We start from the raw sequence: 121,896 nt of genomic DNA, 5'->3' as shown, positions 1-121,896 counted from the left end.
GGTCCTCGGTGCACACCTTCACGACCCACTATGTGGTCAACCAGCAGGCCAGAGAGGACGTGGCAGTTGGCAGAGCTGTCCTTTGAGCAGTTGTTCCGTAACTCCTACCCTCCTCCAGAGGAAAGCTTGTAATTCAATTGCTTGTGGAATGGATGTGAACAAGCAATTGAAGAAAAAATGGTTACTTACTTTCTCATAATGGTTGTTCTTTGAGATGTGTTGTTCATGTCCCTTCCACCACCCACCCTCCTACCCCTCTGTCGGAGTCGCCGGCAAGAAGGAACTGGAGTGAGTCGGGCCAGCAGGGGTATAATTGCACGGCACAGTGGTGCCACTCGGGGGGCCCCGGAAAAAGTTTCCGACACTTGTGAACGCAGTGCGCACACACCTAATGTGGAATGGATGTGAACAACACATCTTGAAGAACAACAGTTACAAGAAAGTAAGTAACCGTTTTTTATTTACTCCTTATTTACTTTGATGTACTTAGATAAAGCACCTGTGAAAATAAGATGATACAGTATAAGTTAATGGCGCTGTAAATAACTATACAACCAACATATACACCATGATTTATTTGACAAAATGTGCTAGACTCAACCCTTCTGCAGGGAAGATTTGTAGCTGTGTATTTTATCCATCCAAATGATAGCATGCCAAGCACGATACCATTACTGTATGAATGGTATAAAAGAAATGAAAACCTATTATGATAACTGGATTCTGAGTCACTTACATATACCACAGCCCTAGATCTGTACCATCCTGTAACCGGGCAAGAACCCACCGGCGGTGCTGCCTGTTGGTTGTCCTTGGGAATTAGCGTTCCAGCCTCCAGAGCGCCCTTTTCAGGCTGGTATCTCACCTTGCTGCTGGCTCCCGTGTCCCTCCCAGGACCCCGGTACCTCTTTCACTGGGTGTTGCCTCCTGGCTGTACCCCACAGTTTTGGATCTCCCCCCTCCAAGGGGAACCCCTCATCCACTATCCCTACCTTGCCTCAGTCATAGGCTTCTGCCAGTCACCAGCTAGTCCCCGCCCTGGGCAGACTGCAGTATGAGCCACTCATCACAGGCAAGGTTGGGTTTGGACCTGCTGCATCTGTCTAACCTTGGGCTGTCCCCTGCAACCCCAGTAACTGTTGGGCCTAATGCTAGGCCGCAGCCTGGGGCTTTCCTGCCTGGAGTGCCCCAGCTCCTCAGCCCTTCCCCAGCCCTGCTCCAGTCTAAGTACTCTGCTTAGATCCCTGCAGCCAGGTCCGTCCCTCTGAGAAGCTAGAGAGAGTCTCCTGGGCCTCTGGCTCACAGCCTTTACAGAGCCAGCTGGGCCCTGATTGGGGTGTAGCCCCCCCAGCTGAGGCTGCTTCCCCAATGAGCCCTGCTGCCTTTCTTCTCTCAGGGCTGTTTTAACCCCTCTGGGCTCGAGCTGGTGTCCACCCCGCTACCCATCCATTTTTGTTTCCTCATTTATTCTGAATTGTCACAGTCTCTTCCTGAAGAAGAGCTCTGTGTAAGCTTGAAAGCTTGTCTCTCTCAAAAACAGAAACTGGCCCAATAAAAGATATTACCACACCCACTTTGTCTCTCTAATATCCTGGGACCGACATGGCTACACCAACAATGTATACAACAGATTCTTCTCCCTATGCTGCCACCACCAAGCGTGTTAAACAAAGAACAGGGAAAGAGCCCACTTGGAGACATCTTTCCCCAAAAATATCCCCCCAAGCACTACACCAAAGGTCCATCCAGGCCAGTATCCTGTCTACCGACAGTGGCCAATGCCAGGTGCCCCAGAGGGAATGAACAGAACAGGTAATCGTCAAATGAGCCATACCCTGTCACCCATTCCCAGCTTCTGGCAAACAGAGGCTAGGGACACCATCCCTGCCCATCCTAGCTAAAAGCCATTGATGGACCTATCTTCCATGAACTTATATAGTTCCTTTTTGAACCCTGTTATAATCTTGGCTTTCACTACATCCTCTGGCAAAGAGTTCCACAGGTTGATTGTGTGTTGTGTGAAGAAATACTTTTTTGTTCGTTTTAAACCTGCTGCCTTTTAATTTCATTTGGTAACCCTTAGTTCTTGTGTTATGAGAAGGAGTAAATAACACTTATTTATTTACTTTCCTTATTTACTTTGATGGACTTGGATGAAGCACCTGTGAAAATAAGATGATATGGTATAAGTGAATGGAGCTGTAAATAACTATACAACTAACATATACATCATGATTTATTTGACAAAATGTGCTAGAGTCAACCCTTCTACAGGGAAGATTTGTAGCTGTGTTTTATCCATCCAAATAATAGCATCCAAGCATGATGCCATGAGTGTATGAATGGTATAAAAGAAAATAAAAACCTATTATCATAATTGGATTCTGAGTCACTTACATATACCACAGCCCTAGATTTGTACCCTCCATTTTTGTTTCTTCATTTATTCTGAACTGTCAGTCTCTACCTGAAGAAGAGCTCTGTGTAAGCTTGAAAGCTTGTCTCTCTCACAAACAGAAACTGATCCAATAAAATATATTACCACACCCACTTTCACTTTCTAATATCCTGGGAGTGACATGGCAACACCAACAATGCGTACAACAGATTCTTCCAGGCAGTTCTTTTCCCTGTGCAAAATCAAGAAGTTCTTTCTCAAATGTTTACTCAATCTTTCTTCAGATAAAATCCCATTGGCTGTAATAAGAGTTTTGTTGAGTAGGGACTGAGTAAAAACTTATCAAGGACTTCAGAATTTGGCTTTGATAATTACAAACAAATGACAGCTATTTAAAACAGGAAGAGGTGTAAGTGGATTTGGATCCCAGCAATGGTGTTATAAATTAATTCTCTGATAATGTGACTACAGATGTCTTGGAAAACATGGAGTTAATCCAAAGATCTGGATCTGCACATAAAGAGAACCTTTAGTATGTGGATCATGTCCTGTCTTGTGTGGAGGAAATTCAGTCACCTCCATGACAGTCTCTTGCCAACTGGTGGATAGCCTTGTATCATGCGGAGATCCCACACAACATGTGGGTTCTGGGGGCTGGAAACCCTGCCTACCAGGTGAAAGCTCTATCTCCTGCTCCAGTGGAACAATTTGGGTAAACTGCGGCTGTAACCTGGAAGAGTTCTTCTCTCCTTCCACCTCTTTGAATTAGTGTCCACGTGCACCTTCTAATATTATACATTTTAAACTTTTTTTAAAGTGAGACACTGTGACTACCCACATATAGAAAATGGAGCATTAACTGACTATTATGAACATTACAAAGAACGAGCCTTTCCAGCACAGTTGGGCGTGTCAATTTACTACAGATGTCTTGATGGTTACGTATCTGAAAGAGAGGAGAGGTGGCCTCTGATCAGATGTACTAAAGCGGGCTGGTCTCCTGCGCCAAAATGCCTTAGTAAGTAAACATATGTTTGTATTTTCTTAAAAATTCTATTGTACTATAACTAATAATTATATCCAGCAATGGACAGAACCAGGACTGCGAGGGAGGGTGGGTGTTACTGCAATGCTGCTCCATTGTGGCCCCTTGACTCCCCCAGCAAAGACTGTCACCCAAGGACATGAGTGTCTCTTTAAAAGATTCAAAAGCATTAGAAGGAGCCAGTACTTGGAACAGGCCTTCAATAAACCAGTTGTAGGATTTGCAGAGGGGTTGTTTGTATTTTGTTCTTTTTTTCCCTCCTTTTTTGCTTTCTCCTTATTGCTGATCCCTCAACCAGCATTTCTGTTTCTCTTACAAGGGAATAGGGTAGGAATTGGTATCCCTCTGAGAGCGAGAGTGTTTGCGGAAGGTACTGGGATCTTGTGGATTTAGAAAGGGTGAGCAAAGATCAATAATAACCTGTGTGGAGAGAGACCTATGAGGAGGGGTAGGTTGTGTTGTGAAATTTTCTTCACGAGGAAGGGCTTAGTTGGTTCTTTTGTCTTTGGGATATTCAGTTGTAAGAAAACTGCCTGTAAGAGTGACAGAACTATAGGGATTCTTTTCTCTTTTGTGCCATTGCCCCTGTGTGCACATGCGTATATGCACACTTCTCATGCTGTATGGGAATATATTGTTTCTTAGAAGACTTTTGAAGCTTGCCCTGGAGATTACTTTTTAGGCTGCATATGTTATCCCTTTTTCAGGGCTGCTCTTTGGGTGCAAAGAGGGTGGAGTGCCACTGCCAGATGCTCTGAATATGGAGGCCTACAGCTAGTGATCCTGACACATGCTAAGTCTGCTTTGCAACCCTCTAGCCATATAAAGCAGATTTAAAGCTAACTAGCCAGCTGAAGACTCCTCTATATCATTCCACTTTGCAGTCTCAGGCCATCCATCAAATAACTTAATCTAATAACTGTCTATACAACCTTCCCTCTTATTTGTACAAAGACTAGCCAAATTCTGGTCATTTTCAAAATCATACAAAACTACAAATGAAAGAAACTTTAACAAGTCAGTTGTGACAATGGGATGTAGGCTCTTGTGAAAATTGTATGGTACATCAATATCATACAAATAATAATCTGTATACCCCTAACTAGGCAAATATTAGTTATATAGCTTGTGTATAAACATAGCCTAATTCTCAGTCTTACATAAGGTCATAAAATTATGTTCTTCAAATAAAACCATCAACCATTACTATCATAATGAACAATTGTGTGTAGTACTTCATATACACACACAAAAATTCTACAGAAATCATTTTTACTTTTCCTGGAAATTAATAATAATAACAATAATGATGTTTGGTTGTATTCCAGTAGTGAGCTGAGGCATAACCAAGATTGGATCCCCATCACTTTGTACCGACACAATAAGAAACAGTCCCTCCCTCAAACAGCTTGCAATCTAAATAAACAAAACAGGAAAAAGGTGGAAGAGAAAGACACAGAAAGGTGTTATGACTTGCCAACATTCACACAAGTTAGTGTCAGAGCCAGGAATAAAACCCAACTCTCCTATTGGCCAGATTAATAAGTGGAGGCCCCCTTTTCATGAACACACTATTAATAAAAGCAAAAAAAGTACCCTGCTTTTGATAACCAACAAATCATGTATATTACTGAATAATCATGAAAAGAAAATCAAAGACAATGAACAGAATAAACTACCTGGATAAACATAAAAATATGGAAAATTAAGAGTCAAATGAAATGCTGTGTATTTAGACAGTCATCTTGCAAATTTTAAGTGCTGCAAATTCAGTTATTGCATCTTGAAATGACAGTGTTTGAAATAAATCTCATTCAATTGACATAGTAGCCAGAGCATTAAACTTCTGTTTCTGCCATAGTTGACTGAAGACAACATTTTTAAAGGCAAGCTTAGATAATGATCACTCTGCTTCACAGCTGAAAATAGGTATAGTCAAATACAGTCTCAATGCAATGTAAATATTCATGAAAACATTGCTCAGATATTTGTCATTTGGTGAAAAGCTCAGGTTCTAGATCATTCAGGTAAGCACTGAGAAATGTGTGAGTGCATGTTTTCATCTCCCCTGTAGTTCGCGTCACTTTATTTGATCAAGAAATGTAAGCAAACCAAACCTTGTGGATAATTAGTATACCATTAACTTCTTCTTTTTAGTTCTGAACGTAGCTTATGGAGGATAACACAAAAGCAGTCAACCTTGAATTTCCCTTTCCCTCAAAGCAGTGTCACTTCTGCCATCAGGAAATTTTTGCTTTAGAGTATGTTTGTGTACTTTGTGGTTGGACTTATCAGCATAACCTCCTAATTGTTTTGCTTGCTCCTCAAAATCATCAAAGTGAGACTTGTAAGCTTGTGACAAATGTTTGCAAAGAAAGTCAGAAAATTGACAGGAACAAGAAGATTCAGACCTGGCTTTTGAAGGTGTACACTAGTTTTGTCAAACCTTTCTTGTATAACATTCCATAAAATACTAATAAAAGCAGTCTCCATGCTGCACGCTTTCTTGTACAATTGTGCTCTCCTCTGAGTTTCACCATTTTCCTCAGCATTGTCCATCATTTCTTTCAAACAACTTTGAATGCCTTCATATTTCACTACAATTGTTTTACAGCATGACAGGACCATCTCATACCTGAGAGGGTTTTTAGGACAAGGGGAGAGGTCTTTGTTTCCTTTTGATAAGATTGTTTCATAGAAGCTTCCATCGCCTGGACAATGACACAAAAAAGATACTTTCTGAACAAAACTGAAATGTTTATGGCTTCCATGCAACAATCAATACTGCAAGTTCCAGCTAAGTTCAGAGAAAAACTGTGCATGGCACGTACACAGCTAGTGGGTTTACTCTTTTTTGATATAAGCTTGAAAATCTTCATACTTTTCAGACATGTTACTTGTGTTATTGTATGACTGATCTCTGGAGTTTTCAATAGCATTGTCATTTGCATCCAATAAACTGTTCATGATCTCAAAGAGCAACTTGCCCATCTGGCTTTCAGTTGGTATAAACCCAATTAAATCCTCTCTTATGGCGCCACGTAAGTAGTAGCATAAAATGACAGAGAACTGATTTTCATGGGCAATATCAGGAGTTGAATCTACTATCAAAGAGTAGTATTTTGCCTGTTTGACTTCAGTTACAATGAATTCCAAAACCTCATGTCCCAATAGCTCAATGAACTCATCACAGTTTGTTTTCAACAAGTAGGATGGGTGACCTTTCTCTTTGTTTCCACAGTGTTTAAATATACTGTCTTACAAACTGGTCAAATTTGATGATGGCTTCAAGAATATCTAGATAATTTCCATTCTGAGGAAAGCCAATAACTTCCTCCGTTCCTCTAACTGCTAAACCATGTTCAGCAAGAAGCTTAATAACTGTCATGATATGCCTTAAAATGTCTTCCCAGTAAGCAGTTTGTGTTAGACGCAGCTGTACCCTCTCCCTGTCAATGTGATTCTTGCCTTGTGAACATGCTAGCCATGCAGCTATGGCGTCGCAATGTTCCACACTGTTTTCATGAGAGCAAGTCTTCTCCTCTGCTTTTTTCAGTTGGAAAAGCCTGGGGTTATGAAGGTGCTAAGATTATTAGGAAATGAAGAGTTTTCACATAAAACAGAATACTGCTTCTGTGGATTTAGAATGCTTCAACCAATGCCTCTGATGATGCTCTCCATTTGGTAGTTTTCATTTAAAAAGAAGAGGTGAAAGATACCATTTCTGACATTTGTATTGACGCTCAGAAACTATAACTTTGTCATTCCGATTCTGAAAATAGAACAGTCCTTTCTCAATACATGTAGTACAAAACTCTTCCATTATCAAATTTAGCCAGATTTTGTTCAACGCTACCAGCAACATCATCCTCTTTATCACTACTATTCATTCTACCTTCTGTATGGACAGGTGTTAGAAAAAGGTGGGTCATCTCTTTCATCATTAGTTTTATCCTTGATTTCAGGAATGCTTGCCTTTTCTTCTGAAGTCTCCTGAGGGAACAAGTTCATACTCATATCTTTGCTTTGATTATCATTTTCTAAGAGAGATGATCCACCATCATGGGAGATAATTCTGAAGCAGTACTAACAGAAAATAGTTAGCAAGTTTGGGTAACTTGCTTACAATATTCTCTTTCTAACTTAGCTTTCCTTTTTGCTGCTCTGCTTTGAAATGGTCAACTGGACATCTTGTTTATGCAAGGTTAAAACAATACTGCAGTTCTGTCATTAGCACCCAGCAATGGCAATGAACACAGCTAATTCGCACCCTCATTACCAACAATTCAAAGTCTAAAAACATTAATTAAACTTTAACTGTGAAAGCTTAAGAAATTGGGACAAAATCAATAGCAGCAGGGTGCATAAATTAGTTTTTTTTGTTCTTTTCTTTTTAGTATTAGCACAAGTATGATCAAAATCTCCCTTTTATAATGTATATTTCAAGGATCAGCAGCCCCCCAGGAAAGCAGAGGCTTGGGCTGCATCCCCCTTACTCCTCACTCTCCAGTCCAGCCTCTGTGCCCTAATTACTAGGCCAGGATTTATCAACCAGAGGGTCATGACCACTCCCCACCCCCACCCCCAGAAGGGTTGGGAAAGGTCATTAGGGACATTTTGAAGTGTTTAATATGCTATTACAATCTGAAACAAAAGAAATCTTGTTCCCCAACTCCGGGCACACCCTTACTCTACCAGGTCAAATATTCTCAATCAACCTTTTGAAACACACACAGATGATGTATATAGTCTGGGTAGCTGGAGACTGGTTCTGATGGGAGGGGTAACTAATTGGGGTAATGAGAGGTTGGGGAGCAGAGCTGGAGAGGCAGAGAATCCTAAGAGTCCACAAAGTCTTTGAGAAAGCCTGGGCATTAGCTAGATTAGTGCACAAAGCCAGATTCTTTCTATTTTAAGTGGAAAATGTTGAATGCCAGTTGAAGAAAACTAATCTATGAGTCTTATCCATCTATTATGCATAATTTTTCATGGAGCACCTGTGAATGTCCTATTGTCTGACCAGCTGTTTTCATGTCCCCTCAAAAGGTACGTCTACACAGTCCCTGGCAGAGAATCTCCAAGTTTGTAGCAAGAGATTTGGGCTTGCAGAGGTTGCACTGCCACAGTAAAGATACCTGTATAGAGATTACAGCTGAGTCTGGAGCTTGGGCTCTGAAGCCCAGGGTCGTCTGGTTGGTGTGAACACAATCAATGACATATTAGTATGAAAACTGAAATTCTAACAAGTAGGCATGAGGATGTATAAATATCTGCCTATGTATGAATTTTTCAGTTTGTAGCTTGTTTTATTTTCAAGTTAGAAGTGGCAGGAATATTGTGAAGGGGTTTTGTGTGTTTTTGATCTGATTTAATTTATTTATATATTTATTTATTTTTACTTTTAACAAAGGGCTCACTTTTTAGATCTAGGTGTTTGAAAATGTTTATCCCACTCTTGGAGAGTGGGAAGAGGACAGAGAACCCACCTTATATTAGTTATAAAATTTCTCCTTGAAAAAGCTACTTCCCATGAAAAGTAAAAAGAGGAGTGGGTCCAAACAATGCTTGAAATGGAAATATTTTCATCACAACCTTGAGTGTGGAGTTGTGAATAAAATAGTGCTGTGAATGTGCATAGGACTTCCACAAAGCACAAAAAAGAACAGTTACTTTTTCCAAACACCTTGCAGTTGAATTCAGACCAACATATTACACAGGGTGACAATTCTAGTACAAGGTCAAAAGACAGAGACTCTTATGGCAAATTATTTTTAATGAGGGATCTGAAGCAGAAGGACAGTTGGTAAACACAGTGGGAGGCTTTCCGAGTATAGGCAGTGTCCTGACAGAAAATGCAAAGTTACAAGTACTCCACAAGTTCAATCACACTGGAATTGCCAGTCACACTTTCCTGGCATTCATAGCTCATGGAAGTGGGTGGAAAAAAGTTAAAAAAATATTCAGGGAATCAGAATTTTGATACCGAACCTTGTTCTTTGCTCCTAGGCTGTCAGAGGCTTAGTGAGCTGTGAAGGCAGCATCTTTAGCCCTTGGCAGGAGGGAGCAACTTGCTCTGTAGCAAAACTTCTGGCTTAATCTGAGTTAGTGGTAATGGGATCCACAGTAATTTACCATGAGGCCTTAAGGCCTTCAGGGAAAATCCTGCCTCCACTGAGATCAATGACAAAACTGCCATTGAGTTCACCAGGTTCAGAGTTTGATCCTTAGGTGATAACTAATGAGTGGGAAATGGTAGATCTCCCAGAGAGCTCAGATGAAAGGTAAAAATGCCACTGGCCAAGAGCACCATGTTATGCTGCTAGATAATATTGGGAAGGGAAGAAAAAAAAATCAGGTCTCATAATGTGGCAGGAATAAGAGCCAGGGTTGCCCTCCAGGATTGCCATGGAGTCTATAGGTATTAAAGATTAATTTTTAATTGAAGAGTATGTCATCTGATGAAACCTCCAGGAATACGACCAACCAAAATTGGCAACCCTAACAAGAGCCCAAACCTGTCTGAATAATACATTTCAATCTGCTGCATGAAACAAACATGAATTTAGTTTGGAGGGCTTAACACAGTTACCTTTACACTTCATCACGGTAGTCCAGTGACTGAGCATGGGGAGAAGGAAAGTAAGAGAGACTTCCTTTGGCTGTTGTCCCTCTCCTGTCACCTTGTTTATCTTGGGCTGATTATATGATTTCCATTACAATGGCATGATTTAAACAATCCCATTACACTTGACTTTGGTTTTTATTTTGTATTAATGGAACTTTTCAGCTAGGGCCTGAGCCTGAACACAAACTGAATCAACAGCAATGCTCTCTATTTCCCTACATGTTGGTGTTTCAGTACCTGTATCATTTGGATTCTGTAAAGATGCTTTTTGTTTTAATAACCAGATTCAATGAACATCATAGTGATACCTGTCAATAAAATACCTTGAGGGAATAATATGATTGATCATGTCCTCTGCTGTAAATGAATGTGTGCAGACGCCACTACTTAAACATATTGGGCAAGATTTTTTGGCTGGTGTAAATCAGTGTAGTTCCAATGAGGTTGATGGAGCTTGCTGTTTTGCACCAATTGAGAATCTGGCCCATGTGACCTGATTCTTCACTGCCTTGCATCTTGTGTAATTGTTTACAGCTGTGCACAGTTGATATCATAAGGTTCAGGCCAGTGGAAAAAAATCAAGCTCTTTGATTCACGTTTGAAAATAAAGGTCTTTTCAGTATAAAGTACTACAGTACTATGCAGCAAGAAGGTCTTATTTGAAAGATTTTTTTTTTCAAATAAATAGCTAGTTTTGAAAAGGGTAATTTGTTTTGTTTTGGTTTTTCTTTGTTAAATGTCTGATTTCCATTTGCTAACTGAACTTAATTTTTTTTTTCTTTAGAAAAGTGTTCTCCTGGTCATTTGGAAAATGGTAAATTTATATTTAACTATTGGACCACCTACAAAGAACGTGATGAAATTTCATATATGTGTTTTCCCGAAAATCTGCAGGCCAAAGTTACATGCACAAAGAATGGCTGGTCACCTACTCCAAGATGTACCTCCTAACAGTAAGCAACAGTCATGTTCTATTGAGCAGCTGGTTAAAAAACTTGTAGACATATTACTAGAATCATCTGCCTGAAATAAATACAAAGATATCAATCCTAGCAGGTGACTTGTCACAACAATGCACATTTCTGACCTGAGTAACTGTGCAATTGTATTCCAAATTTGTCACCCAGCCCCTGCTGGCTGTTCATCACCCCTGCTTGTACGTAGGGTGACCAGGTGTGGGGCTTTTTGACCAGAACATCTGGTCGAAAAGGGATTCTGGCAGCTTGGCTATTGACTATCCAGTTGTCCAGTCTGGACAGTTGTCCTGACTATCCAGTTGTCCAGTCTGGCAGCTTGGCTATTGACTGTCCAGTTGACGGCACCGTGTAGCGGGGCTGGCAGATTCCCTGCTAGCCTCAGCGCTGCTCCTGGGAAGCAGACGATATGTCCCCCCTCAGGCTCCTATGCATAGGGGCAGCCAGGGGGCTCTGCACACTGCCCCTGCCCCAAGCGCTGCCTCTGCAGCTCCCATTGGCCGGGAACTCCCTATGCCCAAATAAATTTGTTCATCTCTAAGGTGCCACAAGGACTTCTCGTTGTTTTTACTGATACAGACTAATATGGCTACCACTCTGAAACCTTCTGATCCATGGGAGTCAGTTTGCTTGTCACCTCATTTATCTGCCTTGTTGGTCCAGAGTGGGAGTGTTGCAGCTGGCCTTCTCAGTCTGCCCAGATACTTTGTAGCTGCTGCCCGAAGAAAGATTTAGGCCATGTCTATACTTACAAGCTGACAGCGGCACAGTTGTACCAATACAGCTGTGCCGGTGTCAGAGGGCTCGTGTAGCCTTGTTATGCCGATGCAAGAGAGCTCTCCTGTTGACATAATCAAACCAGCGCAGTGAGATCTCTTGTTGACATCACGCTGTGCATGAATGCGCTTATGATGACAAAAGTTCTGTTGGTCGAGGAGTATTTTTTCCACACCCCTGAGCAACAAAATCTTAGCAACATAACTACTAGTGTAGCCACGTCCTTAGACTGCATGTCATCTCTCAGTCCTTTCTGGTAAACCTCCCACTGTTGCTTCAACATCTTTTGCAAAGTCTCCAGCTCCTGTTTTAATTCCTTTTGGCCATCTTTGACTTTGTGCTTTTTAGCCTAAGCCTTTCACCAATATTCAGGGTCTTCCACCTTTTTTTATGTTGGAAGGAAAAAAATTGGTGTTGTGTCAAGTAGTTCCAACCATTCAGAGAAATAGGACTTTGTGTCCATTCTTTGTAAATAAAAAAGGCTGTATCATGGATCAGACAACAGGAAGCAGTTTCCTTGCTCATAATTCCAAGCCTACCTTTATATTCACCCATCTGACCAAAAAGATCTTTTCTGTCAGGGCCATGCTACCAGTACTTCTATTGCTGTCTCTCCATAGCTTTCTGGCACACTCACACATGCACACGTGCGCGCAAACTCCCTTTCTCCATCCCTCATTTAATCCCCAGCCCTCCTATTGTCAATCCCTAGAGAAACCACTCAACCAGAATTGCTCTAGCCCTTTCTCAGGCCTTGCATATGGTCTAGTCCATGGGCAGTGGTTTCCATTGTGCCAACTATCACTAGACAAAGGGGCATGTAACTGTTCCCTCATTTCACCTGAATGAAAGATGAGTTTCATGCCCATCAGTTTCACTGAGGTCTGTGACTGCCCATAGATCAGACCTGCTTACTGCAACCTACTGTATCTCCAGTACAACAATACTATTGATGGAAAAAAATCTATTGTCTTACATTGTTCTAGTTCTCCTGTCTTCTGATAAAGAAGAATCATAATTGCTGATCTTCTTCCCATATTAGGATAACTATATCATTGTGGCAATTCCCACATCACCTTTTGTAAACTGGTGTGAGAAATGACACCACCTTTATAGCATTATGGGAACAGAAGCAAATAATTCCTGCATATGTATGAAGAAGGCTGGCTGGAAGCAGCTGATAAGAAGCAGTGGAACGAAACAGGTTCAAGATCCCTGTTCCAAAAATTCCATCACTTTCAAATGCTAATAACTACACCATGGATACTGATAAAATACAGTAATATGTAGTAAATCAATGTATGGTTTTCTGTGCTACTTTTAAGTTCCACTTTAAAATAAGTCATAGTTTTTAATATGAAAAGTTGTTGAACCACTGCTGTTCAGGGGTAACTGCAACAACATTTGATGGAATTTGTTCCCATTTCCTTTCCAAAAAAGATTAAAGCCATCCAGTATGAGTTTTATGCCATTCTGTTGAAATCGATAGTCTGTTCCTGTGCAATCCGTAGGGGATTTGTACGTAATATTTGTTTAAAAAAAATTGACATCTACTAAACTGATTTTCTGCTGTTTGTTCTCTCTGACAGATACTTCAGGATGAATAAAATGAAGCACCAAGCAGATAATTTTTACTCAGATCCGAGGCTCAAAATCCTTTGACCGGTTATTTGTAATGTTCACACATTATGTCCTTTGTCAGTATTTTACCTTAAATTGATTACATGTATCAGTTCAGTCCCTTTTTTTATCGTTGGTCACAATGGTTTAAAATATACACTCATAAAATAATAACAGATGTGAAAATAAGTTCAAACTCAGATCAAACTACAGCTTTTTATGCTATTTGGAAAAGGAAACTTGAGGGAAATTGTACACATCTGCACATCCTGAATTACACACTTCCTGCTTGCTGAAACAGAAAGCAGTGGTGTTTCCCTCTGGCCCAGATCAGGAACTCCAGGAAGTCTTGTTAGAAACCTTAATCTTGAGAGATTTTTAGCCCAATCACCACACCAGAAAGTTTGGGATACGCATGGAGGCTTTTTTGAATTCTGCCCATTGGTATTCGCTGTTGGTGATCATTTTTCCAAACGTTTTAGTCCATGCAACCAAAAAATGATCCTGTCATCTAGCACAGTTGTACAGAAAACATTGACTTCTCTGGTTAAAGTTTAAACTCATAGTGTCTTAATTATTTTTCCTTTATAAAACTAAAGATTTGTATGTTTCATTTACCACTCTTAAAAAGTCTGTTTTGTTTGTACTTTTTTGGGTTTTTTTTATTAACACCATAATCTGAAGTAAAGAGGGAAGGAATCTTAGGATTTGTAGAAAAATGGAGACAAAGATGAAAGCCTGCAGCTAATTTAAATAGCAACATGATACATGCATTTGGCAGTGTGTGAATAAATTGTTTGTTGCTATTTTCCACTGTATGCAATAAACTGGAAATTAGACTAGTGCTATGACAGAGATGAATCATTATCAGAATCCACACAGACAAATAAATGAAGGTAAAGTGAATATTGAGGGGATGCTATATGTAGGGAATGGATCAAGTTCTGGACCTGTGGCGTACACAAATAAGCACACGTACACTATAAAAGCTGAAAAAAAACCTGGTCATGTATTTTCCCCAAAATTATGTGAATGTTGAAGTTTTTCACATTATTGCAAGACTGCCTGTAGCACTTACGTTACTGATTCTCCTAGTGGAATCCACAGTCCAAATTTAGTCACCCAGGCTCCCTATTCAATGCACGGGGAGAGTCAGTCACCCTAGGGTACCTCTATGTTTGAGCTTGGAGGTGGGATTCCCCACTTCTATAGACATACCTGCCCTGCACAGGCACCGGCACCAGCTCGGCCTAGCTTCCGTGCGTACAACCCCACCAGACTCTCCGCTACCTACCTGGGGGGGCGAGCCCAAGCTATTGCCGGTGCTGCAGCACCACCGGCTACCTTTAGGTGCTAGGTTGGACTGAGTTAGGGTGGGTACATACATAGGAGCTGGGCGCCACACCTCAAATGTAGATGTATCTTTAGACTGGGATTCACAAAAGCCAGGAGGTTGAGCAAGAGGGCACCTAAGCTAGACAGTAGGGAATGCCAAGGACAAGGCTGTGGCCTAAGCCTTAACCCTCAGTGGCAGTTGAGAGCACTTTTCTCCCCTCAGGATACACAGTTGTGAACGCTTTCCTGGAGTTAAGCACCTAAGTCAGGTCAGCTCTTTCTCATAAAATACACACCACTAGGTGGTGGTGCCATTGTACCCTACGGTGTGTGTGCATACACACGCGCACACACAGGTAGAGACCTAAGTCCAAAGCTTGGTGTGGAGCAGGGACTTGAAGTCAGGTCATGCAGGTGATTCACTAACTACTAGGCAATCGGTTATTCTGGTATATGTCTTTCTCAAGTCTCCAATTGTAGCTGTTCCACTTTGTCTGCCTAACTAACTAAAAAATTCATTAGAACAGGGACTTCAGCTTGGGACTCCCACATCTGAGAGAGTCTCAGAAACCTGGGTTACTGGGCAACAAAACGGCAGATGGAACTGAATATTGATAAATGCAAAGTAATGCACATTGGAAAACATAATCCCACCTACACATAAAATGATGGGGTCTAAATTAGCTGTTACCACTCAAGAAAGATCTTGGAGTCATTGTGGATAGTTCTCAACATCCACTCAATGTGCAGCGGCAGTCAATAAAGCTAATGGAGTGTGGGGAATCATAAGAAAAGGGATAGATAAGACAGAAAATACCATATTGCCTCTATTTAAATCTATGGTACACCGACATCTTGATGCAGATCTGGTCACCCCATCTAAAAATATATATATATTGGAATTGGAAAAGGTACAGAAAGGGGTAACAAAAATGATTCAGGATATGGAACAGCTTCCATATGAGGAGAGATTTGTAAAACCAGGACTTTTCAGCTTGGAAAAGAAACAACTAAGGGGGGGATATGATTGAGATCTACACAATAATGACTGGTGTGGAGTATTCTTTATTCCTCCTCATAACACAAGAACTAGGGGTCACCAAATGAAATTAATAGGAAGCAGGTTTAGAACAAACAAGAAAAAAAGGAAGTATTTCTTCATACAACACACACACAGACCCACACGGGGTCAACCTGTGGAACTGTTTGCCAGAGGATGTTGTAAAGACTAAGATTATAACAGGGTTCAAAAAGGAACTTGATAAATTCATGGAGGATAAGGCCACCAATTGCTATTAGCCAGGATGGGCACAGATGCAAAACCATGCTCTGAGGTGTGCCTAGCCTCTCTTTGCCAGAAGCTGGGAACAGGCTGCAAGGGATGGGTTACTAGATGATTACCTGTTCTGTTCATTCCCTCTGAAGAACCTGGTATTGGCCACTGTTGGAAGACCGGATACTGGACTAGATGGACCCTTGGTCTGGATCTCTGCAAGATGAGGTGCGTGAGGAAATATCTTTTATTAGACCAAGTTCTATTGGAGGGGGAGAGAGAGAGGGAAGTTTTTGAGCCACAATGAGCTCTTCCTCAGTTCTGGGGAAGGTACTCAGTGTCACAGCTAAATACAAGGTTGAACAGATTCTGGTCCTGTCAGTGACAGGCATACTGGCTTCAGTTTGGCATTGTCTATTCCCTGACAATAGTGTCAGATATCATTAAGCAGTGGAATTGCTTTGAGAAGAGCTTCAAGCAGGCAGGTGGAAAATGGTGTGACACTGAGTTCAATGACAGTCTGCAATATAAGACCTATACAAGATTCTCCTGGAAGGAATCAACCAGTTAGGGATCATGCAAAATACACTGTGCAAAGCAGGGAAAGGGAAAGCATAAGGGGAAGATTAGTTATCAAATAAACAATAATGAAGTCAAGAAGCTGCTAACAACTTTGCATACATTTGGTGAGCTTTCCCTGTCTCTGAAGTACAGATATGAATGTATTGGTCAGTCCCGTCAGGGCATGTGCACAGTCATTACACTGTCCATGACCCTCTGGTGGCAGGACACATGAATGGCTATAAACAGGTACACAGAAGTTTTTGCATTAATTGTCCTTAACAAAACAGAAAGATAAATCTCCATAAAACGTGAGCGCCCCTCTTTCTCTCTCTCTCACACACACACACCCACCCCCTCTGTAGTAGGGAGGTTGCCCATGCCCTGGACAATTTGAAAAATGGGTGCCCCAGGCCTGGCAGGAGCCACAGGGTGGAAGCTCTGAGCTCCAGCAGAAGCTGGCGGGGCGGCAGAAGCCCTGAGGCTGGGTGCCCTGGCGCCCAGCAGGAGTTATCAGGGACAGCAGCCCAGAGCCCGGCTGCCCCAAGCCCCAGCTGGAGCCAGGGGGGGTGGTGGTGGGGGCCAGCAATCCTGAGCCCGGGCAGGAGCTGCAGGGACTGGAGCTACGAGAGATGGCAGCCCCCAGCCCAGGTCCCTGAGCCCAGGCAGGAGTTCCAGGGGGTGCCTGTGGAGGTGGGTCTGATCTCTCCCCTTAACAGCCATGCAGGGGAAGGAGAAGTCCTGTCCCTCCCCAGCCCGGCTGATTTCAGGAGATCATGTTTCATGGGGCAGGGCATATTGTTTGGACTACACTAGTCTTTCTGGTTCCCTTTTGTATTTTTTCCTATCAGCATTTGTTATCTTGGTCAGGGGTTCTCAACCAGGAGTCTGGGTCCCCCTGCGGGGGGGCGGTGCTGCAAGCACATTTCAGGGGGTCCTTCAAGCAGGGCTAGTGTTAGACTTGCTGGAGTCTGGGGCACAAAGCCAAAGACCCACTGCATGGAGCTGAAGCCTGGGGCCCTGAGCCCTGTCATCCAGGGTTGAAACCACAGCCTGAGCAGCTTAGCTTCATGAGGGGCCCTGTGGCATGGGGCCCCAGGCAATTGCCCTGCTTGCTCCCCACCAATGCCAGCTCTGGCTTTTGTATGCAGAAAACCAGTAGTTTTGGCACAGCTGGGTGTGACGGTTAGACCCCCCTTTTGGGGTACCACCTGATATATTTGGGTCCCACTGAGCCCACCCGTTCCACCGACCTGGGCTTCCTAACGCTGTCCTTGCTGTTCCAGGCCCTCAAGCCTTCTCTAGCACACACAAGTGTGGCCACACCCAACTGCAGACACAGCCTGAAATCAGCTCTGTGAGGGCGGATTCAGCTCAGGGATCTACCCAGCACTCACGTGCAAACCTCCTTTGTGGTGTAAGCCCAAAATAATATTGTCTTGCGCTGTATAGAGATATCTGTACAGCACACACTCATAAAAATCACACCCCACACCCCCTGCTCAACACACAGCTTTTTGCCCCTCCCTCATGAATTGCACAAACTGGGTTTTGAAATAAACAAAAAAGAAGTTTATTTACTAAAAAGGTAAATTTAAAGTGATTATAAGGGATAGCAAACAGATCAAAGCAGATTACTGAGCAAATAAAACAAAACACGCAGACTAGGCTTGATAACATAAAAGAAATTGGCTACAAAAATTAATTTCTCACCCTAAATGTTGTTTTATGCAGGCTGCAGAGTTTCTTGAAGGTAAACTGCACCGCTTGCAGCTCAAATCTCCAGGTATACCCGTCATAGGCTGACCTTTCTCAGCCTGGATCCCCATTCTTCTCCCCAGATCAGTCTTAAGTGTTTCCAGCAGTCATCCTGGGCAGGGATTCAGTAAAGAACCAGTGACCTTGATTAACTCACTCACCAGCCTTAAATAGAATTTACATATAGCGGGAATCTTTTGTTTCCCAGTCTGACTCCTCCATCCCCTCTTAATGGAAAAACACTGAAAGCCCAAGATGGAAGTCTAGTATCAGGTGACACGACCACCTGACCCTGTAGTGTCCAAGCAGCAACTCAGGAAGCTTCTCAGGAAGGTGGGAGATTAGTATCTTCAAAGTCTTATTGTTCTTCCTAATGGCCCATTCAGGCTGATTGCCTAGTGTCTGATGGGCATTTCCCAGGTGCAAACAATTTTGCAATTGATACAGAGTTTATATTCCTAATTTCAGATACAGCAATGATACATGCATACAAATAGGATAGTCATATTTGGTTAAATCAGAACCTTTCCAAGGATATCTCACAAGACCCATCTTGCATCAAATACAACTTAGTTATGCCATATTCATGTCATAAGTATATGTCTATGAAGACCACGGGGTGTAGCATCAGAGTGGGCCATGGAGTTTTTATAGCCTATTGGAGTGGGCCTCAGAATGAAAAAGGTTGAGAACCCCTGATCTAGGTTATTGTGACATTTTATGATTTTTTTTACTTGCTTTTTATAGTTAATTTGTTAGCTCAATTAGCACAAGAGGCCCTATCTAGTTGCAGGCATCAGCCATCTGGGATGCTCACAAGCACAGCAATTAGGAAGCAGAATGTGTCCCATTCTCTCTCTGGGACGTTAAGCAGGGTTTTTGAATTAGAACAGATTAGAACTCGAAGTTGTAGCTGAGCCTTTGAGTGATGGACAACCTTGCACCCAAACTGCTTCTATGGCCTCTCCTAGGAGTGAGGTCAATAGTGCAGTGTGGAGCAGTCACTCCCCAGACTAGGGAAAGCCCTATCTCCACAAGGTCTGATTGATCAGGGGAGGAGCCAACCCAGATCATCAGCTGGATAGAGGACGGGAAAGAAATCCTACAGCTGACTTCCTGCTGCTGATTTTCCTGTCACTGGAAGAGGGGAATGTCACTGCAAGTCCTGAACTCTAGCCAAGCAGAGAAAGAGGGAAGACCAGTCTTGAAGCTCTATTTTCCAGCAAGTCCCTTCATCAGGAAAGCCTCAGTGCTTTCTCTGGTACTGTCCATCTTACGTGGGTCCAGGTCCTGCAGTTCATCTTCTCCACTCAGTATCATGCCACCTTGGCATTCCAGTGCTGACTCTTCTTCAGACTAGAAGTGAGATCCTACATATTGAGATCTCCTTACAGGAGATCTGAAGCATCTCAGGATTCCTTATTGTGCAAGTTAACGTGCTGGCACCAGGACTCTTACATGAGCAGATCTCGACATAGCTTCCTTTGGAGTTGGGCCATGGTACTACATCCAGTACAGCGGTGGACTTTCTTAAATCTAGGAAGTGTTTCTCCAGGCTCCATGTGATATTCACATAGTCAGCACTCTGCTAGGTCTCTATCAGGGTGCCATTCTCTAGCTGGCACTGTTCTGTGTACCAGAACCATTACACAGCAGCTGAAAGAATTTCTCTCTCCAGTTTCTGGTCCTCCAGCTATGGATGCTCAGCAGACAGTGGAGCAGATGGAATATTTAATGCTTTCACTCAACACTTCATTATTGCCAGATGAGGCTGCTGTTTCAGGATTATCTTCCCCTGTTCTAGACGATTACAAAAAGTATGAGGAATTTATGAAAAGGGTAATTACCTCTGGGAATACAAACTGAGTTGGTCCAGGATAATCCACACCAACTGGTGGCTATTTTGCCTTTTTCAGGACCTGAGTGAGCACTCAGGAAGTAAATGCTACTTTTACTTAGTGAGGATGTGTTTTGCAGTTCCTTATTCTTCACTCCCTGGAATCTCTGGACCTATTGAGGCTAATTATTTTCTAATGTGTGGTGTTCCTCCAGCATGACAAATAAGGCAACCGAGCAATTAATTGCTGCTCTCTACCCTGATCTATTAAATAATTGTTTTCTGAGAACTAAAATAATGAAGCCCTGCTAAAAAAAATACAAGGTAATTCATTTCAAAGGTGTCAGTTGCACAATGCACACTTTTGATAGTTTTTTTCTCTGTATTTACCAAATACAGTAACTCCTTGCTTAATGTTGTAGTTATGTTCCTGAAAAATGCGACTTTAAGCGAAACGATGTTAAACGAATCCAATTTCCCCATAAGAATTAATGTAAATGGGGGGGTGGGTTGAGTTACTCACACTCTACAAGGCAGCATGAATGAAGGGAGGGGAGACAGCATGGCAGACAGAGACAGAGACATACACCCTGTGTGTGAGAGAGAGATTGCCCACTCTAAGTACACTGCCTTTTTAAGTAGATCAGCAAGTTGATACAGCAGCTGGTCCCAGGAAGCTCCCTCAGTCCTGAGCCCTGTCGTGTCACCTCCCCTGCCATGGAGATGGGGTAAGTGGGGTGCAGGAGCAGAGGGGAAGGGGACACCCTGACATTAGCCCCCCGTCTTCCCCCTCCTGTACAGCAAGCAGGAGGCTCCGGGGAGCAGCTCCAAGGCAGAGGGCAGGAGCCGCACATGGCAATGGGGGGAGGGACAGCTGAACTGCAGGCAGGTGATAGCCTGCTGGGCGGCTGCCGCACAGGGAACTTAGAGGAGCGGCGAGCTGATATGGAGGCTGCCAGTCCACCCTGGTTCCAATCCCCCACCAGATCGCTCCAACAGGCTGCTCTTCCTGCAAGCAGTGAACAAAGCAGGCGGCTGCCAAACAACGTTATAAGGGAGCATTGTGCACCTTTAAATGAACATGTTCTCTAATTGATCAGCAACGTAACAACAAAACAACGTTAACTGGGATGACTTTAGGTGAGGAGTTACTGTACTTAAAAAGGCAGTGTACTTAGAGTGGGGTCAGCCTACTTAAAGGGGCAATCTCTCTCTCTCACACAGGGTGTCTGTCTCTGTCTGTTATGCTGTTTCCCCTTCCTCCATTCGTGCTGCCTTGTAGAGTGTGAGGAACCTAACCCCACACTATGTACATTACTTCTTATGGGGAAATTGGATTCACTTAACATTGTTTCACTTAAAGTCGCTGTCAAGGTTCCCTCCCCACTCTGAACTCGAGGGTACAGATGTGGGGACCCACATGAAAGACCCCAAGCATATTTCTACCAGCTTAGGTTAAAAACTTCCCCAAGGCACAAATCCTTCCTTGTCTTTGGTTGGGTACTTCTGCCACCACCAAGTGAATTAGACAAAGATTCAGGAAAAGGACCACTTGGAGTTCCTGTTCCCTAAAATATCCCTCCAAGCCCCTTCACTCCCTCTCCTGGGGAGGCTTGAGAATAATAAACCAACCAAATAGGTAAACCGGATTCTTAAAAAACCAGAACATTATTATAAAGGAAAAAAAAAGTAAAAGAAGCACCTCTGTAAAATCAGGATGGAAGGTAAATTCACAGGGTAATCAGATTCAAAACAGAGGATTCCCTCGAGGCAAAACTTTAAAGTTACCAAAAATAAAAAAAAAAAAAGAAGAACAGGGATAAACCTCCCTCTTAGCACAGGGAAAATTCACAAGCTAAAAACAAAAGGTAAGGTAACGCGCCTTGCATTATTTACTTACTCTTTTTGCAATATTGAGACTCATGTTAAGATGATTTTAGGAGAAGGAGTTTTCTGACCTGATGCTTCTCTGCTTCCCCCAGAGAACTCACAAACAAAGAGCACAAACAAAGCCTCCCCCCCTTCCCAGATTTGAAAGTATCTTCTTTCCCCATTAGTCCTTTTGGTCAGGTGCCAACCAGGTTATTTGAGCTTCTTAACCCCTTCCAGGTAAGGAGGAATTCTAGGCTACCCTTAGCTGTATGTTTATGACAGTCGCATTTTTCAGGAACATAACTACAATGTTAAGCAAGGAGTTACTGTATTAGATACAACACAATGAGGGGGGATGACAAACAGCAGGGACGGACTGGGTGAGGAAGGGTGAATATCACAGCAATATGATCGCACAGTTGCTCACGTCAGAAATGTACATTGCCATGACGAGTCACCTGCTAGAATTGGTATTTTGGTGTTTATCTTAGGCAGACCAAGATAGTAACATGTCTCGAGTTTTTAAGCAGCAACACAATAGAACATAAATGCTGCTTACTGTTATGGATGTATCTTGGAGAAGGCGACCAGTCATTCTTTGTGCATATAACTTTGGTGTGCAGATTTTCAGGACTATATTCATGAGTGCACACACATGAAATGTCCTCACCTTCTTGGTAGGTTTTCCCGTAGTTACATATAAATTTACCATCTTCCAAATGACTGACAGAACACTTTCCTAAAGGCAAAAAGGTTAAGTGCATCTAGCAACTGGGCATTTTTTTCATTAAAGTATCCTCTCACTGCTCTTGAAGCAATTCCATTCCCAACTCATCAGCTGCTACCCAAGGGTGAAAACCTGACCCCACAGAAGTCAATAGGAGTTTTGCCATTGACTTCCATGGCACCAGGGTTTCATTCCAAGCCCCTAAGGCTTCATGCTAAATCATTATTCACCCACTTATCACTGACTCAGAGTCTGAAGATTTGCTACAGAGAAACACAAGTTTCTCCCTTCTGCCAAGATCCTAACCAAGAGCTAAGCATGCTGACTCCACAGCCCACCATGCCCCTTAGAGCCTGGGAGCAAAGAACGAGGCTCAAGACCAAAATTCTAACCCCCTGAATATTTTTTTAACCCTTTCTCACCCACCTGCTTGAGTCATGAGTGCCCGGAAGGTGTGATTGGCAATTATATTGTGATTGAAGTGTGAGCTTCTTGTGGCTTTGCGCCTCCTATCAATATACTCCCTACAGTGGGAAAGCCGCCCACTCTGTTTAAAAGGATCCTCTACTTCAGACCTCCTCTTTAGAATTCACCTCTTCCACTGTTACTTTCTACATCATTTTAGCGACCAATGTCTCTGAGCCTACTGTCCTGGTACCAGAAGTGCTATCCTCTGCATTGTGATGGTCTGAATTTGACTGTAAGCTCGTTGGAGAAGGGACCTTGTCCTTGTTTGAGCTCTGTAAAGTACTGTGCATACTTATGACACTGTTTCATTCAGACAGAATTCAATTATAAGTATTGTTTTGACCCACTCCTCTCTTCTAAGTTTTCACGGGCAGTAGTTATTCCTGACAGCAACTTTGTAATTAATCGAAGGGGGATTTTCAGGTAGTTTTTCAAATGTAGAATAAAAACTTTTCAAGCATCCAGGCCTCAGAAAAAGAGTCTTTTTCTAAAAGCAAAAGTAAGAAAAGCCACATGATATTTCTGCCATTTCTAGCTGTAAGACAGAATCGTTCAGGTGTCACAGTCCAGAACACTAAGCACACTACATGCACCTAATTGACTGTACACAAGAGATCAAATAAAACTGAAAAACTGAATTATCAAAATACAGTGCAGATTTACCACAGATACATGAAGGCAAGTCCATGTGCCCATTAACACACTTCCTGACTGAAGGGGTTGTGAGGGTATATCCTTCACTGCACATAAATTCCAGTGTGTGGTCACTCTGAATCAGCTGTGCATGTCTTCGGCCACTGGACAGAAGCAGATTTTTGGTCTCCAGTTGCTGTTTTGTGAGGCTACACGGTGCTAAAGAAAAACCAGAAAAAATGAAAATGATAGAGCCTGATTTTTCAGTGTCCTTCATCTTGCGCAGCCATTTACCTGCTCTGCAGTGAGTCACTGCAAAACATGCCCATTCTGCTTTGTACTCTCTCTCTCTGCAGGGTAGAAAGTGTTTTGTAAGATGCAAGAGAGTGGAGTATCAGACCCATTATCTTCATCAAGATATAGATTAAAAGTATTTCTCACTACAACTATAAAATTGACATTGCTGACAAGGAAAATAAAAGAGGTATTTCTAAATGTTAAAATACATGTGTGTATATATATACACACACACATATAATAAGACAGAATGTGATACCTGCCCCTTACATTAGAGATAATCACTCATGAGGCATCACCCTCTAGAGGCATCACTTAAATGATGGTATACTGTATTTTCCACAGGGCTCTTGCCTCGTTCCGGGTGAATTCATTGCTGTTCAGAGGGCCAGAACAAGGTAAGGCATAAATGGTGCATAGACCTTGTGTTGCTTCTCTGTGCCTGGATGAATTTCTGCTTCAGTGAGCAGATTAGATGGTAAATGAGAAGTTTTTTTACTGCATGAGTCGGGGTGCGCAAGACCACTGCAGAATGTGTAGTGAATGAAACAGAGCTCACATTGAACACTGTGAGCAAAAATTAGTATTAAACAACTGCCTCATTCATTGTTCAGCTTTCACTCTGAATGAGGCCGGGTTGCTCTAGAAAAAATACAGTATGATTATGCATTAAAGGCCAGTCATAATGTATAAACACAGGGGGCAAAGTTAAGGTTATACAGGCAGCCTTAATTTTGGGATTTCTTAACTTTTGGGATGCTTCACATAGTAGTCCTAACAGTCTTTTAGCTTAGTTTTGTTGTGTATATATAGAAAATATATAGTAGTTTTGATGACCATGTGCTAAACTGCAGAGCCATGTGATAAGTGTCTGCTTTGGACAGCATCAACTGCCATTTGCCCACTTACCCATCTCCCTGGGACTGCTTCTAACAGCTGAAAACACTGTGCAGCTTCACATTTAGTGGCACTTTTTTGGGATGGGCTGCGTAGTGCCTTCCTCCTGCCTTTAGCATTTGTGAGTAATGAGGCCAATAAGGCAATGGGCTGCACATAGAAAGATGAGGATGAAAAGAAATATTGAATAGTCATCTCATTCAGTGAGCACTGGCCAGTCTGTGCACTGAATGAGGCGGGGGTCCTGTGGGAAAAATAGTGTGTGATCATGCTATTAAAGATTTTAATGTAATGCATGTACGTATTTTGAATGCTTCACTTTGCAATCGTAATAATCTTTTAACATCGATTTTGATGGTGTTTTGTATGTAATACAAATATGTATAATCGAGAGTGTGAAAGAGAAAGGTAGGTACGAAATACGAGATATACAACTAAATATATTACATATAAAAATTAGTGTCTGAATTAAGTGAATAAAACCAGAGAAATTCAGAGCCCCGTCCTCAGCTGGTGTAAACTGACATAGCCCCTGATTGTGTTCAGGTGAAGTAACACTAATCTACATGAGCTGAGGATAAGGCCCTTAGTATTTTGGTCATTGTGCCTAGCTCAGCCACATGAGGTTTCTACAAGTGTTTTCCCTAACCTTGGACAAGGAGCCATTTTCCACATGCTGTACCAAAGCCAAAAAATTACATCATAACCATTTTTTCATAAGATTATTATAATTGTTATTTTTTCCCTTTAGAAACCGGACAAAACTCTAGCCGTCCACCTACTATTGAGAATGGAGACACAACTACATTCTTGGAAAAAGGATACACATCTGGCTCCTTTGTAGAATTCAAATGCCAAAAATTTTATGCAATGGAAGGACAGAACAGATCTTTTTGTGACAATGGGAATTGGACAAAAGCACCACTCTGTTTAGGTAAAGAAGATACTGCTTTCTTAGGCTTTGAGGTTTATTTAGAGATTCACTGAACAAAACTCATCACCTCTGTAAACACATTACTTTAATGTGCTTATCTGGGGATGTGGGGGGTTACCAAGACAACTGCTTCTTTTTCTTGTTTTAGAGCCATGTGTTATTTCAGTGGAAGAAATGGAAATCCGGATGGTAGAGTTGAATAGGACAGCAAATGAGAACAATGGGTGTACCTAAAATGTAATGATTTTCTTGAGCTTCGCTGCAAACCAGGATATGCACTTGCAACTAATTTATCTCAATCTTATGGTGCAGTACCATGGAAATGCAATTGTCTATCCAGAATGCAAGGGTAAGTAGAGACGGGCTCTAGTGGGTATCTCAAATATCCTGCTTTCAGTAGAGGGCACTCTGCAATGATAGGAATAAGTGAACGTGAAAGAGCTGCTTCTTTGCTCTGATCACTACAATGCAGATGTTAAAGCCTTCTAGATGGCAGCTCGGTTAAGCTGATTACATTTCAGGGGCTAATAGACACTGTGAGGCAGATTTGCCCTACCCTACTCTGACCCCTGAGTTAATTTAACAACCAAGTGGCATTTATTTGTCACACAACAATTTAAAAAATGTGAATGAGTTACTGTCTGTAACTAGGCGTATCTGAGGCTACTTCAGATGTTACTGAATCCATTCACAGAATATTTAAGGGCAATACTCAGAAGTGTTCTCAGAAACAGAGGTAAGAGCTGCTCAGGCCTTTCTTGACAGCACAACTTGGGTCTATAATGGGAAAACGGAATTTCTGCCTGGAGCTTGGTTTGTTGCTATGGGGTATGAAAGTGCTGGGAGAACTAGAGATGGTATAATCACCTGCTGGGTATAACAATTTGTAACTACAGAATACCACAACGTCCTTCTAATTTCTATGGTACCAGCCCTGATGCAGCAAATCTGCCAGAGCTGGATGAAAAATGGAGAAGTAATTTTGTGAAAAGTGTTGACATCTGATGGTTTTACCATTTTGCAGGGTTTGAAATAGAGCAATTTTTCATTTTGTTCACAAAGTATATACATTTAATTTCAAAATTTTGAATGTTTTCCTTTCCTATCCACCCTCCCAATTTTTTTTTTTTGGCATCTTACTGCAAATAGTATATGAATTGTGTCTGCGATTTCCTATCTCGTTTTCCTTTTTCCACTCTGTAAATTTTGAAAACTTCTCCAACTTTGGAATAGTTACAGAGTAGAAAAGCCAAAGATGGAAAAAAGAAAAAGTGGTGGTAAAAGACTTTGACACCATTCATTCTATTGTATTTACTAATAAAAAGAAGAAAACGGGAGTAGAAAAAACATGATTTTAAATATCCAATTTTTATGAAAAACTGGAAAAATTCCAAACAAAAATTTCAAACCAAGCTACCCAAACTTTTCTGTGAAAGTATTTGGTTTAGAAAAAGACCCATTTCTCTTTTAAAAGCAACAGCTTTGACTGAAAATTTTTGACCAGCTTTGGCATGCGTATTGCTCAATTAAAAATCAGTTCATCCACATTCTATTTGGCAACTTCTTAAACAGCATTACAGTAAAAGTGGGGGAGCACAGTAGGTTCCCTCCTATGCAATTTCCATATGTTTTATTCAGAGATAAATCACAATAATTGCTGATGGATTGTACAGCTTACTGGCCTATTTTCATTTGTAAAATGTGTCTGTTTCATTCTTGTTAGAAATTGTATGTGATCCTCCAGGAGTGGATAATGGTAGATTCAGACCTCAAAGGAACATTATAGGGATGGTGATGTCATTATAATTACGTGTAATCATGGATTTCATATTCATAATGGACAAAATACAGCTGAATGCACAAAGAATAGCTGGTTGCCTCCTTCAAGGTGTAGCAGTAAATTGCATTTGTGTCTTGTCTTGCTTAACAAATGTCAAAACCCAACTCGGTATACTAAACATATCAGATTGAAAATGTACTTGCTAACCTTGTATTCTTCTTTGAGTAGGGTCCCTGGGGGTGCTCCACTGTAGGTGTGCCTGCATCCCTGCACTGCCGATTGGAGATCTTCGGTACCAGTGTCCATTAGGCCCACACATGCGCTGTCTCTCCTCGCGCCCTGCCATGTGATATGTTTGGTTCATTCGCTGAGTGCTAGGTAATAAAATGAGAGGACTCTATTCTTACTGAAAATAACCTAGCTCTTTAGTAAAGCCACTTTTTACAGAGTTGCTCCAGCTGCCACATAACAATGCAAGTCATCTACACACAAAGGCTAAGTGCCTGGAGCCCTTCTTCGAACTCTTCTCTTCTGCAGCCCATGACCATCCTTCTGGGTTCCATGCAGGTTGCTACATTAACTTTTTCTCTATTTGTAAAGCTGGTAAGTTTTGATTTGTAGAATCCCCATGTGAGGGAGAGAAATATGACCTGGATCATCACACTGTTATTTCTATTATTAGATTAAATTGTACACTTAGCGCTAACTTATTACTTTCTCTTATACTCTTTATCTGACAATTACTCAAGATTAATGAAAATAAGAAGCCTCAAACAGATATTTTTAACCAGCACCTCAGGATCATTGAAGCCATTAACCAGTTATTTGTAATATTTACACATTATCTCCTATTATTTGTCATCATTTGTGCTTGGATTCATCTTTGTCAGTTCACATGCTTGTTTATGTCTTTGATCAAAATATACATTCCTATAACAAATTTGAAGCAACATAGGATGGGCAAATAGGTTTTGTAACTCTAAGGAAGGACCTAAATCTTCACCCAAAACTCAAACCAAACCAGTGCCTCTTCTTAACTTTAAAATGAAATCATGTGCCTCTGCACTCTCTAATTTTCTCTCTTGGCTGGCAAAAACAGCAACATTTCCCACCTGGTCGAAACTAAGAATCATTTGAAATCTTGATCTTGTGACATTTGCAAACCAGAAAGTTTAGTTCAGGAAAATATTTGGTGTTTTAGCTGGGTCCTCCATCACTGTTGACGGCTGGCTGCTGTGGAAAGAAAATGTTTTGTTTTTTTTAAGAGCTGTAACTACAGACTAGACAGTCATTTAACAGAATTGAAAAGAAAACATTGTTCTATGTGTTAAACACATAAATAAATAAACTGAAAAGAAATTTTAAAATATTATGAAAGGACTACACAAAAATGAGCTGAAATCTGCAGAGAATTTCTGCAGTTGTGAACTGTATGTGGTTTGTGACTAAATTCTCAATTCTTTGCTCCTCTTTTGAAAGTCAATTAGAAATTAAATCAGTGCTGTCACTGAGGTGAATTTCCTAGCCACCAGATGGGAATAGAAAATAAGTGAGCACTTGTCAAGGTTCCTCCCCCACTCTGAACTCTAGGGTACAGATGTGGGGACCTGCATGAAAAACCTCCTAAGCTTATCTTTACCAGCTTAGGTCAAAACTTCCCCAAGGTACAAAATATTCCACCCGTTGTCCTTGGATTGGCCGCTACCACCACCAAACTAATACTGGTTACTGGGGAAGAGCTGTTTGGACGCGTCTTTCCCCCCAAAATACTTCCCAAAACCTTGCACCCCACTTCCTGGACAAGGCTTGGTAAAAAGCCTCACCAATTTGCCTAGATGACTACAGACCCAGACCCTTGGATCTTAAGAACAATCCTCCCAACACTTGCACCCCCCCTTTCCTGGGAAATGTTGGATAAAAAGCCTCACCAATTTGCATAGGTGACCACAGACCCAAACCCTTGGATCTGAGAACAATGAAAAAGCATTCAGTTTTCTTACAAGAAGACTTTTAATAAAAATAGAAGTAAATAGAAATAAAGAAATCCCCCCTGTAAAATCAGGATGGTAGATACCTTACAGGGTAATTAGATTCAAAACATAGAGAACCCCTCTAGGCAAAACCTTAAGTTACAAAAAAGATACACAGACAGAAATAGTTATTCTATTCAGCACAATTCTTTTCTCAGCCATTTAAAGAAATCATAATCTAACACGTACCTAGCTAGATTACTTACTAAAAGTTCTAAGACTCCATTCCTGGTCTATCCCCGGCAGAAACCAGTATAAGACAGACACACAGACCCTTTGTTTCTCTCCCTCTTCGCAGCTTTTGAAAGTATCTTGTCTCCTCATTGGTCATTTTGGTCAGGTGCCAGCGAGGTTACCTTTAGCTTCTTAACCCTTTACAGGTGAGAGGAGCTTTCCCCTGGCCAGGAGGGATTTCAAAGGGGTTTACCCTTCCCTTTATATTTATGACAGCACTGATGGGATTCTTTGGCCAGAGTGCAGGAATATTGTGGGTCTGTCCCAAATAGGCCACAGAATAGGGACACATGCATACTGCAAAAGCGGAATAGATATATGCTTTATTCCAGTCATTAGACATCCCATATACAGCTACTTCTGCCCACACCCTTTCTCACAGAGTATTTCTCCTGCCAGGATTCACCTGTCCACCTTGCTGCAGCTGCTGTCATCCTTCCACTCTCAGTGCATACATACAAATTAGTTCTCTAGGGGAACCATCACAGTACTTCTGCATTTCCTAAATCATGTGCAATGGAAATTTCACCCTTACTATTGCATTCATTTAATTTTTGCACCTATTTGTATTGTTTTCTGTTCATTCTATAAAATAAATATGTATTTTGGGGGTTGAACCAATATGTTTAGACTCGTTGTATTACCCAATAAGTCTCCAAATAAATAGTCATTGAGATGTTTTGCTGAAGAACAGAGTTACCAGGCCAGGCCCTGCCAGACATTGTGCAGAGGTGTCCATCGGAAACACTGCGGACAACAGTAACATTTGTAGGTGGTAGTTGGTTGGCCATATCCTGACTCCACTCAAAACACCAGGATAAGTTACTCCATGATAACAAAGTTTCTTTCCTTAGCCTTTGGCATACAAGGGGGATTCTTCCAAAACATGATTTACCACATTCAGTGCTGCTTCATGCCAGAATTCAAAGTGTCTGTTTGGCCAATGACCTTCTGATCAGTGTTTGATAAACACTCGCACTTGCACAATACCAGCCTCCACTGGTGAAATGCTTCAGAAATGAAGTGAAATGCCGTGTTCGTCTGTATTCGCAAAAAGAAAAGGAGTACTTGTGGCACCTTAGAGACTAACCAATTTATTTGAGCATAAGCTTTCATGAGCTACAGCTCACTTCATCGGATGCATACTGTGGAAACTGCAGAAGACATTATACACACAGAGACCATGGTGTGTCTCAGGAATTGGCTTCCTTAGAGTTTTTTTACCTCCATTTATTTGTCTGATGGTTAACTCAAGGGATTTAATGCGAATGTAAAGGGTAATCTGGGCAGTTCCCAAATGTTTGTGGTTAACCAGAAGGATCAGCCTAGGGCAAACCATGTTAGTATTCTGGGACAAATGTTTGAGGAGAGTCCAAAGTAGCCTTTACAAAATGTTAACTAGCTTGAATTAATTGGTACTCGATTAATTTGAGGTAAAAACTCTAGTGTAGATATCCCCTCATAGGATAGACATGGTTAGACATGGTTCTGTCTCCTGCATCTGCCAGCCTGGCTGCACCCTTATCCTGCTACCTTTGATCAGGGGAAAGAGGGCTATAGAAATACATCCAGGATATCGTGCCACCTTCAGAGAGAGAGGGTCCCAGCAACTTGTTAATCTAAAATTGATGTGTGTGTAAGAGAAGGGGTTGGTCATACAGTAAGAGAGACAGAAACTGTACTCTGGGGTCAGGAGATCCTGGGGAATTTCATAAAGGAGAAGGGAGGGTGTTCCAGACATTCAGGGTAACTATCAAAAAACGTAAGAACTTAAGAATGACCATACTGGGTCAGAACAAAGGCCCATCTAGCCCAGTATCCTGTCTTCTGACAGTGGCCAATGCTAGGTGCCTAAGAGGGAATGAACAGAACAGGTAACCATCAAGTTCCGACCATCTGCTGATTTTGGCTGTTTAGTAAAACAGAACATTTGCGGCTTTCTGAACATTGTTCATAGGGCAGCGCCTACCTAAGCTTAAAGCAGAGTTTTGGTTTATAGACAATATTTTAAAAGTTCTGTAAAATCGTAGGGCAGGGAGTTTGCCTTGAAAATTGCTGTGATATTTCAAGTGTAGGACTAGAGCAAGTGGTGCAAATTTGGGGTAATTTCATAAAAGGATTTCCAAGACTCCCAGAAGAATACTCTATTTTCTAAAATAATAGGTGCTTATAATGCTTCTGTGTGCACTGGTTCAAAACAAATGGTGGAGGGGAGCCACACAGAACTCATATTCCTGAACTCTCACTGCACTCAGCTTATATTCTGCACTTGGCTTTGAAAATGCATAAATAAAAATATTAGCTTTTTAGTTCAGTTCTGTGGAGTAAGTGGTTTCTTGTCTGACAGTACAAAACTCAGGCTCAGACTGGTAGATTGACGTCTTTTTGCCAGAGAGCATATGACTGGGCAAGTCCTGAGTGAATGCCCTCCCCCAAAAATCCCCTTGTAGCCTTGTGGAAGAGGCATTGGTCTGGTTAGCCAATGTGTTTGTCTCCTCTTGTACTACATCATGTTCATGATGCTGTGTGCTTCACCACTCTTCTTTTTTCTTTGCAGGTAAGTGGGAATTTGAACAAGGTCAAATTTGGTGGAAGTGGGATGAGATCCAAGGTTTCTAAAATTGAAGACCCAATTCTTTCACTGAGTCTCATTGGTTTTTTGTTTGAAGTGCATGTGCCAGATGAAATAGTCTGACATGATAGAATCAGTTCATGAAGAACTGATTTGTTTGGTTCACTGGCGGTTCCAAAATTCTGGAATAAAGAAAGAAAAATGTTCAAGTCAAAGTGAATCTAAAAATTTTGAAAAACTTTGTCAAATCAGAAAAGTTGAAAAAGCTGTAATTTCAAATAAAATGTTCAGTTTGGAACAACTTCAGCAACTAAAGTCTTTCAATTGGACACATTTTTTTGAAATACATGTGCCAAATGAAATAGTCAGACATGATGGGATATCAATTTAATGGTCTTCCATCGTGTATGGTGTGTTTCTTCTTTCTGAAGAAAGAAAAAAGGTGGTTTCTAAAAACTGATGAAAACCCCCATTCATTTGTCCAAATAGGAATTTCTGAAGATTCCAAAAAATGCTTCTTGTGCACGTGGTTCTCAAACTTCGCGTAGCTAGGAACCCCTCTTTAAACATATGAATAAATCCTGAACTCCCTTTCCAGCATTTCAAAACTATAGGCCCCTTCAGATCCACAGAAACTCTACATGAACTCTTAGGTTAGCAGAATGTAGTATGAAAATTTGTGTTGAACAATTAATAGAAAGCAGAAAAAAAAAAAGAATGTAGTAATAGAGATGAAAACCAACCTGGGGAATGCACAGTGAAAGTTTCTGCAGACCAAAAATGTAGCTTAAGCAACCTCAATTTATCTGATATTTACACATGAGGAATTTGTTTGAACTCCCAGTGGTAGAAGTCTTAGTACTTTGTACAAGTATATCCCAGATCACGCTGTGTGGGGAGAAATGTCATGTAATGAAAGAGGATATTGAAAAAAAACCCCTTGAACTGTATTCCCGGTGGAGTTTACATATGTTATCTCTAGTACCTTGATGTTGAAAGAGAGGTGATAGTCAGAACTACAGGGAGGGGTTAGAAAGCAAGATCAATCTTTAAAAGCAGTTGCTGAGGCCAGAATCCAGAGAGGAGCAGAACTCAACGTCAGCCATTACAAGTGCTGGGTCTACTTGGTCAACCACCAGAATGACTTTGCTGAGTTGTTTCATCATTCAGCTTCTCTGGGCTTTCTGCGCTCAGGGCCAAGGTAAGATGCAAAATGAATCTAACTATTCAACAACACTTTAGCTTAACTCTTCCCTGGTGTGGGGTGATATTAAATATGCTCAATACTGTACATAGTCAAGTGCTGTTACAGCAAACTGTCATTTATACAACTTCACATTATTTGATAGCGTTGACATCCCCAGCCCCACTTTGCAAAGGTGAAACAGTTGAATATACAGTAAACAGGACAAAGTCATTAACAAGAGAGTGAATGAAAATCTTTGAAGGAGGACGGTAAGATATTCACTCTCATTTTTACGAAGTTCTGGAGACTATCCATGTACATAATCTACTGCCTGATACAGCAGGGCTGAGTGCATTTCCCAAAATACTGCAGAGTTCAAAGTGCAGACACAGGTGAGCAGTCCCAGTATTTCTATAAGTAGCACTCCTGTAATCAAGACAGCAGGTGAAATTCACTCATGTACTCAGATGTCTCTTATTTATGCCACACTACATGAATTGTAATTGTAGTCATTGTATTCTGGTTTGTTTAGCAATTGTTCTGAATTGTTGCCAGGGTCACTGTTATATGGATTGAAGAAAATGCTCTGGCATGTGGGCCTGATTTATAGGTACCATGGGGATAGGTGCTTTTCATATACTTATTGATCATAGAATCATAGAATATCAGAGTTGGAAGGGACCTCAGGAGGTCATCTAGTCCAACCCCCTGCTCAAAGCAGGACCAATCCCCAATTAAATCATCCCAGCCAGGGCTTTGTCAAGCCTGACCTTAAAAACTTCTAAGGAAGGAGATTCCACCACCTCCCTAGGTAACGCATGCCAGTGTTTCACCACCCTCCTAGTGAAAAAGTTTTTCCTAATATCCAACCTAAACCTCCCACACTGCAACTTGAGACCATTACTCCTTGTCCTGTCATCTTCTACCACTGAGAACAGTCTAGAACCATCCTCTTTGGAACCACCTCTCAGGTAGTTGAAAGCAGCTATCAAATCCCCCCTCATTCTTCTCTTCTGCAGACTAAACAATCCCAGTTCCCCCAGCCTCTCCTCATAAGTCAATGGGCCCTATAGAATGAGTGGGTGCTTTAATTTCTGACACCAGACCTGACTTGTCCATTACCATGATGTCATACAGCAAAATATGTCTTGGAGGGATGACTTTCCAGGAGACTCGGGGGTTCCTGAGTATTGAAGGGCTATTTGAATGTGGTGCAGAGAAAGGAGGGTCTATTTGAAACCTAAGTATTAAAATCTAGTGGCTCTGAGAATGAATCAGGGTTGTGTAGTGAAGAAGTCTTGTTTGTAGGACCCCTGTCTCATCTGAGCACTAAGGATTATGTTCTGCATTTCTCACCTCAGGGTTAATCCTGCCAAGGCCACCCATAATTTATGCAGCCAATCTAATTAGGGCAAGGAGTAGAGCTTCCACCTGGAATGAGCGGTTGGGGGGGTTCTTCCCCCAGAAGCCACATATTGTGGAGGGGTTCTTCTGATCATGAACACAAAGCCATTAGTAGATCAGGATCCACCTACATTGGAAATCACATCTCCATTTATGATGTGCCAAGACTTGCACTTCTTTGGGACAATGCCAATCACCAAGCCTAGGAGAAAGTGTGTGTGTGTGTGTGTGTGAGCCAGATATAAGGTATTTTTGGTGAAGGAGATCCAGCTCCAGCTATAGGATGAACTTCCATGTGACATAACAAAAATTATGTCTGTCCAGTTTTAGGTCTCACTGCAAGACTTGCCTTTTTGAAAAAGCTTTCCCACCCTAATCAGAATGATACTTATAACAGTAACTACCTGCTCCCCACACAATAAAATAAAATAAAATTAGCCTAAGCAGATCCTCCCAGCAGCAGACACAGGAGAAGAGCTACAGACTTCATTAAGTGCTCAGGGATCTCACGTTCACAGTTTGATGCAGAAAGTGCTCGTATACTGCAATGTTGAGAGGTCATAAAAAAGATGGATCTAAAGAATCTTAACTGAAGGGGATTTATAGCCTAAAGTCCTGTTTGCATTTCAACTTGTTTGTCTATTTCTGTATAGAAATTACATATGATCCCCCATTAGTGACTAATGGAACCTTCCAGCCCCAAAAGAGAGTGTTCAGAGAAGAGGATGTAATCAGAGTAGATTGTAATCGTAGATTTCACTTTGAAACGGACAACATGGAAAAGACAGCAGAATGTACAAAGAATGGCTGGTTACTATTCCAAGATGTATCTGTAAGTTTTTAAACATATTAAAACAGCTATCAAAATCCCGATGATTATATAATGTGTATCATTGACAGTGTAAAAATATTTAAATTAAAATAAGCTACAGGCCTCACTTCTGCAGTAAACAGAAATGAAAGATTCATACTTGCAGGACTTTTCCCTTTTGCAAAGGTTACTTTGAATGTCTTGGAAAACGTCCCTGTGAAAAGAACATGGTGTGCTATCAGATAGTTGTAAATAACTGTGCAATGAACATATACACTATGACTGACTTGGCAAATGTGTTAGGATTAACCCTACTAGAGGGAAGATTTGTACCTCTGCATTTTACCTGTCAAAATGGTAGCATACCAGGCACAATACCAGTACAGTATGAATGGTAAGAAACCCTATGGGACATATTTGGACGCTGAGTCACTCATATACACCACAGCCCTAGTTTTGTGCCCTCAGATTTGGTACCTTCATTTATTCTGAACTGTTACAGTTTTTTTCCAGGTGGTTCTTCCTGTGCTAAATCACAAAGTTTTTTCTCAAATGTTTATCTAATCTTTCCTCAGATAAAATCTCTGTGGCTGCAATGAGAGTTTTGTTGAGTAGGGACTAAGTAAAAATTGAGGAATTTGGCCCTTGATATTTAACAATAAATGAAAGCTGTCTAAAACAGGAGGAGGTGTAAGAAATTTTGAAGCCCAACAGTGTCATTATAAATTAACCCTCTGATAATGAGACTACAGATTTTGTGGTAAACACTGAGTTTGTTCTGTGTGGCGGGAAATCACTCACCTCCAAGGTACCGTCTTGCCCACTTGTGGATGGTCGTGTACCATGAGGAGATCCCTCACAATATGTGTGTTCTGGGGGCAGGATCCCCTGTTCACCAGGTGAAAGCGGTAACGCATGCACCAATTGAACAATCTGAGTGAATTGTGAGTGGAATCTTGCGGAGCTCTCCCCTCATCCCACCTCTTCCAATTAGTTTCCACAGAACAGGGTAATCCTTCCTGGAGTCTTTGAATAACAAGCTGTTATGCAGTAATTTCTAAAGCTGTCTCATGCTGCTTGGTAGGCAAAGCTTATGGAGGTGAGAAGTAAAATAATCCAGATCATCAGATTGTATATGTCCTGAACTCATGACTCCAGTTAATGTAACATTCAAATAGCAAAGTACTAAAACTGAGGAGAGAACTGATGAGTGAATAAAACAAGTTAATTTTTCTTTCATGTACTCTGTAATATATATATGTTCAAAACTTTCTTTTAAAGTGAAACTCTGTGACTACCCACATTTAGAAAATGGCAGATTAACTGGCTATTACAAAAACCACAGCAAAAAAGACTTTCCAGTACGTTTAGGGGTGACAATTTTCTACAGATGTCTTGATGGTTATGTATCTAAGAGTGAGAGCACCTCGAATCTAATCAGATGTACTGCAGATGGCTGGGACCTAATGCCAAAATGTCTTAGTAAGTAAATGTAAATTTGATTTTTTCTTAAAAATACTATTGTAGCATGAAACACTAATAAATCTGTAGAGTATCATCAGCATTTGAAGGAACCAGGATGGGAGGAGTGGAGAGACTGTATAACAATGCTTTTGTAGTCTGGCTCTTACATCTCCCAGTCAAGACTCGTAATCCAGGGACATGAAAAAATCTTTAGTAGGACTTCCCCCTTGTTAGTCATGGCATACCAACAGAGAAGTTAGATAAACACACAAAATATCCTTTTGGGAAAGTTGCATAATAACATGACTTTATTTCTTAGCGTCCAAAATTTTAAGACACAAAACCAAAAACACAGAGAGAAAGCAGGCTGGTCCACAAGGCAGGGAGGCACAATTCACCCCATTTTACTGCAAGCTGCCTCTTTACACCCTAACTGCTACTAGATCCAGATTGCATGCTTCCCTACGGAGCCCTCCAGCCTGCAAGCAGGTTCAGGAAAACACTGATCAACATGGATCCACATGGATCTTACTGTCATAGTTTTATGCTGAAGGTGCTTGTATACTTTAACATACTTATATACTTTAATACAGTTTTCAGAACAGCACACTCCTCCGCTGTGAATTCCTCAATTAAAACAAACACAGTAAAAAATTTCATAAATGTAACCATGTGGGAAGTCTGTGATTTCACTGAGGCCGGTGGTAACTGCCAGGAAGAGTGAGTGACACCTGACCTTTGTCCTGTTCCTTATGGATCATGCTCAGCAAGAGCGTGCTCATTCCCCTTCTCTTTCAGCCATTACCTTCTAGCAGCACCATTTCCTCTGGCCAACAAAATGTACAACCTTCTTTACTAACTTGAGAGGCCACATCCTATAACCATGCTGAGCTTGTATCTAGTAACAGTCGATCAGTGTGCCTCTTCATTGTCTCCTCTTTTACCTCTACCAAACATGTCAGTGGTCCCAATATCTGCTTTACCACACCTTTTTCCCACTTCATTCGTCTCCTGTGATTTTCTACCAACACTGCCTGTCCTATGCAGACAAACCTGGCAGGTTTACATTGTGGGTTTTTGACTGTTTGCTGTATTTCATCGAGTATTCTCAGTAAGTCTGGTCAAAGTAAATCAAATGTAGTACCTAACTAAAGTCTTAAAAAACTCAGCTGACAGACTGAGCTAGACCTATATGAGAACATGAAATTTGCAATGCACTATGTCCCCCATTATTTTGGTCTAATGCTTGTTTCAATATCTGCACAAAACACTCAGCCAATCCATTTGATGCTGGGTGATAGGTAGCCAACCAAATATGCTTCCACACATTTTTCCATAGAAATGTGTGAAAATCCTCAGAAATAAATTATGGACCATTATCTGAAAAGAGCTCTGTAGGTAACCTGTAGATGGCAAACAGAAGAGATTGTTGTCATGTACACCAACTCTGGCCACCGAGAATAAGCAACAACCACAACTAAATAAATTTGCTTATTTTTCTGCAAAGTCAATGTGCAGCCATTGACAGGCTTCATAGCCCCCTTTCATGGGTGACATAGTATCGTTTCTGATATGTTTCAGTGGCTGTTGCAGGAGTCATGCTGGCTACTTTCCATTTCTATATCTTGAACTAAAGCCAGCCACCTAAAATAACTTCTGTCCACTCCTTTCATTTTTACTACTTTTTGGTGCTGCTCATGTAATTCCACTGGCATCTTTTGCTGTTCACATTTTGCTATTACTACTCATAACCCCCATAGAAAACAACCATTCTCCATGGATAACTCCAGTTTCCTGAAATAGTAAGGGCTAATTTGCTCTTTGGTTATGAGGTGTGGCCATCCCAGCCGTGCATCGCCTTTGAACCCAGTAGTTTTACCAGTGGCTTATAATTAGTGATGAGGGCAGCGATTAGATCACTTAGCTGGGATGTGGGAGAATGGCAAAGCAGGGACTTGACCTTGGTCTCTCACTTACTATGTAAGTGCCCTACCACTTGGCTCTTCTGGGATGAGCATCTCTCTCTCTCTCATATTTTTTATGAAAATTTTCAAAAGGTCTCAGGTTTTGTCTTAATGTGAAATAGGAAAATGGTTCGCTGTCCAGATCTATTCCTCAGCATATTCTGGGAACTGGTATGTGTTGGGAACACACTTAGTACCTGGAAAATTGGCTCTGGGCTGGAAAGTAATTCAGAGGTTGGGCGCAGACCAGGGTAGTCTGAGAGACCTAAAAGCACCACAGCTGTTCCATAAAGTCTTTAGCCAATATCTAAGATTTCCCAGGCTTGTGCACAAAGCTTTTTACAAAGCCAGATCCACTCTAAGTGGAAAACTTTGCGTTCCAGTTGGAGAAATCTGTTACCTAAACCCAAGTTTTCTCCATCTGCTATGAATATTTTTTTTCCATGGAGCATGTATAAATGTCTGACTGTCTGTCCAGCCCTGCTCCCTGGCCCCTCATAGAGTCTCCAGCCCTGTTTTCCCCACTACTCATCACAGACAATTCTAACTAATTTCAAAATTGAAATTCTGATCACTTATAGTAGGCGAGGGGAATGTACACTAATTGGCCCTGTATGGGTTTTGAAAGTACAGATTATTCTATTTTTATGTTAGAAGTGGCAGAAATATCATGAGATTTTACTCCTCCAGCCCCCAATGTGTAAAGTGCTCATTTTTGAAGTCTTGATGTTTGAAAACTTTTATTCTACCCTTTGAAAAACTAAAGGAAAATCTCCATTAGATTAGTTATAAAATTGCGGATAGGAATAGCTACTTCCCATGAAAAGTTAGAAGAGAGAAGTGGGGGTCACCACAACCTGGTGCAGTGTTGTTAATTAAATAGAGCTGTGGGCATGTATGGATCTTCACAAAGCACAAACAAGGACAAGATCCATTCCCCAAAGAGTTTACAGTCAAATTCAGGTCAACATAATGCACAGCATAGCTGTTCCAGTACAAGATCAGTAGGTTTAGAGACATTGGTGGTCAGAATGACATAGGATGTGACAGTGAAAGAGGTGAATTTTAATGAGGGATCTGAAGCATAGAATACCTGGTGCACAGAATGGTAGGCTTGACAGAAAGTGGAAAGCCAAAGGATCTCATTCCCCCCCACCCCAGTTTAAATACTTGCTGTCCAACTACTAACCATACTAAACCTTTTTCCTTTAGAAAAGTGTTCTCCCATTTGGTTGTCAAATGGTAGATTCCTAATTCTATGGCAGAAATACTACAAAGAAGGTGATGAAATTTCGTGTGTGTGTGATCATGAATATGTCCCCGAAAATCAGCAAGCAAAAGTTACATGCACAAAGAATAACCGGATGCACAAAGAATAACACTCCAAGATGTATCTTGAACAGTAAGCAGCATTTTTGTTCTTTCAGGCTCCTGGCTAAAATACTTCAGAAACATGATCATGTTCTGCTTAAGAGAAATACAAAAATAGTGTAGTGGTTAGTATAGATAGAACTCCCACCTATAGGTGGTGCTGTATCTTTATTTTAGTGCAAAGTTGTTGCTTTTTTGTTTTTGTCTCTAATATGTTGTTATGTCTGATCAGGGCATTAGTAAGGAGTTTTAGCTCTGCCTGTTTGTGCTGGAGTTACTACTTGCATTGTCCCAATAAATTCTTTGATTTCTATAAGCTAGTGTTATATTACCAATTCTAGCAGATGACTTATCATGAGAATGTTTATTCTTGACCTGAGTAACTGTAAGATCATGTTGTTGTGACCCTCAGCCTTCCTCATCCAGACCCTCTCTGCTGTTTGTCACGCCCCTCCCCTTGTTGTGTCATGTCTAATATTTCGATTGTAAATTTCCTGGGACAGGTACCAAGTATTTCTTTGTCTTCTGTGAACAGCCAAATATATTTGTGGGCGTAATACAAATTATTATTAATATCAATGCTCTTCCTGCAACCCATATTTATTACTCCTTATCCCCACCCCAGAGCCTCTCCTGATTCTTCTTATCTCCATCCTTACAGGTTGGCTCTGCTCATCAATGCTCTTCACCCCACTGCATTTCAGTCATTCTATTTGCTTCTCCTTCTCCAGGTTGACTGGGCACCATCACTGGGGGGAATGAGCGTGCAGGAGAGACAATTTCAGTGGTCTCAGTTTTGATGTCCAGAACCATTATGGCCCCTAGAAGCTAGGAAAAACAATAGCAGTGAAGTCCTGCTCAGACCCTGCAACCCTAGAAAATGCTCATTGTGGACAGGATCTTCAAAGAATTTAGCTCTCAAACTGTAACAGATCAGGGCCTTTGAAATTTCAGAGATTTACGTAAACTTATAACTTGCCAAATTTTAGTGAATATTCTGGACAAGAAGTAAAAGATACATTCTTGATACCAGGTGGACATTCCAGTCAAGTTTCAAGTCTTTTCCCCAAAGCATCCAATTGCCTTAGTTTCTTAACAAAACAGCCGTAAGATTACTTTAACATTAGCAAAACATTTTTTTTCCTCATCTCATTCTTATAAATGGCTGAACCATGTTAGCAGATATTTTCAAAAACAATTCATACCAGCATAGAAAATTTTATCTGCAACAATTAATGTTTGACAAAGTCGTAAGCACCTGAAAACAGGGTCTTATAATGGAGTGTGTCCAGCAACCTTAATAACAGGCAACGTTACCTGAGCCAAATTATGGCATTTAGTGACTAGCCTGTGTTGGGGATGATGTGGAGGAAAACTGGCCCAGGGAGGTATTGTACTGTAGGAAGCCCAATCCCTCCCCCAGCCCCCTATCAGTCAGGTGGAGTGTGTGTGTGTATAGGATCCTGGAGGTGGAGGCCAAAACCAAACTAACAAAAATGTGTGTCCCCTTTAAAAAAACAACCCTCCAAACTGACCCCTTCTGGCAGAATTCCTAGTGCTTCCTTATTGTTCTAGGAGGCAGGCTGGCTTATTCTCCCTTTCCCTTAGGTGTCAGCTTGGGGAGGAACCGCTTAACCCATTCTTACGGCCCTTGAGATCTCTGAGCCTTGAGTCAGAGCAACAAAACTTATAGTCAGATATGCAAAGTCTCTAGGACCCTAGTCAGGCTAGTGACCTAAAGACTAATAGGCCTGCAATCTGTAGCAGCCCATGTTTACACCCAGGTTGTCTTGGTTGTAAGCACCAGACTGTCCCGTAAAGGGGTAGTACACCCCATCACATATCTCCCCGCTCTGACTAGATCCATTGGTGCACTCAATAATTGTGCATACATCTTCCTCAGTCATTGAACAGAAATCAGTGTTATAATGTTCCTTTCCTGGACAGTGTTCTACTGTTCAGAACTGACATGGGCATTTCATCATATGGAGCTAGTGCAGAGCTATAGGATCAGTGATCAAGATAAACAGCGTATCAAACAGGTAGTGTACTAGCACCCTCATGGCCCAGTGGATGGGCAAGAATCTTTCTGAGGGCAGAGTACCACATCTCTTTGTCTAGGGACTTCCTATTCATGTGAGGGAACTGGGATTGTTTAGTCTGCAGAAGAGAAGAGTGAGGGGGGATTTGATAGCAACCTTCAACTACCTGGAAGGGGGTTCCAAAGAGGATGGAGCTAGGCTATTCTCAGTGGTGGCAGGTGACGGAACAAGGAGTAATGGTCTCCAATTGCAGTGGGGGAGGGCTAGGTTGGATATTAGGAAAAAACTATTTCACTAGGAGGGTAGCGAAGCACTGGAATGGGTTACTTAGGGGGGAGATGGTGGAATCTCCATCCTTAGAGGTTTTTAAGGCCTGGCTTGACCATGGCCTGGCTGGGATCATTTAGTTGGGGATCGGTCCTGCTTTGAGCAGGGGATTGGACTAGATGACCTCCTGAGGTCTCTTCCAACCCTAATCTTCTATGATTCTATGATTCTATGTAGACGATGGTGTATTAGTGACCTTGGAACAGTTGGGAAAGGACCACACCCAGTGCTCACTTTGAGGCATTGGTCTGTAAAATAAACTCCCGTGTGAAGTCGGGGCTGTGCAGAAAGCATTTACTGCAGAGAATTCTCTTCATCTCCTGAGACACCTGGTCTCACTGAGGTGACTCCAATCTGTCTTGAGGCTCACTTTTCAATAAGGTCTATGAGAAGTGCTGCCAGTGAGGCAAAAATTAGCACAAACTGTCCATAATATCAGACTGGGCCCAGGAAGGACATACCTGTTTTTTGATGCTTGGAACAGGTATGTGGGCCGATAAACATGGCCATATTGCATCAAACTAATGGTCCATCTATCCCCATATCCTGTCTTCTGTCAGTGGACAGTGCCAGATGGTTCAAAGGGAATGAACAGAACAGGGCAATTACCAAATGATCCATCTCCTGTTGTCCTGTGCCAGCTTCTGGCAGTCAGAGGTGTAGGGATAACCAGAGCATGGGGTAACTTGAACTAGGGATGCTGAGGTTGCAGCAGCACCCCCTGTCTTTAAGTGGTTTCCATCATGCACAGGGTTTACAGTTTTGTTCAATGGCTTTTGGCACCCAACTATAAAAATTGTTCCAACCCCAATGGGGTTGCATCCCTGACCATCTTGGGTAATAGCCATTGATGGACCTACCCTCTAATTCTCTTATAAACCCTGTTTTACTTTCACAATAACCTCCAGCAACGAGTTCCGTGGGTTGACTGTGCATTGTGTGAAGAAGTACTTCCTTATGTTTATTTTAAGCTTACTGCCTATTAATGTAATTGGGTGACCCCTGGTTTTTGTGTTAGGGAAGGGGTAAATAAAACTTACCTATTCACTTTCTCTACCCCATTTGTGATTTTATAGGCCTCTATTATATTCCCCCCTCAGTCATTCTTTTCCAAGATGAACAGTCCCAGTCTTTTTAATCTTTCCTCATGTGGAAGCTGTTCCATATCCCTAATCATTTTTGTTGCCCTTCTCTGTACCTTTTCCAATTCTAATATATGGAGATGGGGCAACCAGAACTGCATGCAGTATTCAAGATGTGGGGGTATCATGAGTTTATATAGTGGCATTATGATATTTTCTATTTTATTATCTATCCCTTTCCTAGTGGTTCCAATAATTCAGTTAGCTTTTTTGACTGCCACTGCACACTGAGCAGATGTTTTCAGAGAACTATCTATGGTGACTCCAAGACCTCTTTCTTGAGTAGTAACAGCTAATTTAGAACCCATCATTTTCTATGAATAGTTGGGATTATGTTTTCCAATGTGCTTTACTATGCACTTCTCAACTTTGAATTTCATCTGTCATTTTGTTGCTCAGTCACCCAGTTTTGTGAGGTCCCTTTGTAACTCTTTGCTGCCAGCTTTGGACTTAACTACCTTAAGTCATTTAGTATCGTCTACAAACTTTGCCACCTCACTGTTTACCCCATTTTCCAGATCATTTATGAATAGGTTGAACAGCACATGTCCTTGAGAGACCCTGCTTTTTTCCTCTTTATATAGTGAAATCTGACTATTTATTCCTACCCTTTATTTCCTATGTTTTAACCAGTTACTGATCCAGGAAAGGACCTTTCCTTTTATCCCATGACTGTTTACTTTGCTTGAGAGCCTTTGGTGTGGGACCTTGTCAAAAGGCTTTCTGAGAGTCCAAGTACACTATATTCACTGAATCACCCTGTCCACATGCTTGTTGATACCCTCAAAGAAATCTAATACATTGGTAAGGAATGATTTCCCTTTACAAAATCTGTGTTCAGTCTTCCCCTACATATGTTTATCTATGTGTCTGACAATTCAGTTCTTGACTATGGTTTCAACCAATTTGTCTGGTCCAGAAGTTAGGCTTACCAGCCTGTAATTAACAGGATTCACTCTAGAGCCTTTAAAAAAAACAACAGTGTTTCATTAGCTATCTTCCAGTCATCTGGTACAGAGGCTGATTTAAGTGATAGGTTACATACCACAGTTAGTAGTTCGGCAATGTAATATTCCTTAATTTATGCTCCTTTCTATTTTCCTCAATAGGATTTGACTTTCAGTTTTAAAGTATAACTTTTTGCCTCCAGTTGCCTCTTTTACTCTGTTTAGCCTTGGTGACACTTTTTTTTATCTTCTTACTGCTTTTTTTTTTAAATTTGGGTGTATACCTTTAGTATGAGCCTTTATTATGGTGTTTTAAAGGAGTTTCCATGTGGTTTGCAGGCTTTTCACTCTTTTCACTGTTACTTTTAATTTCTGCCTAACTAACTTCCTCATTTTTATGTAGTTCCCCTTTTTGAAGTTAAATGCTAGTATGGTGGGTGTCTTTGGTATTTCCCCCCCCCCTACAAGAATGTTAAATTTAATTACAGGTTTCAGAGTAACAGCCGTGTTAGTCTGTATTCGCAAAAAGAAAAGGAGTACTTGTGGCACCTTAGAGACTAACCAATTTATTTGAGCATAAGCTTTCGTGAGCTACAGCTCACTTCATCGGATGCATACTGTAGAAACTGCAGAAGACATTATATACACACAGAGACCATGAAACAATACCTCCTCCCACCCCACTCTCCTGTTGGTAATAGCTTATCTAAAGTGATCACTCTCCTTACAATGTGTATGATAATCAAGTTGGGCCATTTCCAGCACAAATCAAGGTTTTCTCACCCCCCCACCCCCATACACACACAAACTCACTCTCCCGCTGGTAATAGCTCATCCAAACTGACCACTCTCCTTACAATGCTGGAAATGGCCCACCTTGATTATCATACACATTGTAAGGAGACTGGTCAGTTTGGATGAGCTATTACCAGCAGGAGAGTGAGTTTGTGTGTGTGGGAGGGGGGTGAGAAAGCCTGGATTTGTGCTGGAAATGGCCCACCTTGATTATCATGCACATTGTAGGGAGAGTGGTCACTTTGGATGAGCTATTACCAGCAGGAGAGTGAGTTTGTGTGTGTGTGTTTTTGGGGGGGGGGGGCGGGGTGAGAAAACCTGGATTTGTGCTGGAAATGGCCCACCTTGGTTTTCATACACATTGTAAGGAGAGTGGTCACTTTGGATGGGCTATTACCAGCAGGAGAGTGGGGTGGGAGGAGGTATTGTTTCATGGTCTCTGTGTGTATATAATGTTTTCTGCAGTTTCCACAATATGCATCCGATGAAGTGAGCTGTAGCTCATGAAAGCTTATGCTCAAATAAATTGGTTAGTCTCTAAGGTGCCACAAGTACTCCTTTTCTTTTTGCAAATTTAATTACATTATTGTCGCTATTACCGAGTGCTTAGCTAAATTCACCTCTTGGACCAGATCCTGTGCCCCACCAAGGACTCAGCCAAGAATTGCCTCTCCCCTTGTGGGTTCGAAGGAGCCTTCATTAATGGTATCCACTTTATCAACAAGCTGTCCTATTTAATCTTTTGCCTTCCCATTTTGCAGTTTCTTGGGTTCACCATCAGACTGGCATCTCACAGTAACTGTAGGACTATGGCCAAGTCCCAGAGATGGGTGGACCAGTCCTAACTGTAGATTATGACATTGTGTAAATATGGTGCCACATGGCAATGGTGAAGGCATAACCCCTGCTGCATACCAAATGGCTAGTGTCTGGCAGTCAGGACAGGAGGCAGATATTTGCTACCTATTTGTACAGTCTGGCCAAGAAACAAATCAACACCCCTGGACAGTTGGTCCTCGTGTTAGACCACCTCAGTGTCAAAGATGTTACTCAGCACACTGTAATCTAGAGTGGAAGATTGTTCTGCTGGGCCCCTCTCCTGGTCATAAAGGGGTTTGTGTTGTTAGGAGGTCCTCTAACAACTCTCTAAGGTCTGCCCCCATGGTTACCTTCAGGTTCTGTGGAGTCACTTCTGGGACAGACCCAGACTTGCCAAACCTTTCCAGCCCTCCACCATTGGTTCCGTGGCTTTCAGGTCTTCTAAGGAATTTCAAAGGTCTGACTGGGCAACAGGGCTAGATCCCAGGTATTTATTTAAAAAAAAAATGTTTGGTTTTTAAAAACTGCCTCGTGAAACTTATCTTCTGTCCCAGTGATTGCTCCCTCTTTTTTACTTCTCTGAGAAAATGAGACCTCTTCTAGCGCTCTGCCCTGCAGGCCCCATGAAGACCATAGGCACAGCTTTTTTGTATCTGAGCACATTGTTAAACTGGCTTTATTGTGAGCGGGTTTCACTCACTTTCAATTTGTGTGACTATTTTTTCAGAAATGCCATGCAGAGATGCACCTGATGTCCCCCATGCTCAGGCTGAAGGTAGCATAAAGACTAATTATGAACCTGGTGAAACAGTGCGCTATCAGTGCCACCCAGGTTTTATTGCTGTTGGATCACAGGAGGTAACATGTAAAAGAGGGCAGTGGACCCACCTACCTGAATGCCAAGGTACAGTGTGTAGTTTGATTTAATTGTCAGGAACCTATTATAATATTATAGGCACTCAGATACCCAGGGGATGATGATGATTATTTATTTGAATTAGTATAGTTCCTAGGATCCTTAGCCATAGACTAGGGCCCCATTGATTTAGATTCTGTGCAGACGCAGAACAAAAAGACAGTCCCTATACCAATGTGCTTACAATCTAAGTATAAGACAAGAGTCAACAGATGGTTACAGAGTGTATTGGGAGTACAAGGAGACAAGAAGACACTATTGGCTAGCATGACAGACAGTGGTATCAGCACACCAATGGCCTACGTTGTCAATTTTTTTTGTAGGCATCATGGAAAAGGAGAATTTAAAGGTGGGATCTGAAGGAGGATAATTAGGTTACTTTGTGAATGTTTATGGGGAGAGTCTCCCATATGTGAGGGACAGCATGGGAAAAAGCATAAAGATGCTAGTTTGAAAATGGAACACGTGGGCAGTGGAAGCTGGCATCATGGGCCGATTGGAGAGGAGCATTGAGAGTTTGATAGTGAATGACAGATGGTGGGATATTTGATGCAATAGCGAAGCGGGGAGCCAGTGGAGGGATTAAAAGAGGTGGGTGACATGTTCAAAGGGATGGGATCGGAAAATGATCTTTGCAGCAGAATTCTGAATGGATATGACCAGATCAAGAGTGCATTTGTCAAGACCAGAGAGAAGGTTATTTCAGTTATCGAGCTGAGTCAGAGATACAGCTGGAGTAGATCGATACTTTAAGGAGACTGCAGCAGCCAGTTCAAAAATGGAGCTTGAGAGCAGTATATTATGGGATGGAACAAGGGAAATTATAGAAATTTGGGGATCAAGTACCCACGATTTCCTGAGAAGTCTATAGGTATCCCTAAATATACAGTGATTGCTACACAATACACAGGGACAATTCCCCACAAGGTGCACCTGAAGGCAGTGCAGAATACACTGGGATTGGCTACCCACAGTAACCCATGCCTTTTGTTGCATCAGATAGATATATTGATAGACTCGATAAATACTTTAGGATACTTGACTGTTTTGTCCTCTGCTCCTGCAGAGGCAACAGAGGGAGCAGAAAGTTAACACCAAACTCTGTTCCATGGCTGTGCTTCATTCACTGGCAAGGCTGATACACAAATGCTGATAACTTCAGATATGGAAGGAGCTGCGAGAGGATTTGTTGTTTGTCAAATGGAAAAGGACAGAATAGGAAAGCAAATTGTTTTTTCTCCCAGCTGCTAAAAAGAGAACTTAAATGCATTTTTAAAACTATCAAAAAGTTCTGCAGGTTGTTTTAACATATTTCAATTTACTTATTTGTCACAATATAGAGTCCAGTGCTGCAGCCTGTGACTTTTTTTTTTGCCTGAATAAGGAATACAGAATAAATGCTCTCATCTCACATTTACAGATTTGTTTCATTACCTTTGTTATGAGAGTGCCTGGAGTTTTCTTTTATGGGCCATAAAGTATAAGATACTCCACAAAAGTGTTTCACATTGATAAATCTCCCCTTTCAGGTGCAACATGCGGAGATCAACCTGCAGTTGCCAATGCTGAGATCATAGACCAAAGATACAGAAGATATTGGCCTGCTGAAAGAGTTCAGTATCAGTGTCATGAAGGTTTTGAAAGTCATGGACCAAATGATGTCACCTGTATAAACAGGGAATGGTCACAACCTCCAACTTGCGAAGGTAGAGGTTTGAATTTTTATTAAAACAATTCATGCCAGATTGTACCTGCCCAGTATGTGGGTGTCAAGTAAGGCAAGGAGGTTGCAGAATCCCTTCTGAAACATCCCTGGCAAGCAGAGTCTGAATGAATGTCGCTACTACCCTCCTTGGTTGCAGCTCATTTTCCCCAGTCCACGGCTTGTCAGCTCTATGGCCTATTGTGTAGAAGGATGGAGCAGTGGCCCTGCCGCCCTACCCCTTTTAGAACCATGTACCACTAGTAGAGAGAAAGCAGGCCTTACATGCATCTGAGCATAGGGATTGAAATTCTCTCTGGCCACTACGTAAGCTATTCAAAAGTCAGGGAAGGGTCCTGTCATAAATATAAAGGGAAGGGTAAGCCCCTTTAAAATCCCTCCTGGCCAGAGGAAAAATCCTCTCACCTGTAAAGGGTTAAGAAGCTAAAGGTAACCTCGCTGGCACCTGACCAAAATGACCAATGAGGAGACAAGATACTTTCAAAAGCTGGGAGGAGGGAGAGAGAAACAAAGGGTCTGTGTCTGTCTATATGCTGCTTCTGCTGGGGATAGACCTGGAATGGAGTCTTAGAACTTTAGTAAGTAATCTAGCTAGGTATGTGTTAGATTATGATTTCTTTAAATGGCTGAGAAAAGAACTGTGCTGAATAGAATGACTATTCCTGTCTGTGTGTCTTTTTTGTAACTTAAGGTTTTGCCAAGAGGGATTCTCTATGTTTTGAATCTAATTACCCTGTAAGGTATCTACCATCCTGATTTTACAGAGGGGATTTCTTTACTTCTATTAAAAGTCTTCTTGTAAGAAAACTGAATGCTTTTTCATTGTTCTCAGATCCAAGGGTTTGGGTCTGTGGTCACCTATGCAAATTGGTGAGGATTTTTACCAAACCTTTCCCAGGAAGTGGGGTGCAAGGGTTGGGAGGATTTTGGGAGGAAAGACGTGTCCAAACTACGTTTCCCAGTAAACCCAGTTAGGGTTTGGTGGTGGCAGTGGAGATCCAGGGACAAAGGATAAAATTAATTTGTACCTTGGGGAAGTTTTAACCTAAGCTGGTAAAAGTAAGCTTAGGAGGTTTTCATGCAGTTCCCCACATCTGTACCCTAGAGTTCAGAGTGGGGGAGGAAGCTTGACAGGTCCTTGCACCCTTGCCACAAGTGAGCACCTGTATTAGGGCCAAGCAGGATCTGGCCATTAGAATGGGTACAACATTCAGTACTTCACCAGTTCAATGGACAGTTCAAAGAGAGGGGTCATGCAGCCCTGCCCTTAACATGCTTATTATTAATTTTGCCATCTTTGGGTAAAATCACAGTGTCTCCTTCACTCCTCTCATAGTCCATATGGACATCTGTAGGTGACAGAGTCTGCAACTAGTGTCTCCTTTAAAACAGGAAAGGAAAAAACTTTAAAAAAATGAAGTGTAGGAAAAGTTAAATTTGAAATGAATAAAATCAAGGTGATGCAAATATTTTCAGCCAAACAAGCTGACTTTAAGATTTTTCCATTTGGAGAAGTTAGGAAAAAGACTTATATGCTGTTTCTTATGTTTTCAGCCCCTCAATAATTCAAAAGAATTCAGAAGTCTGTCTTGTTCATCTTTTTTGAAGGATGTGGAGGGAAGTTCTGGTGTCCCTTGAAATCCCAACCCATTCCTGTCAGCAATATTCTCTTTGATATTCTCTTTGTGACTAGGGCTGCAGCTGATTCAAGTGCGGATAAAACTGATCATTGATAAAAATGTTAAATAGCATAAGCCCAAGGACCGATCCCTACAGGATCCTAGTAGAGACACACTTGCTTGATGATGATTCCCGTTACAGTTTTAGTTTGAGAGCTATCAGTTAGCCAGTTTTTAATCAATTTAATATATGACATGTTAATTTTGTATTGTTCTAGTTTTTTAATCAAATTGTCATGGAGTACCAAGTCAAATGTTTTACAGAAGTCTAAGTCTGTTACATCACTACTTAACAAAACTTGTAATTGCATCAAAGATATATCAGTTTCGTTTGACAGGATCTATTGTCTATAGACCGAGGGTATTTCAGATTAATTATATTAATCTCTGAAGTTAAAAAGGTTTTTCAATTGGTTTTCTACAATTAAAAAGGTTCTGATAAACTAAACACAATAAAGTATATACCTTGCCTGGAGGATCTGAACAGAAATGATACACAGCTAATGAAATGTCATTAAAGATTTGGTTAAACTGAAGTATTTCTTGGAAATGTCAGTGCCTGTAAATGTGCCCATGTATCTTTTCAGATATGACGTGGACCTCCATCTGCAGTTACTAATGGTCAGATTCTAGAGTATGGAAACCAAAGGTATTTGCCTGGTGAGAGAGTGCGCTATCAATGTCAACAAGGGCTGAGCCTCATTGGGTCACAGACAGTGACATGTCAGAAGCAAAAATGGTCAGAACCACCAGAATGCAGAGGTATTTTATTTTATTATTTATACATATCCTAAAAATGAAGATACTGTTGGAATCAAAAGCTGCATTCATACTAAGAAGCTTGTACTTCTCTCTGTATCTTTCTCCTTATATTACAGAGATTGGGAACCTTTGGCACGCAGCCTGCCAGGGTAAGCCCCCTGGCGGGCTTGGCCGGTTTGTTTACCTGCTGCGTCTGCAGGGTCGGCTGATCGCAGCTCCCACTGGCTGCGGTTCTGTGCTCCAGGCGAATGGGGGCTGCAGGAAGCAGCACGGGCTGAGGAATGTGCTGGGCGCCGCTTCCCACAGCCCCCATTGGCCTGGAATGGCGAACCGAGGCCATTGGGAGCTGCAATTGGCTGAACCTGCGGATGCGGCAAGTAAACAAACTGGCCCGGCCCACCGGGGGCTTACTCTGGCAGGCCGTGTGCCAAAGGTTACCGATCCCTGTTATATTATGTGACTTGCAAAACATGCACCATAAAAAGAAATATATTCTTCATCATGCTAAGGGCCACAGATCCATTATGATGGTTACTTCATTCTGCTTGCTGGAGTTTTTCCCCTCAGTACTGCTTCCTCTTCTGAAGAGCTGCAGTGACAGGTCCGTACAGTCTTCTGAGGGAAAGCGAGGCCAAAAAAGCCAAAGGCCAAAAGGAAGTTCTGTGTCTCCTGCTTCATCCCACCCCACTTTTTGAGTAGCTCATTGGGAAGCTCTGTGTTCTCGATGAACAGAATGGAGTTTCCATCTCACAGCCCAGTCTGGGTTGGGGTCAGCTTGAAGTATGTCCAGGCACGAAAGATAGAAGGCAGGCAAGGAAAATGCAGTTCTGATTCCAACATGCAGGAAGCATTTCAGCAGCCCAGGTGTAATCACCTCTGTTCCCTCCAGCAGATGGAGAAAGGGGCAGGTGGAATTTGAAAAGCCAGCTCCAGTGGCAAGTAGTTCCCACTTCCATGCCCCCATCTTCAAAATAGCAACACCAGAAAGACAGGTTTCAGAGTAACAGCCGTGTTAGTCTGTATTCGCAAAAAGAAAAGGAGTCCTTGTGGCACCTTAGAGACTAACCAATTTATTTGAGCATGAGCTTTCGTGTGAGCTGTAGCTCACGAAAGCTCATGCTCAAATAAATTGGTTAGTCTCTAAGGTGCCACAAGGACTCCTTTTCTTTTTACCAGAAAGACAGTGCAGCAGACTGAAGATTGCAATGGCTCCACCTCATATAGGATCACGGAAAGGCAGCATTAGACACAACATGCACAGTGCCACCACCATGTAGCTGGTTAAGGGGCATTTTTGCCCAGACCCCATCCCACTCCTGCCACTTGTCAAGGGTCTCCTAGAGGTCTCCCACAATATTTCAGGCTCAAGCCTTCAGAGGAAATGCAGACCCAGGTAAACCCCATGTGTCAGAAAGGGGTAGAGCATGGAGACCTCCCATCTTGGGCAAGTCAGTCCTAAGGATCAGGCTTCTGGAGAGTTCATTTTTGAGCCCAAACCATTCCTTGAGAGAGCCATAGGCAAGCCCCAGAGTGGGACGTGAGTCATTAAGCCAAATCTCTTTGTGGGGAGGGAAAACCCTACTTATTCAAAATATTTTTTGAACAATCCCTGAGCCCAATTTCTTGCCTCCCTCTGAAACAGGAGCATAGACCTGTCCCAGGGACTCTTCTCAATTGATGGGTCTAAGTTTAATAAAATAGTCACAAGTGCTCTCTTTCTATAATATAATCTTTTCATCCTTCCCAAAACTGGGAAAGAACATGCCCAAAAAATAAAAAAGAATTCAGGTTTCACACTTGGTTTTCCCCATACACAATCTTCCTAGGTTCAGTCTCAGCACATGAAGTTTAATGGTTTCAGCATCCAGATTCAGAATACCTGCAGCTTTCAGCCTTTAAATTAACAGCATAACAATTGCAGTATACTGCCCTCAGCTTCCCTGTCTGATTATCCTGGCATTAGTTCTTAACTAGTTCCAGTTTACAGGCCTCAGCCCCACCAGCACACACAAGGCTCCCACTCTTCTGGAATCATCCACACCTTACAAACTGAAGAAACCTGTTTTTATTTGGCCCTTCCTCTGTCCTCATTGACCCAGACTCTGTTTCCTCACCTAGTGTTTCAAATCAAATCTGGGGAATTAGTTCTTGCTTTTCCTGGCTAACTGTTGTCATGACAACCCCAACTAATTTCCCAATGTCAGCGCTTGCTAAACCTCTGGGACTCATTTAATTCCCAACAAAAATGAAATAGGAAGTAGAACAACAAAATTTTGCAGCATATACAGACATAAAGCAGAGGGGTACAAATACCAAAATCGAATATGATCTCTCATACTCCATCTCCATTTGTATCTCATTCACTCACTCATGCCACTTGCAACAAAAGAGTTTTATCAACAATAGAAATTTCTTAAAGGGAAAACACCTCCTCAATGTATATCGCACCACAAAGTCCCAGACCACTCTGTCACAGGGCCAAATGCCTAAGACCAAAGGGTGAAAAGGGGGTGTCAAGAAATCTTCCTTTCCAGGGAAGGAAGGCCTGATGTCTGAATCTGTGTCAGAGGATTACAAACAAGTGCATGAGGGATATATAGCTATAGTTTATCTGAGGCAACCTTGGACCTTCTGAGGAACTTTTATAGCATTCCAACTGAAAGAATCTAGCCTTTGTTTATTTTTAACAAACATTCCCATTTTACCATATCACAGATAATTCCCCCCTTTTGCACAGGGATGTCAGCTTTTTCAACTCCATTTGGTCTCAAAAGTCTTCCAAAGGTCCAATAATATTAATAATGGTTTTAAGGAAGAAGAAAACATACTCCTATCTCTTTCTGGACAATTCTACTGGTCAGGGCTTTGTACAGACTGTGAGACCAAGAGACTTATTTAGGGGGAGCTCATCAAGCTTCTAGGTTGACTGGCCAATATCCACCCTATGCCTTCAAAGTTTCTGAACCCATGTTGCTTACTGAAAGAAATGTGACTGTATTGATTTTATAAATGTTACTAAAACTATTAAACAAATTAAAATAAAACCAAGAAAACATATCACCAAAGCTAAGTTGCTATTTCATTAAACTAAACTAAAAGTAAAGTGTTACAACAATCTAATAAAAATAAAATTAATGAAAGTTCAAGAAATCAACAAATTAGTCTCAATATTGGATTGAAATTAAATAATCAAATTAGTCAAATCATCAAATTAATGCAAAAAAAATTTCACATAAATTCTAAGAAGGAGTCTGAGGAGATGGCTGTCCATTTCATTGTAAATCCCAAGTAAGGAATTTTACCAAAGTCAATTAAATATATAACTTTGCACTGGTTAAATAGATAATAATTTGGTTTCAGTATTAAGATAATGTCTGAATCGCAATCCCAGAGCCAAATACAAAGCTTCTTCCATCTAGTATAGTGGTTAATACTTTCCTCTCACATCGACAGAGATATTATAATTCAGACTTTAACGGAACACTCTTGATAAGGAGAAGTTTGACAACTATCAGAAGTTACCAGACAAGTTATCATAAATGACAATATCAAATCTCTCAGGACTTTTAAACATAGAATGCAGAACCCACTCTCTAATAAATAAGTTCTATGAGACATTATTTGGGCTGTGTTAACATAGGGAAATTTTCTTCTGGTGGTTTCCCCATGAAGACTTTATGGGTAGTGTTCTACATAAGCATGCTTACAACCACAATTCCACACCCTAAAATTAAATAATATTAAACAGCTGGGATGTCTCGCAAGGGAGCTCAGCCTTACACTTGATTCTTATTGTTTGTGAAAGTTGCTTACTCAACCTTGATGTACCTCCCCCCTCATAGTGAGAGGCCTACCTTGGAGCCATGCAACTTGATGCAATCAGCTTTGAATTAGGTCATCTTTAGTGAGTATCAACTTGGAAAAGCCCCCCTTAAATTAGCAATTTTAAAAATATTTGGTGTTTTCCATAACACAGAGATTGATGTCTGTGGCCCACCCCAAAAATATAAAAAATCCAGATACATGAGACCGCTTTTGAGGAAGCTGGCATGGTTTTATCTGGGCGAAAATTCTTAAGATGATATTATGTCATCATTTTATGGAAATTTCAACATAAAAATACTATAAACATAGCTAATTGAGAGAGAACCCTAGCAATGGCCAGTTACTCAGCATTCTTCCATCAGAAAAATTTAAAATAAGTTCAAACTTCTTATCAGCCCAAGTAGCTGGGGAGCCAGGTAGCCCGCCCACCCAACTAGAGCCTCTGGGAAACCCAAAAGCTGTACATTCCATTGCTTTGTTTAGAAACAAAAAATCAGAAAAATAAGTGATATGGTTCCTCTTCCATTAGCTATAAAGTTATCGTACTCTTAGAGTAAATGTTAACATCCTCTGCTCATTAAAATTATTATTTTTAATAATGTGGCAATAATGTGAGTGTGCTTATGGTGTTGCCATTTACCTTTTATTTGCAGGAAAATACTATGAAAATGTAATTTGAAGCTGGAGGTGGTAATGCAGTTAAAGAAGTAGAATATATTCTATAATCTCTCTGGTTTCAGAGCGGTAGCCATGATATCTGTATCAGCAAAGACAACAAGAAGTCCTTGTGGCACCTTAGAGACTAACACGTTTATTTGGGTATAAGCTTTTGTGGGCTAAAACCCACTTCATGCCCATGAAAGCTTACGCCCAAATAAATGTGTTTGTCTCTAAAGTGCCACAAGGACTCCTCGTTATAATCTCTCTCTGGCAGAAGCAATGTAGTCTTGAAAAAGAGTAAGACCTTCTTCTTCAGCTGCCACCAGTATCATTACGATTGGAATGGTTTATTTTTAATAGCAGTTTATTGGTTTATATACATTAAAGTCAAAATCATACTATAAATGTAAACCATTTTAAGTAATTATGACTTTTATAAAAAATAAATGAAAAGTTAAATTGATGAAATATGAACAAAATGTAAAAGGTCTTTTAAAAGTCTAAGTTAACTTCTAAATTCAGGAAAAAAATACAGTTTCTTTAAACATTGCCCCACCATTTAAAGTGCTATAGACTGCATTTGATTTTAGGAAACCATAGCTATTTGGGCAGCTATTTAGGAAACCTGCTTATTTGGGCAGGAAAATTCATAGAGTCCAAGGTCAGAAGGATACGATTTGATAATCTAGTGTGACGTATAACACAGGCCATAGACCTTCCCCAAAATAGTAGTATTAGGGACCCATTGTGCTAGGCACTGTAGCCATATCCATAAAGAGACCACCCCTGCCTCAAAGAGCTTATGAATCTTCCTTTACTAATAACTAGAGTAGACAGAAACATTTCCAACTAATTTTTTTCAGCAGAAAGATCTTTTCTCTCAACACACACATTTTCCACAAATATAATATTTTAATTTTCCAGTTCTTTTGACAATAAAATAAAACCAGGGTATTTCTGTTAATATTTTTTTTTGGGGGGGAGGGGGACAGGGGGAAACAATCATATATTGCAGTCCCTGCTCTCAGTACAGAGCCTGTTGCCCTTTAGTTCCTTCTGGAAAGAGAACAGAAAGGGGAGGGGCCTTGGCTCACACTGGCTAGAGGATCTGGCCAGCCACAAAAGGGAGAACACTCCCCTTGTATTGCCAACCCAAGCATTCAGTAATTATGAATAAGGCCTGCTAAACTCATCAGATGCACTAAACAATGATAAAATATTTAAAAATAATAAATCTGGGGTCTGTTTGTCTTCTGTTTTTTTTTAACCCTCTGGGCCAAGTTTTCAAGTGCTCCTCCACATCCATGAGGTTTATCATCTTTTTATTTTTTTAATGACAGCTGAAATTCTCACATAATAACAGGTTTCAGAGTAACAGCCGTGTTAGTCTGTATTCGCAAAAAGAAAAGGAGTACTTGTGGCACCTTAGAGACTAACCAATTTATTTGAGCATGAGCTTTCGTGAGCTACAGCTCACTTCATCAGATGCATACCGTGGAAACTGCAGCAGACTTTATATATGATGTCAAGAATTATAACATTCATAAACCAGTCGGAGAACACTTCAATCTCTCTGGTCACGCAATCACAGACATGAAGGTCGCTATCTTAAAACAAAAAAACTTCAAATCCAGACTCCAGCGAGAAACTGCTGAATTGGAATTCATTTGCAAATTGGATACTATTAATTTAGGCTTAAATAGAGACTGGGAGTGGCTAAGTCATTATGCAAGGTAGCCTATTTCCTCTTGTTTTTTCCTCCCCCCCCCCCAGATGTTCTGGTTTAACTTGGGTTTAAACTTGGAGAGTGGTCAGTTTGGATGAGCTATTACCAGCAGGAGAGTGAGTTTGTGTGTGTATGGGGGTGGGTTTTTGGAGGGGGGTGAGGGAGTGAGAGAACCTGGATTTGTGCAGGAAATGGCCTAACTTCATTATCATGCACATTGTGTAAAGAGTTGTCACTTTGGATGGGCTATCACCAGCAGGAGAGTGAATTTGTGTGGGGGGGTGGAGGGTGAGAAAACCTGGATTTGTGCTGGAAATGGCCTAACCTGAAGATTACTTTAGATAAGCTATTACCAGCAGGACAGTGGGGTGGGAGGAGGTATTGTTTCATATTCTCTGTGTATATATAAAGTCTGCTGCAGTTTCCACGGTATGCATCTGATGAAGTGAGCTGTAGCTCACGAAAGCTCATGCTCAAATAAATTGGTTAGTCTCTAAGGTGCCACAAGTACTCCTTTTCTTTTCACATAATAACATAACTCCAGGAGTTGGAATTAAAAAAAAAAAAACAGCACATGAAATACCATGTAACTCATCATAAAATCCTGAGAGTTGGCAACACCGCCCCCTCTTTCCTTAGGGGTGGTGCAGCATGCACAGACCCCCTGTGCATCATTGAGCTCAGGAGGTGTTCCCTCCCTATGGCACAGTGGCTTCCAGAATTCTCCTTAGGGTGGAAAGGCTACACATGGCTCCAAACGTGGGCCAGTGCCTTCAAGCATGGGGCCAGTTCCTCAGCTGTGCCGAGTAGAAGGTAAGCACAGCTGAGGATGAGTGGGGGAAAAGTGGCTTTGAGCCTGGTTCTGAGGCCAATGATGGTTGAAAAACCATAAGAGACAACTCCTCAGCTCAGAACTGGCTAGGGGTACATGCTGCAGGTCATCTCTGCCCCAACAGAATCCCTCCAGACACTGCCTTTTTCAGCTGATGACTTCCCCATGCAGAAACAATCCCTTGCAGCCCCTTTAGCCACTCTGGGCTATTTTACTAATCAAATCATTATCGTTTGATATTTATTGAGAGTAACTATCAAATGATGAGTGGTGCTTCTCTTTCCTATATTTGTATAATCCATTATTAATCTGTTGGGCCCAAGGCCTTTTCCAGAGAGCGAAGCATTAACTCCATTCATGATTACATCACTTCTTATTAATACCATTGGTTTTTCTCCTTGGCATCTTTCCTTTTCTTATTTTCCTCCTCTTTTTCTCTTTTGTTTAATTTCTTTGTTGAACTCTCATTGCTCATTTTCTTATCTAGTCAGTATTTCTTCCTTATTTCATTTTGTGTTTTATGTTACACTTTTTAACCCGTTTTCTCCATTTCTCTCCTTAACTTGAATCCTCTTACCTAGTTTTTACCCTCCATCTCTCATCTCTCTTAATTCTCTTTCCTCCTCCTCCTCTCAATACTTAGTCACCACAGGAAGAGTATCTAATGCTCTAATGTACTCAACCACTGTCTGAAATACCTCAGTGGTTAACATGTTCATGGAGAAATGAGGCTCTGCCCAGGCCAGTGACTACTTGAGTGACAAGAAGTGGGAACACTAGCACAAATAAGAAGCCTCAGCACAAGATGAATTGTGTCAAAGCCTCCTTCACTTTGTGCGTCAAATATTAAGTTGGAATGGTGTGATTAGTATGGTGGAAATAACTGGCAAGCCAAAGGATTTCGAAACAGGATACATTCCCTGCTTCAAAGTCCACCCAGAACCAATTCATGAAGAGCTAGAGCATCTTGTTACCCTAGTTTGCCATCAGTTTCATACAGTACTGCTGCAACTTGAATGTCCGTATGACTTTTAATATTTTGGTTTCTGTTCCAGTATCAGGATAGATGTTTTTCACTTTTTCCTTTGATTTTTCCTGGTCTCCAAATTAGAGTGAATTGATAGTGCTGTACTGTCATATTACAGGATTTACAGTAACTAAATGCTGCCCAGTAGTTTTATTTTCTATTTCTATACTTCATTTCAGAGGCTGGTGGAAAGTGTGGGCCTCCACCAAGAATTGACAATGGAGACATTGTTTCATTCCCATTAAAACAATATGTACTAAATTCAACAGTGGAATATAAATGCAAAAGTTTGCATATATTGAAGGGACCTCAAAGTGTTAGATGTGACTCTGGACAATGGACAGACCCACCGGTTTGCTTAGGTATGTACAAAAATCAATTATATGAAAAAGGACAGTAGTGAGTTATGAAGCTGTGTTATTTTTTAAGATGAACAACGCTGCCTGCTTACACACAATACACATAGCCAGAGTATGAGACTAGAAGCAGAGGTGAAACCCATGGAGATGGAGGTGGAAAATAACCAGAAAGGATTCTGAGTGCCAATAAGTACATGCCCCATAAAGCAGTGAATGGGAAAACCTGCCAGTGATTGTCTTCTTTACACACAGAGAATATGGAATTTGTTGCCTCCTTTCCTGGAGTCCCTTAGAATTCAGTTAGTTAATAATTAGGGATGATAGAATGTGGAAAGGAGGAAAGAGGAAAAATTTAGTAGACTCTGTATTTGGGCTCTGGTAATTGTTGGCAACACAGAACTCAGGCTAACACTAGTACCTATCTACATATCAGAGCCATTCCTGTTTCTGTCTCTAAAGTCTGGGGCTTTTGTTACATTTCATTACACAAGAGTCGTCTTCATCAGCATCTTTACATTCTTATGAGAAAAGGTTCAAATGAGGGTGGGGTAGGAGCGATTCCATATTTCCACGATTGTGCATAGCTTCTTGTGTAATGCTCTGTCCATGTGATGAGAATGTTGCTTCTGTTTCTGCTCCTGATGCTCACTGCAGAATTCTAGCCCTGAAGTTCTGGGTCTTATTTATGTAAAGATTTCACAACAGTGAAATGGGACAGATTCTGGGCCCTGCTAGGGTCACTGTGAAATATTGGAAAAGCAAAAATATTATAATTTATTTATTATCATTTATTACAATTTATTATTTACTATTTGTTTGTATTACCGGAGCAGAGTATTTTAAGGGGCAGCTGAGGATTCTCTCAGCTTGAGGAGACTCCTGGGATGGCACAAAGCTGGAACCATCTGGGGTGAGGAGGGGTTATGTCAGAGGCCAAAGGGGGCAGGACCAGATTGAGGTGCACTGAACAAATTTCTGGCTAGCAGAACAGTCCCTAGGAGACCATTCTAGCTTTTGTCAGTTGGGGTAGTCCTGTGGCTGCTCTAAATTCTGCTGAGATATGGGGTGAGGATCAGTCCCCAGCTGTCTCCAGGATCAGGGGAGGCATAAAAGTGGCTTTTAGACAATCTTTGCCACCTCCACAGATGGTGCTGAGCATGAGCATTGATGACTGAGCCTAATGTATTTGTATGATGCTTGTGTGAGTGATGTGACTCCCCCTTTTAGGGCTGGTCAAAAATTTTCCATCTAAACATTTTTTGACTGAAAATTGGGTTTTTGACTGATTTTTTTTCACAAAAATTTCTTCTTTCTGTGTAAAGTTTTTATTTTTTGCTGTTGTTGAAAAAATAAATACTTGAAAATGAAAGTTTTCAGTTTCTGACCAAAAATTTGTATTTGCATATGCTGTGGTGGTTCTTCATGGTACTTGTAGTTCCAATGCTTCAACTGTGGCATCCTCCCCTGTAGGCTGGGCTCCCCAGCTGAAATACATCTCCCATGATGCACTATGGCCAGGGATTTCCATGATGCACCACTTATCCTCACCCAGTGGGGGAGACCATGGCATATCAAGGGAAATGCAGTCCAACCAGGGAGCCTGAGGAGAATGGGATCATGAGACGGATGAACTATAACTCCCATAAGGCACTAAGGTGGCATTTCCAACAATTTTTTTCAATTATTATTTTGCTGAAAAGTTAGAAATTCTGCAGAAGAAAACCTCATTTTCTGACTAGCTCTACTCTCTATGCATCATGTAGCAGATAATAATAATTAATTAAGAATAATGTTCCTCTTCCTAAGGCTAAAAGCCTGGCATTCATTATTATCTGGCTACCTGAATATAGCCTGTGGCTTTCATCCAGCCATTCTGCTTCATCCTTCTGGTCCTCAGGAGCTGTTTGCGCTCCACAAAAGCTCCTGCTCTTTTCCAAAGTGTGCCTCCACTCATGGAGAAAAGATGCCCAGCTGTGGCAGTTACTCTCACTGGTACCACCCGCTGGCCAACTTCAGCAGCAGAGACCTTACCACCTGCAGCTTTTATGGCTGTTCCTACTCCTGTGTCTGTGGCACCCCATAGCACTATCACTGGCTCTGCTTGCCCTGTCCTGCCTTGCTTACTGATGGTACAAAGGGCTGGCCCTCGCAGCTGGAGGGACTGCAGCATCCATCCTCTTGGCCCACTGTACTACAATCTCCTCATCAAGGCTGCTCATGATGTTGATCGCACCAGTTTATTTATCTTTTAAATCCTTTGTTCACTTTCCCCCTCACCGGGACGCCTGTGTAACCCCAGTAGTGGCATGCACGTGTGACTTCACCCCACATTCTAGTGAGCCAATGGTTGCTCCAGTGTTCCTTGTAAATGAGTAAGAATTGGTGTGGACATGGTCACATTACAAATGAATTAGAAGTCAAGAGAATATCTGTGGATATTTATTTACTCTCACTATTTTCCTAGCTCTAATTGGGAAGAAATTTTCCCCATAGACATTTGATTGCATAATTCTCCATCAGGAGATGAATTGGGACTATGACTGTACAGTTTATGAAATCTGGTTGATATTGTGTCATTGTATTATGGAAAACTGCCAATTTGTATATGGAGCCACCATTGCTGACAGGTCCTGTAGCAGGTACACACCAGAGAGAGACAATGAGAAATATTTACAGTTAATGACACAAAGGTTATGCTGAAAAGCAGCTGCATCCTGAAGGGAGAAAGAAAGGTCGGAGCAGTCGAGGGTGACAGAAAAGACAAAACAAAGGAAGCCGGGAGGATTTAAATAGCCAACCAAACAGGAACAGAGAAGGCCAGACAGGAAGAAGAATGGGGCAGGAGAGAACAAGGTCACGCAAGCTGGGTAAGGAACTCCATGAGGGACAGAGACCAGCCAGCATGTGACAGGCTAAATGAGGCAGGGAACTGCCTACTTTCCTGGACCCAAAAGGTTCCTCAAGGACACACAAGAGCAGGGTGAACTAGTGTAGGACATTGCAGTCTCAGAGCTTTATTATTTTGTGTGGTCTATACTTTCCGGCATTTTATATTAAGTAAAAGAGCAAATGTGTTACATGCTGTGCAAAGTGTGTGTGTGTGAACTTCTTCCTAACTGTTGTGTGCCCCTGGGAGTCTTAAACTGTAAACCAGGAGCTTCACACCTTTTGGGTGGAGTTCTGGGATAGGGTGGGTTTAGGTGCAAGGAACTCTGAAGAGTCATCTTTCCATCCAAGCGCTAGGCAATTGGACAGCGGTCTGAGCCCTGGACATGAAAGGTCTGAGCCCTGAGAGTGTGCCTAGGGACCTTAAAATTGTGGCAATGGCTGGACTTAGCAAGTGTCCACAAGGGGGCATTTGCTAGGATCTATGACAGAAGGGAAGAAGGTCTACACTCTTTACTGGAAAAAGAAAAGGAGTACTTGTGGCACCTTAGTTGCATCCGATGAAGTGAGCTGTAGCTCACGAAAGCTTATGCTCAGATAAATTGGTTAGTCTCTAAGGTGCCACAAGTACTCCTTTTCTTTTTGCGAATACAGACTAACACGGCTGCTACTCTGAAACCACTCTTTATTGGAATCTTGGATACTTAAAACATATTTTTGGATTAAAGTGTCCTCTAATGACATTAAGAGATTTTCCTTGGCACCCAACCCTGTGCCAAGAATTATTCACATGAGAGTCTTCCTGCTCATGCTTCATGGCACTTTGACTCAAGCCCTAAGAGCATTTGTTTGTAAAGCTTGTACGTAACAGGCAAGACTACAGAGAATTCTACAATAAGGAAATTAACAGTTTGTGGTAGATGATACTACAGCTGGTTGAACATCAGAATGTCCCTTCTGTGGGACATTCTAGAATTTTGATTTTAAAAAAAATCACTCTGTTTCAGAACAAAAAGTGAAAATTTCCCACGGAAAGGACGTTCCAAAAAATTCAGTTGACAAATAATTGAAGCATTTATTTTGAGAATTTCAAAATGAAATTCCATGGCAGAGAGCCCAAGTCTGAGGTTCCTGGTTCAGCCATGTCTCTTAGGGCTTCTGGATGCCCTGCCACAGAGCTGCCACTGAGCTAGTTCAGTCACTGAGAAAACCTGGGACTTCCTGCCATGGAGCCAGGAGTCTGGAAGCTCTCAGAGCTACTATTAGCTTCAAATATATATCTTTACAAGTAACTGTTTTACTTTCCATTTTTTTCTAGCTGATTGGTTCCTTCGGATGAATGAAAATAAGCATCTAACAGTATCTTTAACCAGCATCTTACGTTCAATATCCATTAACCAGTTATTTGTAATATTCACAGATTGTTTCCTGGTTGTTGTTTTTTTTGGCATATTTGCATGGATTACAATTTACATGTATGGGTTACACACATTTATTTATGTCTTTGATCAAAGGTACATTTCTACAACTAATTTCAAGTAAAGCAGGATGGGAAACTGGGTTTGGATAAAATCAGATCTGAGCCAAATCTTCACCCCAAACTCAAACCAAAGCCAAACCTTTTTTTGATGCTTAAAACGTAATCACATATGCTTCTGCACTTCCTATTTTTGCTAATATGCTGATAGAAGTGGTATTTCCCACCTGGCCAAAAGGAGGATGTATGGGAAATCTCACTAGCAACCTTGATCTTATACCAGAATGTTGGTTTTGTTCAGGAAAACATTCAGACCTTTTTACTTTTGGGGGGAAAAACTGACTTTTGGGAAAAGAAAATAATTTAGTAGATGCAACCACAATCTATTTAACAGAATTATATAGAAATGATTGTTCCTTTTGGTTAAAGATTAAACATGCATAATCTTAATTTTCTTTTTTAAAATGAAAACAGTGTACAAAACATTTAGCAATTAAGATAACCTGAACATTCCTGTCTTGTATATTTTGTGGCTTATTAACAGTCCCATCCTGAAATAAACTGATTGGAAACTTTAGGGTATGATGAAAAATGCAAAGAAAGATGAACCAAGGTCTGCAGAAAACTTGAGCAGTAGTGAGCTACGTGTGTTTCGCAGTATGTGAACAAACTATTTCTACCTTCCTCTGTAAGCAGTGAATTGGAAAGTTGACCAGTCCTATGACTGATTGATTTGCCAGAACCAGCTGGGAATAAGAAACAAATCCAAAACTAGTGTGCATTGATGGGATGCTCTGTCCCCAGTAAATTGGTCAAATTCTGGAACTTAACCAAATAGCCCCAAAAGCAGGCAGAGTGGAAAGGTGGTCCAGTGGTTAGAGCACTAGCCTGGGACTCCAGAGACTTAGTCTCTGAGGGTATGTCTACACTACGAAATTAGGTCGAATTTATAGAAGTCGTTTTTTTAGAAATCGGTTTTATATATTCGAGTGTGTGTGTCCCCACAGAAAATGCTCTAAGTGCATTAAAAGAAAAGGAGTACTTGTGGCACATTAGAGACGAACACATTTATTTGAGCATAAGCTTTCATGAGCTACAGCTCACTTCATCGGATGCATACTGTGGAAAGTCCAAATAAATATTAAATAATAAAGTCCAAATAAATATTATGCTCAAATAAATTGGTTAGTCGCTAAGGTGCCACAAGTACTCCTTTTCTTTTTGTGAATACAGACTAACACGGCTGTTATTCCGTAAGTGCATTAACTCGGCGGAGTGCTTCCACAGTACCGAGGCTAGAGTCGACTTCTGGAGCGTTGCACTGTGGGTAGCTATCCCACAGTTCCTGCAGTCTCCTCTGCCCATTGGAATTCTGGGTTGAGATCCCAATGCCTGATGGGGCTAAAACATTGTCATGGGTAGTTTTGGGTACATATCGTCAGGCCCCCGTTCCCTCCCTCCCTCCGTGAAAGCAAGGGCAGACAATCGTTTCGCGCCTTTTTTCCTGAGTTACCTGTGCAGACGCCATACAACGGCAAGCATGGAGCCCGCTCAGCTAACCGTCACCATATGTCTCCTGGGTACTGGCAGACGTGGTACTACATTGCTACACAGCAGCAGCAACCCATTGCCTTGTGGAAGCAGACGGCACAGTAGGACTGGTAGCCGTCATCATCATGTCCGAGGTGCTCCTGGTCGCCTGTGTGAGGTCGATCAGGAGCGCCTGGGCAGACATGGGCGCAGGGACTAAATTTGGAGTGACTTGATCAGGTCATTCTCTTTAATCCTGCAGTCAGTCCTATTGAACCATCTTATGGTGAGCAGGCAGGCGATACGGATTGCTAGCAGTCCTATTGCATCATCTTCTGCCGAGCAGGCAAGAGATGAGGATGGCTAGCAGTCCTATTGTACCATCTTCTGCCGAGCAGCCATGAGATGTGGATGGCATGCAGTCCTTCTGCAACGTCTGCTGCCAGCCAAAGATGTAAAAGATAGATGGAGTGTATCAAAACAAGAAATAGACCAGATTTGTTTTGTACTCATTTGCAAACCGCCCCCTCCTCCCCCTCTCTAGGGGACTCATTCCTCTAGGTCACACTGCAGTCACTCACAGAGAAGGTGCAGCGAGGTAAATCTAGCCATGTATCAATCAGAGGCCAGACTAACCTCCTTGTTCCAATAAGAACAATAACTTAGGTGCACCATTTCTTATTGGAACCCTCCTTGAAGTCCTGCCTGAAATACTCCTTGATGTAAAGCCACCCCCCTTGTTGATTTTAACTCCCTGTAAGCCAACTCTGTAAGCCATGTCGTCAGTCGCCCCTCCCTGCGTCAGAGCAACGGCAAACAATTGTGCATCTGAGTTGAGAGTGCTGTCCAGAGCACTCACAATAGAGCACTCTGGGATAGCTCCCGGAGGCCAATACCGTCGAATTGTGTCCACAGTACCCCAAATTCAACCCGGCAAGGCCGATTTAAGCGCTAATCCACTTGTCAGGGGTGGAGTAAGGAAATCGATTTTAAGAGCCCTTTAAGTCGAAATAAAGGGCTTCATCGTGTGGACAGGTGCAGGTTTACATCGATTTAACACTGCTAAATTTGACCTAAAGTCCTAGTGTAGACCAGGGCTGAGTGCCTTAGCACCCCATTTGTAAATAGGGAATAATATATTCTCTACCTCCCAGAGTATGTCTACACTTCAAGCTCGGGGTATGATTCTCAGCTCGAGGGGATATACTTGTGCTAGCTATCATCGAGCTTCCGTACTAAAAACAGATAGTCGTCACGGCAGCTTGAGCAGTGGAAAGGGCTAGCTACCTTGGGTATGTGCCTGTCAGAGACACTAGGGACATACGTGGGACGGCTAGCCTGTCCCTCCACTCACACTGCTGTGGCCACCCTCTATTTTTAGCATACTATCTCAATCAAAGATAATGCAGGTACGTCCCCTTAAGCTACAAATCACACCCCTAGCATTAAAGACTGTGAGGCTTTCAGATACTAAGTTATATGGCTCCCTTTCCAAGCTTAGGTAGATATACATTTTGGGCCAGTCTATGATATGTTCTTCAGTCTGAGTAGTACCTTATGCTGTGAGCAGTCTGGGACAGGTCCCTGGGGTGCAACCTGGAGTGTGGGACCGCTGAGCTCGTCCAAGCCCACCAACCTCGATTGGCCCTCACACTGTGATGCTGATATCAAGTTACCAACCTCTGGCAGGTACTGCACTTACACAGGGGAACTCGTCACATAGTCCCTTTGAAATAAATATTATGACCTGTATATTTGTGTCAAAAACTCCTATTGACTTCAAGGGCTTTCGATCAGGGCCAGAGAGACAGTTATTAGCGCAAATTCTGGCAGGCCCTGTAGAGAGCTGCCAGAAGAACAGCAGTCAGCAATGAGATCACACTTCCAGGCTGTCACTGTTCCAATTTCTAATGACATCAATGGGTCTACTTGCAAGGTAAAGTCCTACTCAGCATGCATGGGGGTATCTCAATCTGGCCCTAAGGAAGTCCATTAAATGTACTTTGTTATTCTGGCTACCACTGGAACCAGGTACAGCTGCCCCCTCCAATAGATTATTCCTTCTGGTTAACTACTGCCAGGGCACTAATACTCTGTGGTGGGGTGAATGCCTCTCCTGAATGACTCCAGTGAAGTGACTTATCCTTAGCTTTGAGTGGAGCTAGCATGGAGACAGCCTACGTCAACTCCATAACTCATTGTTGATGGCTATTTTCTGTCAGACACCTCTGTCCTGTGCCTCTGAGAATTTGTCCCAATAACTGTCTCACGGGGCCTGATCAAAAGCCCTTTGAAGTCAGTGAGAGTTTTCCTCACAAATATGTATGTGCTTTCAATGGTCTTTGGATGAGGCTTCCTGTGTGACTAGCTGGGTGGAGAACTTCAATTATGGGAAAATGTCTAACTACTGTGATATGCCCCTCCCCAAATTTGTATGTATTGAAATGAATGAATATAAATATATAAATAGATGCACAAAATGAATGTAATGCAAGATTAAGGGTGAGATTTTAATCACACAAGACTCAGGAAATGTAGAGTTAATGGCAGGGTTCTCCTGATTCTTAACTGCTCTTTTCCACAACTGCATTCAGAGGGCAAGATTGGCAGTGGCAGCAGTAACAGAAGGGTCAGCTCCTTCTCACTGGACTGCCAGATTCTCTAAATACTACTCTGGGGTGGAAATGGATTCTTTTAGAGATGGTTTTGACCCACAGTATGTTTGTCTGATCCCAAGTGTCACAGGGTAGATTGGGCCCCATTAGGAGAGAACTGATCCAGCCCACCTGTCCGCAGTGCTTAATCTGTAATGAAAGAGGTGTCAGGGTTCAAGCAATTTCTTTACATTCATAACTGATGCAGCAAGCCCAGAGGTGCCATGGCTATGAACTGCCAAGCCTGGAGGTGCTGAGGCTCATCCCTGGCAAGCCCTGGCACAAATTAAGCACTGCCCATGCCTCACTAACAGCTTCTTGATGGGGCCTGATGGAGGGCAACTGGACTCTACACAGAGCCAGAGGGGAAGAGGAAACTGGGAGAGGAAGATCTGGCAGAGTGAACTTGGAGACAGTTAGTAGGCTACTGAATGCTGCAAAGAGCAGAATCCTCTGAAGGAGAGCCTGCAGCTTCAGGGACTGTGGTGCGGTGTCCACCCCACACGGAAGTGGAAGGGGTTAATGGAGGCCAGATGGACCAATTAACCTAATATATGGAATGTGGACAGGAGAGAGCTCGAATTAGAGGAACAGGCTCAGCTGTGCCAGAACAGATGCTGCCTGCCCAAACCAGGTAGCTGGCTGCAGATAGGGGGTTCCTGTGGCAAACTCAGAGACTGGGGGAAGCCAGATAGGTAGGAAATAGCTCAGAGCAACAGCAGCTAGGGGTAGGACTGCAAGAGTAGGGACTGTGGCTGCTTAGTAAAAGGTCCCTAGGCTGGAACCTGGTGTAAAGGGTGGGCCTGGGTTCTGCTACCTGCCACTGGGAAGTAGAAGGGCATGAGAGCTGCCAGACAGAGCACAGTGATTTCCCTGGAAGAGGAGGACTTTAGTTACCTGGCTGGCGGGCCAAGCCATGTATCAGAGGCGACAGATCCGGGTGTGATTGGGGCAGCCAAGTGAGAGAAGCTGTAGACAAGAGGCAGAGCGATGGCGTGCAAACTGTGGTGCGGGTGTTGGCCTCGAACTAATCCCCAGAGTGACCAGTAGGAGGCACTAGCCCAGCGGTGAGTGAATCACTCTATGACAGTGAATCATAATATCATGTGAGTGAATCATATTATAACATCTATTAACCCTGCACCCGTCCGCACAACGAAGCCATTTTTTTCGACATAAAGGGCTCTTAAAATCAATTTCTGTACTCCTCCCTAACGAGGGGATTAGCGCTGAAATCGACATCACCATTTCGAATTAGGGTTAGCGTGGACGCAATTTGATGGTATTGGCCTCCAGGAGCTATTCCACAGTGCACCATTGTGACCGCTCTGGCCAGCACTCTGAACTCAGATGCACTGGCCAGGTGTAAAGGAAAAGCCCCGGGAACTTTTGAATCTCATTTCCTGTTTGGCCAGGCGAGCTCATCAGCACAGGTAACCATGCAGTCTCAGAATTGAAAAAGAGCTCCAGCATGGACCGAATGGGAGGTACTGGATCTGATTGCTGTATGGGGAGACGAATCCGTGCTATCAGAACTACGTTCCAAAAGACAAAATGCCAAAACATTTCAAAAAATCTCCGATCCCATAGGGACAGAGGCTACAGCAGGGATGCAACACAGTGCAGCGTGAAACTTAAGGAGCTCAGACAAGCGTATCAGAAAACCAAAGAATCAAACGGACGCTCTGGGACAGAGCCCCAGACATGCCGCTTCTACGTTGAGCTGCATGCAATTCTAGTGGGGGCCACCACCACTACCCCACCCCTGTCCGTGTACTCCGATGATGGAGTACTCTCCGCCATGCCTGAGGATTTTGTGGATGGGGAAGATGAGCTTGAGGAGAGCACACAGCACACCGTTCTCCCCGACAGCCAGGATCTTTTTATCACCGTGACTGAAATACCCTCCCAACACAACCAAGCCAGAGAAGGGACCTCTGGTGAGTGCACATGTGTAAATATAATACATGTTTTAAAAGCAAGTGTTTTTTAATTAATTTGCCCTGAGGACTTGGGATGCCTTCGTGGCCAGTACAACTACTGGAAAAGTTGGTTAACATGTCTGGGGATGGAGTGGAAATCCTCCAGGGACATCTCCATGAAGCTCTCCTGAAGGTACTCTAAAGCCTTTGCAGAAGGTTTCTGGGGAGAGCAGCCTTATTCCGTCCTCTATGGTAGGACACTTTGCCACGCCATGCTAGTAGCAAGTAATCTGGTATGATTGCATGACAAAGCCTGGCAGCGTATGGTCCCGGTGTTTGCTGGCATTCAAGCAACATCCGTTCTTTATCTCTCTGTGTTATTCGTAGGAGAGTGATATCGTTCATGGTAACCTGGTTGAAATACGGGGATTTAATTAAGGGGACATTCAGAGATGGTCGTTCCTCCTGGGCTGTTTGCCTGTGGCTGAAAAGAAATCCTCCCCACAGCTAGGCAAGGGGTAGGGGGCGGAGGGCGCAGTGGCACCGAGCTGTTCACATTTGACGATCAGGGATCTTCCCTGATACCAGCCACGTGGTGGGAGGAGGGGTAAAGCGATCATCCCAGAGAATTGGAGTGGGGGGGTTAGTTTGGTTTCTGCTGCTGCACATTAACATGAAAACTGCAGCACTAAATGATCAACTCAATGGGCTTTGCTTGGTATGGGAAAGGAGGGCGCTGCTGTTATGAAGGTTGCAGAAGCCAAAAGACTATGGCTTACCATGGCCGCCACAAGCCGAATTCTGTTGCCCGGCACTGAGTGTGTGATCTCTAACACCAAAGCCGCAGGCACTCAATATAAGATGCAAAATGTGACCTTGTACCGAAATCACATGTGCTATGTAATGTGAATAGTGTTGTTCACTGTGAAAGAGTACAGCCATTGCTCTGTAAAATGTATCTTTTAAAATACTTCACTCCCTTTTTTTCCTCCCACAGCTGAAAATGTTTCAAGCCTCCCTCCTCCGTCCCAAAGGCTATCTCAGATAAAACGGCGAAAAAAATGCATGTGCCATGAAATGTGCTCTGAGCTCATGCAGTCGTCCGACACTGACAGAGCTCAGCAGAATGTGTGGAGGGACACAGTAGCACAGTATAGGAAAGTGGTCAATGAATGTGAGGACAGGAGGAACGATCAACATGAGAGGTGGTGGCAGGAAGATCAGAGGAGGCAGAATGCAAAGCTGGGGCTACTGCAGGATCAAACGGACATGCTCTGGCATCTGGTGGAGGTTCATGAACGGCAGCAGGATCACAGACTGCCGCTGAAGCCCTTGTTTAACCGCCCTCCCTCCTCCCCAAGTTCCATAGCCTCCTCACCCAGACGCTTAAGGACACGGAGGGGGGGAAGGGGGCAGAGAGGCTCTGGGCACCCAACCACTCCACCCCAGTGGACAGCCCAAGCAACAGAAGGCTGTCATTCAACAAGTTTTGAAGTGGCCTTTTCCTACCCTCCTCCCACACCCCACCTGGGCTACCTTGTGAGTTATCTCCCTATTTTTATAATCAATTAATAAAGAATACATGGTTTTTAAATGATAATGACTTTATTTCCTTTGCAAGCAAGCTGTGATCGAAGGGGGGAGGGTGGGTGGCTTACAGGGAATTAGAATCAACCAAGGGGGTGGGTTGAAACAAGCAGAAATGTCACACAGTACCCTGGCCAGTCATGAAACTGGTTTTCAAAGCTTCTCTGATGCACAGCGCTTCCTGCTGTGCTCTTCTAACCACCCTGGTGTCTGGCTGTGCGTATGCAGCGGCCAAGAGATTTGCCTCAACCTCCCACCCTGCCAAAAATGTCTCCCCCTTACTCTCACAGAGATTGTGGAGCACACAGCAAGCAGCAATAATAATGGGAATGTTGGTTTCACTGAGGTCTGAGTGAGTCAGTAAACTGCACCAGCAACCCTTTAAACGTCCAAATGCACACTCTACCACCATTCTGCACTTGCTCAGCCTATAGTTGAACAGCTCCTTACTACTGTCCAGGGTGCCTGTGTACGGCTTCATGAGCCAGGGCATTAAGGGGTAGGCTGGGTCCCCAAGCATAACTATAGGCATTTCAACATCCCCAACAGTTATTTTCTGGACTGGAAAGTAAGTCCCACGAAATGATTGTCTGCCGTTGCTTTCACAGAGGGAGGGTTGACTGACAACATTTACCCATAACTACCCGTGACAAATTTTTGGCCCCATCAGGCATTGGAAGCTCATCCCAGAATTCCAATGGGCAGCAGGAACTGTGGGATAGCTACCCACAATGCACTGCTCGAAATGTCAATGCTTGCCACGGTACTGTGGACGCACACCGCCGAATTAATGTGCTTAGTGTGGATGTATGCACAGGAAGGTAGTCCATGCAGTTCAAAAATGACCATCATTCATGCCAAATTCAACTGGGGTTTTCATTTTTTTACAGAAATATAGCAGAAGAAGGAGTATGGCTGTGGAATTCTGTGTGTTTGCATGCAGGTTAAGCTAGGTGGTAGCTAATACAGCATCCTGTTGATTCCCTGACCCAATCATGGGAGCTGACTAGCTGCAAAGTTTTCCTGAAGCGGGAACTCCAGATGGGTAGTCACTTTTCAGGGAAGGGCATATTTTCCAATGCCACCATGGTAGCTGACCAGCCTACTCAACTCAAAGATGTGCTGTTTTGTCACTATATGTCTGAATACTTATATTGTGTACACAGCAGATTTCCCAGCAGCAGCTTGGAATAACCTCTCCTTTGCCAATTGCACACCATGAGAACTGTTATGTCCTCCAAAATGTGGAAGGCTTGAAATGATAGACAAAGTTTTTGTAGCGTGGCCACTAGTGGCACATCCCCTTGCCCCCCTCCAAACCCAAGTAGTTCTGCTATTCTTAAAAACTGAAAGCAGTTTTTTCTTTTCCAACTTACCATTGCCTCTGCATTTCTTTTGCTGTGATTAACCAGGCTGTCTCCAAGGAGCTTCTGTTGCATGAAGCATCCGCCTCACTGAAGTTCAGTTTGGAAAAGTAACATTTTATGTCCTTGAACTTCCACAGGGATTTTTCCTATGTTCCTGCACTGAGTTATTTGAGACAATAACCCTTTGTATCTAACTCCTATTTCAGGCCCCTTGACCTCTACTGGCTGCTGTACATCCACAGACCATCCATACTGCAGCAGAAGCCTAGGTCACTGGGCTTTCATGGCCCATTCCAAGAGGAAGTGTTTCAGTGATGAACTTGTGGTTGATGTTCCGGAGAGGGCCAACAAACAGTACCAAAGACGGGGACTTCTGGCAGAGGAAAGGCATGGCAAGAGAAAAGGCTGAGGCTGGCTGCACAGCTTGAGGTCAGGTTTTCAGCATGGGCGCAGACAGTTGCTTTGCAGTTCCTGGAACAGGAATAGCAGCGAAAGGAAAAGGACAGAAAGAACTGTCTGAGCAGCTGATATCGCCAATGGCCGCAAGAGTACTGGCTCCTGCTTATCCCCCACACCATGGCCTGAGTCCCTTGCATGTTACCGTGCAATGCAGTCCAGAAACTGCTTCGGGCCCATGCGCGGGGCCCTATGCGTGGCTGGGCAGTGCAAGCTTGCCTCATGCATCCCTCCATATTGACCCACTCCCCTGTGGATGCCTCCTCCTCCCTCTCCCAGTACCAAGTGCATGGCAAGCAGGGAAAGAAGATAAAGGAGAATGGGGGGGGGGCAGGGGTCATGCAATGATGGGGTCTCTGTCTTGTAACTGGTTTCACTGTTTCTATTTGTTCAAGCACTTTTTTTTCAAATAGTTTTTGAAAGGTTCTGTTGTTACTGGTGTTTTTCTGTGGCACTGGCAGCTGGCCTGTTTGGCAGTGGGTGAATGTTGTACTTCTCTAATACACATTTATAAAATAAAACTTTTTATTTCATCAACAAAGTTTATTGCCATCACTGCATCAGATCATACAATCTGTATTTAAAATAATAAAGATAAATCATTAGGAATTAGTGTATAAACACTATTCCTCAATACAATCATCTATAGCAATCCATCTTGTGAATTGCGCCCCCATTTCATAAGTGGTCATGTCATTCATAAATAGTTGCTTGCTGTGCAATGTACCCATCCCTCCCTGAGCACTGAAACCCCCATGATCTATCAGCCCCATCCCTACCTCACCACAAGCCTGCATAAAAATGGAGTAGCACCCTTTGCTGTTTATGTACTCATGTGCTCCTTGAGAAGGGCAAGCTATGAGCACGAGTCTCAGCAATGGCCCCCGCACCATTTAGAAACCCCTTTCTCTCAAAGCCAGCAGTTACTTCAGGATTATCTTTTATGCCTGCCACCTTGGGGTAAACCACACGCCTGATTGCCTTAGAACCCTCTGACACCACTTTACCCACAGTTGACTTCTCAACACCCAACTGGTTGGCAAGAGACCTGTAGCAGTCTGGAGTAGCCAGCTTCCAGACAGTTATAGCATTTCTGGACCAACATGGCTGTCCTCCTGCTTGTATTTGTATGCTGGAGGGTCCAGGGAAGCTGCTCACAAAGCTCCAGAAATGTAGCTTTCTTCATGTGAAAGTTCTGAACCCCCTGGTGGTCATGCCAGGTCTGCATGACAATGTGGTCCCAACCAGCCTGTGCTTGTGGCCCTTATCTAGAAGCACTAGTCTACATAGGGGGCATCAGTGGCTATACCAAGTGTTGTAAGCAGGGTCAGTCAGTGCTAGTCTGCCATGCCTGGGTCCTGGCACCCCCCTGCCTTCCTCCTGCTCCATGATAAGCTGTTAGGTGCCTTTTTTCTACACCAGTGTCTCATGGCAGCTCTGCTTGTTTCCCAACACAGGCGTGAAAGTGCAAGCAAGAGAAGATTTTCAAAAAGCACCTCCTCCAGGTTGCTGGCTCCAGTAGCTGGGCACACAGACCAAACTAACTGCTTCACAGGATGTATCGGTGGGCTGTTCATAGTTTCTGCAACATGCAGAGTGGACAGTCAAGTTTTCCCACATTGCACGATGGTCAAAGGGCTAGACTAGCTACATTTTGGGAGGGCACTAGGGAATCTGGGATATGGTTGGTTTGAGTCTGATCTGCATGCTGCAGTGAGGATGTCAGAGTCCTGGGTTTGAGACCAGGTTAAAAAAGTCATAACATAGATGTAACATAAAAATCAGTGAAGCTACTCAAGCCAATAGTAACCCAGGGTCACCTGGCTCAAATCTCACTAACGCTGGACTTGTATTGCAGTGGCACCATACCCTATAGCATGGCTTGGGAACGTATTCTCCTTACTGGGGTGTTCCCTGAATTCTGAGTGTAGAACCATGAGTTTGGAACCACTATCGCAAAATGGGGAGATCAGAACATCACTTTGTGGGTATTTGGTAGAGATGTACTAGATTTTCCATCCCCCAAATTGCTGCTGTTTCTTCCTGTGAAAGCCAATGCCTATCCCATACACGGTACTGTGATACACTGATGCTGATCTTTAATTTGTAAGTGTTTGTGATTTCTGTCTTTTTGGGAGTCTCCACAAAAAGCAATGAACTGTATGTAATATACTTCCCAGAGAGACAGGAGGCCGTGGAAGATGAGGTGGAGTCTGACACATTAAAGTAGTAACTATAAATACTACTAATAGACTTTAGCATTTGGTGGAAAGTTCCCTCAAAACATGATTTACTGGAATAAGTTCTGCTTCACTCCAAAATGCAAAGTGTCTGTGCAGTCAATGAACTCCTAATCAATAACTGGTAAACATTCATGCTTTCACAATACCACCTTCCCCTGGCAAAATGCTGTCTCTCAGGCCTGGGCGTCATGTTTTTAACCTAAAGTTGAGTGTCTGCCAGATAACTTGAGGTCGTTTACATAAATGTAAAGGGAAATGAAGATGCTCCTCAAATGTTTGTTCCGGGGTCCAAATGTTTTGGTTTACCAAAGAGACATCAGCTAGAGTAAGCCACAAATATCTGGGTGTCGTCCAGACAAGCCTTTGTAAATATTTAAATTACATCAAGTTAACTGGCAACCAGTTAATGTGAAGTAAAAACCTGAAGGGTAGATATACCATCAGGGATCTGTCCTCTGCATCTGCCAGCCTAGCTGCCACCACCAGCTGGTGCCTTTGAGGAGGGAAGAGGACTGGGAGTCATGCTGAAGATCCTGCCACTTTCACCGAGAGGATGAACCAACAGCTAGATAATCCAAAACGGGTGTGTGTAAGAGAAGGCGTCAGTCGTGATGCATTTTAATATATTGAGCAGAGTGTTAAATCCGTTTATATGAACTCTTTTCAGAGTAACAGCCGTGTTAGTCTGTATTCGCAAAAAGAAAAGGAGTACTTGTGGCACCTTAGAGACTAACCAATTTATTTGAGCATGAGCTTTCGTGAGCTACAGCTCACTTCATCGGATGCATACTGTGGAAACTGCAGAAAACATTATATGCACAGAGGCCATAAAACAATACCTCCTCCCACCCCACTCTCCTGCTGGTAATAGCTTATCTAAAGTGATCATCAAGTTGGGTTATTTCCAGCACAAATCCAGGTTTTCTCACCCTCCGCCCCCCCCCCCCGACACAAACTAACTCTCCTGCTGGTAATAGCCCATCCAAAGTGACCACTCTTTTTAAAATGTGTATGATAATCAAGGTGGGCCATTTCCAGCACAAAAACCTGGATTTGTGCTGGAAATGGCCCACCTTGATTATCATACACATTTTAAAAAGAGTGGTCACTTTGGATGGGCTATTACCAGCAGGAGAGTGAGTTTGTGTGTGTGGGGGGGGCGGAGGGTGAGAAAACCTGGATTTGTGCTGGAAATGGCCCAACTTGATGATCACTTTAGATAAGCTATTACCAGCAGGAGAGTGGGGTGGGAGGAGGTATTGTTTTATGGTCTCTGTGCATATGATGTCTTCTGCAGTTTCCACAGTATGCATCCGATGAAGTGAGCTGTAGCTCACGAAAGCTCATGATCAAATAAATTGGTTAGTCTCTAAGGTGCCACAAGTACTCCCTTTCTTTATATGAACTCTGTTATAGTTCCTTAAGCAGGTTCTTATGTTGAATCTGTTATTTATAACGGTTGAATGTTTTCCGTCTCTTCTTCTGCAATACAAGAGTCAGTTGTCATGACTCCAACTTCGTGCACATGTTTCTAATCAAGGATTTGTGCTATACATGGCTGCTGGTAGGTTATAGAGTAAAGGAGTGAGGAAATGTGGTGAGCAGAGACCTTCTGTGAAATCAAAGAGGATATTAAAAAAATAACTTGGGCTGTATTCCTGGGGGAGTTTACACATGTTATCTCTGTACCATGATGTTGACAGAGGGACGTGGGGAGAGCTCTGGGGGTGGAGGGTTAGAAAGCCTTGAAAAGGAATTGGTGAGGATAGGATCCAGAGATGAACAAAGCTCCACGGCTGCCATTACAAGCGCTGGGTTTACTTCATCAAGCACAGGATGACTTTGCTGAGCTGTCTCATCATTCAGATACTCTGGGCTTTCTGTGCTAGGGGACAAGGTAAAAGACAAAATTAATCAAAAGATTAAACAACAGTTTGGCTTAACCCTTCTCTCGCGTGCAGGGATACTAAACAAGCCTGATATCACACAAAGCCGTGGGCAGTTACAGTAATGGCTGTTTTCAATAGCACAGAGGGATTCAGAGGTGGAAATGAAACAAGTGAGGGATGGCAGTGAACACAAAATATTTAACATGAGATTGAACCATCTTGTCATGGCTTTAAGTGGTGACATCTCCAGCTCCACTTTGCAAGGGCAAAAAGCAGAATGTACCGCACACTGGAGAAAGCAGTTAAAAACAGTGAATGAAATCTTTGATAGGGAAAGGTAAGTTATGCAGCCTCCTTTTTGTGTAGTTCTAGAAAATATTTCTGAATGCCGAAGCTACTGCCTGATAAAACAGGGCTCAGTGCATCCTCCAAAATACTGCAGAGTTCATTGTGCAAAAGCAGGTGAGCCTTCCTAGTATTTCTGTATTTGTTTGTAGAAATTCACTATGTACTCCTATCCCTGTTCCTGGTTCTTCTCCAGAATTATTTACTCCACTAAGTGAATTGTAATTATATTCATTGTGTTCATAGTTTAGCAATTGTGTTTTGTATCACTCCCATATTCAGTTGTACATGGATTATAGCAAATGCTCTGGCATGTGGGTCTGATGTATAGGTACCCTGGGGATAGGTGCCGGACATATACTGATAGTACAAAGGAGGCCCTGTAGAGTGATTTCTAACACCAAGCCTGCTTTGTCCGTTCCCATGATGTCATATAGTAAAATATATGTGATGTAGGTGTGACTTTCTAGGTCAGAGACCTGAATGGGGTGATTCCTGAGTAGATAAGGGCTATTTGGGTTTAGTGGAAGCAAAGGAAGATCCATTTGAAACCTTACTATTAAAATGGACCTGCTCTGGGGATGAATCAGGGTTGTATAGTGAAGCTGCCCTAGTTGTAGGAGCCCTGCCTCATTTGAGCACTAAGGATTATACTTAGCATTCCTGTTCTCAGGGTGAACCTTTAAAGGGTCCACTCAGAGAATCCCATTAGAGAATCCCATTATGTAGAGAATCCCATTAGAAGAGGAGGTAGAATTTTGTCTTGGAATGAGCAGGGGTTCTGTCCCCAGAACTCACATATTGTGAGGGGTCTCCTGAGCATGATCACAAAGCCAGTAATAGACCAGATCCCAGCTACATTGGAAATCACATCTCCATTTAGCAACTAGGGATGCAGTTGATTTCTCTGGGACAAGATGATCACCAAGCTTAGGAGAAAGTGCCACATACAAGCCATTTTTGGTGAAAGGAATCCAGCTGTGGGATGAACTTCCAGAGGAAATTAGACAAATCCAGTCAGACCAGCTTTAGGTCTCACTTGCAAGAATTGCCTTTTTGAGAAGTACCATTCTGATTATGGTGGAAAGGCTTTATCATAACAACTACCCACTCCCCCCTAAAAAAATAAAATAACTTTACCCTCAGCAGATCCTCCAAACTCCAAAGATGGTAGAAGACTTCATGTCCATAAGGAGGATGAAATCGAAGTAGCCTGTAATAATGGATTTTACTTCGATATGGAACTGGGAAATGAAAGAGGGATAGTGTTAAAATAAAAACTTTAATTGATACCTTACATATCAAATGCTGTAACTGTTTTTCCTTTTTATGTGTCTTTAAAATTATAAAATGATTTTAATAGTGTGTTTGCCCTGGGACTAAGCAGGCTCAGGACTCTGTACTCAAAATCCTGAACTATGTTTGTGCTGTACTGTGACAGGGTAGTGTTAACACCTTGAACTATCTGAGCCCACGTATTCCATCCAACTACACACAATAGAAGACCAGTATGGAATGAACTGCCAGAAGAGATAAAAGAAATCCAGTCTGATCACCTTTAGGTCTCACTGCAAGATTTCATTTTTTGAGAAAGTTTGTCCACGATAATCAGAATGACACTTATATCCACCAATGCCCCTTTCTCACCCCCAAAATAAAATATATTATTGCAAGCAAATACTCCAGCTGTAGATTTCAAGTTCATAGGAATTTCACCTTGCCAATTTTATGCAAAAGATATTCGGATACGACAATGCTAGTGAAGTTAATTTAAAAAAAAAAAAGTCAAATAGTCTCAATTGAAGGGGTGATTTAGGACCTAATGTCCTGTTTCCAGTTGTTAAACTGTAATAGTGGAACCTGCCACCCTCAAAAGTCAGAGCTCAAGGAAGAGGATGTAATCAGCATAGATTGTAATAGTGGATTTCACTTTGAAATGGAATAAGGAAAAGACGTGGAATGCACAAAGAATGGCTGGTTACCTATTCCAACGTGTATCTGTAAGTTGCTTTTGGTTTTAAATGTCAAAGCCCAAATGATTATACAATAACTGCAATTGACAATATAAAGAGAAATGAATTAGACATGTTTTCAGAGGTTTTATTTTTGAAAGTTTATTTTGACTGACTTGGAAAAAGCACCTGTGAAAATAACATAATATGGTACAAATAAGCCCCCACGTTTTCAGTTTAAACTGACTTTTACCAAAAAAATCCCAGGTTTTACAAAAAAGTATTCTTTTCTTTTTTTTGATTTTCACCCTACTTTTGTATTATTCAAATATATAAAAATAACTTGTTTTATTAGGAAAACACAGTACGTTGCATGATTATACACTAGTCTGCATATATATGCAAAGCTACCTCTTGAAGTATGGTTATGTATTAGTCTAGAAGATACACACAATAAACAGACAGGCACGCACGCAAACTCCAAAGTGCGTGCACATATGAACATAGTGATGAATCTCATGTTCACCATGTATCCATTTCAAGCTGATAGCAGATAACAGTTTAAAGATTTGACACACTAAAATGGGAGGAAAATGAGAATCTGTAACAGAATATGTTTCAGAATACAAGGAAATATTTGAAAATTAAAAAAATAACAGGAGAAAAGTATGAATTTGAGTATATGTGCTGCAAACGGTGTGGCATCGAAGTTATAGGCTAATAGTTCTAAGTCTACAGCAGTCAGCAGTTTATTCAAATGAAAAGTTTTATTTGGGGATTAGAGATATATTGTTTTCTTTAACTCACAGGTGGCATTGATATGATATGGATCATATTTGGAATCTGAGTCACACACACACACCACCTCTCTTGTTTTGTGCCCTCAGTCTTTGTCATTTTGAACTATGACAGTTTCTTCCAGACAGTTCTTCCTATGCCAGATCCTGAAGTTCTTTCTCAAATGTTTACTCTGTCTTTTCTCAGGTAAAAACCCAATGGCTGCAATGAGAGTTTTATTGAGTAGGGACTGAGGAAAAACTGAGGATAGTCTTCAGAATTTGTCCCTTTGATAATTAAAAACAAATGAAAACTGTCTAAAACAGGAAGAGGTGGAGCCAGGAGTATTGTTATAATTTAACCCTCTGATAACGAGAGTCCAGATTTTCAGGAAACCAGAGTTTGTTCTCTTTCTGTCTCCCCTCCCCCCCAACCCAGATTGCCACAGAGAGGAGTCCTTTAGTATGTGGCTCACCCCGTGTCTTGTGTGAAGTGAATTCAGTCACCTCCATGACACTATCTTGCCCACTTGTGGATGGCCCTGTACCATGAGGAGATCCCCAACAATATGTGGGTTCTGGGGGCAGGATCCCCTGCTCTCCAGGTGAAAGCTCTAACGCATGCTCCAATGGAATAAATTTGGGTAAACCGTGAGTGGAACCTTGTAGCGCTTCACATACTCCCATCTCTTCCAATAAGTCTCTAAAGAAGGGGCCAATGCTTCCTGGAGCCTGTGTTATTCACCCCCTGTGCCTTGGATCATGATAGTCAGTCTCATGAACTGATCCATTGCAACTTCTATCTGGCATTCATCTCAAGAGCCAGAAAAATCAGGGAACTAAAGCTTCATCTTCAATGGAGAACTCTCTACCCCTGGCTTCTGACCCGGCCAAGGGATGCCCCCCCAGGCCAGTCTCTGTGCAAATCTGCTGCCTCCATGGTGTCAGACCCCACACCTCTATGGCATCTAAAAGGAAGACACAGGATTCCACTCATGAGTCCTCAAAGGACTATGCCCCTGGCTCACCAGGTAGAGAATCTACCTCTAAAAAGCCAAGGTTGTCAATGTCTTCAGCAACTCTGGCACCATCTGCTCTCCAATTAGCTACCCACAAGGCTGCTGATTCCTCAGATACCCAGGCAGGAGGTCTGGGGGGTGTGGCAGCATCCCCTTGCTTGAAGTGGTTTCCATAATATACAGTGTTTACATTGTTCAATGGCTTTCAGCACCCCCCACTATGAAAATTGTTCCAGTGCCATTGTACTCAGGTCACCAGTAGGCTGAAAGACAGTAAAGGTTTGGGCTAGGAGAGATCATTGGTACCGTTAGCAGACCAAGGCGGCAAGAAGAGCTTTTCCTCTGCTTCCTCAGTATTGAAGACGCCCACTTGGATTCTGACTGTGCTTCCCTGGGGGGGCCTGAGATGTAAGGTATCATCAGCGTCCTCAGCCACCATCACCTCAGTGCAGACCAAAGACTCATTACTGATAAAAGTCTTGGTACTGCAGGAGTTCCATTTTCCCTAGAACCTGGCTATATCTGAGATGCCCGATTCTCGACTGCTCAGCTCCTACGTGTTGGTACCAAGAACATCGAGATCGCCTGACCTTCACCTGGTACCAACGCTTTCACCTCAGAGCCCTCCAGGCACTCCACCATTCCAGAGTGAGTTTGAGAAAGAGAATTTGATGTCCTAGGTGTCTCAAATATTGATTCATGGTTCTCCCCCTCACACCTATAGAAGCCCCTTCCAAAAGCCTCTGGTGAGGGTATAACTACTCATGGCACAAAATTGCAACCAATGTCTCACTAGTATGAGAACCCAAAAAAGTCTGCTCTTTCTATGCCTTATGCACCTCCTCCATGGCCATATTGGCACTCTTGGACAGCCTATTGCCAACAATTTTTCAGACTGTTGAGCCACATCACAGAGAGAGGCAACCTGCATCAACTGCTCCTTTCAGGAGACCTGGCCCTCAGTAAGAATCCTTTGACGAGCAGGAAGCTATAGCCAAAGAAGTCATCTCTCCTATGACTAACATCTCGTCATCTCTGGATAAAGCTGGCATACCACCTCCTCCATCCTTGGTGGATGATTTTAAGCAGTTCTGGGATTTGATCAGGAGAACTGCTGACCCCTTGCAGATAGATCCCTCTCGAGGAGATGAAAGAACCTCATAATAAATTGCTTTATATCCTCCATTCACCATCACCTGCCTGCATAGGTTTGCCTGTCAATTAAGCTATTCTGGACCCAGTGAAGATTGTCTGGCACACTCTAGATACTATTCCCCCTACAAGCAAGAGAGTGGGTAAGAAATATTATGTCTGAACCAAGGACTCTGAATTTTTATTTTTTCATCCGTCACCTAACTTTTTAGTAGTTGATGCATTTAATGAACATGGAAGGCAGCATCATGTCTCATGAAAAAGATCATAGACATCGGACCTACTGGGGAGGAAATTTTAGTCCTCCGTCTCCTTACAATTTAGAATCACCAATTACCAGGCGCTAATGGCAAAATACAATCATTTAAGCTATCACTTTCCCCTTCCCCCCTCCACTACCAACTAGCAGAGCACATTCCAGGCAATTACTGGGGAGCAATTCCAGGCAATTATTCCAGAGGGACAACTACTTGCCAGAACAGCTCTACAAGCCTCCCTTGATGCTGCTGCCAACTATCATTGTAGTGATCAAATGGGCAGCAGTATGAGAAGGACCACTTGGCTGCAACTCTGGATTTCCAAAAGTGTTCTAGAATATGGTGGAAGACCTTCCTTTTGATGGGCTTAAGTTGATCCCAGACAGCACAGATGAATCTCTGCAAACATGAAAGGATGTTAGAGCTACCTTACGTTCTCTTAGAATTTATACTCCCACCTACAGGAGAAGCTCAGCAAGTCCCAGACGGCTCAGAGATCCCACCTGGCCTAATTCCTGACTTCCCAGCGGCCATATGAACTGCACCAAAAGAGACAGAGATGCCAGAGAGGGAAACCATCCACTTCTGAGCCTCCCGCCTTGCACCTGTCCACCTCAAAGCAGCAATTTTGACAGGTTAGTGGAGGACCTGAGTTATCATCCTCATCAGGTGCTCTGATTTGCCTGCCTTCGTCCCTTAGGTGACTGCCTTTACCACTTCATGCAGAGTTGGGAGTCGGTCACTACAGTCAAATAGGTTTTGGAGATGATCTCTACAGGATACACCATCTACTTTACTACACCACAGGCATTGGTAGCTGCCGGGGACCCCGTGACCCTGTCGGTGCCAGCATAACTAGTAGCACAAGAGCTGATGCTGTCAGTGCCGACAGACGGAATAACCAGCAGGATTGCTACAGTGCTCGGTACGGTGACCGTCTTGGGTACCTTTGAGAGCTCATCCTTCCATGACTCTCACATCGCTGCAGGTCTCTCCAACTCGGAACTGATTGCTGGCACCATCTGGAATGGTGCCTCTGTGGTCAAAGGAAGGAGAGTCGTCGTCTTCCAAATGAGAGGTCCAGTTCTAAATCTCCCATCCTCGCAGCCACTCTCACTACCCCTCCTCCAGACGTTTTCACCCCTCCATGGATCCTGCGACAGGAGTACCATCAAGTGGTTGGCCAGGAGGTCATTTGGGGCATACACCTGTCCAGTGGCCTTTTTGTAATCCATTGGGTCCTTTTCTAGATCATATACCAGGCACTCCTATTCAGTGGCATCAGAAATGTGTGAGGCACCTACCCAGTGGTTTTCCTAATTGCTAAGGATATGATTTCATCATGGAGGTCATGGATTCCATGACTTTAATGGACCTTCATCAGGTCCAACTCCAGATCCTGCTTTGCAGGAAGTCAGGGTTTTGAATGCATTGTTAATGCAGAAAGACAAGACGGCCGTTTAGAGCACATTGTCATCTCTGGCTGTGCTTGTTCTGAAAAGCTGGTGAGGGAGAGCAGTTAGCAGTGCCAGATCCTGTAGGTCAGAAGTTTTGGATCTATCTGATTCTGACAGGGTCTCCATGGCTCTGCCTCCAAAACTGAAGTCAGTTTCAGGTTCAAGGACCAAGTCGATCTGAGGATTTCACTGGATCTTGTGCCATTCAGGTCTTCAGTTCTGGCTTCAACCTCTCCTCCAAATCCAGATCCATCCTTTGATCCAAAGAAGGCTTTTACTTTAGTGCCTGTTGTACAACAATTCGGCTTACCAACATTCCTCAGATCCAAGTGCGAAACAGTGAGTTTCAAGGGAGAGACAGTCTTCACCAGTTTTGAGGTCTGCATCCTCTTCAGCGGAAAAAAGGAGAAGGGCAGAGGACATTATTCATTTTTCTCTTGACTCATCCCTGCCTCCTCCTCCTCTGCAGCAATTTTTCAATTGTCCTTTATATGGATTATTGATCCAACGTTTTAGGTGGAAAGGATCCAGGGGCACTTCAGGCAGTGCTGCCTGATACTCTGTCTGAAGAAGATAAGGAGATAGGTCCTTTTTTTTTTTTTGCACAGGAACACGCTGACACGGCTCCTGATTTGTCACCACAGGAGCATGGGGGGTGACTTCTCCCTCTTCACTTTCTGACAATGCTCTGCAGTTCCATGATCTGGTGGATTGCAGGGTATCCATGTGGAACTTACTTCAATACGAATGGAGAAAACCTGGTGTTTGAGGAAAGGTCTTGGAGCTACCTCCAAGAGGAGGCTGTTGTTACCATTTCTCAGTGGTCTGCTGCAGTCTGCTGAGACTGTTAGGTCCATTTCTGCCTCTTGCCTTCTTATTTCCAGGCAGGCAGACAAATTATATCAGGTACCCTCAGGGGGGTTTTCATATTTTCGCATACAACGTCTAGCTAATTCGCTAGTGGTGACTGCTGCCACTAGCAAACTAGCAAGATGAGGTCTGGACAAGCTGTGACTGCTCATAAAAAAAAAAGAAGTGTGATTCCCTAAGGAGAAAGAAGTTCTCTTCTTCCTCTCTTGGTATTAGGGTAGCAAATTATCAAGTAATTATGGTCTGCTATCAATTCCACTTATGGGAAAAGATGGCACTGTTTGCGCAGGATTTGGCAGATTACAAAAGGAGATTGGCAAACGCAATCCTAATGGAAGGTCAGAATGTGGCAAAGCACATTCTCAGATCTTTGCTAATGCTTCAGACTCTTCTGCCAGAGCATTGGCTTATAAAGTTACCCTGTGGAGATGTGCTTTGCTCTGCTCCTCTTCCTGGGGTCGGTCGGTGAAAGGAACTGAGGTGATAGATAGGTGCCACACCACCTCATATAGACTTGTCCTCCGAATGTTCAGAGACTCGAAGGGGAGGCATAGAAAAGGCGGGTATGAGAGCTTTAAAGGATGCTGCTTGGAGAAGATTACCATTAGGCACCACTAGGTGGCACAATATCTTGTGAGTTGGAAAATGTAGAGCCATCTCAAAGAACTTCAATTACAAACAAGTAACCTTCATTTATGTAAGTGCACTTTTTTAAAAAGGACATTATCTATTTAAAGAAAATAAGATACTACATTTAGAGTTTATCAGTACTAATCTATTTATACATCTCTCCCCTTTCAGATGTAACATGTGGCGCTCCACCTGAAGTTACCAATGCTATTATTGTCAATAATGTTGAGGGAAGTTATCTGCCTGGTGCTAGAGTGCAATATAAATGTCAGGAAGGATTTGAAAGTATGGAATTGAATGAGGTAACTTGTGAAGATGGAGAATGGTCACAACCACCAACTTGCCAAGGTAGGAGTTTGTATTGTAATTAAAACAAATAAGACGAGGTGTGCGTTGGTGAGCTGGGAACATGGAATGATAGAAATGTGGGGCTGTAGGGGGCCCTGCAAGGTCATCAAGTTCATTCCTCTGCACTAAGGCAGGATTAAGTACATCTAGATCATCTCTGATACGTGTTTGTCTGGAAATTCCTCAGGGAAGTTCTTTTTGGGGAGTGTTACCAAATTTTCAGGGACTTGAAACCTCTTGCGGAGAAAGATTGTGAAGTCAGGCTAAAGTTTCTACTCATGGAGGCAGCCTTGAGAGCTCAGACTCAGCACTGAAGTCAGACTTGGCACTGAGTGCCTCGGCATTTGAAAAGGAGTGCACCTCCTGCGGTGCCCGAGTCTCAAGACTCTTCACCATCCTCAGTGCCTAAAAAGATTTGTGAGAAGCAGACTGCCAACTGCACAAAGGCAGAGATCCCTGGCACTGTGGTGTGCTAGGCATGGGGATAAGACTAAAATGTGGTTTCTGTCTAAATACTCCTCTTCTTCTGTACCTCAGAAGATGGCACTGTTGACTCCGGCACCTAGGCAGGTTCCATCAAGTCCAGAGCCAGAAGGAGCTGCTTCCACAACTATGACACCACACCACACTATTTCAGTACTAACTACACCACAGGCATTGGTAGTTGCCGGGGACCCCGTGACCCTGTCGGTGCCAGCATCACTAGTAATACAAGAGCTGATGCTGTCAGTGCCGACAGACGGAATAACCAGCAGGATTGCTACAGTGCTCGGTACTGTGACCGTCTTGGGTACCTTTGAGGGCTCATCCTTCCATGACTCTCACATCACTGCAGGTCTCTCCAACTCAGAACTGATTGCTGGCACCATCTGGAATGGTGCCTTTGTGGTCAACGGAAGGAGAGTCGTCGTCTTCCAAATCAGAGGTCCAGTTCTAAATCTCCCATCCTCGCAGCCACTCTCACTACCCCTCCTCCAGACGTTTTCACCCTTCCATGGATCCTGCGACAGGAGTACCATCAAGTGGTTGGCCAGGAGGTCATTTGGGGCATACACCTGTCCAGTGGCCTTTTTGTAATCCATTGGGCTCTTCCCCCTTTTCTACATCATATTCCAGGCACTCCTATTCAGTGGCATCAGAAATGTGTGAGGCACCTACCCAGTGGTTTTCCTAATTGCTAAGGATATGATTTCATCATGGAGGTCATGGATTCCATGACTTTAATGGACCTTCATCAGGTCCAACTCCAGATCATGCTTCGCAGGAAGTCAGGGTTTTGAATGCATTGTTAATGCAGAAAGACAAGACGGCCGTTTAGAGCACATTGTCATCTCTGGCTGTGCTTGTTCTGAAAAGCTGGTGAGGGAGAGCAGTTAGCAGTGCCAGATCCTGTAGGTCAGAAGTTTTGGATCTATCTGATTCTGACAGGGTCTCCATGGCTCTGCCTCCAAAACTGAAGTCAGTTTCAGGTTCAAGGACCAAGTCGATCTGAGGATTTCACTGGATCTTGTGCCATTCAGGTCTTCAGTTCTGGCTTCAACCTCTCCTCCAAATCCAGATCCACCCTTTGATCCAAAGAAGGCTTTTACTTTAGTGCCTGTTGTACAACGATTCGGCTTACCAACATTCCTCAGATCCAAGTGCGAAACAGTTAGTTTCAAGGGAGAGACAGTCTTCACCAGTTTTGAGGTCTGCATCCTCTTCAGCGGAAAAAAGGAGAAGGGCAGAGGACATTATTCATTTTTCTCTTGACTCATCCCTGCCTCCTCCTCCTCTGCAGCAATTTTTCAATTGTCCTTTATATGGATTATTGATCCAACGTTTTAGGTGGAAAGGATCCAGGGGCACTTCAGGCAGTGCTGCGTGATACTCTGTCTGAAGAAGATAAGGAGATAGGTCCTTTTTTTTTTTTTTTTGCACAGGAACACGCTGACACGGCTCCTGATTTGTCACCACAGGAGCATGGGGGGGGGTGACTTCTCCCTCTTCACTTTCTGACGATGCTCTGCAGTTCCATGATCTGGTGGATTGCAGGGTATCCATGTGGAACTTACTTCAATACGAATGGAGAAAACCTGGTGTTTGAGGAAAGGTCTTGGAGCTACCTCCAAGAGGAGGCTGTTGTTACCATTTCTCAGTGGTCTGCTGCAGTCTGCTGAGACTGTTAGGTCCATTTCTGCCTCTTGCCTTCTTATTTCCAGGCAGGCAGACAAATTATATCAGGTACCCTCAGGGGGGTTTTCATATTTTCGCATACGTCGTCTAGCTAATTCGCTGGTGGTGACTGCTGCCACTAGCAAGATGAGGTCTGGACAAGCCGTGACTGCTCATAAAAAAAAAAGAAGTGTGATTCCCTAAGGAGAAAGAAGTTCTCTTCTTCCTCTCTTGGTATTAGGGTAGCAAATTATCAAGTAATTATGGTCTGCTATCAATTCCACTTATGGGAAAAGATGGCACTGTTTGCGCAGGATTTGGCAGATTACAAAAGGAGATTGGCAAACGCAATCCTAATGGAAGTTCAGAATGTTGCAAAGCACATTCTCAGATCTTTGCTAATGCTTCAGACTCTTCTGCCAGAGCATTGGCTTATAAAGTTACCCTGTGGAGATGTGCTTTGCTCTGCTCCTCTTACTGGGGTTGGACGGTGAAAGGAACTGAGGTGATAGATAGGTGCCATACCACCTTATATAGCCTTGTCCTCCGAATGTTCAGAGACGCGAAGGGGAGGCATAGAAAAGGTGGGTATGAGAGCTTTAAAGGATGCTGCTTGGAGAAGATTACCATTAGGCACCACTAGGTGGTACAATATCTTGTGAGTTGGAAACTGTAGAGCCATCTGAAAGAACTTCAATTACAAACAAGTAACCTTCATTTATGTAAGTGCACTTTTTTAAAAAGGACATTATCTATTTAAAGAAAATAAGATACTACATTTAGAGTTTATCAGTACTAATCTATTTATACATCTCTCCCCTTTCAGATGTAACATGTGGCGCTCCACCTGAAGTTACCAATGCTACTATTGTCAATAATGAGGAGGGAAGGTATCTGCCTGGTGCTAGAGTGCAATATAAATGTCAGGAAGGATTTGAAAGTATGGGATTGAATGATGTAATTTGTGAAGATGGAGAATGGTCACAACCACCAACTTGCCAAGGTAGGAGTTTGTATTGTAATTAAACAAATAAGACGAGGTGTGCGTTGGTGAGCTGGGAACATGGAATGATAGAAATGTGGGGCTGTAGGGGGCCCTGCAAGGTCATCAAGTTCATTCCTCTGCACTAAAGCAGGATTAAGTACATCTAGATCATCTCTGATACGTGTTTGTCTGGAAATTCCTCAGGGAAGTTCTTTTTGGGGAGTGTTACCAAATTTTCAGGGACTTGAAGCCTCTTGCGGAGAAAGATTGTGAAGTCAGGCTAAAGTTTCTACTCATGGAGGCAGCCTTGAGAGCTCAGACTCAGCACTGAAGTCAGACTTGGCACTGAGTGTCTCGGCATTTGAAAAGGAGTGCACCTCCTGCGGTGCCCGAGTCCCAAGACTCTTCACCATCCTCAGTGCCTAAAAGGATTTGTGAGAAGCAGACTGCCAACTGCACAAAGGCAGAGATCCCTGGCACTGTGGTGTGCTAGGCATGGGGATAAGACTAAAATGTGGTTTCTGTCTAAATACTCCTCTTCTTCCGTACCTCAGAAGATGGCACTGTTGACTCCGGCACCTAGGCAGGTTCCATCAAGTTCAGAGCCAGAAGGAGCTGCTTCCACAACTATGACACCACACCACACTATTTCAGTACTAACTACACCACAGGCATTGGTAGTTGCCGGGGACCCCGTGACCCTGTCGGTGCTAGCATCACTAGTAGCACAAGAGCTGATGCTGTCAGTGCCGACAGACGGAATAACCAGCAGGATTGCTACAGTGCTCGGTACTGTGACCGTCTTGGGTACCTTTAAGGGCTCATCCTTCCGTGATGCTCACATCACTGCAGGTCTCTCCAACTCAGAACTGATTGCTGGCACCATCTGGAATGGTGCCTTTGTGGTCAACGGAAGGAGAGTCGTCGTCTTCCAAATGAGAGGTCCAGTTTTAAATCTCCCATCCTCGCAGCCACTCTCACTACCCCTCCTCCAGATGTTTTCACCCCTCCATGGATCCTGCGACGGGAGTACCATCAAGTGGTTGGCCAGGAGGTCATTTGGGGCATACACCTGTCCAGTGGCCTTTTTGTAATCCATTGGGCCCTTTTCTACATCATATTCCAGGCACTCCTATTCAGTGGCATCAGAAATGTGTGAGGCATCTTCCCAGTGGGTAGCACCCATTCCTGTTTCTGGTACTGAGCCTACTACTGGACATCAAGGGCTGAAGAGAACCCTACAGATCTAGAAATGGAGGAAGAGCATCCACACCTGGTGCTGGACTCTTCTTCCTCTTCTTCTGTAGAGGCAGACTCATGAGGGAGCATTTTGTCTCCCCCAGATGACCATAAGGCACACCAAGAATTGTTAAAGAGGATAATCTTAAGTCTGCCATACAGGTGGAGGAAGTAAAAGAAGCCTCTCAATAACTGGCCAATACTTTAGACATTGCAGGTCGTTCCAGAGTGGCTCTGCCTCTCACTGAGGCCATTATGGACCCATTTAAGGTACTGTGGAAGACCCCTGCATCCCTTCTCCACACTTCAAAAAGGGCAAGTATTATGTACCCCCAAAAACTGCATTCATTTCCCTTCTCCTCCGGGATGCCTGGTAGTATCCTCCTCCAATGAGAGGGAAAAGCAGGGGCATCAGAGTGCAACACCAAAATCAAAAGACTTAAAAAAGTTAGATCTGTTTGTTAAGAGGGTTTTTTCTACTGGGAGGCGGAAGTGCAGCTCAGGATTGCAAACCAGCATGCCCTATTGGGCAGGTACGACTTTAATATGTGGGACTCCATGTTAAATTTTTAACACATGTTCCTGGAAGATGCTAGGCAGAAGTTCTTCTCGATCGTGGATAAGGGAAAATCTGTGGTGAGGACCGCTCTGCAAGCTGCTCTGGATTTGGCTGACTTGGCTACTAGGTCCATGGTTTCAGCAGTGGCCATGCACGGGAGCTCCTGGTTGCAGTCCTCTGGGCTCTACCAGGAGGTCCAACAGACTTTGCAAGATCTGCTCTTTGAGCGAGCCTTTCTCTTTCTGGAGTATACTGATGCTAAGCTCCAGGGGTTAAAGGAGTAAAGGGCAACTTTAAAAATCCCTTGGGTTGTATACCCCAGTTCCTTCCAGGAAGCACTTCAGACCTCAGCAACCACTCCTGTATTCTGCCCCAGCTCTCCAACATGACCTGCAGAGGAAGAAGAGTAGTGGTTATAGGCATAGGCTTAGAATCATAGAATATCAGGGTTGGAAGGGACCCCTGAAGGTCATCTAGTCCAACCCCCTGCTCGAAGCAGGACCAATTCCCAGTTAAATCATCCCAGCCAGGGCTTTGTCAAGCCTGACCTTAAAAACTTCCAAGGAAGGAGATTCCACCACCTCCCTAGGCAACGCATTCCAGTGTTTCACCACCCTCTTAGTGAAAAAGTTTTTCCTAATATCCAATCTAAACCTCCCCCACTGCAACTTGAGGCCATTACTCCTCGTTCTGTCATCTGCTACCATTGAGAACAGTCTAGAGCCATCCTCTTTGGAACCCCCTTTCAGGTAGTTGAAAGCAGCTATCAAATCCCCCCTCATTCTTCTCTTCTGCAGGCTAAACAATCCCAGCTCCCTCAGCCTCTCCTCATAAGTCATGTGTTCTAGACCCCTAATCATTTTTGTTGCCCTTCGCTGGACTCTCTCCAATTTATCCACATCCTTCTTGTAGTGTGGGGCCCAAAACTGGACACAGTACTCCAGATGAGGCCTCACCAATGTCGAATAGAGGGGGACGATCACGTCCCTCGATCTGCTCGCTATGCCCCTACGTATACATCCCAAAATGCCATTGGCCTTCTTGGCAACAAGCGCACACTGCTGACTCATATCCAGCTTCTCGTCCACTGTCACCCCTAGGTCCTTTTCCGCAGAACTGCTGCCTAGCCATTCGGTCCCTAGTCTGTAGCGGTGCATTGGATTCTTCCGTCCTAAGTGCAGGACCCTGCACTTATCCTTATTGAACCTCATCAGATTTCTTTTGGCCCAATCCTCCAATTTGTCTAGGTCCTTCTGTATCCTATCCCTCCCCTCCAGCGTATCTACCACTCCTCCCAGTTTAGTATCGTCCGCAAATTTGCTGAGAGTGCAATCCACACCATCCTCCAGATCATTTATGAAGATATTGAACAAAACCGGCCCCAGGACCGACCCCTGGGGCACTCCACTTGACACCGGCTGCCAACTAGACATGGAGCCATTGATCACTACCCGTTGAGCCCGACAATCTAGCCAGCTTTCTACCCACCCTATAGTGCATTCATCCAGCCCATACTTCCTTAACTTGCTGACAAGAATACTGTGGGAGACCGTGTCAAAAGCTTTGCTAAAGTCAAGAAACAATACATCCACTGCTTTCCCTTCATCCACAGAACCAGTAATCTCATGATAAAAGGCGATTAGATTAGTCAGGCATGACCTTCCCTTGGTGAATCCATGCTGGCTGTTCCTGATCACTTTCCTTTCATGCAAGTACTTCAAGATTGATTCTTTGAGGACCTGCTCCATGATTTTTCCAGGGACTGAGGTGAGGCTGACTGGCTTCATCTACCTCCTACCTCTTCATCAATGTCTACCCCACCTACACATCCAGGGGGTTCTAAGCAGGTGTTTAGATGGGATGCTGAATGGCGCCATACCTATTTCCAGAAATAAGACCTGTTTTTCCTTTGTTTGCAAACTGCCTTTCCTATTTCCTTTGTCCAGTATCACCACAGAGTGTTGAGCACTGTAGAAGTAGGATACACCCTCTAGTTTATTTCGACTCCTCTTTACCACCGTCCCTCCCAATCCCTATTCAAGGACCCCTCTCATGAAGAACTTCTGGTCTAGGAGCTTCCAGACATGGCTGGGCCTCGGTATACTCACCAAGACATCTTCATCAGGACACTGTGCTCTTGGTACTCTTGCGGATTCTAATTTCGCTGAATTGGTGGTTGGATCCTTTCAATGTTTGTGCAGATGTTCTTTTCCTCTGCACTCAACTGTCGAAGACTCTGGTCTCAGATATGGTGGTACTAGGATGGGGAGCTCACCTGGGGCCCATCCAAACTCAGGGGTTTGGGTCCTGGAGGAAACTCGCTCTTCATATCAATGACAGAGAGCTCCGGGTGATTTGCCTGTCAGTCTTTCCTACCTCATATCATGGGAAATGTTTACCTCAACAAATAGGGAGGAGCTCGCTCATCCCTCCTTTGTCAGGAAACAATTAACCTATGGGAATTTTGCATAGCCCACTCAATCAACCTTAACGCCTTTTAGCTGTTACCAGATTTGCCCATTACTTTGGGGTACACTCATTTATTAGGGTTACTCTTCTGGGGGGAGGGAGTTCTGTAATTCTATTAATGTACTGCTTGTGTCACTTGTGTTTTCATATGGAGCTCTACTTCTCCCTTCTGCAAGTCCTCTCCCAATGGAGCTATGCTGCAGGACCTAGGTTCCCCAGGGCTGGGTTCCTCCAGCCCCAGAACCAAATGAACACACACACACATGCACACACATGCACCTTAACAGAGCAAGTCTGAGTGGACCGGGTCAATCTAGCTTGCCTTAATCCTATCACTCTTGTCAGGAGGGGTCTAGGTGTGTCTCCCACCACCCTTCACTGCTCTCTGCAAGTCTTTTCTCTGATCGGTTTTGATTCAAGCAGAGGCTGAATGTGTGTGTGTCCTTCATGAGTCAGACAGGCTGGATACTGCACCCTGGTTCCCCAAGAACACAGAGCTGACTGGTATCATAGCTTTCAGGTTTGCAGAACAAGAAGGCAGACTGTCTGAAAAGGTTATTTTCTACTTATCACGTCTGATCTCTTTACCTGGATGTAACCAGATGCATTTTCCAGCAGTGGGGGACTCCCAAATAGACCTATTTGTGACCAAAATTCAACAGAAAATGTCACAGTTCTGACCCCTGCAAGGCCATGGTCCAGGCTCCATCACAGACACCTTACTGCTACCTTGGACAGAAAAGCTTTACTACACTTTTCCCCCAATACCACTCTTTTACAGAGTGCTGCTAAAGATCAAGCAGGACCATGCCAGGGTTATTTTTATAGCCCCAGCATGGCCCTGCCAACTCCGGTTCCTCCACCCTATAGGACCTCACAGTGGCAATTCCAATCTCACCTGCATTGCACCCAAATTTGATCTATCATGGACAACGGTTGGCTGCTACTATCAAACCTGCAGTCCCTTCATTCATGAAGCCTGAAAGCTCCATGGTTAAATCCCAAAGAGCAGGCTTGCTCAGAGTAAGTTAGAGTAGCAGAAAGTCATCCACCTAGCTGTCAAAATGGAAGGAGTTCTCTATCTGGGCTTGTGAAATTGGAGTCTAACCGATGCATTCATCCATCCAAAATATACTCGCCTATCTTCTGTTGCACCTGAAAGAGGAAAGCTTAGCAATTTCCCCATCAAGGTTCCCCTAGCAGCAATAACAACTTTTCACCCTCATGTGGATGACATTTCTGTTTTTTTTTTCTAATTACATAACAGTTACATTCCTTAAAGACCTGAAAAGATTGTACCCTCAATTTAGGGAGCCCCTTCCTCCTTGGGATTTTAATTTGGTTTTGTCTAAACTTACAGGACCACCATTTGAGCCTTTAGTGACATTCACATTACTACACCGTTCATGGAAGGTGTTTTTCCTAATTACTAAGGATATGATTTCATCATCAGGGTCATGGATTCAATTACTTTAATGGACCTTCATCAGGTCCAGCTCCAGATCCTGCTGCTCAGGCAGCCAGGGTTTCGAAGGCATTGTTACTTCAGAAAGACAAGATTGCCTTTTACAGCACCAAGAGCCACATTGTTATCTCTAACTGTGCTTGTTCTGAAGAAGGTGGTGAGGGAGAAGATGGCCACTGTTAGCAGTGCCAGATCCTGTAGGCCAGAGTTGTTGGATCTATCTAATTCTGACCTGGTCTCTATGGCTCTGGCTCCAAATCCGAAGTCAGTTCCAGTGTCAGTTTCAAGGACCAAGTCAATCTGAGGATTTCACAAGATCTTGTGCCATCCAGATCCAAGTGCGAAACAGTGAGTTTCAAGAAAGAGACAGTCTTCACCAGTTTTAAGGTCTGCATCCTCTTCAGCTGAAAAAAGGAGAAGGGCAAAAGGAGTAATGGTCTCAAGTTGCAGTGGGGGAGGTTTAGGTTGGATATTAGGAAAAACTTTTTCACTAGGAGGGTGGTGAAACACTGGAATGCGTTGCCTAGGGAGGTGGTGGAATCTCCTTCCTTAGAAGTTTTTAAGGTCAGGCTTGACAAAGCCCTGGCTGGGATGATTTAATTGGGGATTGGTCTGCTTTTGAGCAGGGGGTTGGACTAGATGACCTCCTGAGGTCCCTTCCAACCCTGATATTCTATGATTCTATGATTCTATGATTAATTATTAGTGTCTCTCTTGATTCATCTATGCCTCCTCCTCCTCTGCAGCAATTTCTCAGTTGTCCTTTATATGGATAATTGAACTGATGTTTTATCTGGAAAGGATCCAGGTGCACTTCAGGCAGTGCTGCCGGATACTCTGTCTTAAGAAGATAAGGAGATAAGTCCTTTTTTGCACAAGAAGATGCTGACATGGCTCCCAATTTGTCACCAGAGGAGCAAGGAAGTGTGACTTCTCCCTCTTCACTTTCTGATGATGCTCTGCAGTTCCATGATCTGGTGGATTGCATGGTGTCCATGCGGAACTTACTTCAATACGAATGAAAAAACCTGGTGTTTAGGGAAAGTTCTTGGAGCTACCTCCAAGAGTAGGTTATTGTTACCAGTTCTCAGAGGTCTGCTGCAGCCTGCTAAGACTGTTAGGACCACTTCTGCCTCTTGCCATCTTATTTCCAGGCAGGCAGACAAATTATATCAGATACCTTCAGAGAGGTTTTCATATTTTCACATACATCCTGTACCTAATTCACTGGTGGTGGCTGCTCCCAGTAGCAGGATAGGGTCTTGACAAGCATATTCTACTCCTGTTGATAGGGAAAAAAAGATTGATTCCCTAAGGTGAAAGGTGTTCTCTTTTTCCTCTCTTAGCATTAGGGTGGCAAATTATCAAGCAGTTATTGCCTACTATCAATTCCACTTATGGGAAAAGATGGCAGTGTTTGCACAGGATTTGGCATATTACAAAAGGAGATTAGCAAATGCAATTGTAATGGAAAGTCAAAATGTGGGAAAGCACACTCTCAGAGCTTTGCTTCAGACTCTTCTGCCAGAGCATTGGCTTCTGAAGTTACTCTGAGGAGACATGCTTCACTTTGCTCCTCTTCTCTGGATGTGGATACTAGAATAAAGGTGGAGGATCTCCTCATTGAAGGGGATGGTCTTTTAAGTAAAGAAAAGGATGAGAAAGCTGGGAAAGCTGAAGGAGACTAGAATGAGAGCCTGCTGTTTGGGTTTGATTTGTTCTATTAGCAGGAGACCTTCTGCTCCTTCTTTCCATGATCAGAGGCAGTATTAACCACAGTTTTCTTCAGCTTATTTCTCATCAAATCAAAGATGTCAGCAGCAACTCTAGCCATGTGCATCATTCCAGAGCCAACACAAGAAGAGGTCTTTCAAATTGAGGTCTAAATCTAAGCAATCTGCTCCCTCTCTGTCATCTTTGTGGAGCATCAGGCTTCAGATCTGATGTGAGGATGGAAAGTCAACAATCAAACAGCAAGGACCTTTTCCTTCCTCTGTCTGGGGACAGACTTGTCCATTTTATCAGCAAATAGAAATCTTATTAGAACAGACAAATGGGTCCTAGAAATTATAAAGAAGAGATTTACCATTCAGTTAAAGAAACTACCCCCTTCAATTATCCCTACCTTCTCTTTTCTGGGAATGTCTCACAAGGCTATTCTAGTTTCAGAAGTGCAGAAATTACTTCTGATAGGGGCTGTTAAGAAGGTATCCAAACAGCTGAGGGACCAGGGGTTTTATTCAATATACTTTCTGTTGCACAAAAAGGATGGGAGGTTTTGTCCAATTTTAGATTTAGATTTAACTAGATGATCTTTCGAGGTCCCTTCCAGTCCTATGATTCTACAAATTCTAAACAAGTACATTAGGAAGTTTGGGTTCTGTATGTTTACTCTGGCCTCCATAATTCCTTTGCTTTCAGCTATGGATTGGTTTGAAACTCTCAATTTAAAGGGCACATATTTTCATATTTCTGTCTGACATAGTCATTAAAAGTATCTTCATTTCGTGGTGGCAGAGCCCCATTTCCCGTACAAGGTGCTCCTGTTTGGTCTATACACAACACCAAGAGCATTTAACAAATGCTTCTCTGTAGTAGGGGTTCATTTGTGAAAGCAAAGTATTTTTGTTTACATATTTGGATGACTGGCTAGTGATGCCTGCTGTTCACAAGGATTTATTCAGTCACATCGCTTATACAACAACTACCCTTTTTTTTTCAGACCTGGGTCTGCTTTTGAATGTCAAAAAGTCAAATACCTGTCCAACTCCGATAATTTTATTCATGGACTCCATAGTTGATATGACAGCAGAGAGAGCATTCCTACCAGAGTACAGATTTAAAAAAAAACCTGTGCAGTATATTTTAAACATTCAAATATGTCAGACTCATAAAGTATTTTTCTTCCTGGGTCTCATGGTAGCTACTACCTATGTGACTCCATTTGTGCAGCTCAATATGAGGCCAGTGGAACACTGCATTTCTCAGGTCTACAGGCCCAATTTGAACAGTCTTCCAGTGTTAATCAGCATGCCTCCAGATATGCTGGACTTGTTGACCTGCTGGTCATTCGGAAGTGTCCAGTTCAATCCCCCTTCACCATCGGCAAGGGTAACTTTGGATGTGTAAAACAATGTCTGATGGAGAGTGTACATCTGAGTCATTTTACACTTTGAGGTCACTGGGTTTATTTGAAATAGTCCACATCTGTGGCTTGTATGTAGGAAAAATCTGATTCTCTTGTTTCAGTTTCCATACCTTGTGTTTTATGATATTTAATGTACTTTAATAGGGAGGGGCTATCTAACTCATTTTTGAAAGTTCATTTGGCAGCTATTTCACTTTACCATGTTTTGGTTGATGGTAGACAGCTGTTTGTGCATAATATGGATAAAAAGTTTAGGAACAAGGTGTAGGCTTCAACAGTTCCTGCTATGCAAGCCCTGGAACTGGCATCTTTCTTGGCACCAACATGTTTGGTACCATCAGGAACTGAGCCTTTGTCAGTAGTGCCAGAGTCAGGATGCTCTATTGGGCAGCTGGTCCCTGCATCAGGAAATCCTCAGATGCTTCCTCTGCTAACTGTGCATCTTGCATTGGTCCAGCTCCCATGAGCTTTCTACTCCACACAGTACTGCACTACCTTGGCATTCCCATGCTGGCTCTTCTTCAAACTAGAAGTGGGATCCTACATATTTAAAGGTCTCAAGTCTCTGCTTATTCCTCATCACATTGGTCAAGCTGTGGCACCGTGACTCTTACAGGAGCATATCTAGAGAGCTTCCCTTGGGGTTGCGCCCCAGTACCACATCAAATACAGCAGTGGCCTTTCTGGAATTTATGGGTGTGTGTGGGGGGAGGTTCCTCCAGACTTCAGGTCATCTTCTCCTAGTCGCTGTTCTGTGCCCTTCTCCATCTATTAACATTCTCAGTACCAACACCAGTACCCAGCAGCTGAGGGAGGTTATCTCTAGTTTCTGATTCTCCTGCTATGGATGTTCAGCAAATGGTAGAGCGGATGGACAGTTCACTGCTTCCACTCAGTGTTTCCTCATCATCGCCAGATAAGGCTACTGTTTCAGAATCATCTTCCCCTGTTCTAGATGATTACAAAATGTACCAGGAATTTATGAAAAGGGCAATCACCTCCTTGGGAATAGAAATTGAATTGGTCCAGGATAATCCACACAAGTTGATGAATATTTTGGATTCTGCGAGAGGTAGTTGAGCACTCAGGAAATAAATGCTACCAACTCTTGGTGAGGATGCACCTCAGATCCTTACTCTATACCTCACGGAATCTCTGGACCTAGTGAAAGATCAGCTACAGGCCAATCTTGTGAAGCCCTTGCACTGAGTGGAGTCACAGTTCAGGTGCTATCACTGTTTGCAATGGTGCCAGTATCTCTTGGGAAAGGAGGCTACCTCTCAAGCCTGCAGGTGACTTCTTGTTCCTTAGGCTGTATAAACAGTAACTCATTCCAGTAGCTAATTCTGTTACTGACACATAGTCAAGAAAGGAGTGTGATTTGACACTCCAAGGGAGAACTGCAATTCCTCTCTTCTCTTTTTCCAAAGACTTCTTGGGAAGAGCTGTAACACTGGCCATAGGATTGTGTACTAACACTCTGCAAGGTCTCCTAGTGGGTTTGATACCTGCTGGAGCTGTGCTATAAGGGGCCATAGGGTCATCTGTGTAGAGACAAGTGGCTTCTGCAAAGACAACTCTTTTCTCAAGCCAATCACCTGAGAGCCACAGATTTTGAGGTTGAAGCCCCTACCACTTTTGCATGGAGGGGAAACAGGACAAGTTTATTTCAGTAGCTTACATGGTTTTGCTGCTGGTTTTTTTTTTTCAGAGGGAGAACCTGGCAGAGACTAGTTGCATATCCACCTCAGCTACAGAGCATAAACTCCAAGGGAGAACCCATAGAGGAGTTTCTGTGAGTTGGGGAGGAAAAGCAGAGTATGATTTGGATAGGTTGGTCAGAAATTTTCCAACAGAATAAACACTGATTCGTCAAACATGAAACATTCATCAAACTTGAAACTGATGATTTTGACAAATTCCCATAAGTTTTTGACCCTTCATTTTTCATTCCCTGCATCCCAACCCAAATTTTTTTACTACTCGATAGCCCTATTGTTGCCTCCCTGCAATTTGAAATGTTCCTATGAACAGTACTGGTTAAGTTAAGAAGCATCAATACTGGATCTGAATAGATTAATTAATTAGTGACATCATTAATTAATCAATACTGGATCTGAATAGATTGTATATAAAACTAATGGAATACTGTAAGTGATTTAGTTACCCACATGGGAATGTGTCAGTGACTTCAGAAGTTCTCATCTCTTTTCAGATATGAGATGTGCACCTCCACCTGAGATTCATGATGGTAGGATTCGAGGTGCTAAGCAGCAAAGGTATTTGCCTGGCGATATAGTGCGTTATCAATGTTCGCAAGGTCTGAGCCTTTTTGGGTTTCCGACGGTAAAATGTAAGGAAGGGAAGTGGTCCGTGTCACCAGTATGCAAAGGTATTTTACTTTCCTATTTCTAAAATAGCCTAGTAGATATAGGATATTTTTGGAATCAAAAACTTCAGTCTTACTCAGAAACATCTTTACTTCCCTGTATTTTTGTCTTTTTATAATGCACAAATATAACATCTCTTGTAAACCAGAAAGCAAATCTGTTTCCAGTCTGTGATGTTCCATGGCAATGATAATATAGGTTTAATGAGATCATCCTCCCATTGGGCCGAATCCTGAGCTCCTTATTCAAGCAAGCCCTCAGTGGATTTCAATGGGAGTTTGGCCTGAGCAAATTCTGAATAAAGGGTGAGGGCCATATTTTGTCACTCCTGCTCATACTGAATAGTTAACATTGACTTTGATTATCCTAGTCCAGTATCGGGACTTCAGGATTTGACCCTCAACATAATGTGAATAAGAGTGATCGATTGTTCTCTATTTCTGATTTTTGGGGCCACAATTTCACTACCACTTGCGGATGAACTAGACAATACACAATTGGTGAAATTCCCACTCCATTGAAGTCTGTCGAAAAACTTCCATTGATAGGACCAAAATTTCACCCTATATCTTTAAGCTTCCAGAAAAAAAGTGGTGTCACTCTGTTGGTTCATTTTGTTTGTCTTTTCACATACCAGAATTTCATTGGCTGTCAGGGTGAATATAAATATTTAAAAAAATGACCGTAATAACTAGCAGTGCAACACCACTTTGTTTTGGAAACCAAAACTGTGGTTCTAAAATCTAACTAGTCAGCCGCCCATGTTCACAGTGAGTAGAACCATGACTAGTTTTCCCTGATATCTCAGCCTTACTGAGCTTTTCCCAGTACAAGGTATAACAGAGATAGTGAGACCCCAGCAATATGAAAAACAAATTACAAATATAAAAAGCAAAATAAAAATATCAGAGTCAATGTATTGTGATTATTAATACCAATAAAGATAAACAGACAAAAATATCTATCCTAGGTTATACACCATTAAATACACAGTTCAGTCACATCATTAAAATAATGCCATCAGGGCAAAACATATACGAATATAAACAAAGAGCCCACTATGTCGAACAACCACAACCAACTGACTTCTCTCAACCGTCTCTGAGAGACTGAGAGACTAGCTGGTTTTTGCAGCATGAAAGAATTCAGGGTATGGCAGGCCACAGAAAGAAACAAATTCCAAAGTGAAAAGCCTCTCACAGAGGGTGTCCTATCTTCAGAAGCCCCCTTCTTAAACCAATGATGTTCAGTGCCAAATGTAGGAGCTGCACCCAGTGGGATGTTACCCATCACATAGAGGCAGAGGGGCAGGGCCTCAGCAGAAGAGCTAGCCCACCACAAAGGGAAGCATACATTTCATTCCCCCTAAACTACAGTGCAGCATACAATATGCCCTGTGCACTCCACAGAGCACCAAGATAAACCATTGTGTTGAAAGGAGATGCAATGGCTCTGGCGCTGTCTCTGGGGTGGAAAGTTTCCATATGACCCCAAACATGGACCAGTGCCTTAAAGGTTAGCTATTGGCTATAGAAAGTTGAGTGATATGTCGAAAGCTAATAGCTGAGAGACCCTGTGAGAGTTTTTTCACTCACTTTTTGGCTGCCTTTCATTCTCCATTCCTAGGGAAAATTGATACATACTAGTAGGGAAAAAGCTATACCTTCATTCATCATATGATTTTTGAGAGGTTTCCATGTCCCTCTCCCCCTTTGCTCCCCTCCACTCCTTTTGCCTTATATCCTAGGTCTCATTTTTGACATGTGCATTTTTGGCGCTAATGGGCATTTTGAAACAAAATAAAAGTTTTAAATTTTCTGTTTCATTTATCCTTACTGGAATCATTAGAACTAAATGAGTAAATATAGCTTTCTAGCCTTTTCCTCATTTTAGGAAGAAAATATGATTCTACACATTTAGTGCAATTCTAAAGAAAAATAAAATCTAGTAAACAGATGTACAAAGTTTTAATGACAGTAGAATAAAAGAGGGTTAATACGATTTTTTAGAGAAAAAATAATTGTAATGCAGTTATTTAATAATTATTTAGAAATGTGCTAATTAACAGAAATCTTCATAATAGCAGAATAAAGTGTTACCACACATACATATGTTAACATGCATTTAAGAGAAAAATATTTTATATGCAGTTATTGCATTTCTAAATAAAGTTTTATGGTCAGAGGAATAAAGGAGAATCATGCATTTTGAGAGAGCTATTTTTATGCATTTCGTAGTTTTCTAATAGTCATTAAATAACTGTACAAAGCGTTAATGATAGAGGAATAGAGGAGTGTTGCATAAAATCCTGCATTTTTGGATAAAATGAATTTCACTGCAGTTAATATATTTCTAAATAAAGTAGTTAATTTAAAAATCCTTAATAACAGCAGAACAAATAAGTGTTAGGACATTTATGTTAATGTTCAGTTTCCTCATTTTTAGAGGAAAATATTTTTAATTCTGTTAGTACATATCTAAATAAAGCCATTAAATAATTCCACAAAGTATTAATGACAGAAGATTTAAGGAGAAGTATTAATATATATAATGATGCATTTTTAGAAAAACATAATTTTATGAAGTCAGTACAGTTCTAAATAAAATTGAGTAAACAATTCCATAAAATTAACAAAAGTACTAATAATAGAGAGTGAATCAATTATTTAATGACTATTAGAAATGCCTTAACTGCCTTTGGGGGGAGGGATAGCTCAGTGGTTTGAGCATTGGCCTGCTAAACCCAGGGTTGTGAGTTCAATCCTTGAGGGTGCCATTTAGGGATCTTGGGCAAAAATTGAGGGTTGGCCCTGCTTTAAGCAGCGGTTTGGACTAGATGACCTCCTGAGGTCCCTTCCAACCCTGATATTCTATGATAACAAGCATACAGTACTGTAAAAGTTCATAATTCTATAGATTCATGAACACTTCTCAATTATACCTCTTTCATTAAGACTGTATAATTATTGACTATTTAAAAATGTACTAAATGCATAACAAATATTTCTCTGTACAAATAAGAGAAATGCATGGTGTACATATATAAGGCTGTTTGGAGTGCCTCACCATTGTGAGTGAGACTGTCAGGGCAGACTATCAGAAAACACGGACATACATCCCCAACTGGTGGTATGTTCTATAATTAGATTTCACCAAGCAAGTAACAAATATGAACTCCTGGCTCACTATACCAGTCTTACCATGGAGTCACAGTCCCCTTAGCCTCTCCAGCCTATCTCGACACCCAGACATACTGAACTTTGTGAGAAAAGGTTATTAAAACCAAAAAATCACACCATGTCAGGTTGCTCCCAGTCCCAAAGGACTCACCCCAGATCAGTTGGTACTCTGGACCTTACACGAAAGACAATGATGGTAGCCAATTCTATAGTAAACCAACTATAGGTTTATTAGTTAAGTAAAAGGATGAGAGTTATTGAGATGTTAAAGAAGGTAAAATATAATAAATGGTAAGTCACAGTTTGTAATTCCAGTCGCAGACACACAATAAACTGCCAGTTTCCCAAAAGTCCTTCAGGGCTACCCAGAATAATTCTGGGGAGCTCAGTTTTCTTGTCCAGATACTCTGCCCTATTAACAAAAAGAAAAGGAGTACTAGTGGCACCTTAGAAACTAATCAATTTATTTGAGCATAAGCTTTTCATGAGCTACAGCTCACTTCATCCGATGAAGTGAGCTGTAGCTCACAAAAGCTTATGCTCAAATAAATTGGTTAGTCTAAGGTGCCACTAGTACTTCTTTTCTTTTTGCGAATACAGACTAACAGGGCTGCTACTCTGAAACCTGCCCTGTTTGAATCCATACAGTCCAAAGATAAAGGACCTCTCTTTGAATTGGTACTTTTAGCTTCTTTTCACAGACAACAATCTGACAAGTATCTGTACCAATTGCTTTGAATTTAGCCCCCTTCTTCCTTTGCATTCAATGAGTTATTTAGTTACAGGGATATACATAATGTAAATACCTGTCATTATATTATAATAGGAATAGAAAAGTGAAAACAAGACATGTAGCATTCCATTAGTTTTCATGAAGTTCTAACACCTGAATACACTTACATTAACACACCCTATGATCTAGGGCTATTTAATTACCAGGCATGTATAATGTAAATATAATGTAACAGTAAACAAGAGGATATAGATAGAGGGAAAACAATACAATTAGTATCTCCTTTGATCTCTATTAATACCGCAAGTGAATTGGCCTTTAGCTCGGGCCTGAGCTGGTCTGTCAGCATCGCAACATATATATGTATTATATATATTAAAACTTCTCCTTTACTCCCCTGTCATTAAGACTTGGTACAATTATTTAATTACTTGATTTAAAATTATAATAAATGCATAAAATAATAGAATTGCACTTAATACATTTTCTTGTTAAAATGAGGAAAGGGCAAGCAAACTTTTTTCTTAGTTCTAATGCAGCTAATAAGCATGAATTAAATATAAAGGGAAAAAACCCTCTTCTTTTCAGAATGGCCACTAGTGCCAGAAATGCACATTTCCAAAAATGAGACCTGGCGATGGGACAAGAGGCAAAAGGGGTAGGTCATAAAGCAAAAAGGGGGAAGGGAAACCTGTCAAATTATGTAATGAGTAAAGGTAAAGCTTTATTACTACTCATGTAATTTTTAGCCTTTGCCATTTCAAAACTTAGTGTAGCTGTGTCTCTGCTTTTATCAATTATGAGGACACCCAAAGGTTTTTCTGTTCTTGGGTTCTTTCTTTATTTTTTGTTTCCTTTCTCTCCTCATTTTTGTGTGGTATTTCTTGTACTATTTACACTCATTTATCATTCCAGTGTTATTCTGTGTTTCATATTCCACTCCTTGGGCCTGTATAATCCAAACTTCTATTTAGCTTGTATCCTCTTACCATTATTTTACCCTCAGTCTCTCTCTCTGCTCTCAATATTCAGATACCCTGGTAATGTCATAATTCACAATAGTTTGAGACAAGTGCTGGGTACATCAAGCACCCTTCATGGTAATATGGTCCTGGAGAAAGTAGGTACTGCACATGCATGCAGTGACAAGTAGCAAGCTGATTGGCCCACATGAGCCTAAGGAGGGGAGGGGTTGGGCCAAAGCCTCTCACTTTCCATTTCCCTGCTAGTCAGTGCTTAAGGCAGAACGACTGGTCCAACGGATCTCAAACTAACCTACATTGCCTGCTTGAAAAGCAACATGGAATCATATCTTGACAAAGGTAAAGCAGCTGGTTTTGCCATCAGTTTTGCCATCAGTTCCACACTGTTAATTGTTAATGAACAAATATCGTGCTGCTTCTTATCTTAAAGATAAGATTTTTTGTATCTTGTGTTCAGTTCCAATATCAAGAGGGTTCTTTTTCACCTTTCCCTTGGGATTTTTCCTGATCTGTCCGAGTACATTGATAGTGCTGTTGTGTAATATTTCTGATATTACAGCATTTACTGTAAGTAAATATTGATGCATATATTCTCTTTTTCTATACTTAATTTTAGAGGCTGCTGGAAAGTGTGGGTACCCACCGGCTGTTGATAATGGAGACATCATGGTCTTTCCACAGGAAGAATATGAACCAGGTTCAAAAGTGGAATACAAATGTCAAAATTTTTATAGAATGAATGGATCTGCATCTGTTAGCTGTGAGTCTGGCCAATGGACAGACCCACCAGTTTGCTTAGGTAGATATAAGAATCTATTATATGTAAAAGAACTGTGATGAGTTAAACAACTGTGGTATTTTTCATATTATGGTATGAATTTTCATATTCATATATTTCAATTTGAAGTCTCTTGTATTGGTGTAACACCAGATTAATTCCGTAAGTGTGAATGGAGTCACTCCTCATTTATACCACGGTACGTGTAGGGGAGACTCACATTCTTTCTATTGACATCAGTGCAGACTTTTCAAAAGAAAAGATCAGCAAATGGCACACACCCACACCACACCACTATACGTATCTAGAATGCACCCATAAAACATCTCTAAAAACTCTAAAAATGTATTATTATCCAGCCAATATTTACTGTAAGCAAACAGATGTATTCAAACATATTTTTAGTTGAAAACTTTACAACTACAGCAGATGCTGTGAAATACAATTCAGTAACTTACGGAAAACCATGAGGAATATTGGTCGCTACTCTTCAGTGCTAGGAGTAGACATGGTGCTGTCTGAGCAGCAGGGGATTCCACTTTTTGAGCAGGGGGAGCTCTAACTGGCATGAAACTAAGGTAGCCTGCTCTACACAACCCTCTCTCCAACCTCCACATGCTTAGAGTGAGAGGATGGAATGGCTAGACTACACTGTGGTGCAGTGATCCCCAGCTGTGCAGCTACTTCTGTGTGGTTTTTAAATTATGGTGAACTGATTGTGTGGGCTGGTGTGTCCTGGACCTGACTTCATAGCTTAGGACTGGCCTGCCATGTCCCTTTTTCTCTTCTGTGATGTCACATAGAATCATAGGTTTAGAAGGTACCACAAGGGTCCTCTAGTCTAACCACCCTTGAAGATTCAGAATTTGTTGTTTCTAAATCAACCATATCCAGCCTCCTTTTGAAAACCTCCAGTGAAGGAGTGTCCATAACCTCCCTAGGCAGTCTGTTCCATTGTCCTACTGTTTTTACAGTTGGGAAGCTTTTCCTGAGATTCAGTCTAAATCTTCAATGCTGTAGTTTGAACCCAATGCCCCTTGACCTGCCATCTGTGGCAAGAGCTATCAACTGTTCTCAATCTGTTCTATGGCAGCCTTTTAAGTATTTGAATACCACTATCATCTTCCCCCCAGTCTCCTCTCTTCCAAACTAAACATATCCAGTTCCTTCAGCCTTTGTCCGTATGGTTTTCATTCCATCCCTTTGACCATCTTTTATGCTCACCTCTGGATCTTTCCTCATTTCTCCACATCCTATCTATACATTGGTGACCAAAATTGAAGACAGTACTAAAGCTGAGGCCTAGCCAGTGCTGAGTAGAGTGGTACTATCACCTCCTTTGACTTGCATACTATGCCTCTGTTAATGCAACCTAAAATTGCATTTGCTTTTTTTGCAACAGTATCACGTTGCTGACTCGTGTTGAGGTTGTGATCCACCACAACTCCCAGATCCTTTTCAGCAGTGTTGCTACCAAGCCAGTTATCCCCCATTCTGTATTTGTGCATTTGGTTTTTCTTCCCTAAGTATAGCATCTTACATTTGTCTTTGTTGAATGTCATTTTGTTGTCTATAGCCCAGTTCCTTAATTTATCAAGATCTGCTCTATCCTCTAAAGTGTTGGAAACCCCCAACCATGATGTTCCCCAGCTTTGTGTCATCTTCAAATTGATCAGTATGCTCTTTAGTCCTACATCCAGGTCATTAATGAAGATGTTAAATAAACTTACTCTTTGTGGTTGTTAAACCAATTATGGATCCTCTTAGACTCATAGACTCTAAAGTCAGAAGGGATCATCATAATAATCTAGTCTGACATCCTGCACATTGCAGGCCACAGAATATCGTCCATTCCTGAAATAGACTCCTAACCTCCGGATGAGTTACTGAAGTCTTCAAATCATGGCTTAAATACTTCAGTTTACAGAGAATTCACCATTTACATAGTTTAAGCCTTCAAGTGACCCATATCCCATTCTGTAGCGGAAAGCAACAACCCACTAGGGTCTCTGACAATCTGACATGGGGGAAATTCCTTCCCATCCCCAAATATGACAATCAGTTGGACCCTGAGCATGTGGGCAAGACCCACCAGGCAGATATCTGGGAAATAATTATTTGTAGTGAGCCCTCCCCATCTAGTGTCCTGTCTCCAGCAGTTAGGGATTTTTTTACTGGCAGTCGCTGATGGGCCCCATGCCATCGTTGTCAGTCACATCATACCATCCCCACCATAAACTTATCAAGCTCAATCTTGTAGCCAGTTAGGTTTTTCGCCTTTGTAAGGCTGTTCCCTAACTTCATCCCTGTAATGGTTAGAAACCTTCACCTAATTTTGAGCCTAAACTTGTTGATGGCCAGTTTATAGCCATTTGTTCTTGTGTCCACATAGGTGCTTAACTTAAATAACTCTTCTCTCTCTGTGGTATTGATTCCCCTGATGTATTTAGAGAAAGCTATCATATCTCCCCTCAGCCTTCTTTTGGGTAGGCTGAACAAGCCAAGCTTTTTGAGTCTCCTCTCATAAGGTAGGTTTTCCATTCGTTAGATAATCCTAGTAGCCCTTCTTGGCAGCTCTTCCAGTTTGAATTAATCTTCCTTAAACATAGGAAACCAAAATTGCACACAATATTCCAGATGAGGTCTCACCGGTGCCATGTATAACGGTACTAACACTTCCGTGTCTCTACTGGGAATACCTTGCCTGATGCATCCTAGGATGCATTAGCCCTTTTCATGGCCGCATCACATTGACAGCTCATAGTCCTTGTGTGATCAAACAGTACATCCAGATCTTTCTCCTCCTCTGTCACTGCCAACTGACAAGTCCCCAGTTTATAGCTTGTTGTTAGTCCCAAAATGTATGACCTTGCACATTGCACTATTAAATTTCATCCCATGGAGAGAGGGTGGCATAGAGCAGGCTACCTAGTTTCATGCCAGTTATAGTTCCCCCTGCACAAAAGTGGAATCCCCTACTGCTCAGACAGCACCATGTCTACTCCTAGCACTGAAGAGTAGCAACCGATATTCCTCATGGTTTTCCATAAGTTACTAAATTGTATTTCACAGCATCTGCTGTAGTTGTAAAGTTTTCAACTAAAAATATGTTTGAATACATCTGTTCACTTTCAGTAAATGTTGGCTGGATTATAATATATTTTTAGAGTTTTTAATGGAGATGTTTTATGGGTGCATTCTAGATACGTATAATGGTGTGGTGTGGGTGTGTGCCATTTGCTGATCTTCTCTTTTGAAAAGTCTGCACTGATGTCAATAGAAAGAATGTGAGTGTCCCCTACACGTACTGTGGTGTAAATGAGGAGTGACTCCATTCACACTTATGGAATTAATCCATTTCCAGTTTACAATGTCATCCAGATCTTCTGCATCTCTATAATATCTGGTTTCACTTCCTGTACCAGTAGTTCTAGTTCCTTCATTTGGTTACCCAGGCTCCTTGCATTGGTGTACAGACATCTTAAGTGTTGCTGTTTGGCTTCGCCCACATTCCTCACCCGATTGGGTATGGTCATCCTATGCCAGTATTGCCTACCAGACTGGTATCAGCACTATCCTTCCCCTTAATGTCCATTCTCTTACTGATGTTCCTTTCTCCATTCCTGTATCCTTTTTTACTTGAGTTTCCTCCTTCTCGATGTTAAAATCAGGTATGGAGATTACACAAGCATCTTCCTTGAGTTCCTAGTTTAAAGCTCTTGTAATGAGTTGTGTCAACCTCCATCCCAGAAGTCTATTTCCCTCCCTGTTCAGGTGGAGTCCATCCCATGAGAACTGTCCTCTCTCCATGAGTGAGCCTCCCAGTGGTCAAACATCCCAGAGCCATCTGTTGATCATCATAATCTTGTCTCACCTCCATTTTCTAGGGACAGGCAGAATACCATAAGATAGATAACCTTAGCCTCCATTTCCTTAAATGTCTTCGCCAGGTTGGTATAATCTCCCTTGGCATGTTCCAGCAAGAACCTAGCTGTGTCACTTGTTCTCACATGAAGGACAATCAGTGGATTCTTTCCTGCTCCCATTAGGATCCTCTTCAGCCTCAGTTCCACATCCTGTATCTTTGCTCCTGGCAGACAACACCCCCGTCTGTTCTCTGAATCAGCTCTGGTGACAGGCCTGTTTGTTCTTCTTAGTGGGGAATCACAAATCACATATACCTGCCTTTTCTTGCTGACAGTGTGATTCTCCATCCTTCCTCTGGTTCTTTCTGTCTGTGAGTCCTCTTGTCTTTTATTCTCCCTTGCAATCTTCTGCAAGTCATCCAGTATCCTCCTGGGGCTTTGAACTCTGAGTATCTCCATTGGCTCTTCCCCTCTTCTTACAGGACTAGCTGCTCTTCTCTTCTTCCTTGCCCTCCCTCCTGCAGTTGCAGCCTGCTCTGCCCTATCTTCATTTTCCAACTGAGCAAACCTGTTCCTGAGCTCTATTTCACCTCCACTAGCTGGTCTTTTCCTCTGTCTGGTTCTTGTAGTCACATGCTTCCACTGACCACTTTCCTTACCCAGAAGTCTTCCTTCTGAGTTCCTCAGTACAGCTTGCATCTGTAAGTCTTGACTTTTCCCTTCAGTCTCCTCTTGTCTTCCCTCCATTGCCTGCTCGAATCCCCTTCGAAACTCAACCATAGTTTCCACCTGCATCTCCAAGCCTTGTATCTTCTCTTCCCTCTGCTCTATCAAGCGGCACTTCATACAAAGAAATCTCTTTTAAAGTATACGCTCTAGGATCATGTGCATCCCGCAGCTTTCATATCCAGTCATCCTCATTTACTCTTCCATGGCCTGAGTCACTACATTGCTGCCTCTGTACCTCTCATAGCCTTCCCTCCTAAATTCTAAATAATGGTAGCTCCACAAAGACTGCATTTCTCATGTGGGACGGTGTCAAAAGCCTTGCTGAAGTCCAGGTATATTATGTCCACTGCATTTCTCCTACCCACCAAACTAGTTATCCTGTTAAAGAAATAAATCAAACTGGTTTGGCATGATTTGTTCTTGGTAATACAACCAAGGAGTGGGGGAGGTCAATAGGAAGACAGATCTCCCAGCAGAGAGTATCCTTCTGCAAGGAGAGCATTCTGTTGGTCAGCTGTGGCTAAGTTTTGGCCCATTTGCACCACCTGAGTATCACAAAGTGGCCAGCTTATAAAAGAGAATCAAATCCTGTCTCTCTCTGTTCATCTAGCCTCAGTCTTCTCTCTGTCCCTTCCCACAATATCTCCTCGGTTGGTGGGAAAGCCTCCTTCTCTAGAGTTCCTTCTTGGTCTCTCAACCTTACTGTGTCTTCTTTAGTTTTCAGATCTTATCTAAAAATATTTCCCTGGGCTTTTTTTAAATTATGTATTGCATTTGGGGACAGGGTCAGTCTCAATACAGTTACAGCAAATACGATTTCCAATGACATATCCAGATGTACATAAGTAAATTACATTTTTATTTTTCCAGAGCCATGTACAACATCCCTGGAAGTGATGGAGAAAAACAACATTAGGCTGAGATGGAGGACGGAAATAAAATTATATTCAGAAAGTGGAGATTTTATTGAATTTGACTGTAAAAATGGATATGCGAGCAATCCACCTTCTTCTGTATTTAGAGTACAGTGTGTGGAGGGGAAATTGGCATATCCTAAATGTAAGAGAGTCGGTAAGTAATCTCCAGTGAAACTAGAATACTGTTGAATCATCTGACTAAAAGATTTCTTAATTTTTACTGGGGAATTCTAGGATTTAAATAATATAAAAAATGCATGGCAGAGTGACATCATAGCGAGGGGTGACATCTGGGCCTTTGTGGGTCACTAACAGTGTAGAAAAGTATAAGTGTCTTGCCTGACCCAGGTTCTCTGGCTGGCCCAATTCCTCATCCAGGCCGCTGACTTCCATTGTGTGTCTGCACTACCTTGATTTCCCTCTGAGGTGGATTTTTAGCTCCTAAATCCTTGCTGCAGCTAGCACTGTGAACAAGTTCAATGTTAGGCAAAGCTCCCCTAATCTCCTCTACTTCCTAGGAAACCTTCTGTTCCATGAGTCAGTTTGCTGGTCACCTCATTTATCTTCCTTGCCATTCCAGACTGGGGAGTGTTCCAGCTGGCCTTCTCAGTCTGCCTGGCCACTTTGTAGCTGCTGCCTCAACAAATATTTCATCTGAGACTGCAGATCATATATTACTCCTTTCTGGGAATCCTCCCACTGCTGCTTAAATACCTTTTGCAAAATCTCCAGCTCCTGATTTAGGGCTTGTTTCAGGGCTGCTCTATCCTCTAACGTGTTGGTAACCCCCAACCCGTTCCCAGCTTTGTGTCACCTTCAAATTGATCAGTATGCTCTTTAGTCCTACATCCAGGTCATTAATAAAGGTATTAAACAATACTGGGCTCAGAACAGATGCCTGTGGAACCCTATTTGAGCCCTCCCTCCAATCTAACATCCTTCCATTAATACTTACTCTTTGTGGTTGTTAAACCAATTTTGGGTCCTCTTAGACTCATAGACTCTAAAGTCAGAAGGGATCATCATAATAATCTAGTCTGACATCCTGCACATTGCAGGCCACAGAATATCGTCCATTCCTGAAATAGACTCCTAACCTCCGGATGAGTTACTGAAGTCTTCAAATCATGGCTTAAATACTTCAGTTTACAGAGAATTCACCATTTACATAGTTTAAGCCTGCAAGTGACCCATATCCCATTCTGTAGCGGAAAGCAACAACCCACTACGGTCTCTGACAATCTGACATGGGGGGAAATTCCTTCCCATCCCCAAATATGACAATCAGTTGGACCCTGAGCATGTGGGCAAGACCCACCAGGCAGATATCTGGGAAATAATTATTTGTAGTGAGCCCTCCCCATCTAGTGTCCTGTCTCCAGCAGTTAGGGATTTTTTTTACTGGCAGTCGCTGATGGGCCCCATGCCATCGTTGTCAGTCACATCATACCATCCCCACCATAAACTTATCAAGCTCAGTCTTGTAGCCAGTTAGGTTTTTCACCTTTGTAAGGCTGTTCCCTAACTTCATCCCTGTAATGGTTAGAAACCTTCACCTAATTTTGAGCCTAAACTTGTTGATGGCCAGTTTATAGCCATTTGTTCTTGTGTCCACATAGGTGCTTAACTTAAATAACTCTTCTCTCTCTGTGGTATTGATTCCCCTGATGTATTTAGAGAAAGCTATTATATCTCCCCTCAGCCTTCTTTTGGGTAGGCTGAACAAGCCAAGCTTTTTGAGTCTCCTCTCATAAGGTAGGTTTTCCATTCGTTAGATAATCCTAGTAGCCCTTCTCTGCAGCTCTTCCAGTTTGAATTAATCTTCCTTAAACATAGGAAACCAAAACTGCACACAATATTCCAGATGAGGTCTCACCGGTGCCATGTATAACGGTACTAACACTTCTGTGTCTCTACTGGGAATACCTTGCCTGATGCATCCTAGGATGCATTAGCCCTTTTCATGGCCACATCACATTGACAGCTCATAGTCCTTGTGTGATCAAACAGTACATCCAGATCTTTCTCCTCCTCTGTCACTGCCAACTGACAAGTCCCCAGTTTATAGCTTGTTGTTAGTCCCAAAATGTATGACCTTGCACATTGCACTATTACATTTCATCCCATGGAGAGAGGGTGGCATAGAACAGGCTACCTAGTTTCATGCCAGTTATAGCTCCCCCTGCACAAAAGTGGAATCCCCTACTGCTCAGACAGCACCATGTCTACTCCTAGCACTGAAGAGTAGCAACCGATATTCCTCATGGTTTTCCATAAGTTACTAAATTGTATTTCACAGCATCTGCTGTAGTTGTAAAGTTTTCAACTAAAAATATGTTTGAATACATCTGTTCACTTTCAGTAAATGTTGGCTGGATTATAATATGTTTTTAGAGTTTTTAGAGATGTTTTATGGGTGCATTCTAGATACGTATAGTGGTGTGGTGTGGGTGTGTGCCATTTGCTGATCTTCTCTTTTGAAAAGTCTGCACTGATGTCAATAGAAAGAATGTGAGTGTCCCCTACACGTACTGTGGTGTAAATGAGGAGTGACTCCATTCACACTTATGGAATTAATCCATTTCCAGTTTACAATGTCATCCAGATCTTCTGCATCTCTATAATATCTGGTTTCACTTCCTGTACCAGTAGTTCTAGTTCCTTCATTTGGTTACCCAGGCTCCTTGCATTGGTGTACAGACATCTTAAGTGTTGCTGTTTGGCTTCGCCCACATTCCTCACCCGATTGGGTATGGTCATCCTACTGCCAGTATTGCCTACCTGACTGGTATCAGCACTATCCTTCCCCTTAATGTCCATTCTCTTACTGATGTTCCTTTCTCCATTCCTGTATCCTTTTTTACTTGAGTTTCCTCCCTCTCGATGTTAAAATCAGGTATGGAGATTACACAAGCATCTTCCTTGAGTTCCTAGTTTAAAGCTCTTGTAATGAGTTGTGTCAACCTCCATCCCAGAAGTCTATTTCCCTCCCTGTTCAGGTGGAGTCCATCCCATGAGAACTGTCCTCTCTCCATGAGTGAGCCTCCCAGTGGTCAAACATCCCAGAGCCATCTGTTGATCATCATAATCTTGTCTCACCTCCATTTTCTAGGGACAGGCAGAATACCATAAGATAGATAACCTTAGCCTCCATTTCCTTAAATGTCTTCGCCAGGTTGGTATAATCTCCCTTGGCATGTTCCAGCAAGAACCTAGCTGTGTCACTTGTTCTCACATGAAGGACAATCAGTGGATTCTTTCCTGCTCCCATTAGGATCCTCTTCAGCCTCAGTTCCACATCCTGTATCTTTGCTCCTGGCAGACAACACCCCCGTCTGTTCTCTGAATCAGCTCTGGTGACAGGCCTGTTCGTTCTTCTTAGTGGGGAATCACAAATCACATATATCTGCCTTTTCTTGCTGATGGTGTGATTCTCCATCCTTCCTCTGGTTCTTTCTGTCTGTGAGTCCTCTTGTCTTTTATTCTCCTTTGCAATCTTCTGCAAGTCATCCAGTATCCTCCTGAGGCTTTGAACTCTGAGTATCTCCATTGGCTCTTCCCCTCTTCTTACAGGACTAGCTGCTCTTCTCTTCTTCCTTGCCCTCCCTCCTGCAGTTGCAGTCTGCTCTGCCCCATCTTCATTTTCCAACTGAGCAAACCTGTTCCTGAGCTCTATTTCACCTCCACTAGCTGGTCTTTTCCTCTGCCTGGTTCTTGTAGTCACATGCTTCCACTGACCACTTTCCTTACCCAGAAGTCTTCCTTCTGAGTTCCTCAGTACAGCTTGCATCTGTAAGTCTTGACTTTTCCTTTCAGTCTCCTCTCGTCTTCCCTCCATTGCCTGCTCGAATCCCCTTTGAAACTCAACCATAGTTTCCACCTGCATCTCCAAGCCTTGTATCTTCTCTTCCCTCAGCTCTATCAAGCGGCACTTCATACAAAGACATCTCTTTTAAAGTACACGCTCTAGGATCATGTGCATCCCGCAGCTTTCATATCCAGTCATCCTCATTTACTCTTCCATGGCCTGAGTCAGTACATTGCTTCCTCTGTACCTCTCATAGCCTTCCCACCTAAATTCTAAATAATGGTAGCTCCACAAAGCCTGCATTTCTCATGTGGGATGGTGTCAAAAGCCTTGCTGAAGTCCAGGTATATTATGTCCACCACATTTCTCCTACCCACCAAACTAGTTATCCTGTTAAAGAAATAAATCAAACTGGTTTGGCATGATTTGTTCTTGGTAATACAACCAAGGAGTGGGGGAGGTCAATAGGAAGGCAGATCTCCCAGCAGAAAGTATCCTTCTGCAAGGAGAGTATTCTGTTGGTCAGCTGTGGCTAAGTTTTGGCCCATTTGCACCACCTGAGTATCACAAAGTGGCCAGCTTGTAAAATAGAATCAAATCCTGTCTCTCTCTGTTCATCTAGCCTCAGTCTTCTCTCTGTCCCTTCCCACAATATCTCCTCGGTTGGTGGGAAAGCCTCCTTCTCTAGAGTTCCTTCTTGGTCTCTCAACCTTACTGTGTCTTCTTTAGTTTTCAGATCTTATCTAAAAATATTTCCCTGGGCTTTTTTTAAATTATGTATAGCATTTGGGGACAGGCTCAGTCTCAATACAGTTACAGCAAATACGATTTCCAATGACAATCCAGATGTACATAATTTAATTACATTTTTATTTTTCAGAACCATGTACAACATCCCCAGAAGTGATGGAGAAAAACAACATTAGGCTGAGATGGAGGACGGAAATGAAATTGTATTCAGAAGGTGGAGATTTTATTGAATTTGACTGTAAAAATGGATATGCGAGCAATCCACCTTCTTCTGCATTTAGAGTACAGTGTGTGGAGGGGAAATTGGCATATCCTAAATGTACGAAAAGCGGTAAGTAATCTCCAGTGAAACTACAATACTGTTGAATCATCTAACTAAAAGATTTCTTAATTTTTCCTGGGGAATTCTAGGGTTTAAATAGCATGATGTGAACAGAAGCAAATAATTCATGGCTACATATAAAGAGGGCTCGCTGGAAGCAGCTGATAGGGAACCATGGGATGAAACAGATTAAAGATCCCTGCTCCAAAAATTCCATCACCTTCAACTGCTAGTTGCTACACCATGGATACTGATAAAATATAGAATATGTATGAAATCATAGAATATCAGGGTTAGAAGAGACCTCAGGAGATCATCTAGTCCAACCCCCTGCTCAAAGCAGGACTAATCCCCAATTTTTGCCCCAGATCCCTAAAAGGCCCCCTCAAGGATTGAACTCACAACCCTAGGTTTAGCAGGCCAATGCTCAAACCACTGAGCTATCCCTCCCACAAGGGGAACTTGTTTTCTCCTTCCCCTCATCAGGACAGGGAAACTTGTGTTCCTACCCAGCTACCTCCTTGTGCATCCTGTACTCTGAGGATGAGCTCCCAGAGTTTGGGATCTTTGAGCTAGATGACTTCTTTTTGAAGTGGAACTTCTCCCAGGGTCATGGGTGCCCCCTCTGAAATGTTGGGCCCTAGGTGGCAGCTGTCTAGTCAGTGCCTAAATCTGCCTGTTTTCGGAATAACAGTTCTCTGTTAGAACACAACACACACAGCTCCTGTTCAAGGAGAGGGTTGAAGGAAATTTACACTAGAGCAAATGGCAGTGGGCCAGACTCCCCACAGCTTTCCCACCATTCTTTGATTCAGTACAAGCTGAGCCAAACATCCAGACTCAAAAGGTTTATGGAAAGTGACTAGAAATGTTTTAAAACACACTCTGTGTAAGCCACCACACTTGTGAGTCCCACGTAATCCGGTCATTAGCCAGCTCTGTGTTCAGGAAATCACTGATATATAAACCAACTGGCATCTGGCAGCATTCCAATGCAAGGGGACTATTGACTGTATATGATGAAGTCAGTGCCTAAAAAGCATCCCTTCTAATAGTGGGATGGGAACCAGTATAAGGGATACTCTCTCTTTGCAGCCAAATTTGGTGGTTAGTAGTACCTTTGGGGCATTCGGTGAGAAAAGATAATGAGATCCTTACCGCAGAGACTGTTGTTAAGACCTAACTGGCCTCTGGCTTCATATGGTGAAGGGATTTCAATGCATGGTTTTCTGTGTTGCTTTTAAGTTCCACTTAAGAGAAAATATTTGTTTTCAATATGAAAAGTAGTTGAACCACTGCAGTTCAGGGATAACTGCAATTACGTTTGATGGAGTTTGTTCCATTTACTTTCCAAAGATGGTTAAAATCATCCAGTGTGATTTTTATGCCATTCTGTTGAAATCACTATTCTGTTCCTGTGAAAAACCTATAGGGGATTTGTATGTAATACTTCTTTCGAAAAATTGACATGTACTAAATTAATTTTGTAGTATTTGTTCTCTCTCTGACAGGTACTTGAGGATGAATAAAAAGAACCATCAAGCAGATTATTTTAACTCAGATCTGAGGATCAGAATCCATTAACTAATTATTTGTACTGTCCACTTTGTCTGTATTGTAGCCTTGATTGTCTGAATTGATGCATGTAATCACTTATTTTTACTTTTGGTCACAATGCATATTTTAAAACTAATGTTAAGCCAATCATAAAATAGTAACAAAAGATGGGCAAAAAGGTTCAAACTCAGATCAAACTACAGCTTTTTATGGTATTTGGAAGAGGAAACTTTAAGGGTAATTGAACACTTCTGCACTTCCTGAATTACACACTTCTTGCTTGCTGGCCCAAATCAGAACCTTCTGGAAGTCTCACTAGAAACCTTAATCCTGGGAGATTTATAACATAATTGCCGTACCAAGAAGTTTGGGATATGGATTGAGACCTTTTTGAGTTCTGCCCATCACTATTAGCAGTTGGTCATGGTTCTGCCAAAATGTTTTGGTCCATGCAACAAAAAAAGGATGCAGACATTTAGCACAATTGTATAGAAAACATTTACTTTTCTGGTTAAAATTTAAACTGAGTGTCTTAATTATTTTTCCTTTTTCAAATTAAAGATTTGTATATTTCATTTACAAACTTAATGAAAATCCCTAAAGTACAAACAGATATTTTAAACACAGTAAAGTGGGAAGAATTTGATGAAAAACAGAGATAAAGATGAAAGCTTGCAGCTAATTTGAATAGCAACATGATGCAGGCATGGCATAGTGTGTGAATAAGTTGACAATTCTTATCTTATCTTTCATTGTATATAATACACTGGAAATTAGACCAGTGCTGTCACACAGATGAATGTGTTAGATTCCACACAAATGAGAGTGAGAAATTAATAAAGAGAAAGTGAACATTGATGGGGTGCTATGTGTTGTGAATGAACCAAATTCTGGACCTGTGGCAAACACAAACAAGCACACACTTACACTATAAAAGCTGAAAAAAACACACCCATTTTCCCCAAAATTGTGTGAAGGCTGCAACTTTTCACATTATTGTGTGAAGTTACATTTATCTGAAGTAATTGCAGCCACAAGCTCCCTTAATCAGCAATTCACAGGGGAGGGAGGAAGGGGCCCTGGCCCCAAGCTCATTTATGTAGCTGCATTATTGCAACAGTTATGTTATTGATTCCCCTGGTGTAGTCCACCATCCTAATTTAGGCACCCTATTCAAAGGCTAGCAAGAAACAGGCACCTAAAGGTACATCTGCATTTGAGCTTGGAAGTGAGATTCCCAGCTTGCATAGACATATCTGCCCTAGTTGTGCTCAAGCTAGCAACACACAGCCACTAGCTCAGCCTAGGTTGCCTGAGTACAAGCCCTCCCAACCCTCAGCAACCTACATGGGGGTCAGTGCTGCCACAGCAAACTGCTGCTTTTAGGTGCTAGGTTGGGCAGCACTAGTATGGTACCTCTAGATGATCTGGGCATGACTCCTCCCAGCTCAAAAGGTAGACATACCCTTAGACTGGGGGTCACAGAAGCCAGCACGTTGAGTAAGGAGGCACCGAAAGCAGACAGCGGGGAATGCCAAGGACAAGGGTGTGGCCTAAGCCTTTCCTTGCAGTGGGAGTTGGGCACTTTTCTCCACATAGGATTCACAGGGGTGAACTGTCTCCTGGAGTTAGTAAGTCAGGTCAGCTTTTTTTCGTAAAGCTCACACCACTTGGTGGTGGTTGCGTTATACCCTGGAGCGTGCACACTCTGTCAGAGGAGGCCTAGGTCCAAATCCTGATGTGGAGCAGGGACTTAAACTCAGGTCACTCAGGTGATTACCCTAACTACTGGGCAATGGTTTATTCAGGCATATGTCTTCCTCAAGATCTCCTATTTGAGCTATTCCACTGTGTTTAACTAATTATTTGTATAAGTAATTACAATATTTATTAGAACAACGACTTGAATTTGGGATTCCCACATATGAGCAGAGTCCCCTATCCACTGGGCCATAGAGTCCTTCTCAATGTTTCCTTCGCCCAATTACAGTTTAAATATTTAATACAAAATTGAATGGCTTCAACAGACAAAGCTGTACAAGTGACAGAGCATGCCCCATACTAGGGGTTAGGGCCATGCTCTTGAGAGGTCGGAGATGTGGGTTCAACTCCCTGCTCCATACTGGGAGGCGGGATTTGGGCCCAAGTCTTCTACACTGGGGTCAAGTGCTCTACCAACAGAGCTAAAAGTTATAAGATGGGGTGGCAGCAACTCCTCCTCAGTTTTTTGGTGAGAAATAGTTTCAGTACCTAATTCCAAGTTTCACAGCTGTGAATCCCTAGTGGAGATTGGTGCCTAACCCACTTTGAGGAGGGTGGGTTTAGGCCACCCCCTGCACCTTAGAATTTCCTATTGGTTTGCTCAGGTGGCTGCTGTTAGTGATGAAAAGACCACCAGGGGGACCCAGAGGCAGATTGAGTAAATGGCCTTCTTTATTGCGGTACTTGTTCCCCTTGACCCAATTGTCAAGTAAGCACTGAATTAATAACATTACACTTTTTAAATTTACGTTAATATGTAAATAACTACTTTTACAACAACACCCCCCAAACCCCTCATTTAGTAATATGAATGCCCACATACTGAATATAATTATCCCTACTCCTGTTTACTGTTTAA

The 121,896-nt window shown here is 42.5% G+C and overlaps 1 protein-coding gene across 1 annotated transcript; it reads left to right on the top strand.

Annotated features, from left to right (window-relative positions):
* Nucleotides 1-1,799: 1,799 nt before the first annotated feature.
* Nucleotides 1,800-119,938, top strand: LOC144269567 (complement factor H-related protein 1-like). Its single transcript, XM_077825350.1, has 10 exons — nt 1,800-1,812; nt 3,216-3,416; nt 25,849-26,031; nt 47,647-47,823; nt 49,365-49,541; nt 60,249-60,431; nt 87,069-87,245; nt 90,226-90,402; nt 117,528-117,728; nt 119,838-119,938. Exons 1-10 carry the CDS (start codon nt 1,800-1,802, stop codon nt 119,936-119,938), a joined length of 1,590 nt encoding a protein of 529 aa, XP_077681476.1.
* Nucleotides 119,939-121,896: the final 1,958 nt, after the last annotated feature.

The sequence above is a fragment of the Eretmochelys imbricata genome, chromosome 8 (genome assembly GCF_965152235.1).
Source record: "Eretmochelys imbricata isolate rEreImb1 chromosome 8, rEreImb1.hap1, whole genome shotgun sequence".
Classification (NCBI taxonomy): Eukaryota; Metazoa; Chordata; order Testudines; family Cheloniidae; genus Eretmochelys; species Eretmochelys imbricata.
Note: the sequence above shows the minus strand (reverse complement) of the source record. Positions and strands in the feature narration are given on the sequence as shown.

Bases quoted from the DNA above. Each gene is read 5' to 3' on its own strand.
- LOC144269567 (XM_077825350.1), top strand. The intron at 60,432-87,068 runs GTATGTACAAAA...CTCCCCTTTCAG, and splicing joins AGACCCACCGGTTTGCTTAG to ATGTAACATGTGGCGCTCCA. The intron at 90,403-117,527 runs GTAGGAGTTTGT...TTTATTTTTCAG, and splicing joins ACAACCACCAACTTGCCAAG to AACCATGTACAACATCCCCA.